This window comes from Emys orbicularis, chromosome 18, assembly GCF_028017835.1.
Source record: "Emys orbicularis isolate rEmyOrb1 chromosome 18, rEmyOrb1.hap1, whole genome shotgun sequence".
Taxonomy (NCBI): Eukaryota; Metazoa; Chordata; order Testudines; family Emydidae; genus Emys; species Emys orbicularis.
Window position 1 is genome coordinate 15,544,947 of NC_088700.1, and position 144,179 is coordinate 15,689,125.

Here is a 144,179-nt window from a genome sequence, read left to right on the forward strand (position 1 = left end):
TATAATACTTTCAATCCCAGGGTCTCAAAGTGCTTTGAAAACTTAAATCAAGGCTCCCAGCACCCTTGAAAGGTAGATAAGTATTATCACCTCCATTTTTATAGAGGGGCAAACTGAGGCATTGGATCACCTTCTTCAGCATTCCATCCCTATTGAGCAAAGAACTTAAACTTGGGAGAGGCAGCATGACCAGTGGCTGGTACAATGGCTAGGGACTCAGAGGTCCTGTGTACTTCCCAATTCTGCCACTGACTTTGGGAAAGTCATTTGACCTTCCCGTGCCTCTGTTTCCCCTCCTACCCTTTACACTGTAAGATCTTTGCGACATATACTGTCTACATAGCTGTACAGCACCTAGCACAATGGGACCAGGGTCTCTAGAAACTACTGAAATGGAAATAATAATACCGTGCTTAAGTCCTACTGACTTCAAGCGCTTTGCAGAATAGGGGCCAGGGAGACTAAGTGAATGGTCCAAGGTCACATAGTGAATCAGTGGCAGAACCAGAACACAGGAATTCTGATTCATCCTCTCCTGCTTTAGCCACTACTATCTAACACGATATGTTTGTATACAGCTATTTGTAAATCTCTAGGCAAAGACCTTTCAACACAGTTCCTAAAAATTGATCGCGTTGGTTTATTTTTTTTTTTTTAATATGAGATGAAAATCACCATCGTACGAGTGGAGTCGAGCAGCCCAGGGCATGTGGCTACTGTTCACGAACAATAATCTGACTTCTCAGGGTGCTGGAATACATTAGCTATCGACCTGGTGACTCATGAGATACCTGAGGCAAAGTGAGGCTATCTCAGAGGAACAGGAAGCTCTGAAATGTGTCATTCCTTAGTTGTATTCATTTCTCCCCAGATAAATAGGGAAAGTGTTTTTTTTCCCCATCTCTTTCTCTTTTCGACCCTTCCCCAGTGTATTGGTTTGTGGGAGGGTAACGGTGTTGGTTGGTTCTTGCCTGAGCTGTTGTCATTCAAAAATTGCACAGACCACAGCTCTGGTTTTGTAAAATCTTCAGAGTTAATTGAGTCCCGGACACTGACTGCCCTGGAGACTTGGATCTTCTATCCCCATGAGATGAAATTCACCCCTGTGAAGTGGACCAGCAGAAGATCTAAGGACCACTTCATTGCTTGTGCTGCCCCTATGCACAGAGGTGAATTGCACCATTGAGTACAGCGCAGGCAGCAGCACCTCCCCAACACACACACACACACACACACACACACACACACACACACACACACACACACACACACACACACACCAATCCACCAATGTATCTTGACCTTGAGCTGGCTGTGGTTCCATCTTACTGGGACTGGGAACGAAAAAGACAGCAAGGATGTTTGGTTTTGGGACTTTGACACCCATCCACTAGAATTCCACCAACTGACTGACATAGATCAAAAAGACAGCCACAAAAGGCCCACTGCCGACCACAAGTCACCTGTGACCTGGCTCAGAATTAACCTAGAAATGAGACACCATGGGTCAATGATAATCCACTCTTCCTGCAAATGACGTAAGGACAGATCTAACTCCCATTGACTTCAGTGAGATATGGATCAAGCTCTTAATTTCTCTGTACCTCAGTTTCCTTTGTGTAATGGTGGGGAAATAATACTTCCTTTCTTCCATTCTTTGTCTGTCTTGTCTATCTAACCTGAAAGCTCTTCGGGTTAGGCACTGTCTCTTACTCTTTGTATGTACAGTGCCTTGCACAATGGGGGCCCAGTCATGGTTATATTCTCTAGGTGCAACTGTAATAATGAATAATAAGATTAATCACAATTTAAAGGGGCTTTTTAACATCTCCTCAGCTCAGAAAACAAAGAACACACTCTGGGCCAGATCCTGAACTGGTGTAAACCAATGTAACTCCTGTGAAGTCAATTCAGCCACACCAATTTACACCCGTTGAGGATCCAGCCCAGCATAATTAGATTAGATGGCTCCTACTTTAAATTGTGTGAAGCTGAACTGTAAGTGGAATGAAAGTTCACTGAAATGCATCAAAACAACCAGGGCTTTCACTCCACTTTATTGTAGCTATGGTTTCACTACAACTGAGTTCATAACTGGGTTTCCCAATATACATACATGGTACAAGATGCACCAGTAACCAGCAAAGCCTTTCTGAGGGCCATCAGATCAGTTTAAGTTTGAGACAGAAAAAGCAGTTCAGAAAAAAAGTGATGATCCTTCCTTCTATCCACCACCCAAACTCCACCCTTTCCTAGAACTGAACTGGCACCAATCCCCCTTTTTTTAAGGCTCTGTGATTTTCAGATGTCTTTATTTCTTTTTCACACACCTTTGAACTTCTGGTTCCCAGCCAGGATCAGCAGTAGAAATGCCAGAAATCTGATAAGAAAGCCTTTTCTCAAAAGATTTATATCCCAGTTCTGCAAATCCAAGAGGTTCAAGTACAGTAGCTCAGCTGTAGCAGATAAAATGTGAGCGCTTGCTCAAACTGAAGTTGAGTTTTGAATCTCTGGAGCTTCACCCATCACTAGTGTGACTATCTAGAAAGGGATCCATTCCAAATATCAGATGGAGATTAAATGTAGGAATAGTGCAAGGCTAAAGCCCAGTGCAAGAGTTCAGCACCACCCATCTGGATTTGCAAATGGCAATGAACCCAAATGCATTCTTAAGCAATGGTTTATGATCAACAAATAAATACGGCTAGTCCTAAAGAGACAGATATCCCTGCAATGAACACATCATGCCATCTAAATAAGATCAACACTTAGTGCAGTATTGTTTGCAGAGGAGAAACAGGAAAAAAATATTTTACAAGAGACCGAGAGAGCACCAGAATATCAACACAGCACTCACAAAGCACATTTAATCCATTTTTAGCCTGTAATAAACAATGAGAGCTGCAAAACTTTGACAATAATACATTCTGCATCCTCAAGGAGGGAGACACAAGAGGATATATAGAAAAAAAAAAGATTTCATGATAGCAATGAGTAGAACTCAGGGATAGGTCTGATTTTATTCAATAACCCATGGGACTCTGAAGTGAGCTTTTGCTGTAGAATCTCAAATACAAATAAAGTATCTATAGTTTATTGTGGGCATATGTGGCTCCTTTCAAGTTTTAAAAGGGAACTTATAGTACACAATGGAATCCCATCTGCCAATCTTCCTTCGTCAGCTGTTTTGTGAACAATCTGGAGGCTTTTTCTGCTGCATGGATCATCTCTGTTTCATACTGTGTTCTTATAAACTTCTAATGCAAAGAACATGGTATATTTTGTTCCATTATTTTTCTTTTGCTCGCTGCCTGTGAACAAAAAACTGTTACATTGTGTGCATTGTGCATTCATATCCCCATTGTGCTCCTGTTGATTGACTGGTTTCCATTTTCTCCATCGGGAGAGAGAGATGTGCCTTCAATAGGTTTTCTCCACCACAGAAGCAATAGATCTATGAACTATTCACTTGCCCTCTGCTATGCCCTGTTGTGCATATTTTAATATTATTCCTAAAAGCAGGCTAGGCGCTCATCCAAATACAACTCTTCAGACACTGACACCAAAAGGGAAGACTGGACAGACCAAAAATTTTGGGACCTCAGAAATAAGGTCTGAGGTGGAAATTTCAGGGCCTAATGGAGCTAGGCTGCTTTATATTGGCTGGGAATCTGGCCCTCATTCATTGCACAGAGAAGGCAAGAAGCGGAAATATCCAAGACTAAAGAGAAGAGACCATTGAAAAGAAGAAGTTACTGGAGTGAAATAATTTTGCTTTTAAAAACCACATTCAGAAACCTTATCTTTGACACATAAGAACAGGCACATAGCTAAATATGCTGTAACCTGCTTAGGTTTCCAAAGCAGCAGATTAAAGCAGTAGACTATGCACGGAGTGTCCATTCAGATGGGCAAAGCTCACTGCTCACAACACAGCTGCAAGAGAACATGTTGAATACCCAATGCACCAAGTAATCCTCTTGTGATACAGACACAGTGGAGGCTTTTTTGCGGGGATGGGGTGGGGTTTGGTCAACATTTTGGTGAAGGCTATTTGTGGCAGGGAATGGCTGGGCAAATCCTACTGCTTCTCTGTATTTGCCTGTGTGTGGCTCTTACATTACCCTTAGAGTATCAATGGTAACTAGCATTTCATGCAGCATTGTCATTCTGAGTGTATTTATTCTACCCCCTTTGGAAGAGGGATGGTAATGCTGGTGTGATGGGTGGAGGTGTAGACTGATCTGGGTCCTGTGAGACCTTTGGATGTTTGGGATTCAGATTCTGGTAGGCCATTCCAGCTCACTTCACTATTTTCCATCGGCTTTTTCACCCTCCTAGGCCAACAGGGTCAGAGAATACTGAGTAGGCGTTTCCCAGCAGGTGCCTCTAGGCCAAAGGCCATTACAGTCTACACTTGAGTAATACAACCTATCATACTTGCATTGTCTGAAACAGCAACTCCTAAATGATTATTGGTGGTGGGGAGATGCGCTTGGGGCCCCTCTCTCTTAATTTCATAGAATCATAGATTATTAGGGTTGGAAGGGACCTCAGGAGATCATCTAGTACAACCCCCTGCTCAAAGCAGGATCAATCCCCAACTAAATCCCCAAATGGCCCCCTCAAGGATTGAACTCACAACCCTGGATTTAGCAGGCCAACGCTCAAAGCACTGAGATATCCCTCCCCACCAACCAAGTATAAAACAGAAGGAGCCACCTTAGATTGCAAGTAGATGACAACAGGAACAATCAAAGAACATAGTAATAATGTCATCAGGCGCTTTCGTTTATTTTTGAAACAATTGCTTTGTAGACATGCAGCTTGTTTAGGATCCTGGCCCTGCGGCTCTTAGTCCCTGTGAGTAGTCACTCACCTCTGCCAGTTGTCCCATTGAAACCAGTGGGACTCATTTCGTGAGTGGTGCCAATCCCTGTGGCAGAAGCAGGGGATGTTTAGAGAACATTTGGCTTGCAGTGAAACAATCATCGGGAAAAGTAAAACTCTGGCGCATGGGCACAGTGTGATAAGCTAAGCCTCGAACCTATCAGGCCAGCCTGGAGTTGAACCAAAAAGCTTTTAATTCTGCTGAGGGAAGATTCGCAGAAGATTTAGCTTAAGACAATGCTTTGTAGCCTTGGGAGGTAGAGGGTGGGGGAGTGAAGGCTAGGACAGTCTGTCCTTGCAGGCTGGGGGAGGGCGTGGGGTGGATAACAGCACCACTGCTTTTCTTCCCCGTGTCTCTAGCAGAGGCATCTGATTGTTGCTCCCTCTGCGACGGCAAGATGAGCTGGTGGCTGGAGGGAGAATTCACTGGGTCTGAACCTCCACAGGGACAGGGATTATTAATGGCTATTTACAGCTTGGGCAGCCTTCGCTGCTCAGTCTATGTGCATGCGGTGCCCTCCCTTGGAACCAGAGCGCCCTGACCTCACGGCTGACCCCCGTTTGCCTGTCTTTTTTTTTTTTTTTTTTGCGGGGTGGGGTGGGGAAGAGGGGGATAAATTGCACAACTGCAGTTGCCTTTTGCTGTCCAGAGACCCAGGAAGGGAGAGGGAGGAAGGGAGCGAGATTTCCCCCTCCCCAGCTCCAGCCTTTGGACCTTAGCCCATCTTGGGAGATTGGCCATGAAAGCAGACGAGCCTGAAAAGGCATCAGGGTTGCAGCTCGGGCTGTCTCCTCCCTGCTGCTGGGTGCTTCAGACCTATTCCTAGCACTGCAAAGCTCCATCCCCTGCAGGCTGCTAGTGCCTCCCGCTGCCCAGGGAGGCAGGGCAGAGCTGGAGAAGCATCCGCCGCCGAGGCTGGGGCACCGAAAGCAAGCCGGATTCAGACGGATGCTGGAGGAGGAGGACGGGCTGCGGAACGGACCACGCTCTCCAGCCGGGCTCTGCACGCCGGAGGGCTGAGCCAGCGGGACGTGCCCTCTGCGGAGCTCTCCTGGGTGCTGAACGGTGTCCCGGGGTCTCCGCAGCGATGCAAAGCGCCCCGATGAGCCGGCCGGGGGGCTCCTCGCCTCCAGCGGGGGATATGGGGAGTGCCGGCCACCCGGCCAGCCCTGCCGATCCGGGATCCAGCCCTGCCGCCCACCCCGGCCCTCTGCTGCCTTCCCGTCACCGAAAGGAGGAGAACGCAGCGAGCATCAAGCTGCCTGCAATCGCTGCAGGGACACACACACCCACACACACCACACACCACGCAGTGCTCTGGGGGCATTGACCTGCAATGAACCCCCCCCCTTCAGGCTGTGCCCAGGACCAGGCTGCCCTCTCCCTGCCCCAAAGGAGTTTGCAAGAAGGACTTTACATGTGAATCCAATCAAATCACCAGTGCAGTGAGCGCCCGCAATCCCCAGCTCCTCTGCTCTGCGCTTCAGCCCCTTCCCGAAGCATAAGCTCGCAATAAAATCAAATACAATACAATACAATGACCAGGGAAGGGAACTTTCATTAGAAATCCAGCCCCCGCCCCCGCTCCCTTCTCTCCCCCGTGTCCCCCACCCCCCACCCCAAATTCAACGCAAGCGAACTCTACAGACCCACCCAAGGCTGGCCCTGGCCCGCATAGCGACCCCCTGCGCTTCTCGATGGGCCCACCCCACAACCGCTGCCCCAGCTCCAGTCTGATCCGCCTTTTACACGTCCCGGGCTCTGTCTGCCCAGCTCCTCCGAGCCAGTCCCTCCTCTCGTGTCCCCTTCTCAGCCCCCCTCCCCCAGGATGTACAAAACACTTTTTAGAATAAAATCTCCGGGTTTAGGCTCCTCCCCGTTTCTCCCCCATTCATTGTATCCAGGCTGCTCTAAGTCCCGCCCCTCCGGGAAAGCCCCGCCTCTCGCTTCTCTCCTGAAGCCCTTTTCATTTTCATTTCCAGCCCCCTCTCCATTCTCCCCGCTGCCTCGGCTGCTCCTTCCCCGATGGCTACAGACTGATCGGCAGAGGAGAGGGTAGGGGAGAAAAAAGGAGGAAGGAACAGAAAAAAGAAAAAGAAAGAGAGAAGGAGGGAGAGAAAAAAGGATTTGCCTCTGCCCTTAATGCCTGCGATCTGGATCAAGGGAAGGGATTTTCTGTCTGAGCATGAAAAGTACTGCTAGATCCCCAGTATTCCCACGCCTGCATCATCAGCACAGCACCCAGTATGCCAGCTGGACACAGAAGCGATCCCACCAGTTCCCGTCGAGCCCAATAAAACCCACCGGCGATCAGCTCTCGGCCAAAGAGGAACAGTAACCTCAGGTAAGGGGAGGGTTTCATTTCATCTGCATCGAATCCCCCCAGGTCCTTGTCCTGGTGCCCCGCTTTTGAACTGCGTTTCATGCCTTCGTCCTGATTCCTTCTTACTGTAGGGTGTCCTATTGAATCCCATCCCCCCCTGGAGTCAGTGCCGTTGAAAACACACACACACACACACACACACACACACACACACACACACACACACACACACACACACACACACACACACACACTTTGCCTGGCAGTCTCTTTCCCCTTCTCCCTCCCCCTTGGGTTTGCACGAAGTTAATGTGCTGTTTCAATGCAGAAGTCCTGTAACCTAATTAGCTTTGTGTGTGTGTGTAACACGCCTGTGGCTGTCAGGACATTTGCACGCATAGGGGGTGGGAGTTGCTTCATGCAATGGGATCACGTAGCTAGGGCAAGGTACATTTCTAAAATGTACAGGAGGAAGGGTGCAGCCTTCGGTTAGGGCAGGAGGTGGGGGGTGAAAATCTACAGCTCTATCTGGATTGCAGAACATTGATACATCCCGGGAAAACGTCCCCAAAGAGATGGTGTCATCTCCACTTAATCCACTGCTCCATTTGTGCAAGTGACAAGCAAATCCCGTAGAAGGGAGAAGTCTGTCGCTTTAAATCCCACACTGGGTTGATTGCCTCTACCCCGAATGGGAATGGGAAGAAACTGAAATACAGCAAGTAATGAAGGGGAGTTGGGTGGGGTGGGACGTCTGTATGTGCAGGGAGAGAGGACCATAGATCTGGGCTGGGGATTTTTTATGTATTGATGAGCTGCTCCATTATGAAGGCTGCTTGCAGTGCTGCCTGGTAAAGGAGCATAAGTTTCTTTTCCCAGTCCATAGGGGATTTGGGGAGGTCAAGTGAGAAAGCACTTCCACACCATTACATCATGATCGCCGACAGGTCCAGCACAGATTCCATTTTTTGGAGGAGCCAGGAGGAGTCTGGGGGCGTGGGAGGTGTCCCTCGATACAATACTGGGGGGAAAGGGGTGCAGGAGCCCTGGAGAGGGGAAAACAAACCGCAGACAAAATGCTGACGAGCTTCATGGATGAATGTAGCCTTGTGATTGGCATCTGGAGTCGATGCTCTGGATACGACAGTAAGATTGCTTGTGTTAGCCTGGCTTTCCATCTGGGTTTATAATAATAATTCGTTAATGGGAGTTAAGCTGCTTTCGGGAGAGTTGCAGAGAAGTGTGTGTGTTGTGTGTGTGTGGGGGGGGGGGGGGGCTGGCAAGTGGAGAGACGATAATCAAGATGTTGGCGCAAGAAAGGTGCAGGGTTTTTTAAAAATATGTATCCTAGTCTCTAGTGATTCTCTCTCTCTCACCCCCACCACACCTCACAAAACTTGGTCTCTTTCCCTCCCTCTTACTTGTACACAAGCCACACACCATCTTGGATGCACACAACTCCCCACCCCATGCACACACACACAATCTTGGTCTCTCTCTCTCTCTCTCTCTCTCTCTCTCTCTCTCTCACACACACACACACACAATCTTGAACTAACACAATCTCCCACCCCCATTCTTGGTCTCCCGCACCTATCTACACACACACCACTGTCACTGTATTGCCATTCTCACTGTTAGCGCAAATCAAATCTCCAGGCAGGTTTGGTGTGTGTCCCCCCCAACACACACTACTCTTTGCACATCTCTAGGTAAGCAACTCACTTCAAAAGCACAGTGTTCTGCTTTGGATTATCTTCCAGGCATTGATTTGGGGGTTGTCTGCTTCCACAGCCCATTGTCACTCAGCAGAAAATGCTTTGCATGATTTGTTGTGTTTTCCTGCTCTTTGCATGGCCCCGGGACTCGGTGATTACTTCACCCCAGTGAAGGCAGGCAGGCTTCCCAGGAGAGGGAACCATCCTGCACCCTACAGACTTCGGGCTAGAGACTGGCAGGATGGCTTGCAGAAATCACACCTGCCCTGTTATAGTTGTGTATATCGCTCTGCGTGTGTGTGTGTGAGAGAGTGAGAGAGAATATCTCTGTGTATGTCCACAAGACACACATAGTTTTCCAAGATCCCACTTTACTCTAGTTCTACCTATTGGGGTCAGAGCAAAACACTCCCGTCCTTGCAGCACAATCCCTCACCAAGAGTCCTTTGCTTTGCTGCCCCCCTGGTTCAGGGATGAACACACTGGTATGGTGCTTGAGGGGAAGATGATGTCACTAGTTTAAGATGCACCACCACCCCTCCTCCCTCCTCTCTCTTTCAAGGGCCTAGTTAGGAGATTGTGTAATCTCCCTAAGGGCAGGAATCTAATGAGGCCAGCTGACTGTCCTGGTAAAACTTCTGATTTCAGGGACACATTGAGAGGGTACTGCTACTTCTAAAAGCTGGTTCCAAGAGGGATTGTGAAAGGTTTATCCGTGGTCTCCCCTCCTGCCTGCCTCCCCCACCAAGTTTAATACCTTGGAAGTATGTGTAGGGCCAAATAGAACAGAGATGGCATTCTGCTTCTGGTGAGTGTTAGGTGGAATTGAACATGACCGTTGAGGGTTATTACTGAGATGGTCTTTATAACACAAATCTTGTTGTCCTCACTCAGTCAAAACTCCCATTGCCTTCCCCGAGAACATGGCTTGAGGAAGCTCTGAAGAATTTGGCTCAGAGAAAAACTGTGTGTGTGGTTGTCTCTCTCTGCCGTACTGAGACATCAGTTTGGATTTCCAGATGTGACCCAGACATGTACACTCGTATAGTCACATATGATGCAAAGGCATGAAAAATCAGATTTGGGGTTGAGAAAATCAAAACTCCTAGGTTTATGTCAAATATCAGCAAATAAATTTAAAAAGAAACCCTGAAGGAACGGGGGGGAGTAAATAAATAAATAACCCAACAAGTAAACAAATGCAAGTCCCTAGATGAGAAATTAGAGCAGCTGAACAATTTTCAGGGGGGAAAAAGCATACAGCAACATATGTGTGTGATATCTAATGTCCTTTGAGTGTGTTTGTGTGTATGTGAGAAATAAATGCATATACAATTTAAAACCTTTCTGGTAACACTGATATTTGCTAGCTCAGAGTCCCTGCACTAGTATCTTCATTTACACAGGGAATCAGTGTCACAGGATGGAATTGTGACTCCCAGAAGGGGGCGCTCTGACTCCATTTCAGTTGTGGCCGGAACGCTTTGCAAGGCAGGAGTTCAGCTGGCTCCACAGCAGCTAGGTTCCCAGTCAGGTTAGACGTACTGTGTTTGCCTAGAATAGGTTTGGTGGGATGCACGCAAAAGACCTGCGTGAACTGCCCTTCTCGGTGGCGTTTTCACTCCTCACACAATTGCAGCCAGTACATAATAATAAGAGCAGGTAATAATAATAAATAATGACATATACACTGTCTTTAGTCTGAAAGGATCCCAGGTGCACTAACAGGCTCTGGGCCAAACCCTCTGTTGGTGTAAATCAGCAGCCCTCAGCTGAAATCAATGGGGTTATGATGAGGATCCGGCCCTGTGCATAAAGGAATCCCTTACCCAGTGCTGAAATGCAGCCACTTCTGGGATGGAGGCCAACAGCCAATCTGGGCCAGAAACACTACAGCTTTTAAGAGGGGGGGTGAAAAAAAATAGCTTCTCACATTGAAAGGGATGAATTTAGGGATATGGAATATAATCACCCATAGTTGGGAATGGCCAGGACACTGGGGCTTGCTTAACAGCTCTACTCTTGCAAAATAGGGGTGGGATCTTAATTAGATTAAGCAGTAAGGACCTTGTGTCAGATCATCCCAGACCATGCAGAGGCTCCTGGGCATTCAGAAGTTGAGCTGGCTTTCTCTTTGGAGGGGGGAAGATCATGGTATGGAAGGTCCTGTCCAGGAGTGGTTCATGGGGCACAATCTGGTCCACTGTTTTTTTTTAATCATCTGTAGATGGCTTCTCCCGTGAGCACCATATCAATGCTCTGATTGGTTCAGAGTTGACTCAGAGAAAAGGGCACGTCCTACTGAGTCACACTTGCCACTTCCTGCAGTGTCCTGAGTTTTCTGTGGAGGTCTCCAATGTGGCTATTTATGGGCCCAGCATTGCTTTGTTTATGAGATCTGAGAAGAACGCAGCTCCGTCTGGCATGGCTGCAGGTTGTAACTTTGGTGGTGGGGACCCTTGGGTTCCCCTGCTGAGATTGAATCTAGTTTATGTTTTGCCCTTGTGTGCAGGGTTAGAGTGAGTTAAACTGACGACTTCAGTTTGGTATATGAGAGAGAGAAATAGTCGGTGACATCATCTTTAGACATGACAATCTGGGCTCTTCCCTTTTAATCAGGGAAGAGAGTCAATATAATTAGAAAAAAGAAAGAAAGAAGGGCCTGATTCACTGCCCACTGAAGTCAGGGGAAGGACTCCCATTGACTTCAGTGGGCACTGGATCAGAGCCTAAGCAAGGACGGAATCATCTGTGACATGTTTCTGTGAACAGTGGCTGGGGCTACAGACTGGGGTCTCCTTGCTACTTGCGTGGAGGGTAGATACAACATATCTACCCCTTTGCACCTTCCCTTTGCAACAAACAGCTTTTCGTGCGCTGATGAAGCAAGCGATGGAGCAGAAATCTCCTGAATCAGAACCAAAGGAGGGAGGGGTCCTTTTTAATTTGTTCAAATGGAGCATGTGCCGTAGGCAGAACTTAGTGTTGTGTATCAGGTGTAGTGGGCAGGCGATGGGGCTTAGATGTGGAACAGTGTTATTGAGGGGTCTGGACCTCTGACCCTTCTGAGAAAAATGTTGAGTGATGATGCCAGGTCAGTGTCTACAGCACAACTATGTTGATTGGGGGATGTTGACAAGAGCACTGTTCCAGTCTGATAGCACGCAAAATGGAGCCCTGGCAGGTGTTGATTCTAAGGCCCCGGTACTTCAACTCTTATTCCCAGGGTTGGTTCCATTGACTTCAAAGAAACAACTAATTTAAGAGCTGCTGGATGTGACCCTATGACAGTAATGGGAGCAGCAGTGGGTGCTGGCTTCAGGGCACTGTTCAGAACAGCTCTGACTGCTGGTCTCCAGACAGTGACTGGTTAGATGGGGTTCATGCTGTGTGCTCTTGTTCAGACGTGTAATTATACTGGTGAGATAAATACTTGACAGAGTACGGAAGCCCAGACATTAAGAGGACTATTACTGCTTCCTACTGCTAGGCAAACGCTGGGTGCTGTTGTCTGGACAGGCTCTAGTGCTGGGCACTGGTTACTGAGGCACTAACGCTAATAGTGACCCTCGTGTATTGATGCAGTACCTTTCATCTCAAAGGGTCGCTCTACAAATCACGTCACCCATCCCTGGATTATTGTGAAGCCAACCTGGGGTGAAATGTAGCAGCTGTTTAGCAGCTACCCAACAGCCCGAGAGCAGAAGTAAAAGAAGGTTTGGTGCATAAACAAAACTCTAGAAATACAAGAGAGCAATTTCATCTGGCTCTTTTTGTTTAAAAGTGAAACATAATATCTGAACGGAGAAAGACTTCATGACATTGTTCATACTCGCATGCTGACCTGCACTCTCCAGCTGGGATGCTTAGTCTCTAGCAATCATGCTTTGCAGAGAGCCTGGCATGTCATGCAGCTCGCATAAAACCAGCAGATCTTATCAGCACTCTGCCAACTCCACTTTGAAATCAGGCCGAGTAAGAGCAGCACTGGCCATCAGGTAACAACATTGGATGCTGTCCCTTGGAGCTTGTGACGTGTTTGGTGTGGTTCGGAGGACAGAGTGTCCCCTTTTGCATGCTGTTTCATCTGAACTAGTACAAGCGGAAGCCTTGTAGGTCTGAAAAGTATTAGTATTGGTTGCACTTTTAGTACTAGGCCCAGTACAGCCAATAGGTGTAGCATAGAGAATATTCAGTAAGGGGCTAGAATCTCAGGCCAGCCTTAGGAGCAGGCCGTTAGGACAGCCACTCAGGAAATCCCTTTTTTTGGCTGGAGTGAGGGTTATGCCTGACAGGTCAGTTCTATTTATTTATTGCATCTTTTGGTTGGGTGGGGGTGGGGTGCTGAAAACTCTTTTTGCTCCCTGGATGACAAAACCTCTAGTGCTGGCCCAGCCAGGGGAGCGTTGCCAACTTACACCAGCTGATGATCTGTCCCTTAGGGTTTGACTTGGACTGAGTATCACTCTGACCCCTCCCCCCTTCTGGAGTTTGCAATTCTGTAGGACCTTAATGATTCTGGGTGCAGTTATGTGTGAGCCCAAGTGATGTCATTGAGATGTCTACGGACCCCCACTGGGACCACATGTGAGGTTGATAGACATACCACTGACAGCAGGTACTGACATCTGCAGCCGTTTGTCCCTGCACACGGGGGGGGGGGGGGGGAGGGGGGGGCTAACCATGGTGGGGAGGCTGGGTTTTAAAAACCTTGCCCTAAATGTGCTGTCATTACAAGTGCAGCCTGTGCGCTTCAATCACGCTTGCGGAGGGACAGAAGAACAAACCAAGGCAGCTCGTAGAGAAGTTCAGAGTCAGGGGTAAGGAATGGAAACTAGTCAAAGAAGTAGGCAAAGAGATGAATTGCGATGCAGGTTGAGTCTTGAGACTGCAGGGCAGGTATGGACACTGGAAGAAGCAGGTGTGAATGATGCCACCATTAGACAGTTGCGATTAGTGGAAACGGCAGTGGGAAGGCTGTGAGTGCCGGAATTGCAACATCATTATCAACACATTACTTCTCTTTAGAGCATGTAAACATGGTGAGAAAATAAGTGAAACATCAGAAGCAAGTGAGATCCTTATGTGGAATGTAGAAAGAGGTGCTGACGTTGTGTAGAAATTCCATTGATTCTTTGCATCAGTCTGTACTGTGAGAGACTTGTAAATATCGAGGGGGGGCACTTTTTTGCTGGCAATTGTGGGGTAACACTAGCAGAGGCTGAAGTTTACATGAAGCACCCTGAGGCAATGAAGGGCAGTAGCTTGCAACAATTGGATAGTGGTCATGGTAAAATTGTAAAAAGAAATAAAATATGAAATCATGGCAATGCTGCCGAGTGTGTATAATGTATCCTTCAGAGCACAGCTGTTCCTGGAGCTGCTGGCATGGAGTCATATCCTGCCTCTGATTTGCTTAAACAAATATATATATATATCCCGTTGGCTTCACGGTTTCTATGCACAGAAACCGCGATAACATGTGGCCCTGGGTGTGCATCTTCCTAAAGACAGTCTAGGAAATTATAGAGTGATGAGTTACACCCAAGTTCCAGGCAAACCAACTGAGGATATTTTTTAAGGAGAAAATAACCCAACACTTGGATAAGTCATAAGGGTTTGGGTCTAACTAGCACCTCTTGTTAAAGGGTAAATGGTGCCTTTCAACCCTTTTAGAAAATTTTGACAATGTTCATAAAATAGAGGATAAAAAGGGACCTGGTGATTATAATTTATCTGATTTCCTCTCAGTCTCACATGTCTTTTGAAAAAGGTCCCTCTTTAGAGAAGTTAATCCCTCCTGTGAATTAAAAGGTAGCCAAGTACTATGAATTAAGGAATCATCATGAATAGTTGCTGCTCAGAGGGATGGAAGTTAATAATGGGGAAACCCATTGGTCGATATTGGATCAGCATTGCTCAATACTTTTGTTTGTGATTTGGAGGAGGACGTGAGTAGCAAGTGGTTGACGATGGAAAAGGCTAGTTAAAAGCAAGGAGGTTGCAGGGCAATTTAAGAAGAATCTGATCAAACCAAAGGCTTAATATGACATTTTACTTGGAGGAATATAAAGTTAATGGATTTTGGAGAAAATAACCTTAACTTGCAGGATCCTCTGAGGAAAAAAGATTTATGTCCTAGCTTAAAGGGAGCCCCTTAAATTAAGGCACTGAAACTGCATAGTAGTGTACATAATGATAAGTATTGCTCACTGCACGGGTATTCAGATTGACCCTGATTTGGCAAAGTACTTATGCAGCTGCTTGAATCTGTCCCCATGCATCAAAGCTCACCTTTAGTGATGTACTTAAGTCCCACTGACTTGAATAGGTGCTTCAGAGCTTTCCTGAACTGGGACCCCAGGGCTCACTCAAGGTGCAGTCCTGCAGACAGATCCATGCAGGCAGACCCCTCACACCTATGCAGAGCCCAATAGACTTCACGAGGATCTGACTGCAGGGTCAAGGCCCAAAGAAAGTCCCCATGCCCTAGCATGTACTAGGTTCCATGTGAACCCTGTGTAAGATCCACTGGAGTTGAGTTCAGTTTCTTTGGTTGTTCCAAAATCCCGGTCAGGAAGGGGGAAAGGAAATTCCCCATGGCATTATAAAGACCTACACATCCTCACTGATAGAATCAATGGAGATGGATGGCAGCTTATAGGAGGATACTTGAGGCATTAAAAGGAAGGGTAGAAAATAACAGAAAATACATTATAACCGAATGATACTAATGCATTTTCAAACTGCTTTACAAATATTAACCAATTAAAAAGGAAAGAGACTGAAAAGAATGGGTTATTTAGTCTGGAAAAAGAATGGCATTGAGGTACATGATATACAGTTATTTGAAGGATACAGTAGAAAGCAATCGGAAATATTTGTACTCTGTGATGCGACAAGAATTAGGGGACATATATCAAAGAGCACAACATTTAAAACAAATGAAAAGGGAATATATTTTTTTCGGTGAATAGTCAAGCTAAATAATGCTCTGCTGCAGGGGGTCATTGTGCGTGGCTGGATTTGAAATGTAAAGGTTGGGTTGTGGCAATGAATAGCATTTGCAACTCCGCTATTGAAGAGAATGAGAATCAAATCTCATGTTTCAGAGCATGAACTGATCATCTTCTGGGGTTAGGAAGGAATTTCTCTCCCTGCACAGAGCATTCCACAGCTGGTAAGGGACTTGAGACTGCTCCCACTGAAGTCAAAGGGAGATTAGGAATTGACATCTCTGAGTAAAGGGTCATGCTCTGGGCATTATAGGAAGGTTTCAGCCACTGAAACAGGCAGGATACCAGGCCACATGGACCAGCAGTCTGATCTGATGTGACTGCTCCCATGTTACTATGTGAGACACGCTCATTGACTTCAATAGGGATTGGAGCAGGTCCTAAAATGGGAGCTCCTAAGTAGTTGTAATGAGCCTGAGCTGCAAATCTCAAATCCACGGTATCATTATTATTATTTTTATCATGGTAAGGGCCTCAAGTGCGGGCACGGTACATGCACATGCTGCTGGACATGGTACATACACATAGAAACATACAGCCCCTGCCAGGAAGAGGTTACAACTTAAACAGACAAGACAGGCAAAGAATGGGGGAAAGGGTCTGCCACCACCCTTCTTTTACAAACAAGGGACGGACGTGAGAGAGAGCTCAAGGGCTCGATCAAACTCCCTTTAAAGTTCACTAAAAGTCTTTCCACTGACTTGAATGGGCATTGGATCTGGCTGCATGGGACAGGTTTTCTAAAGAGTGTTCAGCGCATTGGGGTGTCAATGTGGGAATGACACGGTTCTTGAAAGTCTGTCCCTGAGATCTCTAAAAGAGTGAGCTCTATGTGACTTGCCCAAGGTCACAGAGGGAGTCAGTGGCAGAGCCAGATCTCCAGACTCTCAGTGTAGAGTCTCCTTCCTCTCCTCAGAGCTGAAATGCAGGGGATCCTTTGGATCTGGGATTTCGGATTGGGCCCACCACTACTTACAGATGCCTCTATATATAGCGATTCTGCCTTTGTCATTGCAACTCTTTTAAAGCAAGTGCGGATGATTACACTGCAAAGGTGGCACCACGCATCAGGTGTATAAAAAAGATACATAGACATGCAATCAGCTGTAGAGACAGCGACAGCAGTGAGGGAGCCAGGGAAGAAGGCAGGGTAACTTTTCAGAGCAGGTGGAAAGGATGAAAGGGAAGCAGCTGCAAAGAACGCGTGAGCTCTAGATGGAATAATCAGCCGACAGGAGACGTGCGATCTGGGGGATCTGACAGGTAGAACATGGAGTTCATTGGCAAGGCGGGTGTAAACTCTGAGATAAGCTGCCGTTTAGGGGTGAATGACTACTCAGCTTATAGGATAGGAAATAAGGGGGAGATGCGATGGGCAGGTGCAAAACCAACGATAAGGTATTATGTAGGTTTGAATGATTACTGTGTTTATAGAGGCTTGCATGGAAAGGGGAGGGTGGAGGGGAGGTGTGAACGGGGAAAGCTTTCCTCATGTAAAATTAATAGGAGAGATTCAGGCAAGAAAGTAATCATTGGGTAGATTGGCCTCTACCTGCATTCCAGGAAGCTTGTTTGCAGATGATGGAGGCTAGGGGTGGAAGGGAGTGAGGATTTACAGGCAGGGATGGCAAGAATGGGAATCTGTGCAATTCTGCGTTGTTGTTTTTCTTGAAGGACTGGTACAAATGTAGTAACTGCAGACTGGGGGGGGGGGCAGATTCAGATTTCAATCACATGGATGGTAAAGTGGGAGTAACTCCATAGGCTTCAGTGACATTATTGGGGACTCACCCCCATACAAATGAAATCAGAAATTTGCCCCTTGTCTCGGGGACTGGGATGTTTAAAGACTGACGGCGCCTTAGAGGAAAGCATAACTTCTTGGTCGTATACCACTCTATTGAGCCGAACTGAAATATACGAAAGGGGCAAGGGAGGGATTCATTCCTCACCCTGGCTGCTGATCAACTAATGCCCTGAAGCATGAGGCTTGATGGCCCTTAAACAATTAGGCGAGGGATTGTTACTGTGAAATGACTCTCATCTTGGTCCCCACTGGAGACCAAACCCTGGCACTCCAGAGCTATGAGCTTGTGCTGTTGCTAAAGGATTAAGGCCCAGGTCCTTAAATATATTTAGATGCCTAACTCTCCTCGCTGGGAACCATAGCTAGGGTGACCAAACAGCAAGTGTGAAAAATCGGGACGGGGGTAGGGGATAATAGGAGTCTATATAAGAAAAAGACCCCAAAATTGGGACTGTCCCTATAAAATTGGGACATCTGGTCACCCTAACCATAGCAGGCTCATGCGCTGTGTGGATCAGGCACAGCGAGGGAGGCTTAGCCCACTGAAGGGTGGGTACCGCCTGTAAATGCTATTCTTACCCCTATGCTAGTCTTATCCATAGGTGTCCAGCCCTTCATTTGGAATATTCTTTAACTCAGCGATGTCTGATTGCTGAAAGCAGGGAGGCACTGACCCTCTTTGCTTCACATCAAACCCACTCAGCCATCACAGGTTCCGATTTTTTACTTGAATCCCAATATTCTTGGCCTCGTTTGCCATTGAGGGGAGGGCCCGACAAACGAGATAGAGGAAGAAAGAGACAGACTCCAGTGGAAACATCGGGTGGAAAAGGAAGCAGAGACTGGAGCAGAACAGGAAAGGAATTCGGAGGGAAAAGGAAAGAGCAGAGATGGGAAGCGGGGCAAATTCTAATGAAAAGCTCCTTCGAATTTGAATTCCAGCTCACTTTTATTGTGGTTTTCCTATCCCTCAGAGAAGGCACTGGCCTGGGTAGATTTTTTTTTTTAAATTGACTCACCCTTGGATAATAAACATAGGTTCAGGAACTCAACAGCTCAACAGATTCACAGAACTTCAGTCTCCCTGCGATTCCCTTTGCCTGGCAATGAATTTTTACAGGGCTGTTATTATTATTATTATTTATTATCTGTTTTATCATAGTGCCTAGCAACCCCACCTAAAATGGGGGCACCAGAATGCTATGCCCTGTACAAACACACAGTGAGAGACAGTCCCTGCCCAGAATTGCTTACACTCTATAGACAAGACAGACAACAGGTGGGAGAGGGAACAAAAACACGGCAGAGAGGAAGTGATTTGACCAAGGTCACACATCAGGTCAGTGGCAGAGTCAGGTAAAGCATACTTGTTTTTTCTGACTCCCAGGCTAGTGCCCTCTCCACTGAACCACAGGCTAATTATATGCACTTTCTATCATCCTTCACTCCTCCCTTTCCTGCACTTTCTCTCCATTCATCCTTATCACTGTCTGTCCCCCTCTTCTCTCCTTTTCATCCTATTTTCCACTCCTGCTTTTCTCTCTTCACTCTCTCCTCCTCTTCTCTTCCTTCAGATGCTCATTAATGCTCTAGCATGTGTTAATAATGAGCCTTAGCCAGCACCATCTAAGATGCGTCGAGGAACGGGCCGTGGTGGATAGAGTGGGAGAGAGGGAGGGGATGGAGGAGGAGAAGGAAACTGATTTGTGGGTGGCTCTGAACTTATTTCAGGGTCTGGCCCTGGATTCCAGCTGAGGCTCTGCGGTAAGATACGGGCCCAGTCCTATACTTGGAAGCTGCTACAGCGCAGCATCCTGCATCACAGTGGAAGCAGCTGAATCCAAATGGAATAAGAAAGGAGCAGATTTATGGACTTTGGCTGTGGCTGGAAAGCTGGGGGGATTTATCTCCTGGGGGCAGACAGCCGACAAAGGGGAAGCAAAGGTTCAAACGAAGCACGAGGGAATGCAAGACATTTTTTTTATGAGGTGGGAGAGGGGAAAGCAGAGCATATATTATCTATGCAGGGAAAAGATCTAGAACTTGGCTACAATGTGTGTCCGGGATTTTAGTCATCCGTGTGGGTTTCTGCATGGGGACTTCTTCCAATCCTAGAATAAAATCAGACGTGAGTGTGAATATTCAATCAGACACAGGGGTTACGGTGCTCTCTGCTCACTGGGTTTTGCATGCTGGCGGGGATTAGACTACCATCTGGTTTGCACAATGTACATCAAAGGATTAGTACCTGAATCCAAGACACTGCTCTAATTCCTGCTGACTTTCTGAAGTTCTGCAAAATTACTTTTTTGTTATTATTTGGCTAATAGATTGATATGGACAAAAGGATGTGAATGTTGGGATGAGGCACATCTATGGGACAGACAGGCAAAAGGGCTGGCGGATTAAGATATTTTCGCTGCTGTTAGCGATCTGTAGAACTGAGCTGTAAAAATATCCGATGTGATGTAGGAGGGCTGGAGGCAAGCACCTGCTTTAGTGCTTAGAGTGCTGGAAAGAAGGTGTTGCCTAGACTGGAATTTCAGTTGCCCAAACAAGGAAGGATGAAGCTGGTAGGTGAATGTCAGGAGGAGGCTACATACCTACATGATGAGCTGCCTGTGACAGAGCGTACTCCATTACCTTTGGAATACTCTGTACATGGCCTTGTAATGTGAGAGACAACTTTTGTCCTTGTCTATGGATATAAATGCTCCAAAGCACCCCTCTTTTCTTGGGATAGCCTCACAAGACACCTTTATGTACACATGAGAGAAGGCTGATGGCAGAATATGGGTTCTGAATTTGATTCACTTTGGGGGGAGACATAGCTCAGTGGTTTGAGCATTGGCCTGCTAAACCCAGGATTGTGAGTTCAATCCTTAAGGGGGCCATCTAGGGCAAAAATCTGTCTGGGGATTGGTCCTGCTTTGAGCAGGAGATTGGACTAGATGACCTCCTGAGATCCCTTCCAACCCTGACATTCTATCTCTTTAATGTTATGCCAGGGCTGTGATTGGAGAGGAAGAACGTTTTCTCCTTCTCTGCTGCAGTCCCCATCATGTCTCCACCAGCAGGGCTGTCCTGGCTGGTAGATGGTCTAGCCAATGTGGAAAGCTCTCCCTCTGTGGAGGAATTTTCTAGCTACTTTGACCACACTTGGACTTTGCCCACTGACTTCAGAGGAGCAGATTTTGGCTAGGGTCAGGCAGTTGAAGGAGGAAATGTGATGTCTTCTCTGGGTCGGTTTCAAGCTGACTCACTCAGTGAGACACCAGAAGTCTCAGGGACACGCCAAGCTGTGATTTCCACCTCCACCCAGTGGTGCTGGTAACGTCTAGCAGAGGTCTATTGGGTGCATTATTGGTGGAGGATGCCAGCAGGACAAGGTGCCCATTTAACCCACTCCTCAGTGCATTATGTGTTCTCTTTGGTGCCCAATCCACAGAGGATACGAGTCTGTTAGAACCCCCACTACAGCCCCTTGTTAGTTGTAGGGCTTATATGATATTGAGATCCCTGGTTCAGTGCCTGGTGTGTCAACCAAAAGGTTGTCCCTCACGCCAGCATTTCGCAAGCCAATGACTGCCAGGCTCCTGCTCCAGGACCCATTTTTAGATTCTGATGGTCTAGCAAATTACTCTCTAATGTTCTGCTGAGGCAGTAGCCTTTGCATTATCAAGAGTCCTCAGCCTTCCCTGACCTCCTTTTCAATCGGGGCATGGTACAGAGAATCCACCAGCCTACTTGGTCAATGATAAAAGAATCAGCATGGATACTTGACCTTTCCCCGTCGCCAGGAGGAAATCATTGGTAGTCCCTTCATATTCTCTGGGGATCGGGCACAGAGGAGAATACATAAAACACTGGCCCGGAAGGCAGCTTTTCATTCCTCTTGCAATGCATGAGATCAGCACCTCGGTAAATAATAAATGTTATCATTGGAGGTCTATTTTCCCCAACAACTTGTTTTCATTCTTGAACAACAACAACAAAAATATATATATATATAGTTCCATGGATTTTAGGGGGGGGAGGGATAGCTCAGTGGTTTGAGCATTGGCCTACTAACCCCACTTGTGAGTTCAATCCTTGAGGGGGCCACTTAGGGATCTGGGACAAAATCAGTACTTGGTCCTGCTAGTGAAGGCAGGGGGCTGGACTCAATGACCTTTCAGGGTCCCTTCCAGTTCTATGAGGTAGGTATATCTCCATATATATATATATTACTCTAACTTGCCAGAATTATCCCCCCCTTAGGCCTGAGACTAAGCATGCAAAACTCCAGCCGAAAAGGAGAATCTTTCAGAAAGTTACAAACATGGGGAAACGTTGGCCTACAATGGAAGTCTCGATGTAACCTTAACAATGGTAGTGTTCATTATCAGCAAAAAAGCTATAATCCATAGTGTCAGGCCATCTGGAGCAGCGGTAGACCAAATTGGGAGGGAGGGGGGAGAGAATCTGTATGCCAAGGTGGAGTTTAAGCATATGTGTGGGGTGATTTATTTTGGAAATGGACATGATTGGCCAGAAGGCCCTGCCTCTCTAAGAGCCAACCATAGACAGAGGCTGCAATCCAAAAGTAACCAAAATATTAAAGGGTGTATGTCATCCACTGTAAAGGGTAAGCAAGTGCCTTGGGTTTTCACTGGTTTGTAGAGAGCAGCAGCCAATCCATCCTTCCTGGTTAGCAAAGCAGAGGTGCAGATGTCTGTTCTGGGTGCCATGTAACCCTAGGGTTGCCAGGTGTCCGAGTGAGTGAGGGTGGGGAGAGCGAGCGACGGGGGGGGGGGAGTGAGCAGGGGTGGGGCCTCGGAGGAGGGGCAGGGCAAGGTTTTGAGTGAGTAGAAAGTTGGTAACCCTATGTAAACACCTCCTTGCCAAAGACTAGGCTGGTAGGAGCCTCAAGGTAAGAGGCAGCCCTTACAACCTCTTTGGCCCTCCTGGTACTGTATGATGTGCCGTGGGGAGGAGTGTGGCCATGACAACCTCCTTTGCTCTGCATAGCCAAGCCCCTCCATGTCTCAATACCAATGCCTCGCTTGCCTTTCCCACCCCAGAGATCTCTGTGCCTGATCACGGCTGTCTCCTGTGTGCTGTGGGAAGAAGGGATGCTCTGTGTCCTCTCTCCCCTCTAGTGCATCCACTCAGTGCCATGCACAATTTAGCCCTTCATGTTGCATTAGTGCCCTTTCTTTGTATACATTGTGCTATACACTTTCATATAAAATGGAGTCCCTGTTCACACACAATTCAAGCCCTGAACACAGATGCTGGCAGCCCGATAGCGCATAGATCTCAGTCCCGAGACCCCGGTGCCCTCAATCTCTTATCGAATCATAGTGAACACACAGAAACTGTTGGAGATATTTTCCTCCATGAAGACAAAGAATCAATACAGTTTCCTTGTTACCACCTCTGCTCTGAGCTGTTGCTCTCTTTCACCTATGCCTCTCTGCTGTACTTGTTTTCAGCCCCATACTCCCCTCCACCCAACACAGACAGGGTGGTCTAAATTCACATGTATCTGCACTGCAGGCAAACAATCATGACACAGAGATTAAACAAAGACATCATTTGTGATGAAGACACTGGGTGAAATTTTTAAAAGAAACTAAATCCTATTGAAAGTCAATGGGATTTAGGATCCTAAATCACGTAGGCTTCTGACAATGTTACCCACACATTTTCAATACGGCATGTGAAAATGAATATGAATACTGAGTGGTCAAGCATACTTCACCCTAGACAAAGGATACTGAGGATATGGTACATGCCCAAGGAGCTTACAATTAGGGTGGATTAGAAAATGGAATTTCCTTTCTGCAGGAAATTCTGCCATTTAACCAAAAATTCATTCCAAGTTAGGACAATATTTCTACATTTCTCACAGAACAAAAATTCTGAAAATGAAAATTTTTGATTCGGGACTACAGAAATGTTTCATTTAGATAATGTCAAAACACTAAAATAGTATAAAATCATGTATAAATATAATGGAATATTAATATTTTAATATGACATGAAAGTCCAAATGAAATGTTTTGACATTATCAAAACAAAAAGACTAAATATTTTGTTTTGATATTTTTTCCTCAGAGAAAATTTCACTGAAATTGACACGTTTCAATTTTGAGGAAAATGTATTTTCGAACAGGAAAACTCTCACTAATTTTTTTTTTTACCAGCTTTACTTACAATCTATCTAAACAGACAAGCAACACAGCACAGACAATAAAACGCTCCAGGTGGCCTGATGATGGATTTATCCCAGAGCAGAGCAGGTTCAAGGAAGGGAATAAATAAAAGCCATAGCAAGTGATGAGCCTAGACTGTATCAATCAGTCTAAAGGTTAGGGGTGTTCAGATCTGGTTGTTTTGGGTCCTGATCCTGGAAAAATTACCCTAATCTCCCACTGGATCTATACTGCAGGATCAGTCCTGTGGTTAGGGCTATTAGAAATTCGGATCCTGATCTGGGGTACAGATTTTGAACATCCACTGGGTTTTTCAGATCTTGGCTGTGTTTGGGACCCATCTCTAGGAACAACTTTCCTAAGTTAGATTCATGATGATAGGAAAAAGGCAGTATTATTTTCCATCTTTTGGGGTCCATATCACATACTTGGGAGACAGTGCCAAAAATTGTACTCCAGGAGGATTTGCTACAGGTTTCTGGGGATGGAGAAGGTACCCTCAAACTTGGCCAGAAATTCTCCCACCTCCCTCCTTTTTTCAACCTGATCCTCCTTTCTGTCTCCCAGGAAATGATTTACTCTTGGGGGAATTTTGAGTCACTGCACATATGCAGAATTTATGTCCCCACAGATTTCTTTGCTTCCCGGCAGAAAACCGACTTTCTGACGGGGAAGCAAAGGGAAGCCACAAGAGCGGTCATGTGACTCTCCCCAGCAGTATGTTTCGGGTACCCAGGGCAGCCATCAGAGAGGTAAATAACTGTGAGTCAGGGGGCGGGACTGGGGAAGACACGGCTGGTGGCTCCTACCCTGCGCCAGTCTCAGCTGCTAGTCCCGGCTGGGCTGGGGAGGATGGGACTTCCTCTTCCCCTACATGGCATCTGGAGCCGGGTCAGACCCACCCCCAGATTTCTCCCCCATCTGCAGGAAGCTCTGCAAACTCCCCCCCCACCACGCACCCCGCCTGCTTCCTGCACCCATTGCTCCGTAGCTGCAGGGAGATGGATCCCTCTACAGGGAGCTGCTCTCCCATCCATCCAACCCCCATGCATCCAGACCCCTTCATACCCAGACCCTCCTGCCAAGCCTCACCTTCCCAGCACCTAGAAACCCCCAATGAGCCCCACTCCCCCTGCACCTGGACCACCCCGATGAGCCCCACTCCCCCAGAGTCTGGACCCACCCACTGAGTCCCCCACACTCAGAACCCCCTGCCAAGCTCTATCCCCCCCACACCCAGACTCCCCCCTGCGGAGTCCCAACCACCTTCATTTGGACCCCCAGCAGAGTCCCATTACTGTTGCATCCAGAATTCCCCAGCAAGCCCCTGTGCATCCAGATCCCCCCACACACACCCGGATCCCCCCACTGAGCCACCTGCACCCAGATTGCCCCACACAGAACCCTCTCAACCCACACCTGCATCCCTCCACACTAAGCCCCTCCACACTTGGATCCTGCCTTACTGAGCCTGCCTGCCCACACCTGGTGCACCTGGCACAGAGGGGAAGGGCCCTGGTGTGTTTCTGGGGCAGGCCCGGTCCTTGTGCTGTGTCAGGGTTGGGTGCAGCCTCAGCGCTGAGTCCGTATCCCAGGGGTCAGCTGCACAGTGATCTCCCACCGCTGGGCAGGCAGTGGCCGGTGCTCCTTACTGCCATGCTGGAGCCTCCAGATTTATTTGACAAATACAGTTTGCAGAATTTTAAACTATTGTGCACAGATTTTTTTTTTTTGGTGCAGAATTTTTACCTTTTTTGGTGCAGAATGCCCTCAGGAGTAGAAAAGTAACAGATACATATTTTGCTAGTAATTAAATAATCCTCTGCTGGTCCTGGGTTAATTCAAACTTTTGATTTAATTTAGGATGATGTTTAATACAATATTCCACTGTATTCTTGCAGTTAGATCTAAACCAAGACCCACTGACTTTAATAACCTTTATGCCAGACTCTACAATACTAGAAGCAGTAATTTAGCCAGTGCAGACTTGTGGCTAGAGCAGGGATCCGGCAATCAAGATTCCTGGGCTTCTATTCCATAATCTGCCACTGGACTTGTGTTACTTTGGGCAAGTGGCTAAGGCCAATTTTTTCAAACCTGGGTGCCTAAGGCAAGGCCCCTCTGTCAGTATGTAGGCACCTAAATAAGTGGCCTGAATTTCAGAGGTTCTGAGAATTTGGAGCTCCCGGGGAAGCCAATGTTGTGGACCCTGACTCACCCTCATCAGCCTTTACTCCCTCCAGTGGGATTATTCCCATGAGTAAGCATTCACCAATGAAAAAGGGTTCCACATTGCATCCCACTGTGTTTCTGTTTCTTCATCTGTAAAATGGGTATAACTGATATACACACACACATTATAACTGATATACACACACACATTATACTTGTTTGGCTTCTATCTCTGTGCTATCTAGCACCTCACAATCTTTAATGCATTTATCCTCCCTGCACCCTGGGAAGTAGAGCAGGCTATTATCCCCATTTGACACAAAGGGAACTGGGGCACAGAGAGGCTCAGGGCACGTCTTCACTACCCGCCGGATCGGCGGGTAGCAATCGATCTATTGGGGATCGACTTATCGCGTCTAGTGAAGACGCGATAAAATCGATCCCCGATGGCTCTTCCGTTGACTCCGGAAATCCACCGCGGCAAGAGGCGGAAGCGGAGTTGACGGCGGCGCGGCAGCGGTCGACTCACCGCCGTCCTCACAGCCAGGTAAGTCGACCTAAAATACGCAACTTCCGCTACGCTATTCACGTAGCTGAAGTTGCATATCTTAGGTCGACCCCCCCCGTAATGTAGACCTAGCCTTAGTGACTTAGGCAAGGCCACACTGGAAATCTGTGGCAGAGCATGGAACTGAATCCAAATCTCCTGAGGCCTAGTCTGGTTGCCTATTTACTAGATCACCCATCCTACACGCCTACTTACCCACCTTACAGGAGTGTTGTGATGCTTGATGTACCAGACATCACGACTCTTGCAAGCATCGTATTCAACACTGATCAGTTACCAAGGGGAACATTAAACACATGCCAATGACCCTCACTAGCCTGGTCTCCATGATCTGAAATATTTCTGTGTTCTTTCTGCAAGGGGCTCAATTGAAGACCGGCTTAAGCTTCCTCAAGGGTACTTGTTTCCAGTACCCTGACAGGAATGTTGCACGCAGGGAAAAGGCAGCAGCTGGCAGAGCCCATGAGTCTAAATTCATATGAAGACTTTATAGCCAGTGCAAATTATTCAGTCATTCCATGTAATAGCACAGGCGGTTCAGCCCTGGGCCAGAATTCACATCAGCCAACAGTCCAGACTCCTTTTCCCTACCCCTCCCCATCTATCTCTGGGTTCATTTGCATTTTCCAGTGTGTATAGTGACAGAACCTGATGTCCTTAGGAAGTGCTGAGTTAAACGGGGCTTTTCATCCCAGCAGCCCGGCCTGTCATTATCCAAGCAGCAGGAGCTCTACCTGGAGAAGTGATGGGCTGTGGATTTTAACCCTTTGTGCTCCTTGACCCACAGCTGAGAAGAGAGGAAAGATCCTGGTGATTGCTTAGCTAGGTAGCCCACCTGGAAGGTGGAGTTGAGTGCTGGGAGATCAGGAAGCTCTTGTATTTAAAGGGATCATCGATTTATTCCAAACCCTTGGGACGCCAATATTAGTGGTGTCATGGTACAGTCCCCAACCGCTCTGGAGCAGGGACTGTGTCTGTGCAGTAATGAAAACCAGGACAATAGAAATGTCACTATGAATATCAGGCTCAAAACCATGTTTGCAGTTTTCATATTGTTCATTTTGGAGCAGAGAGTCAATTCTCACTACTGGGTGCAACGCCAGGTCTGTTTTCCCTCTTCCCACACCCACTCCCCATCGTCCCAAGTGGTTGCAATGGAATGGTGTGCAAAAGGACAGAGTATTTTTCTTTTGAGAATATCTGGATCAAGCACAATAGTGGGAGCCAAAACCTCTTGAGCTCTAATCTGGGCTGTAACACAGTTTCTGTGTGACCTTGGGTAAATTACTTAAACACACTCTGTGCCTCAGTTTCCCCAGCTGAATAATGTGAAATAGTGATATAGTTTTACCTAGCTCATGGTATATGGTGAATAGAGTTGGGCAGGAACCAGATTTTCCATTTGGTGGGAAATTCCACAATTTTATTTTATTTTTTTCCATTTGAAAATGGAACAAAAGCAAAAAAAAAACCAACCAACCAACCAAACAAAAAAACGCTGAAATTTCCAGCTAAAGAAAATTCTGAAAAAAACCCCACATTTTGTATTGATCATAACATTTTGTTTCAGTAAAATTGAAATGTTTCATTCTGATTTTGACTTTTTAAGATGTTTATATTACATAATATAAAATTTAAAACATTGAAACCAAAAGTCATTTTGAAACAGCAAATTTGAAACTGTTGGGTCTGGAATACTATACACTAGGAGCGGAGATACTTGGGTTTATTAATGCAAACCTTGATTTGAACCAAAAGCATGGCCTTGCATTCACAATTGCTATAAAAGCAATGAATGCCAGATGTACAGAAAAAGATACTGGCCAATTACCTTCTCTTGGGGCGTAGGCCCGTCACAATGGATTTCTCCTACAAGGCTCCAACTATGCTTTACACTCTAGCATATTTATACCTTTTTCACATTAGAGCAACCATCCAATCAATTATTAAGCATTGTGTCTTGCATAACTTCCGTTTACATAACTTTTGCTGTCCAAGCTATTTCCATGTTACCTCACTCCACGCAGGGACCTTCCTTGCTTTCAACATGGTGACTTTTTGTCAGCACCTTTGTCAGCACTGATTAACTTCCTCTTATCTATGCCATTTAACACAGTACAAAACATCACCTTCATCCCACATAGCAGATTAATTTAGCAAGCAACGCTCATGCTAAGCAAAGAATAGGCTGAACGCAGGTAGGTTAGCATAAATATTACCCTGGTCTGTCCAGACTCATTCACTATACATGACCCACACTTGTGATATTTCCAATAAAAAGTTCCATTCCATTCTCATCAGAATCTTTCTTTCTTTCTTTCTTTCTTTCTTTCTACTGGAATTTTGTCAAAATTCACACGTTTCTGTGAAACATTTTTGCTTTTGACAAATTGGCATTTTGTCATGAAAAAAAAAAGTTTCGTCAAATTGTCCAATCAGCTGCAGTAATGAGGCTAAGTTAATTTTGGAACAGCAGCATGAAGGAAAGATAATCTAATGGACAGAGCACTGGACTGGGACTCAGGTGACCTAGTTCAATTCCTGGCTCAGTCACTGGATCCCTGTGTGACCTTGGACAAGTCACTATGGGTATGTCTACACTAGCAATGCTGCTGCAGCTGCGCCACTGTAGAGTTGTAGTGTAGAAACTACAGTGATGGAAGGGGTTCTTCTGTCACTGCAGTAAACTCATTCCCTTGAGAGGCAGCAGCTAAATTGACTGAAAAAATCTTCCATCAACCTAGTGGGTGTCTATACCGGGGCTTAGATGGCTTAACTGTGTCTCTTCGGGGTGTGAATTTGTCACACCCCTGAGTGACATAGGTTGATCTAAGGGTATGTCTACACTACCCGCCGGATCGGTGGGCAGCGATCGATCCAGCGGGGATCGATTTATCGCGTCTAATCTAGATGCGATAAATCGACCCCCGAGCGCTCTCCCGTCGACTCCTGTACTCCAGCTTGGCGAGAGGCACAGGCAGAGTTGACGGGGGAGCGTCAGCAGTCGACTCACCGTGGTGAAGACACCGTGGTAAGTCGATCTAAGTATGTCGACTTCAGCTACGTTATTCACGTAGTTGAAGTTGCGTAACTTAGATCGACCCCCCCCCAGTGTAGACCAGGGCTAAGTTTTATGTATAGACCAGGCCTTACTCTCTCTGTGTCTCAGTTCCCTATCTATAAAATGGGTAGAGAAATACTTCTCTACCTCATAGGGATGTTGTGAGTATAAAATCCATTAATGTTTGTGAGACAGATACTCTGGTGATGTGCGGGCACATAAGTGCCTAGATGGATGCTGAAAAATCCTATGTAAATACTAGCTCTTATTATTTTGGTGTAACTTAACTTATCATGAAACTATGGAGGAGAGGACTAGATAATATTTTAGATAATAATTTCACATTATTAATAATAATTTCAGGTTCAGGACAATGTTTGATTGAAAACCATACTTTTGTGAGGCTCAGAAAAGTTTGGTTAACTTAGTGTTATTATTATCTATTTTTATTTTATCGCTGCCACTTCACTCCCTGGCTCTCTCTGGCACCAGAAACAGAAGAGCCAAAATACTGGATGCAAGGTTGTTGTCAGAGTGTTTCCAACCCAGATGGAAGCAGGAAGTACTGCCATTCTTGCAAGAAAGGCTATTCCCATGTGGTTGCCAGCATTGCTAAGCAGTGGAACTGTTGGGACTTATCTGAATGGAACTTATGAGACCTTTGAGTTCACCTATCGCTACATGGAACAGATGAGTGAGCCTGGTGTCAATCCTCATTTCCAGAATATAAGTAATTGGTGTCTCCTGGGATTTCACATTTGTAACTATGGTGCACACCACAGCCACTCAGAAATTCATAGCAACAGCTGGGCTGCACCTTCCATCCTTTTATAGTAGAACCTCAGAGTTACAAACACCTGGGCAATGGAGGGTGTTCGTAACTTGGAACAAAACGCTATGGTTGTTCTTTCAAAAGTTTACAACTGAACATTGACTTCATACAGCTTCGAAACTTTACTATGGAGAAGAAAAATGCTGCTTTCCTGGTTTTTACTAGTTTACGCTTAACACAGTACTGTACTGCATTTGCTTTTTTTTGTGGTCTCTGTTGCTGCCTGTTGTGTACTTCTGGTTCCAAATGAGGTGTGTCGTTAACTCGTCAGTTCATAACTCTGGAGTTCGTAACTCGGAGGTTCTACTGTACTCCAAATGCACTGCTCCCCTATCATTTGAAATATAGGGACATCTGATACTTACCTAGGGTGTAGGACAAAGAGTTGAGCAACTCCAGTTGCATCCAGTTGAGGGCAGTGGCATGCATATACAGCAGCCATTATACTGAGGGTGTGATCCTGCAGGGTGTGATCCTGAAAGGTGTGGCCCCTATCTAGCAAAGCACTTAAGCACATGCTGAAATTTAAACACAGGGGTAGTTCAATAGGACTTAATGGGGTGAGCGCCATGCTTAAAGTTAAGCATGGGCTTAACCTGTTTGCTGAATTGGGGCCAGAATGTTTAGCCCCTTTCAGGATCTAGCCCTAATGTCTCCCGTGACTGTCTCCTTTGCTAATTTATCAGCATCCTATGGCAAGCTGTGAAGTTGCTGCAGCACAGATGTATTTCAGATACAAATAGCATTTGTTATTCCCTTCCCTCTGGTAAAGTGCAGCAGGCAAAACACCTCACTCAACCTGCCAAGAACCAAATGTGGGACACAAGGAAAAATTATATTGGTGCATGAAGCTAAAAGAGATACGGGACTCATTTCTTTACTGCAAACAATGTGTTCTGTAATTTCTCTTTCTTGAGGCTGCATTTCTGATGGCAATAGTTTACAACAAGGAGCATGAGGGAACACTGGGTATGTGTGAAGGATCTCTCTAATTTATCAAATATAAGGGATAAATTGGAGGTGAAGAGGTTAGAACAAAGGCCTTGTTGGTATTCCAAAGAAGGTGTTTAGAGCTGGTAATTGGGAGTCAGAATCTCTGGATTCTTGTTTCCCCTCTGCAACTATCATCTTTGGCAAGTCAATGTCCCTCTGCAAAATAGGGATAATAACAATTTTGTTCTCTGTAAAATCTATCACCCATATCTGAATACCTTACAACCGTTATCTTCGGAGCGGTCAAGTACACACCTGATTTTTCGCTATCTTTATTTCAGAAACAAACGGGGATAGTGGTGCTTAGCTACCTCACCGAGGCATTGAGAGCTTCCATTTATGTTTGCAATGCAATTCCAACGCCTTGGATCAAAGCTGCTGTCTTATGGCAGCAGAAGTATAGAATATAATTAGCAAACGTGCAGCTATCAGTCACGATGAAATTAAATGTAAATTCAAACATAGGTAACTTCCATTTAACACAATGAATCGGCCTCTTTTTGCTACAAAATCTCAGCATTCTAAAAGAAAGAGAATTACAAGGCAGGGGACGAATTTTAAACATCCAGGCCTGAATTCTCATGTACACGAAGGCTGCTTTACCCCACTCTGGCAGTGCAAAGGGACTGTAATTTGGGTGTAAATTTACACTAACTTAAAGGCAAGTTTACATGAGCAAAATGGTGTGATGGAACTTTACTGTCACTGAGAAGTGGGCCCTCAACATGCTGTTCATATTGTGTTGACCGTTCATCTTAACTCTGATCAGTATCCCACTCACCTTCCACTCAGATTCTTTAAGGAACATTATTCTGGCAAACTGTACATGTTCACATTGGATTTATGAATTTATAAGGGCCTGGTATCAGACCTCTGTGCCAGGATGTTCTCTACTGAATACGTCTGCTATATTATAAACAGGGATCACCGGTTCTTTGTGTTAAGTATTATGTGCCAGTTATTATTAAGTATTTATATTACAGCAGTGCCTAGAGATCCCAAGTGACTGCAGGGCTGTATTTTCCTAAGTGAGGTACAAACATACAGCAAGAGACAGTCCCTGCCCCCAAAGAGATTACTGTCTCAACAGGCCAGGCAGGCAAACCACAAAGCCATCCTTCAGTCTAAGGCATTATTATTGTGCCAGGTGTTATTTTGGGTTAGATTTGGGATTCGGGCCCAAGGGCTATAAATCTGGGGATGTCCCTCCCCTCTTCTGACCCCCACCCAATCTCTGCAAAGTCTCTGGGATGGTTCCAGGATAGGGGCAGATCCAGAACGCCATATTACACATTAATTTGAGACTTGAGGTTGTTAGCAGTTAGATTTAATAGACCTCGCAATATTGCCTTAAACACAAAATAATCCCACTTAGTAGGTTTTTATGGCTTCCGCGGGGACCAGCCCTGTAGTGCGTATTAATGTTTAATGCCAAGCAACATCTTTTCAACAGCTATGGGGAGAAAAGACACTAATAAAAAATTTAACTTGATTGTGATATAATTGTCTAGACTGGTGGTGAAAGTCATGTTATTTCTTCTTCCTTTGCCCTGACTTCTGCTCCTTGCTCTGAACGCTTTTTCTTCCAGCCTACATCCAGAACCCAGGTTTGCCCACTTCTTCCTACTGTCTGGGGGGGATCTGGTCCACATGTTGATTAAGGTCTGGCAACTGATGACTGTTTGGATGAAGATCTGTATGCAGGGTTAGGAATCACCCAAGCTCTTTTCATCATTACCCCAAGCCTGACCTTAACAAACATGGTGGAGGGCAGATAATCATTCTCTGTGTGTTCCTGTCTTTGGTCTGGGGTGAACAGAGACAACCAAAATACCGTGAAACTCCACATCGGAGAGAGTAGATGGGTGATGTGACTGAGAACTATTACAGTCATTCCACCTAGCATTCCACAATGGACATGAACTGGACAGGGGATTGGAAGTCAAGTATCACTCCACTTTAATACAAAAAGCCCATTCTCCCAGCACAGTAGAAATTCAGTAGAAAGAAGAGGGCTTAAAGAACTGATCCAGGGAGGCTGACAAATGAGGTAGTTACTGGGGGATTCAATAACCAAACAACAGGCATAGTTAGGTCTATGCTTACAGTACACCTTATCATTAGTGGAGACCGATACTTATGCTTATCTAATGGAGAAGGAGGGTGAACTTATAACTTTTCATTGTGTGATCGAAGCATATCATTTGTGCTCATAATCTGAGAAACAGAGGTGTGGCCTGAACAGATGACAAGAAGCTAGGCACTTCGTCCTGAGTTCTAATCCTTACTCTGAAGCCAGGATCAGAAGATACCTAAGAACATATGAGCTAACAGAGACTGTTCTAGGGTGACGTTCATTGCCTCTCTTATATTTAATGCCTTCATTTTTCATGTGGTGTAACTTTAGCTGGTGGGGAATTGTTCAACAGAACATTTTAAACAGGCTACATGGAGTGTTTAGCTTTCTACGGTGCCGCGGATCTCGCTTGCAGCAGCACAAACATATGCTGTGCACACGTGCAGACTCCCACATACTCCCGTCACACACTCACCGCCACCAACGCCCAGTCACACGCTGGATTTTGCTGCACCCGCGCAAACACATACACACTCACAATCACATGCTGTAGCCTCATGCTACTCTCACACATGCCTTCCCGATGACATAAATCCATATTCACACAAACACCAGCACTTTGGATCTTTCTCTCTCTCTCTCTCTCACACACACACTTTGGATCTCTCTCTCCCTCTCTCACATACACACACACGCACTTTGTATCTCTTTCTCACACACACACACAAACACCAGCACTTTGTCTCTCTCTCTCTCTCTCTCTCACACACACACACACACACACACATACACACACTTTGGATCTCTCTCTCCCTCTTCTCACATACATACACACACACGCACTTTGTATCTCTCTCTCTCTCTCTCTCTCACACACACACAAACACCAGCACTTTGGATCTCTCTCTCTCTCTCTCTCTCTCTCTCTCTCTCTCTCTCTCTCTCTCACACACAGGCACTTTGTATCTCTCTCACACACACACACACACACAAACACAGGCACTTTCTCTCTCTCTCTCTGTCTCTCTCTCACACACACACACACACTCTGGGAGTTGTACCTGTGCACGGCACACATGTCACACTCATATACAGCCCCGCTCATACATATCCCTCTTCCAACAAAACCTTATACAGCTGGAATTTAGAAAAGAAGACTTTGACAGTGATGAATAGATAATTGATACAATCTGGGACCCTGTTGTGCCCTCCTCCCTTGTATCTTTGTCACAAAACAGAAGGGTAAGGACCATTCCTGCTGTGTTCCTAATAACCCCATTCACTCTCCACTAACGTAAAGCCAAGCATCAGCCAGTAGGGGGCATAGTGCCAACGGTGTGAGTGGGGAGGCAGCAAGATCTAATGGTGAGAGCACTAGGATGGGAGTTGCAAGTTCCGCCACTGACCTGCTGTGTCTTGCCTAGACTTCAAGCTCCTCAGGGCAGAGCTGTCCCTTACTACATGCATGTGCAGTGCCTAGCACAATGGGGCCTTCACCTTAGTTGAAGCCTCTATGCGCTACTTTAATAGAAATAACCAAATAATGGTTCATTTGCCCCCGCTCCTCAAAGACCTAGTCTGTCAAGCCAGCTGCCTGGTGTGATCTTTATCCTTCAAAGTTCTGCAGGATTGTTTTTTGTTGTTGTCTCTGAAAACAGGATAATTATTTTATTTTATTTCTCTTTTTTTGGCATGACTTTAAAGTAAGAGCTCAGGTTGCATGGAGTATGGATTACAGATCATCGGAGATAGATGAAAGCAGAAGACACATTTATCTGGCACCGCATTAAAGGGATGATAAACATGTAATTGAAGCCCGGGGTGCAGCCACCTTGTGCATCCGGCCTCCTCTCCCCACTGCAGCATTGCAGAGAACTTCCCCGAGAGAAGTAACTGGGGGAACAGGTTGAGGTGCATTTGGGTCCTGACCTAGCTGTTTCACAGGGCAATGCGTGCTCTGAGAGAAGGGATAAAAGCCCCACCAAAGTATATATCAAACAGTGAAATACAATCAGATACCCAGAACCACAATACAAGTAGACTGAGGGCATTTAAAATCTGGTTTAAAGTTTGTTTTCATGTTGTGCCACATATTTGAAATAATTAACAGCAACAAAAAACATTTCTATGATTACACGTGTAACCATTTTTCTTTCTTCTCTCTTTTTTTTCTTCTATTTCTTTCCTCTGTTCTTGCTCTCCTCTCTCTCTTTCTTTCCTCTTCCCCTCCCTTCCTCTCTTCCTCCACAGGACTCCATAGAATGGAGCAAGAATGAGAGGAAAAAGGCAGACAGAAAAGCATGAACTGGAGGCTTGTTGAGTTCCTCTACTTCCTGTTTATATGGGACCATATAATAGTACAGCCCTCCCACCAGGAACCAGCTGTTACCAACCAACATGTCTCCAAGGAATTTGATTGGCTTATTTCAGACAGGGGGCCTTTCCACCACTCGCGGAGCTACTTATCCTTTGTGGAAAGACATCGTCAAGGATTTACAACCAGATATAAAATATACAGGTATGTTGGTTTCTTACAGAGCTCATCGCTTTGCAGCCAGTGAGAACTCTGAGGGGTCACTCTTTCAGTCACAGTAGATGCTGGTCATTGGTTGAGACCCGCCAATGCCCTCATTCAGTCTGGGAGTGCTTCTTGACTATCTGCTGCCTTTCGTTAACAATGACATCTGCTTCAAAGACTCAGATACAGTAGACGTAAAGCTCTGACGTAAGCAATGAAGGTGTGTGGGTACCCAGGTGATTACCACAACATAAAACCAATGTAGAGAGACAGACAGGAGCTCAGGGGAGAACCTGTCCGATATGCATGTGAATGTGTCATATATGGGCAAAGATGAAATACATGGACACACAAACGAGCACATCAAAACGCATCTAGCACTGTGCACACGAACTTGAATGCAACTCTATATGCAAACCCAGCCATCTGCCTATTGTACATGCATTCACAAGCTGACATATCAATCTATACAATCACAGAAATGTCGGGGCAGGAGGGACCACGCAAGGTCATCTAGTCCACCTCCCCACGTTATGTTTAAGTATACCTCGTACAGACACATACCAACATTCCAGTTTTCACACAACTAATATTTACCTCTAGAAGTACTACCCACCCCAAGAACTCCAGAAACAAGTGACCCCCCCCAATCATGAGATTGGCTTCAAAATCAGGAGACTTCTTTTTTAACAGAAATAATAAGTGTTGGGTTCTTTGTATTTGCCTTCTGCTTTCTAAGCCTTTAGGCTTCATTCACTTTGTGTTTTCAACCTTGTCTCTGCAAAAAACTTATTTGTATTAATGGAAGCTGAGATTCTTATGCAATCTCTTGTTTACAGAAGCCGAGGAAACAACCCCACCAAATATTATGATAAATGCGTGAGAGGTGGTAGGGCTCCTATACACACGTGCATATCTACACATGTGGATAGGCCCTGGTATACAATTGCATAAGGCACCAATAAACACGCCAATATGAACAAATAGGTAGGAATGTAACACAGACGTAAAGGTAGCTCATTGCACTCACACACAGTAAAAACAAAAAAGATGGAGTGCACACACACACAATGTTTCCTAGGAGGCATTATTCCAGAAGCATCTGCAGATGTAGAATAACCCCACAATATACTGGCTGAGACGCAGCACTGCGCCTCCAGCAGGTATGGCCCAGAAAAGCATAGCCCACAGACTCTGTTCTACCTTCCCCATTCAGAACTTCTCTGGGGGAAGAAGCAGCCTCCTGCTGCTCTAGTTTTTGCTGCCCCATTTCCCCCACGGACTCCACATCTCCTTGCAGCAGAGAACACATGTATGCTGCAGGGATTCCATTTCTGCTCTTGGGACACCTTCAGCACCCCCAAGTATATCAGGGGCTTCAAGGAGAATGGTGCAGGGCTGCTTATGACTCTTCTTTGCAGTGTCTGCTCCAGGAGAACTCTCCCTGGCCAGCTAAGGGGCTTTTATGGCCCTGTAGGCCACCCCACTGGTATAGAGGGTCCATGGTGGGAAGGAGAATGCCTCCCACTTTATGCCTGATACGTGCTCAAACACCCCCAAGTATGTCTATACATATGCACGAGCATAAATCAGTGAACACCCACAATAAAATACACATAGACAAGTACAGGTGAAATGTGCCATGCATTCCGACATTATTTTATATACTGACTTTGTGGAGTTAAATAACGGCGTTAAATGGGGGCGTGGGGTTAACAGCGGAATGGGGGAGGTATTAAGAGGCACCTAAGGAAGGGATACAAGTTATGTTTTCAAATTAGATAGGAAATTAGATGGAAATTCATTGAGGGATCACGAGAGACAAGAAAGCCCTTTGCAGATGGCAGAGATTGCAGAGGAGAAGGCTCTCATACCTAGAGCAGTGAGATAGTGTGACTGAGTTGATGAGAAGTGGCAGGGTGGAGAGTAGCCAGAGAATCTCTGCGATAGACCCCAACAAATCCATAAAGGATTAAGGAAGCTGAGAGCAGTTTCAAACCAGACCCTCAAATGCATTGGGGAAACAGTAATGGATCTGTTTGTCTGTGATGTTTCTAAGGCATCTGCCACCATAGTATCCCAAAGGATAGGGATGCTTCTTTGTACATGTGAGGATGTGGGCAGTACATTCTGCAGCTGCTGGAATCTAGAGAGCTGGGATGATGTCATGATTCACAAGACAGAGAAAACGTGAGGTGGGTCAGAGAGTTCAGAGCTAGGGGATAATGACACGGTTATGGGCAATGGAGGTAGTTGGACGGTGTGAGTCAAGAAAGGACATGAAAGAGTTGGAGTTGTGGCTAAGTCTTCTCCCCTTGCCCAAATATCAGACACAAATCACCCCAAGGACAAGTTCTTCCGAATGAGCAATAATAGTAAATCACTATATTGCATGCAGGACACTGATCTCTGGAATTCTACCCTCTGGTTTAGGTTAGGAGCCTATGAAGAAGCTGAGCTCTTTTGAAAATCCAGGCATCTGTGTCAATACTGTAGTTGCTGGGAGCGGCTCCCTTTTGAAAATCTGCTCCCCTTGGCCTTGATTCTGCTCCCGCTCAAGTCACTGGGAAAAAAACCAAAAACCAAAAACAATCTGCCATTGATTTGAATGGAGCAGAATCAAGCCTTTATTTAGCTGTTCAACTGGGTACTGAGGACTTTTTAAAAATCTGGTTCCAATTGTGGGTGCCGAGCACTAGAAAATCGGGCCCATATTTCCAAATCCTCAGCAGGTATAAATCAGTGCGGCCCTTTAAAATTCAATGGAGCTATGCCAGTTTATAGCAGCTGAAGATCTGGCTCATAGCCCTCAAACCATCCAGAACATAGTGTGTTGTTAGCATTAGGGGTGGGCAAATCTCATTTTGCGGGCTCCACAATCTACTGCACAGGTCTGCAAAGCAAGCTGGAGTTCACAAAGTATCAAATTCTGGTTTAAAGACAAGTTTCCTCCTCAAGGGTGATTTTCCCACTGCATCTCCAAAGCCCGGTGTCGCTAGAATTCGAATCAGCCATCCCGACCCGTGAATTTCAAGTGGGTTCGAAATTAGGCAAAAAAGAGCTCACCCGTCCCTAATTGGAACACTGTAACTTGTTTAGTGGTGATTTCCCCAGAGTGTCTTGCTGTGAGGAAACATGGACACAGCACATTAGAACCGTGTCATTTACATTGAAAACCCTCAGAGATAAAGCCACTGCCAATGTTACGCAGCGACGTCAAGCAAAACACAGGATTTTCTAGCGTCTGCAGCCAGCCTCACAAAAACCAGCCCCTCGTTCGCCCCTTTCCTGCCACAGCTGAAGCTCAGACATTTACTAGTAGGCCAAGCGCCTTACTCCAGTTGGCAAAGGCATCCAATGCAAAAGGACTCTTTCCCTTCTGCAGAGTTCCTATGGAACTGAACAGCCACTGATATTCTTTCCATAGAATGTTTAGCCACTGATATTCTTTCCATAGAATTTTTAAACCAGCCTCTAGAATTCTACCTTGGCGACATAATTCTCTGTTACATTCTGTAGGTGGATAGAACGGATCTCTCTCTTTATTCTGTTCTACAGGATTTTAGGGTAATTTCCTTAGAACCCTGAAACGATTATTTTGCTTGTACCCCTTAGTTTAGGTCTGTATCTCACATTTGGTCTTGAGAGGTAGAGCGAAGATATGGAGAGCTGTTTTGTACTGAGTGTTGGGTCATGGACAGTATAGATAGAGCCAAGAGATGAAGAATGAGCATTATTCAGAATCAACTCCATGATAATGAGGCGGGTTTATGGTGCGGTTGAGGATGGAAAATGTTGCACTGATGACTGTCCTATGAGCTGTGATAATGTGGATGGGATGGCAGTGCTGGTTTGTGGGCTGTCTGCATAGTCATCTAGGTGGAAGGGCACACAGTACTGGAAGCACAGTTTAATGTTTAAAGCTCAGGAGTAAGAAAAATCTGAGTTCTGTTTGTGGTTCTGCCACAGATTCCCCATGTGGCCTTGGGCAAGTCACTTCACCGCTCTATCTATGCCTCAATTTCCACACCTGTAGAATGGAAATAACAATACTTGCCTACTTCCCAGAGCCATTCCAAGGCTTAATTTATTAATGTCTGTAAAATGTTCTGAGATCTTTGGATGTCCAGTGCTATAGAAAAACAAAGAATAATTCTTTTACTGAGTGGCTAATAAAGGACTGGCTTGATGGGGAAGCGGGGGGCATAATTGGGAGAGGAAAAGTGGAATTTCCAAATGCATTTATTTATTTCAGTTCCTAAGGAAAAAAGAAAAACAAAAAGTGTCCATTCCAACCTCTAGACACTTTATCATCTCTTAAAATCACGTACCTCACCATACAATAAACACTGGCAAATTAAATGGGTGACAATACAAAGCTATTTTGTTACATAAGCTAGTTACAAAGAGGGCACCAAGTATATAGAAGAAGAAATGCAGGATTAGTTGTGGGTTACAGTGAACAGATTAATTAGAGCTGGTCAGGAAGAGGAAAGCCAAAAAAACCCAAAATCAAAAATAAATTTGAAAAAAAGAATTCCTAATTTTTGTTGAAATTTCAAAATTCATTTTAAAAAAATGTAAATATTTCAGCCACCCTTTATATTCAAGATGTGATTCGGAAATAGTTTATAAAGAGTTGAGAAATGATTCATAGATGCCACATGCACGTTGCAGACACTAATGTGTGTGATAGCGATGGTTAGAAGCACATCAACAGATGGTGTTATATATGGCTGTAAAGCAGGGTTATAAGCAAGTCTCTAGACTCTATAATAATCAACTAACCATTCAAATATCTATGAATAATGCATTAACCCTTTATAGACTATTTATAAATGCCCTCAGTATGAAATACGATCAACATTTCAACCAGCTCTATATTATAATATTAATAAGTCATATCAATGATATGTAGACAGTCAACTTATCCGAGATCTTCCATAGCTCATCAAATAGTTTCGTTGTTAACCTGAGATGGGCCAGGAAATCATTCCAGTTCTGGCCCCTTTGCTCTGGGTAAAAGCCCGGAGTGGCATAAATGTGTCCTAAAAATCCCTGGGAGCATTGTGGGTGCTCAACAACTCTGAAATCCGATAGGAATTGATATATCTAATGTTAGGCCCTCAACATGGTTCCATTTTGGCCAATGCATGCCCGTGGCTAGAGGAAAAGGAATCAGCAAACCAGAGTTCTGTTCAATTTTGCTATTGTCATCTTCCTGGCCCATTCATTTGTTCATGTCACTCCTCTTTTTGAATCCCTTCACTGTCTATTGCATCACATTTAAACTATCGGTCACCTCCTTCAAGACTCTCTATAAATTTTATCCTCCTTTGGGTTGAGTTACACGTTGATCTCCCTGCCACCTGCCTTGCTCATATTCCTATTCTTCTGAGCCTGTCTGCCACTCTCCCCATCAGTCCCCTCCCTTCTTTCATCCACACAGCCCTGTGTGCATCATCTGACATCCCTGGAGTCATCCCCAAAGCCCTATCCCCTTTACTCTATGTCCTTCTTAAAACCCACTTCTGCTGTGCTGTCTATAGAGCATCTCGTGAATTTGTATAGAAAATCCCCTGTATTGCTCCACATCCCTGACCTCTGTAAACTTGTCTGTGCAGCCATCTTCAGACAGTCAATTCCTTGGGACAGGGGCTGTCTGACTCTTCCTATATGTCAGAAAAGTCTCTAGCTCATGATGAGTGCTGCCACAAACAAACAGAACAATCATCAACGCCCTGGGTCTCTTTGGGTGAGTCACCTCACCTCCCTCTGACTCAGTTTCCCCATCCGTATGTAACCCCAATGTAACTCTGGCCCTCTCTAGTTGTGGCTGTCCACAGAGAGAGAGAGCTTGATGAGCCTGCTATAGCCTTGCCTAACAGAACAGGGTCTTTTAAAATGAGAGGTCCCACATTCAGTCCCCACAGCTGTTGACCCTCTACATGGTAAAGGGTTAACAAAACCCAACTCTGTAATGCAATGTGAGCTCCGTGGGTGACAGAGGAGTGAGGTAGCATTAATTCTATCCTTCATTTTCAGCCTGGAGTGCGGGTTTATGTGCCTGGACAGCAGTGTGATGTCTGCTCTATGTCCGTTCATAGGGATAAGGACCATTTTCTAGCCAAACAGTGAGAACTTGATTCACATTTACACTGAAGCCCCTTTATGCCACTCCTGATGTGTAAAGGGACTTTAAAGTGAGCATAAATGTAACATAGTCCCACTTTTAGTCCCTTTATGATGCCAGAGAGGTATAAAGAGGCCAGAGTGTAAATGAGAATCAAGTGCTAATTCTTGAAATGGTGTGTGTGTGTGTGAGAGAGAGAGAGAGAGAGAGAGAGAGTGTGTGTGTGTGTGTGTGTGTGTGTGTGTGAGAGAGAGAGAGAGAGAGAGAGAGAGAGAGTGTGTGTGTGTGTGTGTGTGTGTGTGTGAGAGAGAGAGAGAGAGAGAGAGAGAGAGGACGAAAGCCAAAGCTAAAATCTTCTCCATTCAGAGTGTGCCCCTTCCCAGTGCCACTTCACCAGGCTATTGTTAGGTTTCATTTTCACTCTCATTCACAACCCATCTGGATTTGCAGAAATCATTAAATAAAGACTGCAGAACAGAGCGTCTGCATGCCAGGGAGGAGAGTCACACCCCAGGTCAGTCTGCAAAATAACACTTGTCAAGTCAGACACCTTCCCCTCCTACCCCCCAGCTTTTTTTTCCAGCAAGTTCCCTATCATGTGAGCAACGGTGACATTTCTTCCCACTAAGAAAGCTGCAGAGAAGATAAAGCTGTCGTTCTACATTGGGAGCATTTATCAACATTAGCAGAGAGGTGCCTGCAATGGGCTACTCACCCCAGCCCAGCCCAGGTCTAATTATCCACTTCACACTGTAGGCTGTGTCCTGTATCACTTACCCAACCTCATAGACTCCTTGCCCAGTACAGTACCGCACAACATGCAAGACTCTGGTGGGAATTCTCAGAAGTTGAAAGGAAATTGACTTTACACTGACTTTTTAGACCCCAGAACAAAATATGGACACTCCCCAAATGGATAGTTTAGAAAATAACCCACCACCTACCTACCAATTAGCTGCCTTCTCAAATTACAGGTTAGGAGTTTGGTGTAGTCTCTTCATTGCCTCTGTATGCAATCTGGAACTCCTATTCCTAACTATGCCTTATCTTAAAGTCTCTCTGTCTCTCACTTATACCCCATGGCAAGCTTTCTGTCCAACTATAAAAGGGGTAGCCGTGTTAGTCTGGATCTGTAAAAGCAGCAAAGAGTCCTGTGGCACCTATAGACTAACAGACGTATAGGGGCATGAGCTTTCGTGGGTGAACACCCACTTCTGCATCCGAAGAAGTGGGTATTCACCCACGAAAGCTCATGCTCCTGTACGTCTGTTAGTCTATAGGTGCCACTGGACTCTTTGCTGCTGTCCAACTATAATAGCTTGGATGCCAATAACATCTGAAGGAATATTACCAAGAATATTACCAAGACTCCTCTCCACTGCATTCAGGAAACTCTTTCCTCTTGTATAAATGGACAGGCTCCTTTATATTTCTTATTCTCTGCTTTGGTTTGGTTTTTTTAGTCACACTGCAATTCTGGCGACAGCAAGTACGTTTTCATACGAGGGTTTTACTCTCTCAGTGTAAAGGAGACATCCTCTTTTATGTTTCTAAGCTGGAGGTGAGATTATTTTCAGCAGTAATGTAGCAGTTGAAGGACTGAAGGAGAAGAGATGAAAGGAAGTTCTTGTTGACTGTGTGGAATAAGCAATGGGATGCTACAGATCACTGCATGTAAAAAAAATGAAATTTACATAGTTTACATTATGCATGTAAACTAGTGATGTACATTGGTTTGTAATCAGTAAACACCTTGTAAATAAATGTGTGTAAACCAGGAATTTAAATCAATTTACATAATGTGTGTAAACAATGAAACCTTCCAGTGTGCTCCTCAATGTAAATGTTCATCTGAAAATGACACTAACACAAGTTTACGCAACTTTATGAGAGAGATGCAAAATTTACATTCCCATCTCACTGCTCTCACACTGCAGCTTGGCAAAGATGACACATTCAGGAGACTGGCGTAAACCAGCCAATTACATCACGTAGTTACTCGTTTACCCACAACCTTCATTTTTCATGCAGTTCAGGGACCAGTGTTGTTACATTCCCTGCATAATGAATCTCCATGCATATGGATAACCGTTCATATATTTGCATAAAGGAGAACAAAGGCAGGGATGGAGGATGATGGGGCTTGCTGGGGCATGTTTACTACTCTGCAAAATCCTGGTGGTTGCTAGGTCATACAGCCAAGGAGTTTGGCCTTCATCTGGGTTTGATGAACAGTTGTTCTGGCTGCATTTGGATTCAGATGGTCAGGGTTTCAGCATATCAGTGGCAGCTGTGATATCAGACATCCCTCCTCATCTTTAATAATCTTGAGGGGCGCTGACCGATGAAAGCATAAATTGCGCCGAAAATTAATAAGCTTCGAAATCATTCCAGGCTAACATCTTAGAGCCAACCATCTCTCCAAACTTTGGGAAAGGTCAGGTCCTCCTTTGAATTTAGCAGCTCAAACCCATGTCTTCAGGAGGGTGGCACAAGGAGCATCGGACAGGAGACACCACATGCTCTTGGGCCTCGAAGGGAATTCTGTCCCCTCTCATTTCTCACCTGCATGAGTCCCTTTCTTATGGAGTGATGAGGGATCCACTTTCCTCTACGTACATCAAGTTTTGGGATTATTCACAGTGCTCCACCCACCGGTCTCCTCCGCACTGCTCCGTAGTGGATCTCTCTAGCACTTAGCTGGGCTTTCCATGTTCATTGCAGATGTCTGAAGGCAGGCAGACTGAGGCCTTGTGGCTTAAGAGCCGTTTAAAGGTTAACAAGCCAAGGAGAAGCCGTCACTCAACCTTGTGGGTAGGCTTTTAATTCCACTTGTAAAACAGGCAGATGCTTATTTCTGCAGAAGCAGTTATGTAAAAAAGGAGTCATCAGATGTTTGATGCAAGGAATAATTTTGTTCTGGCACCAGTAGCGCATAGGGAGATGCCATGACTCTACCTTTTATAGCTTTTTCTATTTCTGGATCCCCCTATAATTTTTTCCCCTGTGTTCCAAGTCTTACTTCTTCTTCCTTTATTCTGTCTGACTCTCGCCCACTGACCTCTGTAAGTGCAGCAAGATAAGCCCCATTTGCAACAGCAATTGGAGACATCCACGCTGATTTCCCATGCTCATCTTACAGACCCACTGTTGGACAATGCAAGTTCAGTCAGAAACCAAGGGCCGGTCTCCTGAAAAAGCACGATTGCAAGCAGGTATAAGGGAATCGGCAGACCCTGGAGATAGAGTAGGAGGGAGTGGGATTTTGGCAAGCCTCGGGTGACAGGGATTCTTCTGCAGGCAATGAGAGATCCATTACATACTCCTTCAGGGCAGGTCATGCAATGTGCAGTGGCTTATGTGAGCACACAGGAGATGCACCTCTCTTAAAGAGCTGATTATACAGGTATATCAGGGCTTCTGCAGCCGACAGTAGCAGAGGTGTCATCTCTGGATGGTGGCGCAGGTGATGCCAAGTATCTGATGCCAGGATCACGCTTCAGGGCCATTGTTAGTTGGTGACCGTGCTCTGTAACTGATCGCGCGCGGGCATCTCTCTCCTCCTCCAGCCCTTGGAGACGATTTCCCATACACCTCGCTTCACAGAGCTCCACCCGGACACAAGTCATTTACAATAAAATATTTACAGGAAGCTGCAATGAGGCTGACTTCACAGGGGAGTCATTTGTCCTGGTTAAATAACTTCTCCCATCAGGTGAGGCCTGTGGATGGGGGAGGAAAAGCCAGAGCTGACAGATCTCAGCGCATTTGCATTCCATGAGCCTGCCTGGTGTGGAATCAGACTGTAGTGCAGACTGCAGGGGGGATGCTAGGTCCTTGCAGCTGAGGCTTCACCCACACTGTTAAATGGAGAAGGGATGAGCCCATCTTCATCCGGCCTGGGAAATCCTCCTCTTCCTTGACCTGCTCCTGCTTACTCTTGGTAGGCATTCCTCGTGGTCTGGGATAAATGAAGGCAGCTGTGAATAGGGCCAGATTAAGGGGATGGGATTGTCAAAAGTGCCTGATGGATTTAGAAGCCCACGTCCCACTGAAAATCTGCCACAGTGCGTGCAGGCCGATGGTCCCTGCTCCTGGAGTTCTAGGATGACAGCAGAATCTGAGCTTCCATTAAACGAACAAACCCAAGCCCTAGTGCTCGTAGTAGCAAGGGAAAACTTGAAAACATGACCCAGGCAGTGAAGTCTGCCTGAATCTGCAGACAGGCCCCAGCAGAGGGAGGAGCAGCAACCTCTGGAACCAACAGGGAAGCTATCTGGCCCCAAACCTGCCACCAGACCAGACCAAGCCCCCAACTGTCCTGGATGCTCCCCCTTATGCTGCTTGTGGGGGGAAATGAGCCCTGTGACCACTCCTGCTGCTGCTGGAGTGGGCAGAGCCCCTGCCACTGGTCCACATTCTGCTGGACCTCCCATGCCTGACTGTGACTCCTCCAACAGGTGTGTAAGAAAAAAAAAACCCCAGCCTCCCTTTCTAATAGAGCCATAGGGTTAGACGGGACGTCTAGTCTACCCCCCTGCCAAGATGCAGGATTTGTTGTGCCTAAACCATCCAAGATAAGTGGCTATCCAGCCTCTTTTTGAAACCGTTGCCTCTTGTCTTGCCCTCTGTGGCAAGAGAAAACAATTTTCTCCATCTTTTTTATGGCAGCCTTTCAGGTATTTGAAGACCGCTATCATGTCCCCCCTTCATCTCCTCTTTTCCAAACTAAACACACCTGTAATCGAGAGCCTCTTGGGTCCCTCTCCTAAGGGAAGTCATTTAAAAGCAGTCTGGACAAAGCACTAGAGAATATACTTTACAGAACAATCCTGCCTTGGCCAGGAGTCGGGAGGGGAATGTACTCCATGTCCAATAGGCCTTTTCCATCTTTCAAGTGGATTCACTCACACACCTGATTCCTTATCTTCAAACTGATCAGCTCTGTGTGTAGGAGTGTGGTGTGACAGCTGCCAATCAGCTCTCCTTGAGCAACTCACCCAGTGAGGGCACAGTCAGCTCCCCACACTTTGCCATAGCATTCAGTCTCGAAGCACAACCCTACCCCACCTGTCACTGGTTCTCAGCCTGCTGTGCTGGGCCAAAGGGCCTTTGCTAATACAGCTTCTGCTAATGTTTTGCCCTTCTTTAGAGATTCCAGTCTCTGCCTGGACCCTAATCAATTCTTAAGGGCTAAACAGTGCCTGTTAGGCACAGCCCATTGTAAGGGACAAAGTGGAGGTCCACAGCTCTATTCTGTCTCCTGGAACTCCCTAGCTGCATTGCAAGGGGACTGACTGTTATGCCCCTGAGCATACTCTCCTCACTGCCTGCTGATCGGGAGTCAGAGAAGTGATGGCGAGGTGGCTCCCCCAACTCCCAGCCATCCCGTTCAGGAAGGGTCAGGGAGGATCCTAGCTATTCTTCCCAAGGCAGAGCATCTAGGAACCAGCCCCTGGATTCTCTCAAACTCAAGGGATGCTATTCTGGGCAGGACTTCTGGGGAAGGGAAAACGTTCCTGTATGTCACGGTCACCATCTTGGCCATCAAAGCGGGGATCTTCTTAGCTGAAAGCAGGAGCTGCTACAGCTTGAGCTAAAGAGCCAGACTCTGTAGCTGGCAGCTGTGATTGACTCGCAGAGGAAGACACACAACACACATGGACCAATAGGTTACACTTACTCCTCCCCTGTCCCCCACCACTGCATGGAGGTGTAAGTAAAGACCAACCACAATTCAACCCTACGTGGGGGCGAGAAGGTAAATTTGGACAGTTGTTTTTCAGTCATGCATCCAGCACAGCCTGTTCCCATTTTTTTTCTATCTTACTGTTTCCTTCCCGCTCAGCAAATGAGAGCCCCTCTGCTGAGTATTCAGCATTAAATATTTCAGTATTGGCTTCCAGCTCTTGAGCAATACCAAAAAGAACATTACTTTTTACTTCCCTCCAAATGTCTGGGTTCTCCTTGGGGAGTCCGCACTCCTAGTCTGATCAGCACTAATAAGAGAGCTGTGGGGGGAGAGGGAAATATAAGTTGCAGGGTTGATGGGGAGAGGAAGGGAAAGAGAAGGAGGTTTGTTCCGTTCATCCCTCGTTCAAGCTGAAAGAATAATCCCTAAACAAACATAATGTACTCCTTCATTTTGCATCTTGTTTTTCATTAGCAGAATGTGAAATTCTGAGGTGTATTCACGAGGCAAAATGACACGCCAGTTTCTTTGCAGTTATGTTTCCCTCTCAATGAAAGGCAAGCATTTGAGATTTGGTATAATGAACCAACACAGCACAGATTTCAGTGTTGCCAATTCTGGAAATTTTAATGAGAATCTCATTGTGCCTGGTGTTTTTTCTGGAAGCCCCAGCACCTGGAGTCCTGTGATTATGTGAGAATCTCAGATAATTTATTTTTGAAGTAGGTTTCTAGCCCTCATGGTTGCAGAGAAAAACTTGAAAATGTGGCTCCAAAATATTCAGAAAGCAGGAGGCAAGTAAAACCCCCAATTATATTATCTTTTACAAATGTCATGCATTTTAAGTGAATCCCATGATTTTTTAACTCTTGATGCTGGTGATAGTGCTATAACGCTTATGATGCCATTTTTGTTATCTAATTGGATGTCTTCCATAAATTAACAAAGCCAGCAAAGATTCCAAATTTTGAATATCGCACGCGGACATACAATTCAATCACAAGTGTAAACGCCTCAGCACTGTCTCGCTTTGTGTTTGCACAGCACCTCACCCAGTTGGGCCTTCATCTTTATCAAGGATGCTACTGCAACATAAATATTACATATAATTATATTCCTACAAATAATATAAGTAACAACATCAATAATATCGATCATAATAATATTGGTAATAGTTTGAGTTTAAAAGTAGCCTCTGTAGCCTTAAAAGCATTTGTACTAGTAAAGCTCAGTTGCTTGAATGTGCATGAAAAAGCAAACCGTAGAACATCCACATACAATTAAACATTCATTTATTCTAGCAACTTCCAACCTACCATCATATTTTGCACCAAACAGTCACATTATCATGGAAACACATAAAAATACTCTAGCGCCATCTAGCTAACTCCCAGAGCAAGTCACATCAACCATTCAATTTCAGATGAACCTGAGGCTGGTACATGATCTTGGGTGAACACCAGATTAGGCTAAGCTTTGTAAAGAGATGATGTAAACAGCTGCACAAAGGAAGCATTTGCATTCACAACTAGTTTTACGGGTCCTGCAAAACTCAGGAACTATGCTACATGTTTCTGAGTGCCATCTACTGGCACCTTATCTATTGTCTAATTATTTACATGTATACAGACACAAGAGCACTCCTGTAACAAGCTTCATTTTGAGTTTTGGGATTTGTTCTTATGCCAAACTCAAAGCGACCATTAGAGTTACGAATACAAGGGAAGGAAGGCTGTGTCATCACTGTGAAGTTCTAGTTGGACCTGGTGAGGGAACATGACGTTCTAGGTGGCTGCAGAGTTCTTGCACTATTGTCACAATTGCAGCTGGATGGAACATTTTCAGCTCAATCACATTTTGTCAAACCATGCTGTTTCGTGAGAACCAAAATGTTTTGCAGAGATGTACTGGTTCCAATGAAGTTGTCATTGGAAATGGTTTTGAAGACTTTCTGGTCACTTCTGACCAGAGGCAGAGAGGGAGTGAGTGCTGAAAACAGCTGTTTCAACATTTCCAAAAATGTTTTTGTTCCAGTGCAGAAGGAAAACAAATGACAAAACCTTGAAAGTTGCTGCGAACCAAAATTCTTATCCTTTGGACAGCACCAGTCACAATCAATATTTGAACTTTTCTGCTTGCCAGACTCTCGAGCTTTGTCTAGCTATGGTAATAGGCAATGAACCATCCAGTGTGCATGTGTATGCTGCCCTCTACTGGGTGGAATTGGGACTGCTTAGCCCCATTAGGCCCTAAGCTGTTAACAGTATAAACTCCAGGGCTAGAAGACCTGAACAGATGGTGCTCTCTGCTCCCTCTGTTGGGGAGAAGGGGAAAAAGCCAGCTCTGGCCAGCTTCATTCACCTGAATTATACTATTGTTTACCCATAATTCCACCTTTTGTTGCTTTGATTGCAATGTGTTTGTGTTTCGATGTGTTGACGTGATAATAGATTATTATCATTACTATACTTGGGAAATGGAACTCAAGTAGTAGGGGCCCATGCTTTGGCCACCAGAGGATCTGCCTCTGTCCTTGATGTCACCCTGAACTACAGCACTGCCAACACATCCCTCCTCTGACACAGGTGCTAGCACATGGACAAGGAGGAATAGTCTACGCAGGGACCACTAGGGCGTGTTCAGCACCCGTATAGGCTAGGGCTACCCTAATTTGCACCTAGTTGCAATGGCCCCCACAGGCCATTAGGGGGATGTAGAATCGTACAACCCCCTAGTGGCCTCAAGCCACCTCACTTGGCCCATCTCTCTGCATCCAGAACTGTTCTGGAGATAGCACTCTGCTGTGGTATTCTCCAGGATGGGATTCACACCTGCACCATGGTCCACTTCCGACAGCCAGCCTAGCTGGTGCAAAGAGGCCATGGTGCAGTGGGGGAGATGCTCCGTGGTATGCAGCGTCGGTATGAAGTCATAGGTAAGCCACAGATTTGTTATCCTAAAGTGTAGCAGGGTATGTGTGCGAGGGGGCAGGAGTGTAAAGGATCAGCCAGCATGTGTCGAAATTTTTAATGGCTCTATGCTGCCTCTTCTTCTGTCTGTGCTAGTGGAAATCCTTCTCTTAGCATGATAGATTTTATTCAATTTTTAAGAGCTCTTCATTTTTCATTTGGGAAGGAAAGTTGGAGCTGCTTCCAATCTGCAATCAATCAGCCACCATAGCGGAAGAGATACAAGGAAGCTCTCTTGCTTTGTGGGAACCTTTATCTTCCTTGTGAGCTCACAGAAGTTAATATATTTCTGAATGGAGGAGAGAGACAGAATATGCAGCCAGCACACCGCCTGCCTAAACCCTGCAAACTGCCTTGTTGTTAGCGCTAACCCTACAAAAAGTCTTCAGAACAACACAACACAATATGGGCTTATAGAGAAAGGAAGCAAATCACATGTAAATGTACATACGGCCAGATTTTTAACGGTATTTAAGAGCCTAAAGACACAGAGGGATTTTTTTTTCATTGTCTCATTGTTTCCATGTATTCCTCCGTCTGTTTGAATCCATCTGTTGTCTCTTGTTTTCTATTTAGTTTGTCAGCTCTTTGGGGTAGGGACTATGTGTGTGTTCCATGCTTGGTCAGGACCAAGCACATCAGGGTCCTGGTCCGGGATTAGGACGCCTAGATGCTATGGTAATACAAATAATTAATAATAATAGTAATTTTCAGAAGTGCCCATGTGCCTACATCGTATATCTTTCAGTGGGAGTTAGGTGCTTAGCAGCACTTGAAAATCTCACTAGGCACCTATCTGCATCTTTAGGTGCCTAAATATCTTTCAAATCTGGTCTTTAGGACACTGATCGTCCACTTTTGTTTTCAAAAATGCCAGCCATCACTTCATTAACATATGCACGATGTGTTGCTGTCCTAGAAAAACACCCAAATAAGAGAAATATTAAGGGTCTGGACTCCACTTCTGGAGAACCTCTGGAGAACTTCAGGCCATGAAGATGTCTCCTTTCTGTGTTTGTACAGCACTCATCACAATGAGACTCCACTACTAAATAAAACCTTTGGGCACCACCATAATATAAATATTTACTCCTAAAAATATCAATAAATCACCAGGGACATACTCATCCAGAAAGGAATAACAACAAGCACTTCTATAACTAGGCTTGGAAGGATTCGATTTTTGTCGGCAAATGTCGGTAACTGTCAATTTCACCGTGCAGACAGGAACTGACAAAATAGCTATATTTCCATCGATAATAATCAAAATGTACAGAGAGAGCCCAAGTAAGAAAACACGCTCCTTGAGAATTTATTGCATTCTGATTTAAGGATCTTTACTTTGTATATTTTGACATGTGATGTTGACAATTGGCATTTTAACCGTTATAACGCTGTAACTTTTTGAATCTCAATGTCTATTGACATTTGATAATTACTGCCTGACCCCCTTCTCCCACATTAATGCCGACAACTGTGAAAATGTAAATAAATACAAATTGGAAAAAAAAATGCTTAAAATCCACAACTGTGAAAACTTAAATAAAAAAAACAAAGCTTTAAAATAAACATTGATATTATCCACTGAAATTATTAAAAAAAAAAAAATAGAATTCAGACAAGCCTATCTATAGGATCTTTCATCTGAGGATCTCAAAGCACTTAACAAGTGTTAATTAAGCCTCCTAATGATAGCTGAGGGAAGGATTTTTTAAATGAATAATTTACTAGTAAAATATAATGAAATTCATCATATTTATTATTCATGGATATATTCGTCAAAACATAGCAGCTTGGTTGTATTGCTAGGTAAATCATTTATAATGTGCATATATTCCTCAAACAATTTATACAAAACTACTTTGAAATGTGTAGAATAAGCTATTCACTGATGATTATTAACCAGCTTAACTCACAATCCCCCTGTGAAGCAGGGAAGTATTAGGTTATAAACTCTTTGAGGCTGGCACTGTCTTTTTATTCTGTGTTTGAATAGTGCCTGGCACAATGGGGTTCTGTTCCATGAGTGGGTCCCCCTTTAGGTACTACAACAATACAAATTAACAACAATAATAATAAATAATAATTATTATTATTATTATCCTTATTTTACACAAGGTTTAACTTAGGTGGAGAGGGGTCAGACGACTTGCCCATAGTCACAGAGAAATTAAGTGGCAGAGCCAAAAGAGGACACAGGAATTGTTATTTCCATTTTCCTGCTCTAACTACTACACCACACTCTCCTTGCAGAGCCAAGAAGAGAACCCAGGTGTCCTGGCTCCTCATCACCTATTCAATCACACTCATCTCCCAGGGCCAGAGAGAGAACCTGGGAATCCTGACTCCCAGTCCCTTGGTCTAATTGCTAGATTACACTCTCTTCTCAGCGTTTGGAAGAGAACCCAGGAGTCCTGAAACCCAGTCCCTTTCTAGATCCCTTTCTTTCTGTCTCCTGTGACAGCAAACTCCTGTAAGCTGGTGTCATTTGAAAGGTACATCAGCAGAGAGAAAGCACAAGGCTCACACTCCTTCTGACTTCCACTGACATTTGTGTCCAGCAATCCCAGAAGGCCTTTCATGCCTTTACTGGTGTCAAATATCACAACCTCTCCCTCGGGTTTTATTAGGAAAGCTGATGCCGAATTACCCAGCCTCCTCCCACACAATAAAAAGTGTTTATAACCCTGTAAATTCCAACATATCAGCAGCTTGTTACGAAGAGAAAAGGTCATTTGGAGAGAAAAAATGTGTCATTCCCTCGGAAATTCTGGCTTAATATATACGAGCGAGTCAGCACTGGAAAAATATTGCTTGATATGATAAAGTCTCATAATAGAAAATGTTGCTGCAATACAGGGCTCGTTTCTTCAGATAAATATTTAATATAGATCACTAAAGATTCATCGAGTACAGAAAAGAGTCTGTCCTATGGTTGGTGTAAAGAAAACATCTTCTCGTTAATTTATTATGGAGCCTGAAATGAGAAAAAACTCATGGAGAGAAACGCAGGGTGCAGTTTCCATAGAGAAACAGAGCATCACATTAGAATGTATTTAGTGTGTAGGCAGAAGCCTTCCCATGACCAGCTGCACCATGGAGTTTGCCTCATGGAAAATCCCAGTAGGAAGAAGTATGCATGTAGAAAAACGAGTCCACGGACTCAGAGAGTCTTACTGGGAATAGTTTGACTGTTTCCTGATAATTCCTGGTTTTCCAGAACTGGGAAAGGGCCAGGTGGAAATCTCTTCAACATGGCCCAGATAAGTTCTCATTTAATGGACTTTCTAGTACATCTAAGTCCTCACAGAACTTTATACTCCAAGGATGACTCTTAGCCCAGGTCCAGAAGGTCGGTGTATGGGAGATATCATCAGCATGTCTCTCTATTGGTACTTTCACATTAATAAAAGCAATAGCTTCTAGGCTAGGAATGGCCAAAGCGGTGGACCATAGACAAAAGGCATCCATGGAACTCTACAATATGGCTTGCCCCCTCTATCAAACACTGCTGGGTCCCAGCATTCATGCTCCATTTTGATCCAAGTGGCTCCACCACACTACATGCTGAGATATGTAGTTTATATGGGCCATGGCTCTGTATTAAAGATGAGAATATCTCCAGTGTCTTCCATTTGATGGAAATTAGGGGCCACCGTTGGTTTCCTGGCAAGCTGCTAGCAAAACTCCCACTTGGGCACAGTTTGAGCACCTTGGTCTGTCCCCAAGGAAGGGGGGTTCATTCATGTTAGAGTTACGTAGCCGCAAAAGCCAGGTGCCAGGAAAGGGGGTCTTGGCTGGATCTTCAAGGCTTGTTCTGCTTTTCGACTGAAGTGTATAAAGGCTTTTCACTGGCCGTTTCCTCAGGGAGTTGCATACAATGTGTGGGGATCATTTCATTGGTGGCTGCACTCTCTGGAATTCTCTTGGACTCCCTAGGCAGTGAAGGAAGAATCTAGTGGCCTAGGAGTGAGGGACAAGCCTTCTATGTAACACAGAGTGCGGCTGAGTTTGGTTGGATTGACAGATACCATGCAATACTACTTTATTTCCTACGCATTGTTCATACAAACCGCATCCCTGACCACTCTGCAGTACTAACTAGGACACTTGCAGAGATAAATCATAAATAATAGCAGAGGGAACACCAGGAAGGGGGAAAAAAAGATATGATTTCAGCTGAGATTGAAATGAGATGGGGGATCAATGAGACGGAGAGACATGTGAAGGGTGATTCCAAATGGCCAGGTCTGCTGAGGTGAAGCATCTCGCTCTAACAACGTGTGAAGCGGGAGGAAGGTGGTACTTAGATGAGGAGCAGGCATGGGGGAAAGGAGCAGAGATCTGAGCATGATTAGTGAGAGAGAAAGAAGAGGGGCATGACATTGGAGAACCCTTTTGGAATGCACATGGCCTGGACATGTGAAGTAGCTTTGCTGTGGAGAGACTTTGACCTAATGCCATCAAGCCTGTTCGTCTGTCCGTGTCTGGTAGCTTACTAGGGGTTGCTTTCTCTGCTCTCTTGATTTGGCTTTTTCCACTAGACAGAATGTTCTGGAAATGTGTGTGTCAAACATTCCACAGAAAACTAGGCTGCACACACAGTTCTCCTCCAGGAGGGAGGAGGAGGAGAGATCGAACCAGACGGGAAGGATGTTAGTCATGTTGCACAACGCGCTGCTGGAAGGGGATCAGATCCTAGGGTGATGAGGGTGGCATGAAAAGAGAAGAGAAGAGAATAGCTTGTGTTGACATACACAATGTAACCAACACAAGAGGATCCCCCCACCCCAAGATCCCTACTATTCCTAGCTGTTCTCACAAGGCAACTGAAGCCTTGCCTGTACTCTGTAGTTCCCCTCCCGTCCGGTTTCAGAAGGACCAAACTATACACGGTATTAGCTGACTCCACCTCTCACAGCTCATCATGGGAGCCTTAACTACCCACATCGGCTTTTCCTATAATCACCTCAGTGCCTTTTACCCCACTGTCCATAATGAATGGCACACTCTCCCTTTTCAGCCTCGCCAGGTCACTGCCAGGGCTGGTTGGAATCTTTTCACATTTTGGGGAAAAAAAGGAATGAAAAAGAAATCTGTGAATTCTCTCCCAGCTTCCCCCCCCCTTTTAAAAGACCAACTCTAATCACTACCCTTTCCTCCAAATCTCTCCTCAGGACCTAGTTCTGCCATGATGCCCAGAAGAAACGGGGCAGGGTGGGGTGAAGGGATGGCAGGCACATGGAGGTGTATTGATTGTAATATATACGGCACATTTGGGCTATATCCCTCTCCTCTCCCATGTGGGTTGTTAGGCTGCTTGTGTTCTTAGGCCCCTATACTGCAGATGACAACAATTCAGGGGGACTGTATGGAGGCCCGTTGGCTTCAGCATGGCCCTGTGTGAGAGTTGCAGTCCACCCATGTGACATCACTTGCCAGATCGGGGACTTAGATCATAAGCCCTTGGAGGCAGAGAACGTGTCTTTCTCTGTGCAGACAGCACCTAGCACATGATGGCTGCTACCAGAATACAAATAATAAACAAACAGATGATAACGATACACTTTAGCTCAACCCCAAGGAGTTATGCTCAATGCGGGCATCACTGGGTGAATTCTGTGGCTGAGGTTATGCAGAAGATCAGAGTAGTTCATCACAATGGTCCCTTCTGTCATTAAAATCTGTTAATCTAATAGTAAGAGGGGCAAGGAGGAGAAATGGATTACTCACATGAGGAAAGCCACCCCTGGGATGATATGGAGCTGATAACTGGTACCTGTCCACCACACACAATATCTGCTCAGCTAGTCCCTGTTACAAGCTAGCCCCTGTTAGAGATAGTATCATACCACCTCTAAAAGTCCCTTAGCACCTTGCATGCCCTATGCTGTGTTCTTGCCCTCCCTTTAGCGCTCCCACTGGAGCGAGTCACAGCTATAATCCATGGACAGGAAAATGATTTTATAATAAGATTTAAATGCAGCCCAAATACAATGCCAAACAAAATCGGAAAACAATCAGTCAGAGAAACTCAGCTCCAGCGATGAGTGTGCGACTCAGAATGGTTCAGTGCTCAGGAAGATTGAGGCTCTAAATACAGCCGCCACCTGCCCTTTAAAGTACTGGCATCCACGGGAAAGCAGACAGACAGACAGATGGAAAGATGAGAAAGACAGAGCACCTGATACTGCTCCTCTTGAAAGTCAACAGGCGTTTTGGCATCAACTACAATTGGAGCAGGATCGGAGCCAGAAACACACTTTCAATACTGGATTCTGGGGTAGGGTGATCAGACAGCAAGTGTGAAAAATCAGGATGGGGGTGGGGGGTAATAGGAGTCTATAGAAGAAAGACCCAAAAATCGGGACTGTCCCTATAAAATCGGGACATCTGGTCACCCTATTCTGGGGTGATTGCATTACAGAAGGAACTAAAGATGGGTAAATACCCCAGCAGCTGGATTTGGTAGGGATTTGGTTATGAGGATGGAGGCAGTGAGGTCTATTTATTATTGTGAATCCTGTGAGAGTTGGTGTTGGTTTGTTTTTGACTTTAAGCCCCAGCTCCTGGAGTCACATGCTTGTTTCTCAGCTTTCATTATAATAATAAATAATAATAATAATCTGTCTCTCATAGCTGCAGAGAAAAGCCTTAAAGAGGATCCCTAAAAAGGCTCAAAACCCAGAATAAAAAGAACCCAAAATGTGTTATATTTTTTGTAAGATCTCGTGATTTTTTGGGCCTGACTCATGGTTTTTGAGCACATGGGGTTGGGAATACAGCTGTGTATACAGACAGCTCAGCAGCATACTTCTCTCTGGGTAGCCTGCCCAGCTATGTGGGTGGGCATATGGGTAGGGGGAGGCAGAACCATAACTGTCTCTGTTCTGCCCTCTTTGGGTCACCAGTCACCCCTTGTGAGTAGTTAGTTATCAGTGGCTGTACTCTCCTTAGCACTGCTTTGGCCTTAGCCCTTATGCAGTGTCTAGGCCAAAGCCCCATGCAAGCAAGGAAGGATCCTGTACAAGCATAGGGGGGAAAACAGTATCCTGCCTCTTTCAACCCCAAACCAAGCACAGCAGGGCTTTCTTCAGCTAAGCAACAACATGAGATGGCTCACCCCAGCCCAACCCAAACCAAAGGTCTGAAATATGGGTCATTTAACAGAGGAAAAGGTGCCCCACGCCCACCCTTTCTCAAGACCATTTCCCACTAACAAACACAACCCCCAGCAATAGCTTACTGCACATCCCTTTTATAGTGTGTTGGGCAAGGCTGGGTGTATAATTGATTAATTAATTGCTCCCAACTGCTCCAACCCTGCTCACACATGCAAAGGCCAGCAATCAGGGTAGGTAATTGCTCATTCCTCTAGCAGAAGCAGATAGTTCACTCTGCCCTCTGCACAGGCCTGTACTTCCTATCATAGAATATCAGGGTTGGAAGGGACCTCAGGAGGTCATCTAGTCCAACCCCCCACTCAAAGCAGGACCAGTCCCCAACTAAATCATCCCAGCCAGGGCTTTGTCAAGCCTCTAAGGAAGGAGATTCCACCTCTAAGGAAGGAGATTCCACCACCTCCCTAGGTGACCCATTCCAGTGCTTCACCACCCTCCTAGTGAAAAAGTTTTTCCTAATATCCAACCTAGACCTCCCCCACTGCAACTTGAGACCATTGCCATTATCACTATGGGATAGCTTTCCGTACTGCCTGTGATCCTGCTGCCCTTTTCAGGTTCTCTGCATTTGCACACCTGTAGTGAAATCCTGGCTCCACTGAGGCCGATGGGAATTTTGCCATTGAGTTCAGTGGGGGACTGGATTTCACTCCTGGATGTCAGTGCGGGTGTGACTTTTTTTTCTTTACAGCTGAAATGACCAAAGTGATTCATGTAAAGAGGTGCTTGTGGGGCTTTGTGTGCACAGTCTGTTAGCTTGCATTTTGCATGCACTGCAATCCCAGTGCAAGGAGCATTGAAAACCTTGCCTTTAACCTCCTCGAGCCTCAGTTTTTCCACCTGCAAAATGGGTATTATAATATCTCTCTGCCATCACAAGGATACCATAAGACTCAGCTGGTTAATAAAGTTATTTGTGATCCTCAGATGAAGGGCACTTGTGATGGCTAAAATATCATGACGATAATAATCTATTCATAAAAATACACATATAAAGATTAAGAGAAACAAATGCAGGGGACTATACATTCATATAGATTCAGCTGTAAGCAACTCTGTCCCACACCCTAACCTCACAAAATCCCCCCTCCACTTCCTGAACACAAGAACAGGATGGGGTCAATATAGCTTTCCCAAAGGAAGTGGTTTGAGTTTCATTAGACTGATTTCTCAACTTCTGGGGTGTTTTTGTTGTTGTTTGTTTGTTTTGGGATTTTTTTCTGGTAACTAAATGCTGGTGTGCATTTGCATCACCTCTTCCTCGCGTGGATAGAAAAACAAATCCAGCACCTTTCCATTAGCAGAACTCCACCAGATTCTGCTTCAGGCTCTTCTGGAGCTTGAGCACTGCTGCCTAATCATCCCATGAGAACTGGGATTCTTGAGTTACAGCTGAATGCTGGTCTTAAAGGGACCTCATTACAGCTGTCATCTGCCTCTGTCCACTCTTAACTGCACTGGGCTGTATCATCATTTCACATCATTTGAGTCAGTAGGAAAAACATAGGAAGCGGTGTGGCCTGATGAATAGTGCAATGAGCTGGCTATGAAGAGATGTATGTAGGTTCTATTCCTGTCTCCACCATGTCTGTGTTACGTAGAGCAAATGGTTTCATCTCTCTGTGCCTCAGTTTCCCCCATCAAATAGACTTCATGAGCCTTTTTCCATTGATTTGAAGTGGCTTGATTTTTCAGAAAGTTCTGAGCACCTATGCTTGGAAATCAAGCTCCTTTCAGGTGTGTCATGCTACTAACCCAAAAATGGAGACAGCCACAAACATGCAACCTTTTGAAATATCAGGGCTCTGAAAGAAAAACTGATTTTTGCTGAGGTGTAGTTTTGGACTGATAAATTGGGGGATTGTCAAGTTTTCTTTGCTAAAGAGAGGTCTGTGTTGGGAGTGAAATTGGGCCAGCGCCCAATGGAGGAGGAGAATTCCATTTTGTGGTAACTTTTTTGCAAGGTTTCAAAATTTGGGTTTTGTTTCATATTGGAACAATCCCGGAAACCTTTCAAACATTTCCCCCCAAATGGAATTGTATCAAAACACCCATTTTGGGATCAAAATCTGAGCTTTTCGATTCCCATAGGTGTGTGGCGCCTGGTGCCTAGGGGCTGGCCTGGCATGTGGGAACCTCTGACTCAAGTCAAACTTTTTTCATTCCAGATCACTCCAGAATGATGCTGCAAACAGCTGAATGGCTGTTAGCAGTAATTGGAACTATTTGCAAAAATTACCCAGTATGGACAAGGATACGGTGAAGGTTGGAGTTAGAAAGGGTAAATCCAGTGCTGCTGGGGGTGAAAGGTGCAGAAAGAATATCACATAAAAACATGAGGGGATGAGTTGACAAGTTTAAATAGCCCAGAAGGCGATCTCACTATGACCAGATCCCTGTGGTCAGAGAGAATGGATTCCAGCAAAATTTGCCAGATCCGGGTGCTGTAATTCAGTGTACCTTTGCTGACGTCAGAGGAGCTTTGACAGGTTTGCACCACCTGAGGATCTGGCATCCCCAAGAGCTAAATGAAATGTGTTCCAGCAGATTGATCCATTTTCTGCCATGCGACCTAGCACCTTCTGCTCTTCCTGTTTTCTTTCTCAAACAAAAAAGAGGATGCAGCCAAGTGACAACACATTTTAACTCACTTTTAAAGCTATGCAGCCGAATTTCCAAAAGCAGCTTCTGATTCTCACTGTCTCACAATGTTTGGGTGCCCAGTTTAGGACACTGCATGGCCCCTGGTTTTCAGGGGGGCTGAGCACCCCCCCCCCCCATTGACATCAGATGGACTATGGTACTCAGCACTTTTTCTGGTCAGGCCTATTGAATGTGTCTCAAATTGGGAACCCCCCAAAAATGGAGACACACAAAATCAGTGGCTGCTTTGAAAACATGTGGCCCTCTGTCCTGAGAGTTTTGCCATTGTCTTCAGTTGGAGGAAGATTCAGCATCCTTGAAGAAGACTTGAGCATCTGGAACCCACAGTCTATCTTATTACTTATACAGCCCTCATTTTTGAGATCTTCGCAGTCATCAGTGGACTTTACCCCTGTGAAGTAGGGGGAAATGATCCCCATTTTACTGATAAGAAACTGAACCACAGAGTAGATTACATGACTTAGTCAAGGTCACACTAGAAATCTGAGCTGGGAACCAAACCCTTGTCTTCTGCCGCTCATCCTAATGCCCTATCCACTAAATCATCTTTCCTACCCTCCCTAGGCTTTGGCTCAATAAAAATTTATTCCACTTTCTTCTCTTTTTTTTTTTAAATTGATCTTTCCAGCACCCAATAATTAGGTCTTACTCATAAACAGAGGGAGGCTCACTCGCTGTCCAAACAGACAGCACTAGACTCGGAGTCATGCTTGTTTGATTGTGTTTTAATTTAGTGCTGGAACAATCCACTTACCGAGGTACTCTCAAGGTCACACAAAATCCACCCAACTTTGAAGTCATTTATTTCTCAGCGCTGTTTGCAAAATCCATGTTGTTCTTGGTATCCCCCCCCCCATCAAAACAAATGCTGTTTTCCCACAAAATATCAGTGAGAGAAAAACAAAACAACAACAAAAATGCTTCCTAACAGTGACATCCAAGAGACGGTGGAAGAATTGCCCAGGGAAATAGGAGGACTTGCTGCTTGAAACACTTAAGACTAGACTAGACACAGGGCTAGAGAACACACCACTGGCGGGGGGCAATCCTCTCTTGGCCAGGGTTAATGGGGGATAGACTAGATAATTTAGTGGGGGGGGGGGAGGAAAGTAGGGGGGTACTTCAAAGGCTTATAATTCTGTGGCAGCAGCCAGCCCTCACGTGCAGCCTTGCCCTGCAGAACACCCCAAGGGTAACGGACTGCTGTTTACTGCCCTGATCAGTAGCTCTAACATCCGTCTAGCCAGTTAGCTGTCATGTATCTGTCTGTCTCTCTCACTGGCAAGTGAACTCCAGCTATCATGTCTGATCACTTTTGGCTTGCACTGTTTTTCTTTTTAAATGTTGCTCTGGAATTAGATTTTTTTCTTGGTGTGCTAACCTGAGCTGTATTGTGTATCTCATACAGAGGCTATGGGCTGAACGGTCAAAGAAGACAAGGGGTATGTCTGCACTGCAGTTATAAACCCATGGCTGGCCCGTGCCAGCTGCCTCGGGATCGCAGCACTTGGGCTGCGGGGCTGTTTCACAGCTGTGTAGATGTCTGGGCTCGGGCTGGAGGCTGGGCTGTAGGACCCGGCGAGGTTCTAGATCTCCTCTGGGAACTTAATTCCCTCATGCCCCTTTGAAAAACTCAGCCTTTAATGGCCTAATGCTGTCATGGACGGAGGAGAGGCCGTGCTGCAGAGGAAATCCCTAGACAAACTGCTCAGCCTGGATTTGTCCTGGGCATTTCAGGGAGGGGCAGCTGGAAAAGCACCTCTACCACCCTTTGAAAGGGGGCAGGGAGACCTCTCCCTCTGTCAGGCCAGCTCAGTGCCATGGTCCTGCTGTGATCCTGCCCCTCACCAGAGCCTTTGGGGGTATCTAGTGCCTGCAGCAATCTCAAGGAGTCTTGCAGTCAGGAGCCAGGAGGACTATGCGTGTATCCAGCCCCGGATCAGGGGTGGGAGGCCGAGGAGGGAAAGCGTGGTCTTGTGTAAAGACACTGGACTAGGACACAGGAGACCTCGGGATGTATTCCTGGCTGTGCCACAGACTCTGTGAGTGACCTCGGGCAACTCAATGAGACTCTCTGTGCCTCAGTTCCCCATCTGTCCTATGGGGTGGATAATACTTCCTATACCTCAGGGCTGCCATGAGGATGCAGGCAGGAATGCTTGTGAGGTGTTTGGACACTGTGGAGACGGGGGGCAGATAAGCACCTCCATAGCGGTCTCTTGCCTACGCACGCAGAACTATACAATCCGGCTCTTAGAAAGTCAGACCTTTGGAGCAGGGTATTTGGCTCATTCCCTTGATCACACTAATGTCACCCAGTAAATAAGAACAGCAACACTGAGGTGTTGGGGGGCACAGGAGGCTGGCTGGTAATTGCAAGTCCTGGGGCTTGGGGTTGTGTGGGAGGGGCACGGGCTGACAGCTCATCGGCTGTGGGCAGCATGCAGCAGCTGGTGGCTTTTAAGCCGTGCTTTACAAGGAGAGGGGGAGTGAGCAAGCTGGAAGGGAGGCGGGGAAGTTCAACCTGGCTATGGTGACAGCTCCAAAAGGAGTGACTCTGCCCTTAGCCCACAAGGCTGGGCCTCGTTGCTGGAGCGTATGTTGTGCATGGCATCCCCTGGCTGTCCTGCAAGGCCCATAGGCAGCAATACCCCTTGGGAGGAGGAGAGTGAGGTGGGGAAGCGGCCTCGTTAGCGAGGTACTTCTGGGCTTCATTCGGAACCTTTCTGCTCTGTTTCTTTAACATATTCAGTCCTGCTCCTTGGTTGCTGCATTTCATTCTGGTTTGAAACCACAGCCCCCAAGGTCTGCGCTGAACTTGTTTCTCCACTTATGTCCTTTGGTCGCCTGGGCTGTTTGAAGATGGAGAATTTAATTTGCTCCGACGGCCTCTCCTTTTCAGATGCCTCTCCCCAGATAGAGATGTACGTGCCCTTGGATTCTCCTATCTGTAGAGACTCAGTGGGAGCTCTGGGTGATGTCCCCGGTCTGTGCTTTCAACTCTGCCTCCCTCCTCAGCATTTTTCCCTTTTGTTTTTCCCCTGGAGGGAATGTACCACTAACGAGTGTCGAGACTGTCCCCAGTGACTCCCTCCATCTCTCTGACACATAATGTGGACTGCTCACTCATTAGTGCTAGCTCAGAAGGGGTGAATCTATCTATCTATCTATCTATCTATCTATCTATCTATCTATCCCCATACACCCCCTCTATCTATCTATCTATCTATCTATCTATCTATCTATCTATCTATCTATCTATCTATCTATCCCCATACACCCCCTCTATCTATCTATCTATCTATCTATCTATCTATCTATCTATCTATCTATCTATCTATCTATCTATCTATCTATCTATCTATCGTTACTGGGACAGGGATGAATAGAGTGAGAGTCCTTTCACTGAAAATATTCTGCCACCAGTCTTGGTCCCTCCTTACTGGCTCTCCACTCCCTTTCCCCCATAAGGCATTAGCGTCTCTTTAACATGGACTCACAACACTGTTCCATGGCCTTGCTAGTTCTGTCTGCCCCACTGAGTTATACTTAGGCTACCCTTGAAAAGAACCCAGTTGCATCAACTAGTGCAGTCTCATGTCGTGAGTGGCATTAGCTGCACGAGACATCTTGCATTTCCATCGCAGGCTCCAGGGGCCTGCCTCAAAGCTCACTGATGTCAGTGGGGTCAGATCAGGCACCACATTCACAGCACATCACACCAATATGGTACTGTGAGCGCCATGAACACCTGAGGCTTGTATTCTATGCAGTATGAGCATGTGACAGCCATACTTTGTGCTCCATGCAATGAACACCTGTGCATTTCTGGGGGCTATTCAAGGTACTCGTTATTTGGAAATCGTTTTGGAACCAAGAATCTGACTCCCGATGTGTCCCATCATAGGCATAACTGATCCATTGGGTTGTTCTTGTTACTGGTTGCTGGGAGGAAACACTCCAAGACTGGTGGCAGAATATTTTCAGTGAAAGGACCGTGTTTCTGGGATCTGCTCTTTCCATAGCCTGAGTGTAGTGAGTTTTAGGGCACACTGTCAATGGAATTTTTGGTTAGGTTTTTGAAAGTCTGAGGATTAACAAGTGGGAATTAGCTCTGGAGTTTGCATTTGAAGTTAAAAGGCTGGTATGTTGCTGATATTATTGCTGTAAGTCACCCTGGTGAGTGATGATGGGACCCAGTCAAAATAAACACATGCGTAATTACATTCATTAAAATAATCTAAAAGGCAGCAAGGCCCTGTGGCTAGAGAACCAGACTGGAAGCCAAGAGCCCCAGGGTCTGATCATGGCTTTGCCGCTGAGTGCACTAAATCATCTCCCGGCTCGTCAGTTTCTCCACCTGTACAGGGGGATGCCGATACTTATTGAGATAGAAAATGCCACGTATTGTTATTCCTGTTATTTAAACGAATGTTTGATCTGATTTACTGGAATAAATGAACGAAAAGGAACAGCAGCCTGGGACTCAATTGGACATGGCAACATATTGCTTAAGATAGTGCTGTGCGTATTGCAGGAGCATTGTAAATACTGGTTTTCTTCTTAGGCCTTCTCCAAGATTTTGCAAAAGAGGCTAGTAATGTCAGGTGCCTCGGTTTTTGGCTGCCCAACCTGACATAACTTAAAGGGGCCTGATTTTCAGAGGGCAGGTGCTGAGCAGGTTCTGTCCATGTTGTTGGTCAAGGATCACATTCCCCTGCACTCCAGGGGCTGGAAAATCAGGACATCATGAGCAAGCTTGTGCTGTCCAACTTTTTAGCTGGGTTTTGCGCAGTCAGAGAGTTTAGACAGGATGGAAACACATGGACAAGGGAATTGCCAGACTGGAGCAGAACCAAGAGCTGTCTGCTCCAGTATCCTGTCTCTAAGAATGGCCCAAGCCAGCTGCTTTAGAGGAAGGTGTAGGAGCCCTGCGGTAGGCAGATGTGGGATACTCTGCCCTCTACATAGGGGCAGCCATACTTCTGGAAGCTCATCTGAAATGTACCTCTGAACTTGTTGAGGTTCCCCCAGCACCAGCTCAGACCCTGCTCCTGCATTGTGCAGTAACTTCTTGCTTCTCCTCTTCTTCCTCCCCCTCCTCAGAGCCTCACCTGTGTATCTATGTGGGGATGTCCTCCAGTATTTTCCCCTTTGCCTTCATCTTTCCCCTTCCTTGGTGGTTCTCCCTGTCTGTCCAGACTTAGAGCCTCACCTGTGTTGTGTTCCTGTGTTGTTGCATAGGGAGTTTGCCCGTTGGAAGGTGAGGAACACAGCCATCGAACGGAGGGACCTGGTCCGCAATCCAGTGCCCCTGATGCCTGAATTCCAGAGGAGCATCCGCTTGCTGGGCAGGAGACCCACCACGCAACAGTTCATTGATACCATCATCAAAAAGTACGGCACCCACATCCTCATCTCTGCCACCCTAGGAGGTAGGTGGCAACCAGGGTATTTTCTTACACAGTCACTGGGACGGTGGGGAGAGGGGATGAAGCATGCTCTTCCAGCTCTGTGTCACTTTGAATGTAAGAGAGACAAGGTGGGCGAGGTAAATATCTTTTATTGGACCAACTTCTGTTGGTGGAAGGTGCAAGTGTTTGAGCTACACAGAGCCCTTCTTCAGGCCTGAGGAAGGATGTAGGTCGGTTGGTGTGGTGATGAGTCAGGGTCGTCACATTTCCCACCCTGAAGCCCCATACTCTCCTCCAGATCTGCTCAAATGCCCAGGCTAACTCTGAATGGCCTCCTTGGCTTATGAAGCAGAGTGTGCGGGGTGAAATTTTGGAACAGCCTCCCGAGGGAAACGGTGGGGGCGAAAGACCTCTCTGGCTTCAAGATTAGGCTTGATAAGTTTATGGAGGGAATGGTTTGATGGGATAACATGATTTTAGTCAATTAGGCATTAACGTGCCATCGCTGCTAAAATGAGGGTCCGGCTGTAGAATCTTGCCTGTATGCTCGGGGTTCTACTGATCGCCATATTTGGGGTCGGGAAGGAATTTTCCTCCAGGGTAGATTGGCAGAGGCCCTGCAGGTTTTTCGCCTTCCTCCGCAGCATAGGGCAGGGGTCGCAGGCTGGAAGATTCTGTGTGGGTGGGTCAGCTTTTGTGGCCTGCATCATGCGGGAGGTCAGACTAGATGACCATATTGGTCCCTTCTGACCTTAAAGTCTATGAGTCTATGAGTATCGGTAGATGTGACATGTGCGCCTGGTGTGACCATGGAATGTGTATTGGTGTGTGTGACATGAGCGCAGGTGTGCTTTGTTTGACAATAGCATGCGTGGAGTGTTTCTGTGATCTGCGTTTACACACACTTGATATGAGAACGGTGTGTGTTTATATGATGTGTGCGCACATGTCTGTGTCAGGTTTTGAGTGCATACAGTATGTGTGTAGGGTGGGCAGTCATGCCTGGTGGTCAGAGCAGAGGTGGTCAGGCCAGGAACAGCGCCCAAGCTCAGAGCTGGAGTCAGGGACCGAGAGTCAGAGCCCAGGGTCAGGAACCAAGCAGGGCTGCAGTGGACTGGGCAGGATAGGAACAAGGCTGGGAACAAGTAGGATCAGGGCTGGAGCAGAGCGAGGAGCAGGGCAGGCACAGTAGAGATTACATTAGCGGGTGTGTGAGTTGAGCAGCCAGAGATCAGTTGTGGCTGTTGGACCTAGGTGCTTGTTGACTTCCTCGGCCAGTAGGTGGGGTGTCAATCATGCAGCTCTGTTGTGCTCATAGGCTGCCCAGAGACTGGGCAGGCATGACGGCAAGTCCTCATCCCTGACAATATACATGTGTCCACACACCTGCTGAGGGCTCAGGTGGAAGGCCTTGGAAATATTTTGCAGCCCTAGTGATGCCCGAAGTTAAACTGAGTAGCGCAAGTGCTCTCGGCTGAGGCAAACCCACTGTCATTGCTCCCCCTGGTGCTAGGACAAGGCATTGCAAGGGGTTCTTCCACTGCAGCATCCCCTTATCCATCATTCTGGTTCTGCAACCGTCTGCAGCTTCTGTGGCCCGGCCCTCCAGCCAGGTCACCTTTCAGCTCAGCCCCCTTCCGGGGGTAACAGAAAAGTCCAAACAGAAAACTCAGAGTCTAATGGCCTTTATGCCAGGCCTTTGGCCCCCATCTGGATGAATGGACTATAAGGTGGATAGAAAGCTGGCTAGATTATCGGGCTGAACAGATAGTGATCAACGGCTCCATGTCTAGCTGGCAGCCGGTATCAAGTGGAGTGCCCCAAGGGTCGGTCCTGGGGCCGGTTTTGTTAAACATCTTCATTAATGATCTGGATGATGGGATGGATTGCACCCTCAGCAAGTTTGCGGATGACACTAAGCTGGGGGGGGAGAGATAGATACACTGGAGGGTAGGGAGAGGGTCCAGAGTGACCTAGACAAATTGGAGGATTGGGCCAAAAGAAATCTGATGAGGTTCAACAAGGACAAGTGCAGAGTCCTGCACTTAGGAAGGAAGAATCCCATGCACCGCTACAGGCTGGGGACCAACTGGCTAAGCAGCAGTTCTGCAGAAAAGGACCTGGGGATTACAGTGGACAAGAAGCTGGATATGAGTCAGCAGTGTGCCCTTGTTGCCAAGAAGGCTAACGGCATATTGGGCTGCATTAGTAGGAGCATTGGTAGCAGATCAAGGGAAGTGATTATTCCCCTCTATTCGGCACTGGTGAAGCCACATCTGGAGTATTATGTCCAGTTTCTCCCCCCACTTCCCGCCCCCCACTACAGAAAGGATATGGACAAATTGGAGAGAGTCCAGCGGAGGGCAATGAAAATGATTAGGAGGCTGGGGCACATGACTTACGAGGAGAGGCTGAGGGAACTGAGGTTATTTAGTCTGCAGAAGAGAAGAGTGAGGGGGGATTTGATAGCAGCCTTCAATTACCTGAAGGGGGGTTCCAAAGAGGATGGAGCTCCGCTGTTCTCAGTGGTGGCAGATGACAGAACAAAGAGCAATGGGGGAGGTCTAGGTTGGATATTAGGAAAAACTATTTCACTAGGAGGGTGGTGAAGCACTGGAATGGGTTACCTAGGGAGGTGGTGGAATCTCCTTCCTTAGAGGTTTTTAAGGCCTGACTTGACAAAGCCCTGGCTGGGATGATTTAGTTGGTGTTGGTCCTGCTTTGAGCAGGGTGTTGGACTAGATGACCTCCTGAGGTCTCTTCCAACCCTAATCTTCTATGATTTTATGATCTGGGCATACCTATCTTTGTTCTTTCAGTCCTGAAGCCTGTAGGAGGACTGACCTCTCCTCTTGGTTTTCCAGCCCAGGGACACCATGTTAGGCAGCTAAGGATTGAGCCTTCTAATCCCTCACTGCTTCCTTGGGATGCTCCTATTTTGTCCTTAGCTCTTTCAGGGCTAAGGTCTCCACTACTCTCACTCCATCTCCTCCTGCAGCTTCCTCCCTGCCCGCCGCTGAGGCGTGACTTCCAGGCCACTGCCAGTCTCTCTGGCAGCAGATGGATTGTAATTCAGAACGTCCCCCCTCTCTCTCTTTGAGGCCCGACTCCCCCAGCTCTCCTCCCTGGAGCTAGGGTGGTAACTTAGGCGGGTTGTGGAGCTTTAGCTTCTCCTTCACCTGGCCCCTTCCTCCAATTAGTCCTCAGGCTCAGCAGCCCAGCCATCTCCTGCTGCTGTCTGCCATGCTATGAAGGAGAAGGCAGCATATATGCTGATCCCCTTCCTAAAGCTCATCCCAATTGGCTGGGAGCAAGGGGAGCCCTGGCTCCACCCACCCTGCAAAGCTCCTGATCACAAGCCCTTAAAGAAACAATAACTGGATTTCCTCCCAAAATACTACTTACTTCTAGGACCACTTCCTTTCCACCAGTATCTCCTATTTCCTAGGCCCTTATAGATATCAGACCTCCCAAGATCTTAAAAGGCAATGCCACATGATGGGGGTGAACTGAGCCCTATGTCTTACTACTTTTAACAGGACAGAGTACTCCGTGTGGCCTTAGGTACTGCTATGTGTGAGAGACTCACAGTATGGCCCTGAGTATGCAAATACCAATATCTGAGTATGTGAGTTTTAAGATAGGGTGACCAGATGTCCCGATTTTATAGGGACAGTCCTGATTTTGGGGTCTTTTTCTTATATAAGCTCCTATTACCCCAACTCCTGTCCCGATTTTTCACATTTGCTCTCTGGTCACCCTAGTTTTAAGACGATGTGGATATGCTGCAGTTTTGAGAGGGTGCATATGGGCATGTGTGTGTGATGCCTGTGTGATGATAATCATTCCAGATTAAATATGTTAAGGCCAAACTCCAAATAAGTGCACAGGCAGCATTTGAAAGAACCATGTGAATTGGATATTCTGCCTGGGTGATTTTCTCTCTTGGAATAGACAGAATAGCAGCGTGGCTGGTCTAGTGCCTATAATACCAGTCCCCCCTAACCTTCACACCCTGCCTTGCTTCTTGAAACCAGATGCTCTCTCTGTCTCTGAAACAAACTCAATACAGAAGGAAAACAATCTTCTCCCACAGGGGAAACTCACTGGACTTGGAAAAATCTTGGAGTGCTCTATGAAGTAGCATACCAAGGCATTAGGCAGGGATGGAGACACTGATGGGGGACAGAGAGAGGCCTGAACTGGATACAACAGTTAAAGGAAAAAATATGGGCCATATTTAAAAAAAAAAGAATAATAATTAAATTCAATGCAAAATATATACCCAGGGACTGCAGACAGGTCCCGGTATGGGCAGCATACGCCAGTAGATCAATACTGCAGGTGCAGTCACCAATTTGCATGCCTGGTTACTGGAGCTGGGTAGAAAATTTCAAATATTTTGAAAATTAAAAAGTGGAAGTACAGTTCTCATGGACATTTTTTGCTTCTGTTTGTCTTTTTACCGCTTGTAGCTATTATCCGTTTTGTACATAGAGTTAAATAGCATGTATGGCATGTATCAGTAGTTGCACTGAGAATACTGCAGCGACAAAGAAGGCATCTTATCTTAAAGTTTTGTGCTGCTGCTCATCATATTATCTGAGCACCGTCCACATAAAATAGATTGGCAATAGCAAAATCCTTAGTGAAATTCCTAGGATTTCTGGCTCTTGTTCCTCTGGGGGCTATGGAAAGCTCTTTAAACATACTGTAAATGATCAGCTATGTAGACAAGATTAGATTGATTTGCATCCCTGCCTGCATATATTTCATGCACAACATAGGTGCCAGATCCTCAGATGGGCTAAACTGGTGTAGGTCCATTGAAATGTTCCAATACAGCAAAGCATGTGCTTAAGTGATTTGCTGGATAGAGATGATGTGTTGAACTCTGTACAGAGAGAACTCATTTCTGTGGAGGAAATGTCTCCTTGGAATCATATTTTCATAGAATATCAGGGTTGGAAGGGACCTCAGGAGGTCATCTAGTCCAACCCCCTGCTCAAAGCAGGACCAATCCCCAGCACAGATTTTTTGCCCCAGATCCCTAAATGGCCCCCTTAAGGATTGAACTCACAACCCTAGGGTTAGTAGGCCAATGCTCAAACCACTGAGCTATCCTGGAGGGAGGGATAGCTCAGTGGTACACAGGGCAAGGCAGTGAAGGAAGAAACCATGGAGGTGAGTGGAGTTTTATTTGTGGTTTTATTTTTCTTTCCATTGGCAGCCTTTTTCTCTTCCACGTCCCTGGAAATTCCAAATAACAAAGACCTTCAACGGTGAAATATATTTTTAATTTCACCCGGGCGAGGTTGTGAATTATTCACAGTGGCTTGTTCCATCTCCTGTTTTTACAACACAACATTTTTAAATATGCAGAGGCTTGTAACGAGAGCTGGTGTTGGACAGAAGTGCGAAGTGTTCAATCAGCCCAGAGCAGCGGGGTTGGGGCAGGCAGGGCAAGAGGAATGAAGGATTCATCTTGCCAATGACCATGATGAAGATGAAGCAGCTTTAGACCTGCCACACAGTGTGCATTGTGCACGGAGGGGGACATGTTCCGCTCAGAGTTTGCAGGCTAATCCAGATCCCAGTGACATCAAGTCGATCGTCGCTTAGGAGTCGCTTTAAGACCTTGGACCACATAAAAAAGCAGCTACCCAGAGAATTGTGCTTTTTATTAATTCAAATCTCAGCCTGACATTTAACAGCTACAGAACGAGAGACAAATGTGCAAGACTCCCTGTTTGTGTAGCAGCTGTTGGGAGGGGCTCAAGGAGGTCTGAGAGATGGAGCAGACCATCCTGCATCCAGCACTGTTGCTGCCTAGACACCTTCCACAAGAGGAGGATTTCTAATGCCTTTCTGTTGCCGAGCAGCTTGTTTCCCCCCAAAGCCCGATAGAGAGCCAGCCCTGCTCCAGTTTAGTTCTGACAAAGGGATTGGTGCAGGGTCATTTCTAGGGCATCCACGCTCAGGGATGGAGTACACAGAGCCGAGAGCTAATTTGCAGGGAAAGCCCTGAAGGGAAGACAACTTTGAACGTAGCATCCGCTTAATAAACGAGAAATTAAGACTTAATAATGCAGCAAAAGTCTATTAACCCCTCTTGATCTATGGGCTGCTTTCGCTGGCTCTCTTTCCATGGGGATGTTGGGCTTTTCCCAGTCTTAGGCACATATACACAGCGTGGGTTTCAAGCAGCGGTCTCTTCCTGCCCTCTCCTGCCATTGTATCTCACGTCTCAGGAACGGGGCTTGTCTCCCAGGATGTGCATTGAATGAAGCACAGAGAGGTTTCTCTTTTTTTCCCCCTCATCCTCCCTGTGGTGAGACTGAAACACTTTGGAGGGGCAAACGACGGCTTCTTTGGGAATAGAACACAGATCTCCAGGTGCCATAAAAGCTTTGGGTTCTCCAACTACTGTCTAGGTGCTAGCTTCAAATACCCTACTTACATGCCAGCCTGGGATCCTTGTTCCTACCCCTCAGCTCTGTCAATGTAGATTCCATTTTTGGATCAGTATTTAACATCCTAGCACCTTCGGTTACTGCCCAGTAGCTTTACCAGGTGGGGATTAAACCAGGACATTTTGCTTTCTGCCCAGGTCTCCACGGCTGTGTCTACACAACGAGCTAGGGGTGTGAGTCCCCAACTCGTGTACACATATTTGTGCTATCTCCTGAGAGTTAGCATGAATACAAGTAGCAGGGTAACCGTGGTAGTATGGGGAGCGGCAGCAGAGGCATGGCTGAGCCGTGTCAAGTACAAAAGTGCCTGAAATCAGTGGATATATACTCAGCATGGCTTGGTCGTTACTCCACTGCCGCTCCCCACACTTCTGGAGCTACACTGGATGTCTGTATTCACACTACCTTGATGACAGCAGTGCCAGGGCTGCGCCACTGTAGCCCTTCAGTGAAGACGCTATTACGGGAGAGCTTCTCCCGGCCGCGTAGTTAATCCACCTCCATGAGAGGCGGTAACTCTGTTCTAGGGAGAAGCCCTCCCATCAACATAGCCCTGTCTACACCGGGGTTAGGCCGATAGAACTACATCGCTCGGGGGGGGGGGGGATTTTTCACACTCCTGATCATTATATTTATACCAGTGCAAGTTCACAGTGTATAAGAGCATCCCCAGTTCAAAGCGTTGTCCCAGCTCAGCATTCCACCAGTGATTGTTGAGCCAGGGACTGACAACGGCCTTGATCTTTCTGCATGGGAAGCAAAAACAAGGTGTGGGCTTTGCTCAAGAACACAAGGGAGTTTCCAAATCCCACTAGAACTCAACAGGAGCTGGGTGTCTAACTGCCATCCGGGAGATACCCGTCCAGGGCCCCCAGGTGCCACATTCTGCTAGGTACGGTAGTCTAGTCTGAAATGGACACAGAAGACCACATTGATCTCTGGTGCAACTCCACTGAGTTCAGTACAGTTACATCAAGGATACATTTGGCCCAAGCTACAGCCTTTATTGCCTATTAATCACATTTCCCCACAAGCACCTTTGCATTTTCTCCCAAGCTTTCCCCCTCATACAGAGGAACTCCCTGTAAACATCCACAAAGTCACTACTTTATCTTCCTTCAAAGCTCTCCTGAAAACTCACCTGCGTTGTGACGCCGGCAAAACACTTGACAGCAGCTAAGCAGCTGGTGTGCTGTGACCGCTGCTTATCATGTTAATCACATTCGTCTCATTACCTTGTGCTTCCCCCGTCTGTTTGTTGTATCCACCTGTTGTCTCCCATCATATGCTTAGATTGTAAACCCTTTGGGGCAGGAAACATCTTCTCTGTTATGTGTGTGTACAAGGCCTAACATGGTGAAGGCTTGATCCCCAGCTTGGGCCTCTAGGCATCACTGTCAACAGATTAATTGTTGATTTTTATTAATTATTATTGTTGTTCTTATTTAGAGCTGGTCAGAATCTGGGTTGTTTTTTTTTCCCATGGAAAATTTTGAGGAAAACGATGTTTTTAGTCAGAATTTTCCGTAGAAAATTTTGAAATCCTGGCAAAAAATCAAAATATTTTGATTTGAAAATGCCACAGCTTGCCTCAGGGGAGTTGTAGTTGGGTGCTGGAAGCTCCCATTCTCTGTGGCTTAGATTGGGTTCCCTGGTCAGACTGTTTGCCATGATGCACCACAGTCTTCCCTCTTGGTGTGTCGTGGGAGACCCTGGCCATGGTGCATCATGGGATATGTGGGTCAGCTAGGGAGTCTGGCCCATCAAGGAGAATAAGGCCGTGGGGAAACTGAACTACAATTCCCATTAGGCACCACAGTAGTATAGCCAAATCAAAATATTCTGGGGTTTGGCTTTTAAATAAAAAATGTGGAGACACATTTCATATAATTTTTTTAATTTTTCAAATCAAAGTTTGTCACAGAAAGTGTCTGCTTTCCACACAAAAAAAACAGTTTTTCCTTAAAATAATCAAATGTCCCTATAGTAAAATATTTATCCATCAAAACAGTAGTGATGCAATTTTTTTCATACAACCCTAGTATTATAATGATCAGCAGCAGCATAAATATCAGTTCATCTGTTGGATACACAGGTTGGATTACAGCAGGTGCTACTTACTTCCACCCTAATTAAACTTTGATTCTTCTCTTAAAGCTAACTACATAAAAATGGCACCTTCTGCTCCGTGTGTACATTCAAAATCAGATTTCCTGACCTTAGTGAGGAAAATGTGTTGGTTTTGCCTGTCACTCCTTTGAGTCTTGCAATGCTAGCAGAGCTCAGAGAAAGTCAGCTGGATTGTATTCTGGCTCAGACATCATGAATAGATGTTTTTAACAATAAACTGTGGTTATAAACTTTGTTCTGTCTTCTTTTCATCTTTCTTTTCTTTTCATTCAGAATGTTGCTATTGTTCATTAACGTTTGTTGCCTCTTGGGACTCGAACGTCTGTACTTCCTGATTCTCTGTCATTTCCAGGGCAGCAGTGCTCTTGTTAATACCGGGCCTGATTTCCCCGCACTCCTTTGTCCTGTTCAACACCTTATCCCTTGCTCTTGTACCCACACAACACGCATCACCTGTGCTCTCCAGGACTGTAGGAAGAGCAAGTGGTTGTTTATGCTACTTCTCTTTGCTTTTTTTCTGCTTGTCATCTCATCCCTCCTACTCCCCATTCTTCTCAACCACTCATCTTGCATAGCCACTGGATGCCAGATGACACTCGTTTACCCTTTAAACACAGATCCATTCACTCATGAGCTAAATGTAACTTAAGCCATCATTTATGCCATTGAATTAAGAAAAGAGACTTCCATGAGAGTTGCATCTTCTTCCACCAAGTCTAAATATTGGCCCCATCACTCCAAATGTACCCCCAAAATAACAGGCCTTGTTGTTATTGTTCTATATAATGGGCTAGTTTCTCAGTTGGTTTAAATCAGCATTGTCTTTAGTGAAGTTATTCCAATTTACAGCAGCTGCTGCACCATTGGCCTCAATGGAACTATACTCAGATTTTGAATCTGGCCCATTGTACAGAAGAATGGGACTGGATTTGTTGCACAAGGCATCTCCAGGGGTGCAGAGTTTGGACTGCACAGGTTCAGCGTGTGATACCATCAGTACCTGTGTGGTAGCAGCAAACCTTCCAATGTAGCAATCTGTTTCCTTTCACTGCAGGGGAGGAGGCCTTGACCATGTACATGGACAAAAGCCGGCTTGACAGGAAGTCAGGAAACGCCACCCAAAGCGTTGAGGCGCTGCACCAGCTTGCTTCCTCCTACTTTGTAGACCGCGATGGCACCATGAGGAGACTCCATGAGATCCAGATCTCTACCGGAGCAATCAAGGTATTGCCTCTGCTGCTATGGAGATTCCAGGGAGAGACATGGCCTGGGGAATGACAGCCATTCCAATGCAATAGTGATGCCAGTCAGGGCTTGGCCTTTAATATGGTATTGCCGCTGGGTAGGCACCAGCCATTCCAACGTGGCATTCTTCCCAGGAAAAGGCAAGTTCTTGCCCTGTGGTACAGATGTTAGATGGGAAAAGTCATTCTTTTGTGTCCCTCATTTTGGGTAGGCACAGATCATTCCGGCGTGCAAGTGATTTTTGGGAAGGGGACACCCAGTGTGGCATTGATGTTAAAGAGAACGTGGTCCTTGCCGTGTAGCAGTGGTATTGGGGAGGGCCTGGCCACGGCAGGTCAGCAGCGACAATGGAAATGGGCAAGCAGTTCTGCAGTGGCAGCCTCACGCCACCCTTGTATGTCTTCCTGCAGCAGGTATTAGTACAGTTTCTACTGAACAGCTCTCAGGTGAATTGATTACAAGGGAATGAGAAAAGCCCACAATGAGGCTTTAAAAAGGCTTCCGGATAGAGATAGAGCTGGAGGGGGAGCGGGGGAAGCTACTGGGAGGAGGATACAAAGGAAAGGAAAATGGATCCACAAACAACAGCCTCCTCCTTTGAAAGCACTCAGTCTCCATTGGGGAAGGATTCCATTGTCAGGGAACGTGCTGCAGGGAAGGCAGTCGGGATGGAGACATCACTCTTAGCCATCACACTGAAAGGCTCCAGCTTGTGTTATTGTTCTGTGGTGTCTCCTGGCCCAGCCTATTCCCTCAAGGATGAGAAACTGGATTGAGATATTGAAGCCCTGACAGCACATAACCACTCTTTGTGAACTCAGAAAGGGCAGGTCTCCTCGGCAGCTAGATACCAACAATAACAACAGCTACGCTACACGCAGCGGGAGGATTTTCTGTGTCTCCATCTATCCGTAGTATGTGCTTGTGTGGTGGGGGGCAGGACGTCGTTCACCATATCTGTTTCTCAATCCATGTGCTCCAGATTGCCATGGAGAGAAAACGGGATAATTCCTCTCCTGGCTTCTGGTCTAAGCCAGCAGAGATCCCCCATGGATCAGCCTGCAGGCCTCCCCTCACCAGGCCCAGATTCAGATGCAATAACATAAAACAAGGGACAGTTTGCAGCTGGACAGAGTCTGGGAGGTGGATCTTCTTTCAAGTTTGCATTTCTAACCTAGCCATGGGGGATATTTGGCTCTTACCCACGTCATGGAGGTTGTATTTTCGTGAGGGTGGGATGGATGTGGGTGTCTGTCAGCCAGTGGAGATGTCAGGGACTGGACCGTCCTGGAAATGCCGCAAACAAATGGCATGTTTCCTTTTTTTTGCACCCTGCTCTAGGTAACAGAAACTCGGACTGGCCCCCTGGGCTGTAACAGCTACGACAATCTGGACTCTGTGAGTTCTGTCCTTCTGCAAAGCACTGAGAGCAAACTCCACCTGCAAGGTAGGAAACAGAAGAAAGGAATGAGTGAATGTCGGGGGGGGGTGGGGGGAAGGAATGACAAGAGGAAATTAAAGCTCATACCCTCCTCCTCCTCCTTCTTCTTCCTCTTCTAGTGTTTGTTACACTCACTTGCCTTGTCTTCAGTTACATTGTAAGTTCCTTCGAGCAGGGACAATGTCTTCTTATTTATATGTACAGCGCCTAGCACAATGGGACCAGAACTGCAAAGGCATTCAGGTGCCTAAAGATGTAATTAGGAACAGAGTGGAATTTCCAAAAGTGCCTACATAATGTAGGTGCCTGAATCCCATTGGCTTTCAATGGAAGTTAGGCACCTAACCTGCTCAGGTGTTTCGGTAAATCCTACATGGGTGCCTAGATGCAGCTTTACGGGCCTAGAGGCCTTTGCCATTTTGGCCCTGAGTCCTCTGCATGCTACTGCAGTTCAAATAGTAGTAAACAGTAACAATGGTTGAAACAGGGAGAAGGAGAAACAGAGAAGGACTAAGAGGGAGGGGGAGAGAGAGAGAGAGAGAGATTTATGGCAGGGCTATGGACCTGACCCAAAGCCCACTGAGGTCAATGGGAGTTTTTCCGCTGATTTCACTGGCCTTTGGATTGGTCCCTATATCATTACACCAGTGCTCTATGATTTGTATTGGCTGCCTATTGGTTTTCAGGCAGAGTTTAAGGTTTTAACCTATATAAACTTGACCTTGCCACGCTCTCTGCTTGTCTGAAGTAGTCTGAGTCTGTTGGCATCCAGGACAAGCTGTGAGATGCAACTACTCTTTTTTGACGGGGGGGAAGAGGGGCTTGGGAAATGAGAGAGAACTGAATGAGGGTGGAATATTATGCCTTTTGAGATTCATTTTTTGGTTAGTATCTTGACTACAAGGGTGAATCTATGCTGCTGGGTTTGTTATTCATATTGACTGTGTTCTAAAACAAACCCAAAGGCACCAGAGAATAAATGGGCATGATGCTTTTTTATTGTTGTATCTACATCAACGTAAAGAAATACCAACATATTCAATGATATTTAAGTAACATACTGGCCAAATGTCCCTTTGTCCCTCTCTGGTGGCTGATCAGAGGTGTGTCAGTCAGCTACAGCTACTACCTAGTATACCTAATCCTTTAGTTCAAGTCATAGACACCTGTATTTTGGAACTGGAGGTCATGGGCCAAGTACATTAATTAACGTAATGACCAGTCCTGGTTCCACTGAAGTCAACAGGAGTCTTTCCATTGACTTCAATGGAACAGGAAATTTATTGTGCATGAACTTTGTTGTGATTATACTCAATGTTTAACAAAATAGGAAATATGAATTTTAACAGTTCACTTTGTTCAGTTTTTATATAGATTATAAATATATATATATTAGTAATATATAATGTAGGGCTTCTTATATATACTATAAGGATGATCACTAATCAAAACTCTTTAGATAGATAGATAGATAGATAGATAGATAGATAGATAGATAGATAGATAGATAGATAGATAGATAGATAGATCTAAGGACCTGATCCAAAGACTGGATGAATGGAAAGGCTCCCATTGACTTCAAAGGACTTGGGATCAGGCGCCAATGAACAATAATGCTTAAAGTCATCCAAGGTTATTAATAATTAAGAATGGGATTTTCAAAGACATTGGCTGAAAACCAATGGGTGCATATTGTCCTCTGGCCCTTTTGAAAATACCAGGGAAGGGGTTATCCTAGATTTTTGTAAGTAATTTCCTCTAGATTTACAGTAAGGTCTTAGGTTTGACCTATTACTCTGATTTCATGATAATGTGGCCAATCTTCAGATATGTATACTTGCAGCAGATACCTCTGTTGTATAATAAATTATGGTTGATTAGGATATGTATGACCAACCAAGGGAAGGGAAAGAGGGAAGCCTTGCATTGCTATTAGAGCTGGCCAAGAATTTATCATCAAAGTGTTCTGTTGTTGTTGTTGTTTTATGGAAACACAATCTTGTTGTTGACATTTTTTGATTTTCCCAAAGGAAAATAGAAAGGAAATATCTCATTTTGACATTTCCAATTCATAGTTATTGGGAACTTTATATTCGATTAAAAAAATATTTCAAATGTTAGTTCTTATGTGGGCCAAAAGAAAAGGAATATCATAATTTCCAGTATGGCAGAAATTCCGATTTTTGCCTTTCACTTGTTCAGAGTTAGGGTTAGCTATGATGGGAGGAGAGCTTCCAAGTGGGGTTTGAAGGGACAATGCAATCAGGGGAAATAAAGGCAGAAACAGAATGTCAGTGAAAGAGCATTTGGAAATGGGAACTTCATCATGGCTTTCATGGAGCTGACTCAATGGAAGGGGGGAGAGAGTGAACGAAGAAAGAGTAAGAGAGAGAGAAAATAAAGAGCAAAGGGAAAGAGAGAAGGAGGACACAGTGTGTGAGAGGGAAGGGGGAAGGAATAGAAAGAAAGTTTCCCCTTGCCACTCCTTCAGCCAGTCCCCATGATTATCAGGATCTGAATCAGTCTCTGGCAGAAAAGAATGGGGATGGTGGGAGTTTGTCCGGCTGAGAAATTCAGAAAACTGCACCCTTCCTGACCATCCCGGTAGTCACTGCTATTCAGAAAGCCAAGGTTGAACAGCACCATGGAGCTAAAAAGAGAAAGCCAAAGAGCAAGAGAAACAGTCGAAGTGGGGGGCACCTGGAAAGATGCAAGCTATGTAGCGTCTTGTCGTCCTGAACAGTCTCTGCGCAATTTCAGTAAAAAGGCATTTAAAAAAATATATATTAGGAACAAAATGAATCCTAACAATGCTGATGTTCCATTACTAGATGTAGATGGTAGAATTATCAGTAATAATGCAGAAAAATCAGAAGTGTTCAATAAATATTTCTATTCTGTATTTGGGGAAAACAGCTGATGTAGTCTCATTATATGGTGATGACAACATGCTTTCCGTTCCATTAGTAGCTCTGGAGGATGTTAAGCAGAAGCTACTAAAGTTAGACATTTTTAAATCAGCAGGTCCAGAGAACTTGGATCCAAGAGTTTTAAAAGAGCTGGCTGAGGAACTCCTGGACTGATAATGTTGATTTTTAATACATCTTGGAGCACTGGGGAAGTTCCAGAAGACTGGAAGAAAGCTATGTTGTGCCAATTTTTAAAAAGGGTAAACAGGATGACCCAGGTAATTATAGGCCTGTCAGCCTGACATTGATCTCTGGCAAGATAATGGAGTGGCTGATATGGGACTCAATTAGTAAAGAACTAAAAGGAGGGCAATGTAATTAATGCAAATCAACGTGGGCTAATGGAAAATAGAACCTGTCAAATTAACTTGATATATTTGTTTGATGAGTTTACATGTTTGGTTGATAAAGGTAATAGTGTTGATGTAATATACTTAGGCTTTTGTAAGGCGTTTGACTTGGTACTGCATGACATTTTGGTTAAAGAATAAGATAAATATAAAATTAACATGGCACACATTAAATGGATCAAAAACTGGCTAACTGATAGGTCTCAAAATGTAACTGTAAACAGGCAATCATAATTGAGTGGGTCTGTTTCCAGTGAGATCCCACAGGGATTGGTTCTTGGCCCTACGCTATTTAACATGTTTTACCAATGACCTGGAAGAGAACATAAAATTATCACTCATAAAGCTTTCAGATGACACAAAAATTGGGGGAATGATAAATAATGACAAGGACAAGTCACTGACACAGAGAGATCTGGATCACTTGGTAAACTGGATGCAAGCAATGTGCATTTTTATATGGCTAAATGTAAATGTATACATCTAGGAACGAAGAATACAGGCCATGCTTACAGAATGGGGGACTCTATCTTGGGAAGCAGTGACTCTGAAAAAAAGATCTGGGGGTCGAGGTGGATAATCAGCTGAACATGAACTCTCAATGTGATGCTGTGGCCAACAGAGCTAATGCAATCCTGGGATGCATAAACAGGGGAATCTTGCATAGGAGTAGAGAAGTTATTTTACCTCTGCATTCGGCATTCGTGTGACCACTGCTGGAATACTGTGTCCAGATCTGGTGCCACAATTCAAGAAGGGTGTTGATAAATTGGAGAGGATTGAAAAGCCACAAGAATTATTAAAGGATTAGAAAATGGGCCTTATAATGATAGACTCAAGGAGCTCAACCTATTTAGCTTAACAAAGAGAATGTTAAGGCATGACTTGATTACAATCTATAACTACTTACATGGGAAAAATATTTAGTAATGGGCTCTTCAATCTAGCAGAGAAAGGTACAGCGTGATCCAATGGCTGGAAGTGGAAGCTAGACAAATTCAGACTGGGAATAAAACGTACATTTTTAATGGTGAAAGTAATTAACCATTGAAACAATTTACCAAGGGCCATGGTGGATTCTCCATCACGTAGAATTTTTAAATCCAGATTGGATGTTTTTTCTAACAGATCTGCCCTAGGACTTATTGGGGGGAAGTTCTCTGGTCTGTGTTATGCAGGAAGTCACACTAGGGTCTCCGCTTGTTCAGGGAAAGCCCGTGGCGGGCCGGGCCGGTTTGTTTACCTGCAGCGTCCACAGGTCCGGCCGATCGCGGCTCCCAGTGGCCGCGGTTCACCGCTCCAGGCCAATGGGAGCTGCGGGAAGTGGTGCGGGCCGAGGGATGTGCTGGCTGCCGCTTCCTGCAGCCCCCATTGGCCTGGAGCAGCGAACTGCGGCCAGTGGGAGCCGCGGTCAGCTGAACTTGCAGACGCGGCAAGTAAACAAACTGGCCCGGCCCATCAGGGGCTTTCCCTGAACAAGCGGCGGCCCTAGTTTGAGAACCACTGCACTAGACGATCATGGTGATGCCTTCTGGCCTTAGAATCTATGAATACTGAACACAGTCTCACTCAGAAACTCCCGTAATCCCTAGAGAGAGAGAGATGGGGGAGGGGAGGAAAAGGGGGAGATGGTTGGGGGAGATTGTGATGGTCTGAATGGAAAAGGAGGAACAGAGGGAGGGGGAACGAAAAGGGTAGTGGTTGGGATGGAGAGGACAGGAGAAGGCTGACAGAAAGAGAAGAGGAAAGGTTGAGAGTCCAGACAGGGAAGGAGGAAGGTACTGGTTGCGATGGGACTTCAGACAAGTGCTCGCTGCTGGGCTGCATCTCAGCTGTGTGAACTGGTTCAGTGAATACTCATGGTGAGAGCCTGTGGAATAACAAGATAATCAGCACACACGGTTTACCTGCTACAACACAGGGCAGACCCAACACTTGCCAACCCAGAGCTAAGGGAAAGACAAAGGGGCAGGGAGAAATGGTCTCCTTTTAATAAAGCAAAGTGACCTTTAAAGCTACACCTTAATGTTATCCATCCAATCTGGAGGGTGGTTCACTGAATAATTATTTAGGCTCTTTTCTCTCCTCTCCAGCTGCTTTGTGAGAGCTCATTAAGAATTAGTCACAGGGCTGCAGGTAATGAATCGTGACTTAGTCTACTTTGATCTGATTAGCAGCCAAGCATGAGCTGCTGACAGAAATCCGTGTTCCTGCCTTCATGTCGCTCTGCTCGGAGGCCAGTTCAATAAAAGAACAGTGTCTTCATGACAGGGAAGATTTCTGATTCCCAAACAGCCGGCCGCAGCCAGACCTTGACTGAAGCCTACACGTGAGAGCATCTCATTCTCAAGGAAGTGCCCAAGCCCCTGGCAGTCATAGGCCCAAGATGTAATGTTCAGATCCAGAGCCAAAATACCTCAAAGGTCATATGAAGGCTTTGGTTAGGCCCTTTACAAGATATAAGGATCTGCTGCAAGATTTAGAACTGGGTCTAAATGTCCTCAAACATCAGAGTACGTGAACTGAGTAGAAACATTCACTGATGAAAGAGCATGTGTGTTTGCGTGGCTGGGTGTCAGCACGTATGCATTCATGTGTGTCCGCGTTCTTCTTATCTCTTTGGCCTGCCCTAGGCATTCTTGCCCACCTTCATTGCAGGCTGTACGGAGTTGAGCACTGGCTGATTCTGTTGCTGATTGGAAAGGAATTGGCTGTTAGAGGTGTTTGGCTCTGTGTAGCAATGCTGGAGATTGGGAGGGATAGCTCAGTGGTTTGAGCATTAGCCTGCTAAACCTAGGGTTGTGAGTTCAATCCTTAAAGGGGCCATTTAGGGAACTGGGGTAAAAATCTGTCTGGGAATTGGTCCTGCTTTGAGCAGAGGGTTGGACTTAGATGACCTCCTGAGGTCCCTTCCAACCTTGGTATTCTATGATTGCAAGCAGAGCTGGCTAGAAAATGGGATTTCCATTCCGTGGAAAATTCTGACATTTCAAAATTGATTTCCATTCCAAAATGGAACCAGAATTTCTAAATCTCCAGCAAAACAAAAAGTTCCCCAAACCGTTCCATTCGGAAATATCAAAATGCTTTTCTTTGACAGCATCAAATCTTTTTGCTTCAATATGGGAACCATGTTTCCTTTTGATAACGTCAGCACAGTAACCCGAAACACTATTATATTGTATTTGTATATTATATCTATGCAAATAGTTAATATAAGGGAAAAAGTCAAAACGAAAGGAATTGAAATGAGAAAGTTGAAATGAAACATTTCAGCATCACCTTAATGAAATGAGAAAGTCAAAACAATTCATTTACATTTTCTCCCCATCCAGACATTTCCCACGACACATTTGGATCGCAACAAAACTGCATTTTTCAAGGGGAAACTGTTCCGTCAACATTTTTGTCACTCGGCTCTAATTGTGGGGCTGTGGGAAGGTGTGCAATCTGCTTTTTAGATATCTCCAGGCCAAGGCCAAAACATCTCTCCAGGAACCCTTCCTAAGTGAATTCACGTCCCTTCCCACACCAGCTCCTATATCCTCTCTCTGCTCCTACCTCAGTTTGACCAAACCTCTGCTCCCTCCAGACTTTAAAGAGGGCCTTTGCACTTCCTTGTGTCAGACATTCATCCTATGATTGATCCTGACCAATGGGTTACCATTTAAGGTGTGCAGTCTTCCAGAAGCATGGTGGGTGAGAAAGCACAGGTGTGCATGCCTGTCTCTGGTCTGAGTGTGTATGTGTACCTCTGTGTGTTTACATGTGAATGGGAATAGGAGTGTAGGGGTGTGTGATTATATTCCTACAACCTTAACATTCAACCCCCCCCCATCGGGGATTTCCTAGCCTGGACGGTAAGCTTTGTGCATAGCAGGGAGTCCCTGTAGAAAGGCATACATCTTCTGCAGGATGGGTGGCATTTTTAAGCTGCAGAGCTGTATTTCTTGCATCCAAGTCCGTGTTTTGGAAGTATGAGTGCATGAGTCCCTGAGCCAGCCAAGCATTTAAACATGTGCTCATCTTTAAGCCCCATTAGTAGCTGCATTGAAATCAATAGGACTGCTCATGTGTTTAAACGCACATACATACTTAAGTGCCTTGATAGATTGAGTCTTAGTCTAACTGATAATCAGGCCCGTACTTACTCACTAAGCTCCCTTTACACCACACTGACATTGTGAAGGGACCTGTAGAAGGGTGAATTGACTGCTGGTGAACCCCTCATGGCTGGGTGTGCGTCTTTTCCTCATCCAGCACACACTCACGGCTGGGTGTGGGGCCCCCTTCATCTAGAACCCCCGCCGATGGTTGCTCTGGCCCTGCAGTGGTTTCTCTTCTTTGTCACTCAGCCCTCTAGCCAGGGTCTGCCACAGGAGCTTGCTTCGTTCCTGTGTCCTCCAGAGACCTTTCCTCCCCCACTCAGATTTCCTTCTCACCATGCATGGCCTCCCTGCTTCCTCAGGTCTCTCTACTACCACACAAGTGACTGCAGAGTTCTTCACACTCTGCCTTCTGCACCACACTGCTTCTCCACACTGTACCGCTACCCAGCTCCTCTCCAGCTAGGCTTCATCTTTAATTAAATCTGGCCTACCCTCTAGGAGCAACCGGGTGGGTTAATTGGGCTCTCAGGCCCACATGAACCCTTTCACCAGCTGTGTGGGGTAGGCACCCCAGCACCTGGCCTTAAACTGAGTATAAATGAGTGTTAGGACCTGCTAGTGCACATCTGTGAGGATGCACATATTTCTATGGGTGTGTGTGACTATAGGAGTGTGCATGTATTATATGAGGGGGTGTTTGTTTGAAAAGGGTTTCTGCATCTTTGGCCATGCATTATACATGCAGTATACGTTGTGTACATGCATGGGAGTGTGTAGGAGTGGGCATTTGTGGTCTGTATGTGAGGGGAAATGAGTGCCAATCAGAAGTGCGCACCATGTGTCTAGCTATGTATGCAAATGTACAGGGTGGTTCCCCACAGGTTAGCTGGGATGTTATGCATCAGAAAGCAATCCCCATTAGCTGGGACGGGGAAGCATGTTGGTGCTGCTGTCCAACTAAGGTTAAAAAAGAAAGTTTGGTGAACTGAAAAGCATAACAATATTTTAGGCTTTGCATGCCATCTCAGAGGCCAGGATAGGCCATTCCTGTAGAGTGTAGACAAAGGACTGAGTCAAGTCCATGGAACCTAGACCATTCCTTTAGGGTCCATGGAAGCTGATGAGTCCAGCTCATCGCTAGCTATTGCCCCAGACCCTCTGAATCTAGGAGCCCTCAGGGTCTCAAAGATCTTTCTCCAGGTGCTTTGAAAGTCTCAAAATCCTTAGCCACTCCATACTCACTTTCCATTGCCAAGGCAAGTGGAGTAAAGTCTTGAAGCCTGGCAACTGGAGATCTTCACCTACCTCGAGTATTGAGGTTTGAAAAGGAAACTCCCTTCTATAGATGGATAAGATGATAGTGCATGGCAAAATCCAGCAAGGTGCTGAGCCCCTGCAATCCCTTTTGGAGTCAAAAGGAGGAGTCCTGAGGTTCTTCTTGAGACCCATCCCAGGAGAGATCAGTAGGACATGCAGGGGCTCACCCTCTTTTTGTATTTGCCCCATTGTTTGATGGAGCTCCCCCTGCCACCACACCCCACCACACCCCACCCCACCCCTGATTCTCACAGAGTATGCATGACGGACATGGTTTTCATAAGTGTGGAGAACCCATAACTTCCAGGGTAGTCGGTAGTGGCTACAAATGCTCAGTGCCTCTGAAAACCAGGCCCCAAACCTTTTCCTCATGCATGTGTCCCAAATATTACCTCTGGCTGAAGACAGCACTATATTTATTCTGACTGGCAGCTGCCACTGCTCTGCGCTTGATTGAGAATTAGGTCAGACAATTGGACAGCTCACTGCCAGTGGACATGGCGTTCTGCATAAACTATGTCTTGTGCACAAGGGGGTAAGAAAAGGAGGTCTGGGATGTCCCCTTTGCCTTGGTTATTCTCCAGTACCTGAGCTACTCCATCCTGCACCAGAGAAGGGAAGGGTGTCCATTAAAACGAGCACTGAGGTGGGTTCTCAGGAGCTCCCAACCACCTTTCTATTGCCGAGAGTGCAAATGACTCATCACGAAGATGGGGGCTCAACTCCTGAATGAGATCACAGCCCTCCTGCCCTTTCTCCACAGTTTCACCCTGTGAATTATTGTCTTATTTTCATTCCACTCCAATGAGCTGTCAGCGATGGATACTGTAATTCAGAGCAATAGAAACACAAACAGATGGGTAATTGACCCGCGTGCCTCCATTACACTGCAGTTCAGCACTGCTGTTCAAGCCATAAACTCCTTTATCTGCCAGTCTGAAATCCCTGGGCCTTTTATGAGGAAAGGCGATCAGGCCAGGCTTCTTCACTCAGTTATTGTTCTCCCCTGCCTCATGCACTTCAGAAACTGACAGAGTCTGACAAGCAGAACTTATCAGGTACAAGGAAACAGCTGTGAGTCCTATAGGGCCCCAGGCCGTCTGTAGGGACCCCACAGACTTGGGCTTTAACAGGAGAGCACAGAAAAATATCTATAGTGTGTGTGTGTGTGTGTGTGTGTGTGTGCATGTGCGTGTGTGTGTGTGTGTGTAAGGGGGCCTGTATGTAGGGCTAGATTCTCAGCATGTGTAAAGTATCAAAGCTACATTGAGGTCAGTGGAACCATGCCAGTCTCCATTAGTAAGAATGTGGCACGTACTCTTTTTGTTGGGATTTTCAAATGAGATGAAGGGAGTTAGACACCCAGCTCTCACTGAAATCCTGTGGGACATGGGCTCCAAAATCCCTAATTACCAGTAGAAATGTCCCCCTATATTCTTTTTCTTTCTTGTCTATGGTAATTCTTTCTGTCTACCACTCTCTAGCCTTTCCTTCTTTCTGTCTTCCTTTCCGTCTTTCTTGCGTAGGTCCGACGTTTCCACACCATGAGAGATATTTAGTCTCCAACAAAATAGGTCAGAATGGCATAATGCTCATTATGTCTGAACTAGCGCTTGGTGGATGAGGCTGAAAATGTCCATCCGAGGAAAAGGTATAAAGGCCAGCACTGTGTACCAGAGTGGAACATACTGTAGTGGAGTCTGGGGCTGAGTTGAATGGAGACAATCTCCTCCCAGTGTGGGATAGAGGGGACTCTGGGGTTGGGGTAAAGAGGCAGCCCCTCCCAGGCAGCTCTGTGGGGCTACAGGTTTTTAGCAGGCTTTTTCTAGCACCTAATAGTATAACAATGTCAATTTCACCTAAAGGACTCCCTCCTTATGTCTCTTCTTGCAGAACATACTGTGGTGTATTTTCCAAGGCTAGTGAGCTGATACCCCACACCATGACCTCCTTAAGGCCAGCAGATGCAATCTGATCTCAGCTGAGCAGTTGCAATGCGCTTGAGGCATACATCTTGTACCCCAAATTCCTTGCTCATGACAACTAGGGAAGAAATCTTATAGCAACTTTTAATTCCTCTGTGTCACCTTCCCAAGCTGTTAATGAAACAAGTTTAAAAAAAGGAACAGCAACCCGCAACATTTATTTTCACATTCCCTGCTCTTGTCTCCACGCCAGGTCTCCAGATCATCTTCCCTCAGTATTTACAAGAGAAATTTGTCCAGTCTGCGTTGAGTTACATCATGTGCAATGGAGAGGGGGAGTATGTGTGTCGGAACAGCCAGTGCGGCTGCCGGTGTGCTGAAGAATTCCCACAATGCAACTGTCCCATCACCGACATTCAGATCATGGAGTACACGCTGGCAAACATGGGCAAGTCCTGGACGGAAGCGTATAAAGATCTGGAGAATTCAGGTAACCAGGCAAAAGGGTTGTTGTCCAGCTTCTGTGGTTTTGATGTTGTTTTAATAATGACCAGAGCAAGCATTGTTAGGAAAATGGGTTTCTCTTCCAGAAAACATTTTGACTTTTCATTAAACACCCCCTTCCCACACTGAAAAAAAACCCTAAATATTTTTGGTCTAATATCTAGGAGCTTTTGTTTTTCAGATGTTCTTTTTTTTGGACAAAAATTTGAAAATTTTTATGTGAAGCAGACACTTTTCATGATGAATGTTGTTTCGTAGAAAACCCAATGTTATATCCAAAACCAGTTTTGATGGAAAATTCTCTACCGGCCCTGCTAGCATTCCAAACAATCTATTTCGTCATGAAACAGGAGCGATATTTAGCTTCGTTATAGATTAGCCACAATGTAAATGGTGCAGAACGTACCTTTAGCTCTCCCAGAATTACACACTCCTTATCGGAGTGTGTACTGGCAGCTCATGTGCAAATATCACAGGGCAGATTAAGCCCCTTTGTGACAGAGATGTGCTGTGGGGAGATGGGGGGGGGGGGGAAGCTCTGAGTGCTGGTGTCTGGTGGCCTGAAGTTCCTGATTTTCGTGTGGTTTAGTCTGCTGGCTTTATTGGTGTTTTGTCTGCATGATGTTGGCGTAACATAGATCTGAATCGGACCCATTATTAAGCTTTCATAAAGCATAATGCTTTCAGGGGCTCTAGGTGGGATGCAGGAGCATTGGCCCTTGTTACGCCTGTGGGGAAGGTACAATAAATGCCCAGCAGTCCCCTGAGCCCTAGAGGGGTGGAGTTACTGCTCCTGCCTGGACACACCCCTTTTGAAGTGGGAATTAATCCATGAAGCACTAGCTAGTCCCCTCCTCCCCGCACTACATGCACTTGTTAGTGCTTGCAGCCAAATTATACCTGCTCCAGCATGGGAATGCAAGTTGTCAGGAAGGGGCTGCCCTCCTAGGGGGCTTTCCTTCTGGAGTTGTGTGACACAACATGCACCCGAAGCAAATTCAGAGCACATTTGGCTTTTGGCCAGCTCTGCTGTGGGTTTGAAATTAATGATGTTTCGTGCAATTTGGTGCTTAAGTCGTAACTGCTCTATTCAGGCTCTGAATTGACAAATGTTCCTTTGTCCCATGAGGAAATGGTGCGAGGCCTTGGATAAAATGCTTTTAATGAAAACCTCCCTGGGGGAGCCTTCACAGCATCACAGCCACGCTTCTCAGCCGGTCCTTTGTTACTCATTGTTTTGTAGGCTCCTGACCCCTTGATGGTCTAACTTAGGTGCCCTACAGTGGACCTCAAATGATCTGCCATCTATATTTCAGTGCCTGGAAACTGCATTCACTGTTGCTCCAAGTGGTTCTGCTCCCACACTGATTTTACACCCGAGGAACCATTGAGCCAGATCCTCAGCTGGTGCAAATCAGCATGGTCAATGGAGCTATGCCAATTTACGTTTCCTGGGGAGCTGACCCAGTGACTTAAATGGAGCTGCTCCTGATTTAAATTGGGATAAGAGGAGAATCAGAATCTCACATCCTAACCATTGTTGCCATTAAAGACCCCAGGCATATTTTGCAAGTGTAGAGGTGTTAAAACTGACCAGAGTCATCAGAGTTCACTATATTCTGCCTCCCTAAATTCCTCTTGCAGTCTCATTTGAATAGGGAGTTTCTCACTTCATGTTGTGTTGCAGTGCACACTTAAACTGCTGCCATGTTCCTTCCCAGAGGTGGATGCCTTTCAATGATGGCTGAAGTGACACCTATTTGTACTTTGTATATCAAATTGGTACATTTCAGTCATCAATTTGTTACATTCCATATAAAGTATTCCTTGGAGTGAAAAGTGCCATTAAATCTAAGGTTTAATTAGCATTTTGCTTCACTGTGCTAATAAAACTTCCTTATTTAGTTAGTCTTCATCCATGGAAAAACATTTTGATGAAAATTTCCAATATTATCCCTTAGGCCTTAACCAAAATGGGAACAGGGATGTAACTGTGAATTTAAGATGCACATCAGCTAATGGCAGTGGAGTGCAACTCAAAAAATCTAACATCAGTTCCTGCTTCTGCCACAGTCTCTGTGTGATCTCACAAAGTCATATGAGGGCAGATCCTCCGCTGGTGAAAACTGGTGTGGTTTCTTTAAAGCCAATGAAACCATACTGATTTACATCAGCTGAGAGTATGCCCTATAATTGCTGTGTGCCTTAGTTTCCCATCTGAAAAATGGGCATAATAACACAGCCTATTTCTGACTTGTCTAATTAGTAGAGCTGGACAATTTTCCTTCAAATCTATTTTGGAAGAAAAATTGGGTTTTGAGTAAATGTGGGGTGGGAGCCGGAGGGGGTGGGGGTGTAACAGTGTCTACTTTCCTGGGAAAATTCCAACTTTTCATTGAAAGACTGAACACCTGAAAACCGCAAACATTTTGGCTGAAATCTAAAAAAAAAAGTATTTGGAAATGTTACCATGGTGCCTCATGGGAGTTGTAGTTCAGGTACCTTATGCCTCCATTCTCCTCTGTAGGCTGGGCTCCCCAGCCAGACAACATCTCCCAAGATGAACCAGAGCTGCAGAACTCCCATGATACACTGGGTGACTCAAAAGAGAAGACTGTGGTACATTGTGGAAAAATTTCTGTGGCGGGAGGGAGGAATAAAATTCCAGCCAGTTCTACTACTTAGAATCCAAACTGTTTGGAGCAGGGTCTTTCTATTATATGTGTTCAGTGCCTGGCACAATGGGGTACCGACCCCAGCTGGAGTTTCTAGGTGCCATTTTAATATATATAAATATTAACTAAGAAACTGGTTTTCTTAAAGTCAACCTTAGTTTTTGGAACCAACACCCTGCAGCTTTTAGTTTGCTGGCTTTGTTTTGTGCTGCTGGTATCAAAATACACACAATGAACTCAAATTTCAACCCCTAGTCTCTACAAAATCACGGCACGTCCATCATCAGAGAGAAAAGAGCTCGGCCTTTCACACAAACAGGCTTTGGAGGAAATTGATTTGTAAGGGGCGGGAAGCAAATGCAGAGCTTTTATTGCTAAAAGGTACTAGGTGTAATCAGTGTGGTCCACAGGAGCAATTATACATGATGATAGTTTCAGAGGACAGGGGAATGGGAGGGAGTCATTTTGGGGGGAGGAGGAGAAAGGGACTGAATGCCACATTATAAATTGAGTGGATTGCAGATGACTAAAAAAAGAAAATCTCCCAGCTGCCTTTGGGGAAGGAATGTAGGAAACCAGATGTCCTGTGGTCTTTATAGTGTGATGGTAGTGATTATTTTTTTATTAGGTGCTCAGATTGTATGGTGATGAATATCTGTCTACCTCCCTAACTACCTACTTGGCTAATACATAGACTTTCTCTATTAGGCTGCTAGTTTTGAGTTAGAGGTTGAACAATAGGAAATGTGTAGTAAAAAAAAAATATTGATCATTTATAAGGAATTTTCATACCACCGGTCCAAAAGGGAACAATTTTTCAGTTATTTGAAAAATTTCAGGAAAATCTCTCTAGAAAAATTTTGCTTCTCGGATTTTTCGCTTTTTGCTTTTTTTCTCCCTCTCCCCCCGCCCTTTTTTTTTTTTTTTTTTTTTGATTTTGCCACCAAAAGAGAGAAAGGGAAGGGGGAGGACATGAAAACAATAAACTGAAAGCCAGAAAAAAGTGACAATGTTTTTAATTTTCTGGTGTGGTGGGGCAAAAAATGGAAAATTTCAAACAAACCAAATTTGTTCATGGAAATTTCTGAATTTGAAAGAAAGGCCATTTTTAAATGGAAACATTTTTCACTTGAATACATTTTTAAACAGCTCTAATCTCTACATTTTCCCTAGTGGAATCCCCGATCCCATATAACTAGGGCCTTGCTGGGACACCCTTCCCATTTAGCAATAGCAGGGTGGGTACAACCCCACGATGCCTTTGGTGACCCGCCCAGGTTAAGATCCCATGCCCTGGAGTATTAATTCTCCATCTATGTCCTGCTGCTGCAAGTATAAATGGAAAATATCTCACCCATAACATGCGTTGGCTATAAATCCCCCCTTATAACAGCAATGACAACCACAGAATTAGGGTGTTTCCTGGGGAATGACGACAAACCTGGGGATTAATGCTCATCAGCTTCTTTCAGCTGGTCATTAAGACCCTACTGCACCTTGACTGTTATTGCTTCAATAGCTAGTATTAGGTCTTGTGTCCGCAGTAATGCACGAGTCACTCAAAGCCTGCCACTTTGGTTGTGTGTTCCTAGATGAGTTTAAATCCTTCATGAAAAGGCTACCTAACAACCACTTCCTGACCATCGGGAGCATCCACCAGCACTGGGGCAATGACTGGGATCTTCAGAACCGATACAAACTCCTGCAGAGCTCCATGGAAGCCCAACGGCAGAAGATCCAACGTACTGCCCGCAAACTCTTTGGCCTCAGTGTCCGGTGCCGGCACAACCCTAACCACCAGCTACCTAGAGAAAGGTACTTATACCCCCACCTTCTGCATCCTTGGCAGGACCGTGCCGATGGCCTCAGTGAGAAGCACTATGCAGGGGGGTTGTTTTATTTTATTTTTTGAATACTTGGTGCCTCTTTCTTATTTTACAAAGCTCAGAGCAATGCAGAGAAAACTGTGGACCTGGAGTGATTCAGGCCCCGGTGACATAGCTACCAATGAGAGCGTGAAAGAAGGAAAGAGGCATGCTCAGAGTTATTGAAGAAATGGGTGTCCTGTCACAGCTATAGCAGCTGTAGATATTATATAGTAATCGCTGACTCCTCACAGCCTTTCCGGGTGGCAGGATTCAGAGCTGTCTCCCACCATTTTTGGAGTTCTGTCTCCATGGTTTTAATGAACATTTCTCACCCTATCGTAGCTCTTGTCTGGAACTGAGGAGTGTCGCTTGAAACCCTGGAAATAATGAGCGGCTGGTATCTCCTCTTCCAAGCCGCTCTGGGAGCGGATGGGCCAAGTTAGCATTTGTAGATGAACTGCTTTTTTTCACCAGCTTGATCAGCTGTCTGTTCTATTTCGAGAGATAATTAATTGGCTAACTAGAGGCTCTTGTAACCATTTTATCCATAGGGCAATGAGCATTCTGAGCTTTCACGTAGCCATATACAGTCAATGTCATGCTTCCAGGTCCTTAAGGCCTCTTTAATCACAGAGGATTGTTGTGCAGGTGGACAATATCCCATTGAGGAGACCAGGGATAGTTCAAGGTTAAAGGATTTTTATTTTCTTCTGGAGAACATTTTCAAACTGACCCCTCTAGACGGTTGGCTACGTCGTTACAAACGAACCTGGCTTATGCAGAAGTAACATAGACATTCATATATTATCTTTGAATCGTGCATCATCACCACCACCAAAAGCAGAAAACAGCACCTAGCAAATATGCAGCCAACCGCGCTGATACAAAGCTTTATATAAATATGTCGTTAGCATTTCGCTTCTATTTTAAAAAGCCAGCCAGGCAGAAAGGGAGCCTCCAACAAGCACTATAAAAGCTGGGTGAGGGAGGATGAAATGGATGCTGGCAGCTGAGTTTTTAACTGACTGATGTGTTTGATTTGTTTAAGTCAACACCACCAGGCATATTATCATTTCCACTCTTATGTGTCATTCCGCATTTGTAGTAAGTTGGGGGACTGGCTCGGTAGACAGATATGGAGAGAGAGGTATGTATTTCAGTGTTCTTTTTATTGGGGCTAGGAAACATTCTAATTTTCTAATTGTATATATTACATAGAGACAGATGCTTATCATTCATGCCACTGGCTTTGAAAGGATGGAGGGGTTATATTAACAGCACGTCTCTCTCTCTTTCTCTCTCTTGTGCACAAAAGCATAATAGAAAAGTACATTATATATTCAATAGCAACCTAAAGGAGAGAGAAATAGAATTGCCATTCACTGCCCTCCAGGAAAAGAAGAGGAAGTGTTTCCATGAAAAAGAGAGGGTAGAGATTTTTGTAATTGGAATGATACTGCTATGACCTTTGTCAGTAGTGGAGAAAGAAAGAAAGAAAGAAACTGTAAAGATTTGCATTGATTTTCTTTTTCTTAAAAGTACATTGTCCATATCAAGTTCATAGGTTTTAAAAAAGAAATGACTCCTTAATTCTTGTAGCCTATATTAAAGCATGTAGTAATTTATTTAAATTTGAAAACTGAATGGGCACACGTAAGTTCATTTTAAAACTTTAGAGTTAATAAATAATACGCACAGAGGACCATCTCTCCCGGCCTCTAGCCTTATTGACATTAGCTAAGAATACATTTCACAGTCTTTAAGAATGAAAATAGTAGCACTTTCACTTCACTACGGCATCAAGCCATCATGGCAACTATCGCTTGATGAGAAATAGGGGGCTGATTCACAAAAATATTAAAATCCCCCATCCCCTTTATTTTTCAATGAGCTGTTGACACAAATGTGAAATTAAATGTTTAATTTCACATTTTATCTAGCGTACATAGCTACCATCCAGATGAAAATCTCATTTCCCTTCACATTTCCCCCAAACCTGCCCTTCAGCCTTGCCCAAAGAAATGAACTTTGGAGTGACTCCAGAAGATCAACAAATCTGAACTCTTTTAAACCAGAGGGAGGGGAGCGAATCATTCCAAAGTCAAAGGTCCCTCAAAGAGACCACTCTGCCTGCAGCTCCCTTTATCTCTGGTGATGGGTCATCCACTGGTTTCAACTGCAGCCTGGTGACACAAATAGACAGAACTGACAGAAATGTAAAGAGCTAATGGACTCTTCACCATGCATGTTGTTTGTGGTTTGCATTTTGCATTTCACAGGGCTTGAAGAGCAAATACTAGATTGGTCAGTTTATCGTCCATCTCATTTTCTGGTTCTAATGTGCTAGTGTTCACAGCATTACAGAGGGATTGTTTGAATCTGACAACAAAAAAACATGGAAATTTAACCCCCACTTATAACCTTTTTTTGGGTGGGGGAGCAAGAGACACCCATCCAAAACATACCGGTTTACTCTGACATTTGCTTTCAGATGGTGTCTGTCTTTCATTGCACCTCTTTCTTTCATGCCTATAGCTTGTCCCTAGGCATGCTCTGGGTTTTGCTTCTTATTTTATTTATTTATCTATTTAGTGCAGCCATCAGCAGATGGTATTTTTTCCCCTGTCCTGCTTGCATCTCCATAGCGCTGAGACACAGAAAACACGGTACCATCCTCTGCTCCCTTCCCATCACCACTTCACAATGCTGATTTGGGGAAGAGGAAAATTGCTAGTTTCCAGATCTTGGCTGAGCCACCTTTCCTGTTCTTCACGGCCTCCTCTTGGACGGGATGCTCAGCGAACGAGTGGGTGGGAAGAAGGGCAGTCGGCATTTGTACAATCCAACCAGCATCGAGGCTGGACTAGGACATAATGATCTGATTCTGTAATTGCCATTGTGTGGGGAACAGGCCTGTCATGTTTCTTTAATTCCTATCAGGTCAACTCTTACTATTCTGGCTTATTTCTGTTTATCTGGCGTGTGTGGCAGCTGTAAATTCGTCTTTTCATTGCACTGAGCCATTTGTAGCCCAGACGGATATCTGTGTAGATCATCTTCTGAAATGTGCCTGGTCACACACAACCAACCTCCTTCCCCTCTTAGTCTCTTGCACTCACTAAAGTGGTTGGACAGTAATCTAATTCCACTGACTTCAGTGAAGTTACTGCTGATTTACACCAGTGTAAGTGAGCTCAGACACAAAGGGCCTGATCCCACACTCTGCTCCACCAGCTTTACATCACTGTAACGCTCAATACGTCAGTGGAGTTACCTCCATGTATACCCAGTGTAAAGGAGCGGAGAATCAGGCCACAGGAAATCTTTGAGTGCATGATGCACATGGAAGGCCAAATTCAGCCCTGGCATAAGGAAATCAATAGAGTTGTGCTTACACCAGAGCTAAAACTGGCCCCTGATGTTAAGGTATAGGCATATGTAGCTGTTAAATCATGTGTAGTGTATTTCTCTCTATTATTTGTATATGAGAGTGTGCATGGTGGTTATTTAAGTTTATGTGCAGTGTGTGTGTTTATGTATATAGAAAACCCAGAGATATAGTATGAAATGTATGTTGGCACATACACATGTGCGCACACACTCACTCTACAAACACCCATAACTACCCAATGAACTTGCAATGACCCCCACCTATACACATCCACCCACTACATAAACGATATTCTCGCCCGTCGCCCTGGCCTTGTTCCTATGTCAATGCAGCCCTTTGGCCTCTCAATTCCTCTTTCTTGCTCATGGGTTCGTAGCTCGTGCTGCATGGTGGCTATGACTGGAGCTGGGGAGTCATCGATACTTAGCTTCAGCAGAAGCCCTTGCCTCTCTCTCCATGTTAATGCTCTTCTCTTCATTGCCAGATCAAATTCACTCAGCCAGTTACTCTTTACCAACCTGGTTTCAGCTTCTTCTCCAGTGGGCAAATTTCGTCCTGCTCTGGGGAGCTGAGCGACCGGCACTGGCAGTGCCGTTTCATTGCAGGATGTGTCCCCAGCTCCTACCACACCAATGAGTCTCCATAGCAAGATATATGCCTATGAGCGTTACTCGTGACAGGTCAGCTTTATCCCGCTTCTGGCGCTGAGGCCAGTGCAAGGTGGCTTACAGAATCGCTGGGCAGAGGAACACTCTAGCCATACCCCTATCCTGGAATGCTCCCTGCACCAGGCAGCTGTGCCCTGGGGTCAGTGTAAAACCTGGGTAGGATTTGCTTTCCTTTGCCTGTTCCCAAAGGGGTCACTCCCTGGGGCCTTGCCCCAGCTCTAGCACAGAGCAGGGACACAATTCAGCGCCAGGACCAAACCACATCCGCTTTCCATCTATATGGCCCCGGTCCCTTGCGAAGAGTAATAAATGTGTTCTCCCAGCAAGCCTAAGGAAGGAATATCCCCATTGTACAGACAGGGAACTGAGATGCAAAGAGATGATATGACAGAGCCAAGACTTGAACCCCCGTCTTTCAAGCCCCAGCCCTGTGCCTCGTCCCTGAGTTCATCTTGCTGCCAGGGGGCTCCTCTGTTGTAACTGTCGTGGTGGAAATTGCAGTGTAGGTGGGAGCTTGGAATGTATCTTTAAGACACAATAGCTGCTGTGAGCCTGGCAACCTGTGATTTCCCATTGTTGCCATTGAGCAGGGAGCTCCATCACAGGAGCCTCATGCTTCATCAATGAGCCTTTCACCCATGCAGACAAAAAAACAATTTGGCAGATGGGCGGGTTGTTTTATTTCCCATGCACCTGCTCTAATGCTGCAGTTTTATATTTAGATCGCCATGTACAGCAGAAGCAAGGAATTGTGCGTCCCTCGAGGGGAAGGTGATCCGTCCATATTGTAGTCAGGGGGCCTAGTGGTTAGAGCACTTCAGGACAAGGGGGACATGGATGCTGACTCCTTCCCTTAGTGTCTTACTTTCCAGTCCGGACAAGAAAGTGACATTTATAGATATCAGTGTCTTGTTTCCAAGTTCCCTAGCCTCTCTCTGCCTTTTCCCACTCGCAGGACAGATCTGATGAGCTGTTATGGGGGAGAAAGACCCTGGCAGCTTCATGCCAAATGAGGGATGTGCTAATGGTCCCTTCACACTTCTCAGCCTTCAGCATTTTCCTGTTAATTCATTTCGCTCTCCTGTCCCTCTCAGTTTGAGCCTTTCACTCCCTTTCTTTCTGCTTTCTATTTTCCCTCCCTTTGCACAATTCTCCTTTCTTACCACCCTCCCCCCGCTTCTTTTTCTCCTTTTGTCAGTTTCTCTCTTTCCATTTGCTTTTTTCTCTCCTCTGTTTTATTTCACACTCCCCCTTAACCTCTCCCTCCTTCCATCTCTGCTTCCAATTCTTTTCCACATCTCTTCCCTCTTCCTTATTTATTTCTTCCCTTCCATGTCTCTGTCTCCTCCACCCCTCTCTCACCCCTCCCTTCTCTTCTCTTCCTTGAGTCCTCCTGCTGTTCTTTGCGGCTGTATCCTTTAATGCCTTCTTTGATACAGCTCACAGCTTAATGGTTCTTCGGCGGTCAGGATATGCAGGTGCCATGAATTTCACTAATCCAGCTCTGAGAGCCTCTGTCCATAATCACTCCTCCTGTTCTGCAGGGACTGAATCCTAATTTGTCATTAGCCAGTCCTCTCATTACAGCGCTACCAAGAACTTTTTTGCCCAGAGGAGACAATGAAGTATTCATTAGTGAGGGGGGAGGGGCAGCTGTGCAAGGAGTTCAGGGGGGCGGGGGAGGGGCTGGTTAGAAATGAAATACTGCATGGAGGTACTAAGTGGTGGCCAGTCAGAAAGGCAACATTACAGGGGAGTTGGAGAAGCCATATATGGGGTTACTACAATATAGAGTAATAGGGGCAGGCACTGAGATAGTGGGGTGCTTTAAGAATGAGGGTATTACAACAGAACTATCACCACACACCCAAGCCTCTGGCTTCTTTTCTGTCGTCACTGACCTGTGCACCATCAGCTGATCAAGGTTCCGGAGGGGTTTGGCTCATTACATCATGAGCTCTTTTTTTTTTTTAAAGAAGAGAGGGCTGGCTAGGAGGACGCCCTGAGTCACTGCCCAGTCTCAGCCTAGAGAAGCTCTTATAACCTGCAGCAGTTGGTAATGCTCCCCAAGGAACCAGCTGCCAGCTGGGGATAGTCAAAGGGGCCTTTCCCTGCAACCCCTTGCTGGGTTTGTCAGTTCCACTCCCACTAGTGACTCATCAGCACTGATGAAGCCCCAGCAAGAAATTGAGGCCAGCTGGTCTTTCTTTTGCATAGTCCATGCAGCGCAAAGGGAGTGATGCAGGATAGGGAAAGATTGGACCAGGATGTATCAAATGCCAGACACCAGAACATGCAGCTTCTGAAACCCTGCCTCACATACCCACCCTACCCTTAATAGGGGCCCAGTTTCAATTGTAAGAGCCCATCTGTATACTTGAGGCTAAAGTTCTTGTTTTCCTGTTTGCAGGACAATACAGCAGTGGCTTACCCGGGTTCAGTCCCTGCTTTACTGCAATGAGAATGGGTTCTGGGGGACCTTTCTGGAGAGCCAACGGAGCTGCGTGTGCCACAGCAGCACCAGCCTGTGCCAGCGCCCCATCCCGTGCATCATCGGGGGCAACAACAGCTGCGCCATGTGTAGTCTGGCCAACATCTCCCTCTGCGGCTCGTGCAACAAGGGCTACAAGCTGTACCGGGGCCGCTGCGAGCCGCAGAACGTGGACTCGGAGCGCAGCGAGCAGTTCATCAGCTTTGAGACAGACTTGGATTTCCAGGATCTGGAGCTGAAGTATCTGCTGCAGAAAATGGACTCGCGCCTCTACGTGCACACCACCTTCATCAGCAACGAGATCCGCCTGGACACCTTCTTCGACCCCAGGTGGCGCAAGCGCATGTCCCTCACCCTGAAGAGCAACAAGAATCGGATGGACTTTATCCACATGGTGATCGGCATCTCCATGCGCATATGCCAGATGCGCAACAGCAGCCTGGACCCTATGTTCTTTGTCTACGTCAACCCCTTCAGCGGAAGCCACTCCGAGGGCTGGAACATGCCCTTTGGGGAGTTCGGCTACCCGCGCTGGGAGAAAATCCGCCTCCAGAACAGCCAGTGCTACAACTGGACCTTGCTGCTGGGCAACAGATGGAAAACCTTTTTTGAGACTGTCCACATCTACCTACGCAGCCGGACTCGGCTGCCCTCCCTGCTGCGCAATGAGACTGGCCAAGGGCCCGTGGACCTTTCTGACCCCAGCAAGCGTCAGTTCTACATCAAGATCTCTGATGTGCAGGTGTACGGCTACAGCCTGCGTTTTAATGCCGACCTGCTGCGCAGTGCTGTGCAGCAGGTCAACCAGTCATACACCCAAGGTGGGCAGTTCTATTCCTCGTCCTCCGTCATGCTCTTGCTGCTGGACATTCGGGACCGAATCAACAGACTGGCCCCCCCTGTGGCACCGGGTAAGCCTCAGCTGGATCTGTTCTCCTGTATGCTCAAGCACCGTCTGAAATTGACCAACAGCGAGATCATCCGCGTGAACCATGCACTAGACCTGTACAACACCGAGATCCTCAAACAGTCGGACCAGATGACAGCCAAACTCTGCTAACCCAGACTCTTCTGTGGACACATCAGTAACTGATCCTTTCGCTGTATAAAAAAAAATGAAAAGAAAAAGGAAACAAGGAAAGGGGAAAGAAAAGAAAAGAAAATTTGTAAAATGTAATTAATATACAAAAAAAAAAAAGGGAAAAAAAGAGGAAATTCTTCATTTGTTGGAAACTAAACCCGTTCTAGCAGCTGTATAAAACTGTCAGGCATGTTTGTTATTTCTATAATCCATCATAAATGGGTCACATCTTACTCTCTCTCGACCTTGAGGGTGTTGCTTGTTAGGACTCAGGTGCTGCAAAAATAAATCAGAGGGAGGATCAGAGCTGGGGGGAGGGACGTTTCGGTAATGAATTGTAAAGATTTCTGCTATGCAGGTGCCAAGACAAACAAACCAACAAACAAACCAACAAAGAATTATATATCAATGTAAAAGAACTGCCATTATTCCTAGTGGGAATAAATGGTCAAAAGATAAAAGATATTTCTTCTGTTGAGATTTATATCAGCCTGATGTTTAATTATTCACCCCTCCTGTGATGAACTTTGTCTCTGGAAGGGAGGTGATGGCAGTCCTTTGAGAGTAATATCTATGGCTTGCACACACAAGGAGGAGTGAAGGACTACATTTTCCAAAGAGACTAGGAACTTGGGGTATCTCCATCTTTCGGCGCCCAACTGGAAACCTCTTACCAGTGGGCCGATGCGCAGCACTTTCTGAAAATCAGCCCCTTTGAAGGACCAGGACCTCTACTGGGGCAGATCCCCAGCTGCTCCAAATGGTCAGCGCTCCATTGACACCATTGGTCATAACTCCATTGGAGTCAATGGATCTATGACAATTTACCCCAGCTTCACAACTGCAGCTACACAAATGTAAGGTGTCTCAAGTCAAGCACCAAAGAACAGAGGCACTCCAAATCCTGTCACTTTGGAAAATATACAAGTTGAGTTTTTTTCACATATACTATACACACACACGTACACACACACACACACACACAAACATACACAAACAATCCCGTTTTTGTTCCCCCTTCTCTCTACAAACAAAATCCAGGCTTCATCTGCAGACGCTAAACTCTTTGCCCCATAAGAAAGAAACAGATGGTTGCAAAAGTTCATCAAAATGACCACAACATTTGCACACAGACACACACAAAAAGAACAGAACTCCCAATCTGCCAAAATCACTACAGCAAAATAGAAGTAAAATAGGTTGAATTATCAAAATATAACCTGAGTAAAGTTGTGCACTTGGAATATATATTTCTATTATTTTTCAAAATCCCCATAGAGCATATAATTGAAGATTTAGGGCGCAATCCACAACCTACTGAAGACAGGGGGAGGGGGACTCTTGATTGATTTCAACAGGTTTTGGTGAGGAATCACTAACAAATAGGGAGGTGTAGTGTAGTACCTAACAGGAGAAATACAGCTACTTGACCTGGTCAATGTAGGCAATAAAGCAGTACCTTCAAGCTGGAACGGAGACCTTGAGCCAGACCTGAACCTAAGCCATGGGTCCTGATCTGGTTTGTGGTTTAATATTTCAGCTCAAAAAAGTTCAGATTTGAACCCGAACCCTGATATTCAGATGTGTTTGGATCTATGGTTTTGGATAGGCCCACGGCAAAGATATGGGGTTAAATTTTGTAACGTAGGTGTTTTTGAAAATTTTGTCCATGGAGTGCATTGACACCAGGCATCAAGTTAGACAATTAAATCTGGATTCAGACTCAGAGTTCAGTTTGCAAGGTTTTGGTTCAGGCTCATCTCTACTGTGCACCAAAGTGGAGGGAAGAGGATTAGCTAACCTTGAAAGAAACATACACTCATTTAGAGAAACCCACAAGCAAACTAGCTAGTGGGAGGCTATACCCAAACTACTCTGAGCTGCTACCAAGAGAAGAAAGAGTAAAATCCGGCAGTCAGCCCATGCTATGGGTATGATGGGGAGTCAGTTACATTTGTGACACCTCTTGTGTTTGCTTTCTAATGTGAGCATGTTCCCTGGCAGGAATATGCATGGAAACAGTCACTTTTAAGCAAATACTGGAGAGTATTCATGAGAAGCCAATTTCACATTTGTAATTATGAGTATTTGCAGTGGAAACTGTGTTTCTAAGAATTACATCCATCCAGTCAAGGACCAGGGACATACCATGTAATCTACTCGACCAATCAAAAGAGCTGAAAGTTAAGGAATAATAGTAATACATTTAAAGTACCAAATATTGTTCTTGAACAACCTACAGACCAAGAAGGATTCACTGATATGATTTGGTGAATAATCTGGAAGAGTGAAATTTGCTAGCAGAAAAAGAAATGAAATTCATCAGATAATTATTCCTTGCGAATTATTCACCCAGGTCTAGTCACCAATAGCAAGAGGAGTTGCCACTCAACCAGAAATCCATAGGGTCATCAGCAGACTCATTTTCCAAAGCCTGTCCTCTGTTTGCAGAATAGTTAGGGCATGCATACATCTCCTGTTGACTTCATGGGGTGCTCAATCCCTATAGTTTTATTTACATTAGGCTGAAACTGGTGGTACCAAAGTGGGAACTTTAGCTTAGACATGGCACTGGCAGCCACCAGTGTTTTCAATCACTGTTGTCTAGACCTGCTCTAGCACATTTAGAGAACACGGATTAAAATGTCAGTCACTGATGATGACCACTAGCACGTCAGGAATTGCTACCACTGTTGAAGCTGGACCCTGGGTAGAAAAAGAGGGAAGTTTATTTGGAAAAAGTCTAATATAGACACCCCCTTAGTGTCCAAAACTTTTTTAATGAGTCATGATGTTATTACATGGCATCATTATGCAATGCCACATCAATACCGTGTAGAATCTTTGTCTGGCATCAACACGGAATGATGTCACAACATGGCAGGGTGTCAGTGCATTGTGAAATGAAGACAAAATGTTGTGGATCAATTATTTTGTCCTTCAGGATAAAAAAAATTACAACTCTCTGGCAGCTCAGCCAGCATATTGGGCTTAAACCGAGTCTCAGACTCACAAGAAAAAGAAATAAACACAGCTTGGGTTCATTAGAGGAGACTTGATAGAGGTGGCACTTGCACCACGTTTTGCTCCCCTAGGGCAGCTGGGAAAGAAACAACCAGGTCCAGTTTATGGAGCGAGGAAGATTTCAGGGTCTGGTTTACTAATGGGAAATGTGCCTGGTTTTGTACAGTGTTTTGTGCTCTCCGTTTCCTCTACTCAGCTCCATATGCTCCGTAAAGAAGCACATATGACAATCTCATCCAACATACAGGGAAAGCCGGTTGTACTGGCTCATGTTTAGGTCCTTTGCTCTGCAAGCTGTGACAGGTATAGAGGCATGTCACATCTTCTCGGTGGTGGCAAAGGGAGGAAGTGCCCTGTATCACTCTAGAGGGGCCCACATCAGTACTCAAAGCAGCTTTGATTGGCTTTGGAGAGAACCATGTCCAACCACCAGTCCTTGGCCAGAAGTAGGCTCACCATGACACAAGGTCTAGGAGGGAAGGGTCACTAATGGGGAAGAAATAGGGGTACTCCAGAAGGTCCCTCCACCCAGAAAACTAGACGCACCCAACGTGTCTGACCGCACAAGTGTAACATTGTTATAGCCATATCCTCAGCTACCTCTCCCTTCACTGTAGGGAATTAGGGGACAAGCTTTAAGGCTACATCTAGTCTAACCTCTCCATTGAATGCAGTGCAGGATTGCCCCTTACAATATAGTCCCTAGTGCTTGATTTTCCCTTGTATTTACATTAGGGATCCAAAGTAAAAACAAAAGCAAAACCTCCTCTTCTCAGAGGCAAAGCACGGAAGGGACCAAGCTCGATGGGTCTTCGTTACACTCCTTCCAGCAAGGGGCGGGGGTGGGGGGTGGGGAGAGCACTGCTGAGACCCATTGCTCATGGACAGAGGAGAGAAGCAGCCACGAGCTTGCTGGGAAACTTTGTAAATTCAATTTCAGCCTTGCCAGCCTGATGTGGCAGCAAGCGGATAACGTCAGCATGTCTTATTAATATGCTGATGCTAAGGCACTGGGAGCGTACAGAGTGCCCGTTTGGATCAGGGCTCGGAGCAAAGCATGGGGTTGCCATGGAAACGAGGGGAGGCCATTAATTAGCTATCAAATGAAATCACTGGGAAGAGTCTGGACCTTCACATCTCTGCCCTCATGAGCGGCAAAGGACATGACCCTAGTCACCCCGCCAGCCCGTCTCCCTTCAGCAAGTTCAATGGCAACCGGAGCAAGGCATAAGACCTGGAGCAAAACAGCTTTTTGCAGAGGTGGGGTAAGAATGGATGGATGAGGGAGAATGAGAGCAGGGAACACAAGGTGGAAACCTTCCATGCCAGGGTCCGATTTTATTCCTGTAAAATATGTGCAAGGGGCCTGCTGCTGTTTAAGTCAACAGGCGTTTTGCCATTGACTTCAGTGGGGTCAGGATCAGGCACAAAGCATGAGAGTGGGGCTCTTAGTAGCTGGGTGCATAATGCTGGTTCTCGTGCGGCTGAGCTGATACCAGAGCTCTGATGCCAATGTCCCTTGGTGCTCTCGCTCCCAGGCCCAGTGGCCGGTTGTCCCCCTGGAAGCCAATGATGGAACCTTCTCTCCCTCAAAGGATCCAGGAAATATGAGAGAGGAATAAGAGTTTATTGTTCAATTACCACACTTCATTCCTACCTACTGAGCCATCATCCACCTTCAGGCCAATTTGTGTGTGCATGTCTTTGTGACAGCTGCACTGGTCTTAAGTGCTGTGTTTCACTGCCATCACAAACAAGCCATTCCTTTCACCCACTTGCCGAAAAGCACTTATGAGAGCATTCTGCAGATGGTGTCTGGTGCACAGGGGACCATCAGCTCCGACTCTCCGCTCCCGCTACTAGGAAAGAGACGCGGCAGCGGTGACGCGAGTTGTTTACTCCTGTCTCACACTAATGCATTTTTCTTGATGAATCCACCCCTTGGTGGTTGGTGAAAAGGAAAAATGGCACAGGCATTAGACACTGCTGCCTGGTGCCTGAAAGCTGAGAAGCACAAGGGTTGATCTGGAATGTGTCCAGCTGGAGGGTGGAGGATTAGGAATTAAACTGGAAAATAATTTCATTAAATTTCAGAGTTGTTTCCATTGTGCAAGGCTCAAAATGGATCCATTTATTGTTTTTCCTAACATTTTCTGCCATAATTTTTGCCAATAATCTTTTTCATTTCTTTTTCTTTATCAAAAACTGCCTTTTTGTACCAAAAACCAGATTTAAAAAAAGGGGGAAATGATTTAAATGGAAAAATGAGTGAAAAAAAATATAATGGGAAATTTCACAACCCCCATCCCAGAGCGTTTTGATAATGCTGAGACGTTTTCATGAAAAGGTTTGTGTTTCAGAAAGGGCCATTTTTTTTAAATGTAAGCACCGTTCCCCTCCCGTTTCTATGTGAAAACCATCAACCAGCTCTCTTAGGAAACCAAACCAGCATGTGCCCCTTGAATATCTGGGGCAGCATTCAGAAAGAGAGGAGCTAGGTCAGGAACAGAAAATGTAATCAGCAGGGCCACTTTCTCCTGATTTATTTTCTGAGTGAGCTTTGTGCTAGTATAGTGTTATATTGAATGCCCAAGACCTCTTGTTTATGCACAGAAGATAAGGTTCTGTCTGGGCAGCAACAATACAAACTTCCCCACACTCCAGCCTGCCTGAATCCTGACCTGTCAGGGTGAGACGGATGGTCAGTCTTCATGCTCAATTCCATCGTTGGCCTCTCAGCTGAGTGTCAACAAGGTTAACGCCCAGTGGGTTTTATGATGTGGACTCCTGTCTCCTATGGGATGGATTTAGACCACCAGTGGATTACAGCAGGGTGCTGAACCCTCAGTCTTTTTCAGCCTGGGCTGGACTGGTACTTGGGAAGAAATGGAGATGCATGGGGATACACACACAACCAGAGACACTCATGAACACTCTAGGAGTAGTGACTTCCTCAAAACCTTCCAGCCAATAGTCCCCCATGGACAGAGGAGCCATGCAATAACTGGGGTCCAGATCCTACTCCCTTTGACTTCAACCAGACTGGGATTTGACCCAGGCCATTTGATGTCAGGGACCAAAACCCCAGCACCTTCCATTGATAAATAAGTCATGGAAACACTGGGTGTTTGAGGCATGGTATCTAATTCCACCCATCCAAGGAGTTGTTCAGGGACCAGGAGTTTCTTCTCATCACCTGCCCATCTGGGAATTCACCCGTTGTTCTGGGTTATAAAGTTCTTGCCATGTTAAATTGTCTCAGTGCATAGGTCAGAGGTCAGTCCACATGGTCCCTTGGCACTAGGCTCATCCCATTTCCTCCTTTTCTCCCTGTAGTCTTCCTCTTTACCCATCTCTCCCTCTCTTCCTGTCTGTCTTACTTCTTTCATCCCTGTCTCACTCCCTCCTCCCTTTCTCATTCATAAACACAAGCAGCAGTTTGAGAGATGGGGAATTCAAGGTGAAGGTGGCTCAAAGAGTGAGAACACCACAGATGAGGGAGGTCTGGCCACTTGTGTATAATCATCAGGGATGGACTGGTCAGAAGCGGAACCTCTTGCTGCAAGAGGCTTTCATATGTAGGGGACTGGAACCATGCTTGCCCAGGGCAATGGAAGGAGTGGGAAGAAAGAGAAAAAGTAACAGTGAAATTGTTAATTCAGGTCAGGGATGAGTCTACCCATCTCTCATATGCCAAGGGTCAGGTTCTCAGTTACACTAAGGAAAAACAGGAGGTATTTTTCAATCATATTATCTCAGTTGAGTTAGCTTAATGCAACTGAGAAACCTTGACAAGACGCAAGCCAACTCATCTGAAGACATCATAGCTGGATGGGCTTTAGACTGGGGGGAAATACAATCTTTGTGCCCAGTGTAAAGGAGGGGGCTTAAAGTCAGTGTAAATATAATTTAACCAGATCTGGTCAAAAATGAGATAGGGATTTCACAGAAATCTTTGAAATTTCAAAATTGTTTCCACTTTGCAGTGTCCAAATTGCCCCCTTTTCTCCTTTTTTGTGAAATGTTCTAAGGGTCCGTCTTCACTACCCGCCGGATAGTGATCGATCTATTGGGGATCGATTTATCGCGTCTAGTGTAGACATGATAAATCGATCCCCGATCGCTCTGCTGTCAACTCCAGAACTCCACCGTGGTGAGAGGCGGAAGCGGAGTCGACGGGGGAGCGGCGGCCGTCAATCCCGCGCCTTGAGGATGGGAGGTAAGTCGAACTAAGATACGTCGACTTCAGCTACGCTATTCTCGTAGCTGAAGTTGCGTATCTTAGGTCAATCTCCCCGCCCCCAGTGTAGACCAGGCCTAAGATTTTTTTTTACTGAAATTTTTATTGTAGTCCTGTTCAAAAATTTTCATTTGCCAGAATGATGGTTTTCAGCAAGAAAATGGAGTTTCCAGTAACAATAAATAAATAAAATGGAAACCTATTATAATAAAAATCTCGGTTAAAAAGAAACACAGAAAAATTCACAAGAGATAGGAAAATTTCAACATCAACAATTTTTTGGGCAAAAAATGTTATGTTTTTATTAAAAGACCATTTTTTGGCAGAAAATCTTTTCATGCAAATATTTTGGCCAGCCTACAATTTACACTAGAGCATAAAAGGGTCTTAGTGCAAATGAGACTCAGGGCCAGAAACGTAACCGAGAGTAGAAATCTGTCTGGTCCCACCTGGTACCTGAATGTTCCATATGGGAAAGATGTGCTGGGTGTGTTATGGAATAACAAAAATAAAATAATTATTCATTAATAATTGGTCATTCACTGTAACATTCACTAAGTAGAGAAAAGAAGCTGTGGGGTCTGTTAACAGCATGTGAGAACAAATCAGAGGTACAGTTGGTTGGAAAATAGAATTTCTGTTCCATGGGAAATTCTGACATTTCAAAGTTTCTTTTAGTTTCATCCAAAGATTTTCAACCAGCTCTAATGAAGTGGTTTCATGATCAGAGTTTCCAAGCAAACGTGTGATATGCACACTCCTCTTTGGTACCTCCACTACCTGTGTTCTGAACACGCTCCGCCAACACCGTTTACAGGGTTGGTTTTTGGAAGTGGAAAAAAAGCCCAGTCAGGGCTCAAGAGCACAAACATGTCTCAGTGGCTAAGTTCTGCTAATGGAAGAGCAGTTTGTACTGAGTGGAACTGAAGGTCAACAAACTGAGGGGCACTGGCGTGAGAGGAAGTGCTGCCAAAGGACCCTGGGGCTGGCAAATTCAAGAGGCAGAGATGCAGTGTGGCCAGAGAGACAGAAATGATTCTTACTATTATTATATTACAGTAGCACCTAGAGGCCACAATGGAGTTCAGGGCTATACAGTCGCATAATTAATAAGAGCTTACAGTCTAGATAGACATGACCAACAAAGGATTATTATCACCCCCATTTTGCAGGTGGGGAATACAGACACAAGGCCAATGAAGTGACTTGCCCATCATATACAGGGAGTTTACATAAAGCCAGGAATGGAACCTTCATGTCTTCAGACCCCATCCAGTGCTTCAGTCCTCAAGACCAAACTCTGAAAGGACAGCAAGAAAAAGGACAAGCTTTCGTCCACCTTCTCTGACAAACCCGGGTGTCAGGATCGGTCCCATTTCCCTGCAAGTTGCTTAGCAACATATGGACAGCAGTAAAGAGCTTTGCCATGACATTAATTGCTGCTGTTGCAGTCCTGTGAAAACCAAACTTTCATTTACAATCCTGACTCCCTCCCAAGGGACCAAAGAGCTAGGGATGGTGGGGGAAGTCTTTGCTGGTTCTGGTGGAGGGAGAAAACACAACAGAAATTTGCAACAAATAAAGACAGACTTATTCCAGTTTTGTTTTTGGAAACAGGGGATCAAACCTTGATCTCCGTTACCACCTGGTTACTGGAGCACAACTCCAGTTACTGTAGTGCATGGAGGTGTAATGAAAGCTGGGACTTGGCTCTATGTTTTTAGTAATGACATGGCACAATTACATATTATTTTGTCATTCACAGAGGGTTATGATATGCCCTGAACCGCGAAATTCAGACCTGGATTTGAAACCTTTCCTTTGAGGCATTAGGCTCCAGGGTTTTGTTTTGATTCATTAACCAAGCAGGGGCCAAAGACCTGAATCTGGGTTTCGATTTAGATTCTGACCCTCCCACAAAAGCTAAGATGGAGTTTGAACCCAGGATTTTGATCCAGGTCTAATTTCTGTTCATTATGGCTCTAATTTGGATCTTGCACTAGTGAAAAGTCTACTAATTTCAACTGAGTTAAATCCTAATTTACTCTAGTGCATTTGAGAACTGGATCAAGCCTTTTGTCTGAGAAAGAACTGTTCCATACTATTGACCTAATTAATTAGTTAATTTGTTCATCAGGCATATTTACAAACACATGTAAAGCCATTGCAAACGGAGAGTAACTACACTAGTAGTAAAAAAAAAGAAAAAAAAAAAGGACTCTATACAAATAGGAATTGCCATGCCAGATCAAACCAGAGGTCTTCTAGTATCATGTTTCTGACAGTCTACCGTGATAGATGCCTCAGAGGAAGGTACAGGAAACTCGGTACAGGACAATTTTGGAATTACTTGCCCGTAGTGTATTTCTTCCTAATCCCTGTCATTTAGTGGCTGGCTTATCCCCTGAAGCATAAGGGTTTTAGATCTCTTCTTAAATATAATGTCCCGTCTAATGTAGCTGGGAATACTCTTACTGTCCATAGACATGCCTAGGTCAGATACTGAAGTCCAAAACATAAAAAAATAACCTTTCATAGAGACCCAAGGCCAATGTTGTCAAGGTTGGGCCCTGACCAGGCCAAGTTAGGACTGAAAGGGACACACTTTCCTGTCCTTGCTTCAGGCAGAACTGGCCTCTAATAGAAGCAGCCAACCATTTTTTATCTAGCCTACTGGGCCCGGATTGGCTTCTACCTGAACACAGCCCTTCTAGGCACTGGAGGACCAATTCTCTTTGGTTGTGCCAGCATCTGATCGTGGGAAGCCTCTTGTGGAAGTAGAGAAAGAACTGATAGGGATTTGAAGGGGATTTCAGATCCAAACAGTCCCCTTATGTGAGCAAGAGTCAGGCTAGCTGTAACCCTAATAACGCGAGATTTGCAGAAGCTGCACCCAACCTGAGAGTGAGAACTCTGTTTTTCTCCGACACTCTCAAGGCAAACCCTGGAGGTCCAAACTTGCTGCTCTTCCCTTACAGCAAGTCACCTTCTGAGAGTGGGGTGTGCCAGGGCATCTGGGCCACAGGAAAGGGACAACAAACACCTGGCACACCTCATCAAAGCCTATTTTGAATCTTGCTAACTTCTTATCCCCAATGCTGGCTTGTGGCAGTGAGTTCTACAGTTTAATTATGTACTGTTTAAAAAAGAAATTTCCCTTCAATCAATATTACATGTGTTGTCTTTCATTTTAACGGACTATTCCCTTTTTCCTGTAATAACAAGAAAGAGTAGATAGGGGCACCCGATTTGCCTTCTCTATGCCATTCTTTGATTTGTATACCTGTTTCGTATACCCTTCTTCACTTCTTCTCTATATGCTAACCAGTCCCAGTGTTTTTCATCTCTCTTCATGTGGAAACCTAATCATTTTCATTGTCCACTCTGCGGTGGTTTCACATTCACCTTCACTGCTGAGGTGAAGACTGATGCAAAAAGCTCAGAGTAAGCTGGTAGCTCACTCAGGAAATTGCCTATGTAGATAAGAAAGCCCTGCAGTTTGCTCTGAAAGTCAAGATAATTGGGCTTAGGTGGATCAGTTCAGGGCTCAGGCCTGTAAGATGCTGAACTCTCTGGCCCCAATCCAGCAAAGCATTAAGCACATGCTTAACTTTAAGCACAGGGAAAGCAGTAAGTTCTGCCTATGCTTAAGTGCTTTTCCAGATCAGGGCCAGAGTGCTCGCCTCTGGTAGGTCTGAGCCCTATATGAATTCCTGCGCTTAGGAGCCTATGCCTCGAGAGCCCAGAGTTTAAAATTAGGCCCATTAGCATGAATTTCCCTGCTAATCTCAACTGCTGGGACGGTGCATAATGAGATGAGACTCCAAGGCAGTGAGGACCCAAAGCATATAGGGCTTTACAGATCAAGACAGACACTGTGCATCGCACCCAGAAACAAACTGGTAGCCAGTGAAGTTTACAGAGCATGTGCACGGTATTAATAATCATTTCATTATGGTTATTTGTATTGCAGTAGTACCAAGGGAGCTCAGTCATAGGCCAGGAACCCATTGTGGTAGGTCAGGGGTTCTCAGACTTTTGTACTGGTGACCCCTTTCACATAGCAAGCCTCTGAGTGTGACCCCCCCTTATACATTAAAAACACTTTTTGATATATTTAACACCATTATAAATGCTGGAGGCAAAGCGGGGTTTGGGGTGGAGGCTGACAGCTCGCGACCCCCCATGTAATAACCTCGCGGCCCCCTGAGGGGTCCCAACCCCCAGTTTGAGAAGCCCTGTGCTAGGTGCTGTATGGACACATAAGAAAACAAAGTCTCTGCCTCGCGTTGCTGCTTAGAACAGCATTAATAAAGGGGCAGCTGCCTTCTGCACTATCTGAGTGGTTTTCCAGGGCAGTGTCATATCAATACCTTGCAGCAGCCCCAGTAAAATGGGAAAAATAAGGGGGTCAGTCAATGACATTAAAGGTCACTGAGTTTGGGGGGAGCCACCTTTGGGACTCATTGTGATAGACACTCAACATACACATAGTGAGAGACAATCCCTGCTCCAAGGAATATACGATCTAGACATGTAATGTTATGGGAAACTTGCTTAACGTCACCTAGGAGATCAGTGGTAGAGCTGTGGGTGGGGGGAAAAAAAGAGGTCTCCTTTTTTAAGTCCCCTATCCAATGGACCACCCTGCCTTTCTGCATTTACAGCGACAGGAGCTAAGGTCATAGGGTGAAATCAGGTCTCATGCCTCAAGCTGATCGTGTGGAGGAGGGGGGCTAAGGAAGGCATTTCTCTACACAGTGCACTGTTGGCTCAATGGACTACCTTGATTATAGAATTTCTTTCCTATTTCTCTGAAACATCAGGTGTTGGCCACTGCCAGTGGCAGGATATCGGGCCTGGCAACTCCTATGTTCCGGTGTTCTTCTGTAAAACAGAAACGCCATCTTCCCCAATCATTATGCGTCACACATCAATCGGTTGTTCATTAATGTCCCTGACCTGAATCTGTCACTTTACAATGAACTCCTTTAGGATTCAGGGTTTACTGCCAGATAAATGCTTTATTATACATGGAAGCCTATAATAAGCTGATTAAAAAATCCCCCCCTTTTTGTGAAGACTTAATATGTACTTTTCTGACATCAGATAAGTACAGAATAAAATTGAAACATCATCCAAAATACTGTATGCCGAGAATCCTGTCACTATAAAAAGCACCTAACACACTATCCACTCTTGTGCACTGACTTGGCTGCCTATGAGGGAATCCATCCTGGCTTTTTTTGATGCTTTAAAAGCATTGGGCCGTATTCTGACCTGCTTTGCATTGTTGGTGCAATGGGCACCCAACATCCACAAATAGAGCTGGTAGGAAAACAAAATTTCTGTTCGACAGGAAATTCCAACGTTTTGATATTGCCTTTTGACTGAAAGAGGAATGCAAAGTTAAAATTTCAAAATATACCACAAAACAAAAATTCCAAAATATTTTGTTTCAGAACCATCGAAACCGTCTTATCAAGATGTTATATGTTGATAAGGTCAAAACATTTAGATGTTTATGTTTATTAGGTTATATACTATTATATTAAAGTGCAAATGATAAAACGTTTCAATCATTTCCCATTGCAAATTTCAACAAAATTGCTAAGTTCCCAGGAAATGTTTAATCAAATCAGCGTTTTCCAATGGAAAAATGTTCCATCCGAAAAATTGTTGACCAGCTCTACTCATAAAGCTGGCCGTGGGTGGGACTTATCCCAACGTACAGTGATCCTCCAGTAACGTACAGTTCATTGAGCAGCACCTACCTACTTCCCAATGGCTTGAATAGTGCATGGGGCTGGGGAGGAAGAAATTATGATTGGGGCTTCCTTGCACTGCACTGACCCTCAATTGATACACTGATCCTTAGGAGTTACTGGCAAGCTAGATACTCCCAATTACTCCGGGGGCCAGCCCAGTGCACACACTCCTTTGCACTCCCACTCTGTTCAATCTTTGGCTGGGAACTTGCCCTTGGTTTCCATTGTAAAATAGCGAATGCTGCCCAGTGGCTTGAGGTAAACACTGTGGGTGAAATCCTGACCCCATTGACTTCAGAGGGGCCAGGACTTCACCTTATGTGTATCCTGCCTATGGAATAAGACCTAGGTAGTGCTCAATGGTGTAAGTTTCATGTGGTTTAGGGTGGACTGTGTACTGGTGTGTATGATCAGTGCCCAGCACAATAGGGCCCTGTCATAAACATACAGCTAAGGGTAGCATAAAATCCCTCTTTACCCTGTAAAGGGTTAATTCCTCTTTTACCTGTAAAGGGTTAAGAAGCTCAGAAAACCTGGTTGGCACCTGACCAAAAGGACCAATAAGGGGAGAAGATACTTTCAAATCTGTGGGGGAAGTTTTTTGTTTATGTCTTTGTTTTGTTCTCTTTGAGTCAGCAAGGAACCAGGGCAGGAAAAATACATCTCCTTAAGCATATCTGGACTAAGCATCTAGTATTGCAGAAATAGTAAGTAATAGCAAAGAAATGAGTTAGATTATCTTTTGTTTTAGCTTGTGAATTTTCCCTGTGCTAAGAGGGAGGTTTATCCCTGCTTTTGTAACTTTAAAGTTTTGCCTAGAGGGGAAATCCTCTGTGCTTTTGAATCTTTTGTTATTCTGTAAAGTACCTACCATCCTGATTTTACAGAGGTGATTCTTTTACTTTTTCTTTCTTTATAATAAAGTCTGGGTTTTTTTAGAATCTGATTGGGTTTTAGTGTCCCAAGGGTCTGGTCTGTGCTCACCTTGTTACATATCTGGTTGGTAGAGTATTCTCAAGCCTCCCCAGGAAAGGGGTGAAGGGCTTGGAGGGGATATTTTGGGGAAACAGGAACTCCAAGTGGTCCTTTTCCTGAATCTTTGTCTAACTCACTTGGTGATGGCAGAATACTGTTCAAGGACAAGGTGGAATTTGTGCCTTGGGAAAGTTTTTAACCTAAGCTGGTAAAAATAAGCTTAGGGGGTCTTTCATGCGGGTCCCCACATGTGTACCCTAGAGTTTAGAGGGGGGCTGTGTACTGGAGTATATGATCAGTGCCCAGCACAATAGGGCCCCAATCTCGGTTGGGACCAAAGCACACTTAATTAATGAATTAAGGAGACGGACTCAGATAGCCAAGAGTAAGCTCTCTAGGACCAGAAAAATGATGATGATCCCATGGACTATTTTAAAGTAGGGCTTTAGAAACTATAAGTCAACTTTAAAAGGGCAGCTATTTTTAAAGGCCCGTGCCTGATTTGTTGACTATAACAGAGCTTTATAAGGTATCTGGTGCAATCAGCAAACAAAAGGATCAGGTTGTTCCTCTTAATCAAAGCTCACTCTATAAATCAGCTATTGGATCTTTCCCTTGTTCCAGTCTCTGCCCAGCACAGGTGGAATTACGAGCCATGTTTCTCTCTCCAGTGGTACAGTTTGCTCCATCCTAATTAGTGCAGACCAGCGGAGTTAAGGCGATCAAGGGACACTTTAGATGCAATTTTATCATCAAAGTTTAAAAGGCAATGAAGCCTTAACATTTTTTTCTCTGTGTGCGTACGTCTTCCTTTTGTACAATGATCAATAGCACTTTCCCTAGAGGAGGTGGGCAAAGCACCTTTTACAGTCGATAATTGTGCAGGAGCCAAATCCTTTCTAATAAAATCTTTTAAAATCTTTATCAAATTTCCACGATAAAACCAACTTTCCTGGGAGGCCTATAATTATTGAGAGACAGAGACGAGATGAGTGTTATCAGCCTCTTTCACATAAACAGGAATAATTCAAACCAGGGACCTGAAGGACGGGAATATGGAAAATGAAACCAGAGCTAAAAAAATGAAGAAGGATCAATTTCTTTAAGGAAAAAAAAATTACATTTTATATTATCCAAACCGTAAAGCAAACACACATTCTGTGATTTCCCAGAGGTCTTCATGTTGATTCTGTTTGTAAAACCCACATCTCTATACACTGTATCCCCAACCCCTGTCTTTGCAATAGACATTGTATATTCAGACGGCAGGATATCCCAAGAGATTTGTTCCCCCTGCTGCTGCTCCTCCTTCTCTTTCTCATGTTTGAAAGTCCAATATTTATCATTTGGCATCTTCTTTATTTCTCTTTGATCCTCCGAAGAAAGAAAAATCAATTCCCACCTCCCCCACCTATGCATGCTTCCAAGAGCAAAGGCTCCTTGGTCCTGAAACAAGCACCAAAGGAAGTGGAAGGCAACACACGGAACTGGCAGCATGACGAGGATAGGGCACTAGAGGCAGCAGACTGTAGCAGGAACATGAATGAGACATGAAAGGGTTAACTGCTTTCCGAAGCTGCTAGATAACATAGCACTGACTTTTAGATGCTTTCAGCCAAGGAGCTGTTGCTCTGTGGGTGTTATAATGCTCTTTCATATTTCACTGATTGAGTGTCTTGTCACTTGACATCCTCTGGGGGAGCTCAGTGAGTGGAATCTCATCTTGAAGTAGAATTAGTTCCAGCCTGCTCATGTAGTTGAATTTAGCCCTTTAAAAATTGCTTTTAAAGTATGTGTGTCAGATCCTCAGCTGGTATAATTTGGCAGAGGTTGGCAGAGTTATGCCAAATGACACCAGCTGAGGATGTGGCCCATTATAGATATACTAAGACTAGAAAAAGCATACTATACATTGTGCCATCTATGAGACATACTGTCATGTTGTTGGCATTTTTGTTATGCTAATTGCCACCAGGTGGCCAGTGTGAGAATAGCTATGTACCGTTGGAAGCCACAAGGCTCTGGGAGGGTTGGCAGTGCAACGAAGTTTTCCCAAGACGGAGGCTGATTAGTTTTTTATGTGAACTGGTACTGGAATAAAATCTCTCTCTTTTTTTTTTCCAGTTCTAATCTGTTTTGTGTCTCCATATACTACAAGTACATATGGAGATTTCATCTGTGAAGTTGGTATTGAGATACAGTATTTTCTCATGAATGGAATGGCGCATAGTTATGCGGAGGTGGTAAATCTGTGTAAGCCATCTTTTAGATTCATCACCAGCTGAGGGAGTTCTGCTTTAGCTCCTGTCTCAGGGCTAGTATTTTGGGAGCTGAAAGATGAAGGTTCTAGTTCTGGCCCCTCATTAAGGTGGGCTTGAAGTAGTGGCCCAGTGGTCAGGGCCTTGAGCTTGGGAGACTCAGGTTCAATTCTCTCCTCTGTTGCAGCCTTCTTGGGTGACCTTGGGCAAGTCACTTAACCTCTACCTGCCTCTGTTTCCCCATCTGTAAAAAACAATAATACTAGGGATAATACTTCCCTACCTCACAGGGATGTTGTGAGGATAAATACATTAGAAAGATAGTGACGAGCTTAGAAGTCTACTGATAAAAGTGCCCTATTAGAAATAGGGAGCATAATAATCAGAGCAGCTTGGTATATTGGGGGGTGGGAAATGCTACTATTTCCCCCCACATTTGAGCTCTAATAATAACTGTCCTCTGCCTCCAGCATGGGGATTTGTTACACATGACTGTGACAGAGGTAAACCAGGGATGAATTAGGTTTAGTTTTAAAATCTCCAGGTCTCCTAGAAGCCCAAGATCACTCATGTTCTACACCTGTGACCATGCAGCCCCGCCCCATCTGCAGGCCCCACCTATAGCAGGCACTTGACCTAGAGGAGGTTAGAGGTTGATTTCATTTTTTGCTATTAAAATTATGAATTACTGTTCTAATTGTGTTAATTATTGTTTTCTACTGTAGTTGGGGAGAGGGAATGAGCCATAGGAGCTGGTGGTGGCTGCTTCCCCAGTGTCTGATCCAGATGGGATGGGCAGGGGGGGAGGGCACGCAGGGTCATCTGCCCCCCCCCCCCGAGCTTGTACTGAGCATGCTCACATGGACTGAGAGTGCTCAGTAACATCTGCTGAAGCCGCTACCCTCAATCTGCCCCCCCCCCCCACTATCGGCAGTTACGGGTCATCTCTGGTCTGATCCTAAAAAGTGCTGAGTACCTCCTGAAAGGTGCAGAGCTTCAATTCCTATTGACTTTGGCGTCTTTCAGGAAGGTGCGAGACCCCCTCCCAGAATTGGTTCTGCACTGTGCGAAGCCCTTGAGAATCGACTGGCTTGTATTAACAGGGAGGCAGTGAAAGCAACTACGCCCTGTATGAACACACAGACTCAGCCACAACCTGAGGTGCTTCAGCGACAGTCGCTTCCCTCCTGCAGTATTCCTGTCACCCGCTCAGAGCGCCCCTTCCCTCCCCACCTCAGAAATACTTCAGATGGCCAGGAAATCCCCTCAGCAGGAGAAGCAGCCATTAGCCTGCAGGTTTGCCAGCCCCTTGGAACTTAACCTCTGGCCTCTTTTCACACATGCCTGCCCATGGAGACTCAGCACTGAGAGAAGGAGAGAGAGTTGAGGTGAGAGGAGAGAAGCCAAATGTGAAATCTCTTTCACAGCTCCATGCTAGAGCTTAGCCAGTTGAAGTCCCCTCAGTGAAAGAGGTACGGATGGAAGTTGGGGAGCGGGAGGAATCACTCCAGTGAGAGCTGACTTGAAAGCAGCAAGGGGACACAGGCCTGGAACTGCTCACAACTCCTGTTACAGCTGCTGCAGTCTGTACTCAGAGCAGTGCTTATCACCCCCCAGAGTGCAAGGAGGTTTCAGAAAAGTGCTCCAAGAATACCTCAATAGCAAAAGTAAAAAATAAGTAATATCCATCTATTTGTCCATCCCATATCTGATCTATGTCTCCTTTCCCGCTCCTGGGCACCTCCTAAGGACTTAAAAACAGACACTCTCTTTCTCATTCTTCCTTGCCAGCCGCTTGGAGAAATAGCTTGGTCAGTTTACAGGGCTTTTTAGTTTTTTGTGTGTGGAGAACTATGACAAAGCATTGAGCTTTTCATGTAGTTCTGAGAGCAGGTAGATGGTCCCACGTAGATCATTCTTATTTCTTGCTGGAGGGAGTTACATAGTTGATGTATAGCTATTGAGTACGTTCTGGCTAATGCAGAACCATTCCCTCTTGGTCAATAGTTTCATTGGTTTTGTGGAATGTGATTGTCATGAGACGCTGTGGTCGTAGAGAGAGAGACACTCACTCATGCAGCCTGGGCTTTGACTACAGGAAATTAGCCTTGAACTGGACTTTGGGGAACCAGTGTGCAGAGTGGAGCATTGGGGTGATGTGTCTGCTGCTACCTGTGTTGCTGAGCTGACTGATAAATTTTACACTGATTAGAGATTTTTCATGGTGTAGCTTCTTTCCTAAATTTTATACAACATCCAAGCCTAGAGGTCACTAGTGCATGGGTCACCACGGCTAGGTCAGTGACTGAAAAGAAGGGTTCAGCCTTCTGGCCTGTCACAGATGGAAGAGGGATTATTTTTTTAACATCCAGTCACCCTGAGGAGTCCAAAGGGACCCCCAAAGTTGTGGACCAATTAAACGATGTGAGGACATATTCCCTTGGTAGTGGGGGATTTTGTCTAGGAGGTGACTTCTCTGAAGCAGTTCCCTCTTCTTAACAGTATCACCTGCATCTTACCTGGCTTCAGCTGCTCTTCATCCAGGTGTTGATTTCAACTGCGCATTGTGAAAGCTGGAAAATGACATGGCTCCCATGCGATGATGAGGGGGAGGTGCCACCTGCATAACGCTGGTACTTGGGTTCCTGCCATCTCATCAGTTCTCTCAATGGCTTCCACTAGGTGTCAATAACGTTAGGGAGAGGAAGGAATCTTGTGGGACTCCACACATGAGGACTTTGGAGGAGCAACTACCCATGCAGACCCCCTGGGTCTGGTTTGAAAGGAAGGACCTGAGCTGCTTTAATGGGGTGCTGTTCATCCTCTATTGGAGGTAGGCCAGTACGTGGCAAGCAACAGTATAAAATGCTGCAGTAAGGTCCAGCCGGATGAGCACAGATACAGGTCATTTCGTGTAATAATTTTGCTCTCCCCGCTTTCGCAGTCAGGGACACAGACACAGCAGCAGCTCCGAGCTGCAAGCGCTGCTTTCTGAAAGGACTTATCAGTGCATTCTGCCCTACTAACAGTTTTCTGTATTCTATTCCCAAGCTTAATTATTAATCTTATCCCCAAAAGTGCAGCCATGATGAAGTTGAAGCGTGCGTAGGCATTTTTAAATGTAAGTGATGTTGCAACATTTAAGGGATGTTTATTGCTTCTGTTTCTTCTGACTAGATCTCTCCACTGGGCACCCTGTCTGAGCCTCTTCATTGTACACTCTCTAATGCATCCATCTCTTTCCCACTTTTCCTGCACTCTTTCTGCCTCAGTTACTTCTGCACTGTTCACTCTCTGTTACTACCTTTCACCTGTCGATTTCTCTCTGCATCTCAGTTTCCTCTTTGTTGCTCTCTTTGGGCCTTATCCAAAACCCATTGAAAACAACAAGAGCCTTCCTGTTGACTTGAATGGGATCAGTCCCCTGACCTATGACATGCCCCTTCCCAGTGCAAAAAAATCATCAAAACCATGGCTTCGAAACCTTGAAAATCCCACCTCACCATCCCTTCTCGGGACAAGGGTGTGCAGGTCTCTGTAGGAGGCAGGAGGTGGCCATGTAACCACATGGATAGCCTGAAATGTGCATGGAAATCCCATGAATCTTGGGGCATCTATACAGCGATTAACCCTTCCACACTATTCCCTGGGCCCCTGGTGTGTTAAGATCAATGCGTATCATTCTGACCAATACCCTCTCATGGTTTCCTTGTACTCTCCTGCCAGTCTGTCTCCATCCATTCTTTTGGCACAGTGGCTCACTCAGGAGTAGAGCTGATCCAACTGCTTGTAGCAAGTACCTTACAGCATGTGACAAATGTAGCCTTGCACACATTGTCCATACTGCTTCCCCAGAACCATGGCCAGCAACCTTTGTGCAGATGCTGCAGAATGGCTGTTCAGCACCTGAACCCCATAAGTCAATAGGGAGTGAAGGTGGCATTCAAACTGCTGCACGGTCAGCTTTTGGACCATGAACCAATTCCCTTGTGCACTGAGGAACACTACGATGGGCCTTGCGCTGGAAAAGAAGGCCACCTACTGGAAACCAAGGAGCTAACTGGCTGAAATAGAAGGGACCAGTCCAGGCTTAGCTTTGAGCCTTGTACAAGATAGTGAGAGATAGGATTGTTGTTATGGTCAAGTTACAATAGGACCTAGTGACACTGGCAGTAAAGTGCATTGGGCGAATAACACCCCTTGAAGATGGCACTAGTGTTACCAATGGGCTGCTGCATTGTGGGACATCAATGCATCACTGCCAAGCTTCCTCCCTCCCCCCAACACTGCTAGACGCTGTGCCAGAGGGATCCCACCTTGTTCTAACCACAGACATACAAATAAATGCCCCAAACCAACTGGCAACCCTAGGCTCAGAGTGGCCTGCTGGGCGGCAGGGAATTTCTTGAGAGACACCAGGACTCTTCCGAGTAGGGTCCTATTAAGCACAGGTCCCATTGAACTTCAGATCTGAGTCCTGGACGACCGTGGTTTCAGGGTCAAAGGGGATTTAGTTCCATTAGGTTGGGAGGCACCACTGGAGATAATGGGATCCAGGTGGTGGCAATTTTGGTGGGGGCCCCAGCAGCCCTCTGTTGCCTCTTATGAGTTGAGCACACTACCCTGATATACACAATGGGGCATGATCCGAGACACTCGACCTCCCCCAGGAGGAGGGCAGGCCAAGCACCGAGGCAGGTAGGCCCAACAGTGCCATAGCAGGGTGTGGCAGCAGTGGTTCTTGCAGCCCCTTATAGGAAGGGAGAAAAGACAATCCCCATACCCCCTCCACACCTGAATGGTGGTGGGCAGACACAGCATGAGCTACCTCTGACCAGACCCTCCTCCAAGTCCTCTCTTCTTTCTCTTCTGGAGACCCTTTGTCTCCCCCATCTGATTCTGGGTAACCACATGCCCTACAATGCTTCCTTCCCACTGAGCAGCAATCGCCTATCCCCATCACCCAGGGGCAGTGTTTCCTAAAGCCTTGCCATGTCATTGCCGCTGTCAATGTCAGTCCCCTCACACCCACAGGAAGTAAGCGTGGGCCACAATCCTTTGGGCTTTCTCCCATCCTGCCACTTGTGCCTGGGAGAAGCCTCCCAGAAACACCTGCAAAACTAACCTACTATCCTCTTTCAAAATCTTCCTTTGCCGAGAGGCCTATAAAAAAAAATCTTGATGAGGCTAGGCTGCTGGTGTGCTAAGATCAATGCCTATCATACTGACCACTATCCTCTCATTGTTTCCTCATGACAATCACATTCCACAAAACCAATGAAACTATTGACCAAGAGGGAATGGTTCTACCAGTCTGTCTGTATCCATCCGTTGGCCTTAGATTATAAGTTCTTTGGGGTAAGGACTGTCTTTTTGTTCTGTGTCCATACAGAGCCCAGTGTAATGGGGTCCTGGACCATGACTGGGCCTCCTAGGTGCTACCAGATTGAGTCACCTGCCCATACCTGACGCATCAGGGTCTGCATGTGAGAGCACCCATCCCAGTGCTTAGCAAGAACATGGGGGCCAAATCAGCACTCTGGTGACTGAAGTCTAGGGCTGCTTGCAGGCTTTTCATTTCTAGAATGCCACACAGCAGGGAGGAGGATGGACCTCTCTCTGTACTGCACCAGCACATTCATTTACAAAACTGACCTGAAGACAAATGCACACAAGCTTTTCTTGACTCCCCCCTGGTATCTTGGAGGCAGGACTCCAGATTTTAACCGTATAACATGGCATGATAAGCCTTACAATAAAAGCCAAACAATGCAATTGCATCCCAGGGGCTTAAAGCCTTGATCTTTGTTCAGGGTTTTCCCAGGTGGTTGTCAGATGGACCTGTAAGCAAGACTGAATGAGGAATTTCAACTTCCCTGGAGCAAAGTCAATGGCACAATGGGCTTTTAAACCATTTGTCTTCTGCGCCTGGGTTAAAGGAGTTATAACCTGGATGTAATCACGAGTGAACTGAGTTTGGTGGTCTCAACTGGACATCTGTCCACATCGCCAAATCACCAGTTTGGCATGATGCAGCATGATCAGAGGTGGGCAGAGATTCAGAGATGCAAGAAGGAAAGACTGGGGTATATCAAGGGGGTTGTGTGTGGAAATTTACACGTCTCCTGTCTGTACTTTCTCTGAGTCCCACATCAACACTATCGACTTTTCACTTACCGGTACATGAGCATTGCAAATTCATCAGCTATCCCCTAAAATTAATAAAACAAATACAAAGATATAGTTGAAGCTGTCAGAAAATTCACTCAGGATAAACTAGATTCTCCCTGCTAAGGTAACACAATATGCTGCTAAATTCTTTCGCTCAGGAGGGAATAAGGGATATTTGAGCATAAATGTATTATCCACAATAGCACAGCCTATTCCCCTGTGGATAATACTATTAGTCATACATTTCAAATTAAAAAGTATATGCTTTTTGTCTTTCAAATAAAAGGGAGGGCTGCCCACTTCCTTCACTTGACTAAAAACAAAAGCTTTTAAAATGATAAAACAGCATCCGTTTGATAAAAACAGCCATCTGCACCTGATTTAGTTAAGTGTTAGGACTTCAAAACAAATCACTGGTTTGGGGAAAAAACTAAATACAAGCAGAGAGGTTTGTTAAATAGGACCACAAATGGTTTTGCATCACCATTCATACTACTCCTAATCCTGACCCTTAATTCCAGCTCTGAATGAGGAGGATTCATTTAAACAACATCAGATTTTATGAGATAATAAGGCAGGGATTTGGGGGGGGGGGGGAGAAGGGAGGAAGTACTTTCGTTTTTTAAAAAGTGAGTAGCTATCAGTTATTTGTACACTTTCAAAATGTTATGAAAATACACCCAGGTCTTCAAGTACCAGATTTCCATAACTCAGCGTGATATTAACAAACATCAGACTCCATCAGTGATTTGTTCAGCATGCATCCTTAAAGCATGTAATTAAGATAACACGAGATAACATCGGCCACAAAAAAAGAAAGAAAAAATGCCACTGTAGTTTTCTGAGTAAGCTGCATTGAGATCGACCCTTTGAGGTCAGGACATGGCAGCGTCGTGGGAACAGTGAAAATGCTATGCTGATAATGCTATAAAATGAGATGAACAATGTGCTGCATAATCATGCTCAGAACAATCACAACTAGTACAGCCAGAACAGAAGAAAGATAGGGCAGGTAGGAAAATACTCCTATAGAAATAACTAAGCAGACCCTTCTGGGAAAGTCCTCGAGAATTATAACCTTTCCTTCAAAGAGTCCTGTGGCACCTTATAGATTAACAGACGTATTGGAGCATGAGCTTTCGTGGGTGAATACCCACTTCGTCAGATGCATCGAAGTGGGTATTCACCCACGAAAGCTCATGCTCCAATATGTCTGTTAGTCTATAAGGTGCCACAGGACTCTTTGCTGCTTTTACAGATCCAGACTAACACGGCTACCCCTTTGATACTTGCAACCTTTCCTTCGAATTTTTAAATCAATCAGGGATATGATTCTCAATTAAATTCCACAGGATATTAACCTTATTGGTTTAATTCCTGTTCAATTCCATAAGACTCTTCCATAAAGAATGTATGTGTATAAAGTCCTGGTAGGGGTAGGATGGCATGTAAGACTCAAACAGCAATCACTATTTTAGTATGCACTTTTAAATATCAATCTTTTAAGTCTATAGGACTCTTTCCATTTACTTTAATGGGAGCAAGTTTGGGCCTATATATGGCACTTTATAGCCAAAGATCTCAAAGTACTTTTAGTAAACATTTATGGCTGTGCATGCCTCTTTCTTTGGCAATCTCTTTTCATCTGTTCCTGGCGATATGTTTTTGTACTTGTGAGAGCATGGTTGTGAATGTGTTTGCTCTACATGTTACTGCAGCTGTTTTTTTTTTCATGTTGGATAAGCGTGTTTGCAATATTAGATATGCTGCTGTACATGGATGGGGTTAGTTGTGTCTGTAGAAGAGAATTTTCAGCACTGCCGGATGAAGAGAATTTCTTTTCCACTGGAATTGGCTATCCCTTTGGGGAAACTTGCCACCCTCCCTCTCTGTTCTAGAGAGACAGAAATAATATTTTCAAATAGCATTAGAGAAGAGAGCTTAAAAAAGAACCCCAAATCCTAGACTACAGGATGCAATGGCAGGAGGTTCTCTGAGCTAATAATCCCCCTTCCCCAACCCCATCCCCATCCCCACTGTCTGGCATAAAAAGTAAACCAATTTGTCACTGCCTCTGCATAATGCCAGGAAAAAAGTGTGTGCTGTTCCCATTTCTTTGCCAGAGGTCACTGGATACAGTGTCTCAAAGATTGTCTGGAGGAAAACAAATGAGTGCTAACATAATAAATGGCAAGGGAGATGCTCTGCCGTGACTCTTTAAGGACAGGGGCGGGGGGATGATGGCTTTCGGAAAAAGGCTGTGTACAGTTCATCCAGCACGAGACTGCTTTAATCAGTTTGCAGGGAGCTCACTGGCTTCAAGGACAGATGGATAATACATTGTTTCGCTAGGGCTGATAGTGAGATAGAGAGTATGTTTGAATGTACTGAAACGGCAATTAAGCAAACTAGTGTCCTTGGGCAGCTGCTGAGGGTTAGGCAACTCAGAGTTTGACGGCACTTCAGTCTTTCCCACCTGGCTTTCAGGATACACAGAAAACGTCCCATTGTAGGAGCTGATAAGACCTGGGCACATGTCTGGGGACATTGTTCTTCCCACAGACTCAGTAGGTCTCAGCTTCAAAACCCAGGTGCTGACCTTGACATGTTCTATTTGCTAACCCCTCATCACAGCAGCAGATGGAACTGTGCTACTGCAAGTTCTGCCTTTGGGAACCTTGGCTTGCTCCATGTATCAATGCCCCAGCCTGTTTTTGCAGGATTGCTGTGCTGCTAAAAGGACAAGTTTAGCTTTATGGGATGCAAAAGTGGGGTCCTGCTTTTGATACTGTAAGCAGCACGGGGGGATGTTTTCTTTGAGCACAGTGCTACCTCTGCTTGCATGCGGTCTGTTCCATGACATTACCATGTACCCAAGCTGTTGGGTGACTGGAGGTCTCCGAAGAGCACTAGAGAAATGATAGTGTGATGTCTGCCATCACCACAGATTGAACCAGGGACCTCCAGTGCTATGAGCATGAGAATCTCAACATCTTGACCTAAAGCGCCAGGCTCTATATCTGCATAACAGATGCGTAACAGACGCGTAACCTTAATGGATCAGACACAGACGGGATCTGTAACACAGGCAGACCAGACCAGACGGTTACAATAGTTTCCTTTATGAATGAAAAACCTGTCTAGTAAGTCCAAAATTTCCACATGGAACCAATATTCATAGAATCATAGAAGAGTAGGGTTGGAAGAGACCTCAGGAGGTCATCTAGTCCAACCCCCTGCTCAAAGCAGGACCAATCCACAACTAAATCATCCCAGCCAGGGCTTTGTCAAGCCGGGCCTTAAAAACCAATAAGGATGGAGATTCCACCACCTCCCTAGGTAACCCATTCCAGTGCTTCACCACTCTCCTAGTGAAATAGTGTTTCCTAATATCTGACCTAGACCTCCCCCACTGCAACTTGAGACCATTGCTTCTTGTTCTGTCATCTGCCACCACTGAGAACAGCCGAGCTCCGTCCTCTTTGGAACCCCCCTTCAGGTAGTTGAAGGCTACTATCAAATCCCCCCTCACTCTTCTCTTCTGCAGACTAAATAACCCCAGTTCCCTCAGCCTCTCATCGTAAATCATGTGCCCCAATTCCCTAATCATTTTCGTTGCCCTCCGCTGGACTCTCTCCAATTTGTCCACATCCCTTCTGTAGTGGGGGGCCCAAAACTGGACACAGTACTCCAGATGTGGCCTCACCAGTGCCGAATAGAGGGGAATAATCACTTCCCTCAATCTGTTGGCAATGCTCCTACTAATACAGCCCAATATGCTTGAACTCATCCACTGGACAGCAGAGTGGTACCTATGTGCTGAAACTGAATTGCTATTTCAGAGCAAATGGTTCCTTGGACTAATTCTGCCTCTTTCTCTTTGCAAATTGTCCATCAATAACTGAAAGTATTTGTTATTTGAAATTGTTTGTCAGCTATTTTCCAGGAATGATATTTGGTCCATAGCTTATTTGGATTGTATGCTCTTTGGGGCAGGAACTACTTCTTTTTCTGTGTTGGGACAGCACCTAGCAACACTGTCCTGGGCTATAACTGGGACTCCTAGTTTCTACTGCAAGGCAAGTAATAAAGAAGCAGCCCCCCTGTGGGCAGCTTGTGAATATTCAGTATCCTACATTCAAGTTGTGTTCGTTAGTAGCAATATAACATGTAGATCATGTCGTATGTGTCTTTTCCCCCTGATTGGATGAGCATTACTCTTCTGAAGCAGGTTTTCAGTGCAAATATCCCTGTTTACAAACAAAACTCATTTCCTGCCAATATTTTCTAGTAGTCACTTAAAAATTGCTGTTTCAGTCATCGTTACTGCCAGCAAACTCACTCGTAGAAATATGGGTAGAAAGAGGACACAAAAGGAGGGCGGACAGATTCAATGTGAATTGTGCCAGTATTTCTTGAAGATGTTTTGAAGTATTCTCTCATCTTTCCTTTGTTCCTTCTGCTGAACGCTGTGGCCCGTTGACCCGGCCTAACAATCTCACAGCCATCCCTGACTTTTTAGCAGACCTCCAAACTGACACTTGCAGAGTCAAGATGACATTTTATCACTCAGACAAAAAAGACCTTTACCTTTCGGGGAAGAAATAAATATTTGAACACCATTATTCTATAGGCCATTGTTAACACTGCTGCACTAGGAGAAGCCATTGTAGAGCATAGAGGTCATTTGTGCAAAAATGTTATTGTACAGTATAAGGAGCAAAGGCTACCGGGTTTTATTTTGGCCACACTGGGTTAAATGGAATCCATTCTGATTTAAAGTAGTGAGAACAAAATTTCACCCAAAGATGGGTCTTCTTTTATATCTCCTTGTGCCAAGTTGGTGAGATCCTAGGAAACCAGATCCAAGAGGGAAAGGGAGGAGTCCTCCCATTCCACACACATCCTCCGTTATGTCCACAAAGACAATGAATAGGATTTGCACTGATGTCACTACAACCACTCAGGTATCTACCCGTTCACACCAGTCACCTCTTTAAGGCTCATCCAGTCTCATGGCGGGGAAAGATCTCATCAGAGTGAAATTCACCTCCGGACAGTTAATGGAAACAAGAAAACATCTTATATGCAGAGCAGTGTGTCTAACAGCTCAGATGAACCAAATGTGACTCAGAGCGAAATTCACTCAAAAAGAGTAAGTTTCATCTTCATGAAACCATCAGCCCAGGTTTAGTTTACCACAACTACACTCCTGTGACTGCACAATGAACTGAGTTATGGGTTATTCAGGGATTATGGACCCTTTAGATCCAGGGCCAATTCCTCAGAGGCTATAAATCAGTGAATCTCTATTAAAGTCAATGGAACACTGGGTGAGAGTCTGGCACCTAAACTCAATTGTCCCTAGGCCATAAGCATGTTTCAGATCAGTTGGTTCCAGTATCCATTGTAGGCTCCCCGTTCTTACGGAAAGGACGTCCTTCAGGGATGGTCTAGGTAATACTCAGTCCTACTTCAGTGCAGAGGATTGGACTAGATGACCTCTTGGGGTCCCTTCCAGTCCTGCATTTCAATGATTCTATGATCCCCTCTCCCATTGATTTAGTTACTATGCCTGCAGCATTTTTGCTCTTACCTCTCTCTCTCTCCTTTGTTTTCCTATTGATATTTGTAAGTGAGAAAGGGAATAAAAAAGAATGAGCGGGGGAGGGAAAATCCCATTACTTTATTTTTTTTTTTCCAAATTAAATCAGGGGCATCAGTTCTGTAGGAAGCACGGCCTAGTTGGCATGGCATTTTACTTTCAAGTTTAAAATAATAATGGGCAAGAGGGGGAAAACCATAGGAAATTAAACCTTTGCATTCAAAAATGAAAGTAAGTGATAACTATGCCAAATACCATTACATCAAATGCAACAGTCAAGCTCTGCTACATCCAAGCGATGCTCTGGGCGGGTTAAATCCAGTATTTAGTGGGTTTCATTCTGCACCTTATTAGTCCAGGCAGCTTGTTCCAGTGAATCAGGAGCCTATCAGGGTTGGATCTCTGGCTCTGCCACTGATCTGCTGGTTGACTTTTGACATATCACTTGCTTTCTTGGGCCTCCATTTCTTCATCTGTAAAATGGGATAATTCTATTCACCCTCCTTTGTAAAGTGCTTTGAGAGCCATAGATGAATAGTGCAACATAAGCATTAAGTGTGACTTGGAAGCCATTGTGAAGTTCCACTGGTGAAAGATTTTGACTCCCTCAGGGAACTGATGGGCAGGATCCCCTGGGAGAATAACATGAGGGGGAAAGGCATCCAGGAGAGCTGGCTGTATTTTAAAGAATCCTTATTGAGGTTGCAGGAACAAACCATCCCGATGTGTAGAAAGAATAGTAAATATGGCAGGCGACCAGCTTTGCTTAACAGTGAAATCCTTGCTGATCTTAAAGACAAAAAAGAAGCTTACAAGAAGTGGATGATGGGACAAATGACCAGGGAGGAGTATAAAAATATTGCTCAGGCATGCAGGAGTGAAATCAGGAAGGCCGAATCACACTTGGAGTTGCAGCTAGCAAGGGATGTTAAGAGTAACAAGGAGGGTTTCTACAAGTATGTTAGCAACAAGAAGAAGGTCAGGGAAAGTGTGGGCCCCTTACTGAATGGGGGAGGCAACCTAGTGACAGAGGATGTGGAAAAAGCTAATGTACTCAATGCTTTTTTTGCCTCTGTCTTCACGAACAAGGTCAGATCCCAGGCTACTGCACTGGGCAGCACAGTATGGGGAGGAGGTAACCAGCCCTCTGTGGAGAAAGAAGTGGTTCAGGACTATTTAGGAAAGCTGGACGAACACAAGTCCATGGGGCCGGATGCGCTGCATCCGAGGGTGCTAAAGGAGTTGGTGGATGTGATTCAGAGCCATTGGGCATTATCTTTGAAAACTCATAGCGATTGGGGGAGGTCCCGGATGACTGGAAAAAGGCGAATGTAGTGCCCATCTTTAAAAAAGGGAAGAAGGAGGATCCGGGAAACTACAGGCCAGTCAGCCTCACCTCAGTCCCTGGAAAAATCATGGAACAGGTCCTCAAGGAATCAATTTTGAAGCACTTAGAGGAGAGGAAAGTGATCAGGAATAGTCAGCATGGATTCACCAAGGGGAAGTCATGCCTGATTAACCTAATTGCCTTCTATGATGAGATAACTGGCTTTGTGGTTGAGGGGAAAGCAGTGGACGTGTTATTCCTTGACTTTAGCAAAGCTTTTGATACAGTCTCCCACAGTATTCTTCCCAGCAAGTTAAAAAAGTATGGGCTGGAAGAATGGACTATAAGGTGGATAGAAAGCTGGTTAGATCATCAGCTCAACGGATAGTGATCAATGGCTCCATGTCTAGTTGGCAGCCGGTATCAAGCGGATTCCCCCAAGGGTCGGTCCGTGGGCCGGTTTTGTTCAATATCTTCATTAATGATCTGAAGGATGGTGTGGATTGCACCCTCAGCAAGTTTGTAGATGACACTAAACTGGGAGGAGTGGTAGATACACTGGAGGGTAGGGATAGGATACAGAGAGACCTAGACAAATTAGAAGATTGGGCCAAAAGAAATCTGATGAGGTTCAACAAGGACAAGTGCAGAGTCCTGCACTTAGGAAGGAAGAATCCCATGCACTGTTACAGACTAGGGACCGAGTGGCTAGGCAGCAGTTCTGCAGAAAAGGACCTAGGGGATACAGTGGACGAGAAGCTGGATATGAGTCAGCAGTGTGCCCTTGTTACTAAGAAGGCTAATGGCATTTTGGGCTGTATAAGTAGGAGCATTGCCAGCAGATCGAGGGACGTGATCATTCCCCTCTATTCGACATTGGTGAGGCCTCATCTGGAGTACTGTGTCCAGTTTTGGGCCCCCCACTACAAGAAGGATGTGGAAAAATTGGGAAGAGTCCAGCGGAGGGCAACAAAAATGATTAGGGGGCTGGAGCACGTGACTTATGAGGAGAGGCTGAGGGAACTGGGATTATTTACTCTGCAGAAGAGAAGAATGAGGGGGGATTTGATAACTGCTTTCAACTACCTGAGGGGGGGTTCCAAAGAAGATGGATCTAGACTGTTCTCAGTGGTGGCAGATGACAGAACAAGGAGTAATAGTCTCAAGTTGCAGTGGGGGAGGTTTAGGTTGGATATTAGGAAAAACTTTTTCACTAGGAGGGTGTTGAAGCACCCGAATGAGTTACCTAGGGAGGTGGTGGAATCTCCTTCTTTAGATGTTTTTAAGGTCAGGCTTGACAAAGCCCTGACTGGGATGTTTTAGTTGGGGATTGGTCCTGCTTTGAGCAGGGGGTTGGACTAGATGACCTCCTGAGGTCCCTTCCAACCCTGATATTCTATGATTCTATAAAAGGGAGTAGAGAACGACCCCCAAAGTTTGGCAGAATCTGATAGGTCAAACACAGAAGTCCTTCCTGAGACAAAATCGCCATTGACTCAAAGACAGCTTTGCCTAAATGAGGGCTGAGTAATGACTCAGTAAGAACTGCAGGATTTGACCTAATATTAACAATTTTAAAAATAATTTTTACTCCTTCCCCCTGCCCCCAGAAGTGAGTTTGTTTGTTTTCCATCTACATTCCTCGTCAGTGTCTGTAACACAAACACCTTTGCTCTGGGTAAATACATGAAACTCCCCCCCCCCACACTGCTACTTTAGGAGTTGATCCTGTAAGGTTCTGAACACTCTGGCCCCAATTCGGCAATACACTTAAGCATGTGTTTAAAGCTATGCGGGAGTGGGGTCAGGTTGCTTGGCAATTTGCAGGACCGAGCCCTTAATGAGATAAGCCAGATGCCTGTTGCTGGTGGGAGTCAGAGTTGGAAGTGGACCAACTGCGCCAGAGGAAGGAGGTCTAGCATTAAGAGACAGAGCCTCCCACTCCTGCTTAAAGCAGTTTCTCAGTCTGCTCATGAGGAAGTGCTCACCCCCGTGAGGAGGACATCTTGCCACTGGAGGACAAGGCAGGAGAGGCCATTCTGATAATTGGTGTCATCATTCAGGCCACCATCAAAACTCAGAGCTCAGAAGGCTGTTGCTGGTGAATAGATAATGCTCAGATTCCAGGGAAGATGGTCCCAACCTGAAGGCATGGCCAGGCTGCCGGAGGTATATCCGGATTGGACACATGAGCTCCTGGAGGCATAAACTCCAGCTCTTTGCCATGTTTCCAGCCTTTGCTCTCTCTTTGTTATTCATGGATTCATTTTTCATTGTGGTTTTCTTCCCACGTCTTTCCTCTTGATATTTCCTTTCCCTCTGTCCCTCTTTCATTCCCCCCCTCCCCGACCTCGCTGGCTTTGTCTCTCTTCTTCCCGATTTGTACCCTACTCCCTCTTTTCTCCTCCTCCTCTCTTTTCTCTCCTATTCTGCCTTTGGGCCAAACCATGTTGCTCTGCCATACTTAATCATTCTCTCACCTTCTTTTGGTCTCATTCTCCTCTCCCTTTTCTCCCCTGTCTCAGTCTCTGTCCCTCCTCCACCCTCCAACACACCATTGGGTACATGGCACCCCTCAGATTCATTCTTTGTTCAAGTCAGACCGGTTCTCTTAGTGTCCGCTTGGGGAACCCACAGTTTGGATTCTGAGTAGCAGGAGAGCAGCAGTTTAAGAGTGTGAAGGCTGCAGCATGACAGATGCACCTGCCTCAGTTTCCCATCTGTCCAGCCATAAAAAGAACACGGTGCCCACTCAAAACCCCACCTTTGGGCATAAATTATTCAGATACACCTACAATAATCCATAGAGCCAGCACAGTACAAACGATTCCCACAGTAAGACTTCGAAATGCACACCGATTTTCCATGCCCCTCACCCATGAGTCCACCAGCACTCCGTTCCCAGTTCCTTTCTGCCCTTGTTCCAGGGCTCCATCCTCCAGGCCAGCCCCCTGAGAGAGACCAGTCCCACAGCTCTTCTACCTAAAACACAGTCCATCAAATCAGTCCTTTTCCGCCTCTTGGCACGGACGCATCAGATCAGGAAGGTCTGCAGGTGGGCCCCTTCTGCTGGCTTCCAGCTCCAGCTTTCAGCCTCCCCGCACTGCTTAGCACTAACTCAGGACAGACAGCTAGCCCCTCAGTGGGCCTCCAAACCAATATCCTTCTTCTTCCAAGGCAGGGCCTGCAGAGCTTTCCACTCTGCAGAATATGCCTTTTCCAGGCAGCTCTCATCTGCCTCTGTCCTTGCTACTTCACTCCTTGCTCCCAGGCAGCCCTGGCTCACTAGGTCTCTCTTTCACAGGCTCTCTCCCTGTAGGGCCCAGGAACCCCTTTTTGAAGCCGAATTGGAACTGCTCCCTCTTAAAGGGACCCTGTGACAAGCAGCCCGGCTGATGAGAGTGAATATTGAACATTAGGTGCTGAAGTACAATTGTGCTCTTCAGAGGCTTCCTGAGTGTGGCTATTTCACAAGGACCAGGGACTGCCCTTGCCCCTAACGGGCCTTGAAAACTGACTTCAGTGGCATGAAATAGGTCAATAAAAACAAGGAATGAAATTGAGGTCAGAGAGACGCTCCCTCTCTATAGATGGCAATAAATAACGTCATGGGCCCAGACGCCATCCTCTAGCCTGCACCTGCTGTCCTAGGGCCTTCATGCTCCCAGGCACTTTACAGTGAATACATGCTGCAGCATATGGAAATAATGGCCCAATGTCAGAGCTGGGGTAAGCGAGTGCAGCTCCACTGAAGACAAGTACCAGCTGCTTACACCAGGTTTAAATCTTGCCCAATATGTTCATCATTAAAATAGGAAAAGGTGCCATGATACAGCTATATTTAATATACCTAATATTAAGGGAAAAAAGCCCAAACTGGAATTTTCCCTTCCACCCCAGGCTTATTTTGTCAAACATTTCTCCACATTTTACAATTTTTTAGCTCAAAATTAGGCTCCTTTTCCAGTGGTAAGAAGTGCATTTTGGAGGAGGGAGGGGTGGCAACCCATAGTCTTATTCCCAAGGAAAGGAGGTTTCAAAACACAAGAGCTTGAGAATCAGAATAAAGAATAAAACAGATCCCTTTACAGGCTGTTTGTTCTTCACCATGTGGGAATCTGGGGCAGGACAATTGGCTATGGGAGACCTGGGTCCTAGCTCTAAGTCTGCCACCGGTTCTCTGGGTGACCTTGGTCAAGTCATGCAATTTCTCTGCACCTCCCTTCTGCGTCACATGGGGGAGGCGGAATTCATTAACCTGGATGAAGCCCTTCAGGATCCTCAGCAGGAATGTGTTGAAGAAGTGCAAAGCGTTGTTTTTAAGTTAATTAAAAAAAATAAAAAAAACCCCTCCAAGAACAGCTCATTTAAATGGCTCACAAAAAGGGGTGTTAGTTGCTTTGAGTTACAAAGAGCAGCTGGGGGGAAACACAAACCTGTAGCTATTTCGGATCTGATCCAAAGTCCATTGGAGTCGATGGGCGTCCCTCAGTTGACTTTTATGGGGCTTGGATCAGGTCCTTCTTATCCCAAATTCCTCCTACGTTGTCCCAGTGCTGCTTGTTGGGGAAGGAAGCCTGTTTAAGTATAGAAACTGTCTCTAGCTGCTTTCATCTCTGGGCAAAGAGGCCTGAGTGCACTGAAAAATGCCTGAGGCTCTGAGACAGTCTGCTGTTGCTCTGCATGTAACTGTTGGAAATAAGCCAGCGCAGGCCTGCTCCTGTTCCACTGAATCAGTGGGAGTTTTGCCATTGACTTCAGCAGCTGCAGCAGAATCCAATCCCATGCTATATAGGTTTTTATACAATACTCATCCCCATTGTAACTAAGCGCCTTCCAGTAGTGAATTAAGCAATGTGACTACACAGCGGTCCTGTGTTGTTTGTCCGTCCATCCTCTCCCCAGTAGGAGAAGTGTATGCAATGGAGTGTCTGGTTTTGGTAGGGTTGTGGTTTGTTTTTTGTTTGCTTGTGTGGGTTGCTGACTGCTGTTGTTTCTTGGAGGGTATTTTAAACATATCTGTTGCTCTTGTGTTTATATGAGAGAAGGACAGGTCAAGCAAATGCGCCTTGCACTTGGAAGGGAAAGTGGTGAGGTTTGTGATGGTCCTTTGTTCCTGGGGGAGTTCATTCCACAGTCTGGGACCACCCCCTGTCTGCCCCACAGGCGATCTTTACCCTTATTGTTGAGCGTTCCACTGGGCCCAGAGGATCCAAGCTGCCAACCACAGTCCTACCCCAAAGCAGCAGACAGTCTTTTAGGTATCCTGGGCCCAGGCCAGGAAGTGCTTTGCAGGTAAGGACCAAAACCTTGAACTTGATTCGATATTCTATGGGAAGCCAGTGTAGGGAGGGGAGGACAGGTGTGATGTGCTCGTGGTAGTCTGTGATGCCAAGGAGATGGACTGCAGCGTTCTCTACTAGTTGAAATCTTCTGAACGCTCCAGGTGTCATGCCCAGGTGGGTCACATTGCTGTAGTCCAGCCAAGAGGTGACAAAGGCATGTATAACTGAGGCCAGGTCTTCGTCAAACAGGATGGGATGAAGCCAAGCAGAAGTGATGGAAAGCATTACTCCTGGCCAAGGTGAGTGTGGATGTGAAGGGGGAACTGTGATAATCAGCATCTCAAAAGGACAATTGGCACTTCCCTGTGGGGCTCAGGTGACCCCTCATGTTGCCTGCTGACCCATGATAGATGTGGAACACAGCCTTTGATTGGCACACTGCCCTGTCCAATACCATCCCTTCTCTGGACAGCAGCAACCAATAGCATTTGCTGACATTGCTACAGTGGGCCATCCCTTGCCACTAGACCACAGTATTTGACTTGGCTTCCAGTGGCTGACCAATCACAAGAAGGCTTGTTTTTTTCCTCCGGACTAGGCTCTTGTTATTTGTGCATCAGCAGTGAAGGAGTACAACAGATCAGTGCCAGGGGCATAGGGTGACCAGATGTCCCCATTTTATAGGGACAGTCCTGATTTTTGGATCTTTTTCTTATATAGGCTCCTATTACCCCCTACCCCCTGTCCCGATTTTTCACATTTGCTGTCTGGTCACCCTAAGTGGGTAGCAGTACTAACCATGCTGCAGAGATGCAGGATGCTGTACCCCCAAATTAGGAACTTCCTCTGGAACGTTGAGATGGTGGCACATTTTCTGTCTGAAAGCCTGTTCTGCTCCCATCAAAGTCAACGAGAGCTTGGCTAGTGACCTCAGAGGGAATAGGATCTCACTCTGTTTATCTCACCTTTGATCAGTGGGCCCAGATTAATGAACCTACATGGTTCATCTCCCCATCTTTGTCACTGATAAAGATTACCTGCCTTGTCTGGTTCCAGCTAGAAAAACGCAGTGGGCACAGCAAGGTGATCCTAAACAAAAATGATTTAGGGGTATGGAACGGCTTCCATATGAGGAGAGATTAATAAGACTGGTACTTTTCAGCTTGGAAAAGAGACGACTGAGGGGGGATATGATAGAGGTCTATAAAATCATGACTGGTGTGGAGAAAGTAAATAAGGATGTTCCTAGACAAATTAGAGGATTGGGCCAAAAGAAACCTGATGAGGTTCAACAAGGACAAGTGCAGAGTCCTGCACTTAGGACGGAAGAATCCCATGCACTGTTACAGACTAGGGACCGAATGGCTAGGAAGCAGTTCTGCAGAAAAGGACCTAGGGGTTACAGTGGATGAGAAGCTGGATATGAGTCAACAGTGTGCCCTTGTTGCCAAGAAGGCTAACGGCATTTAGGGCTGTATAAGTAGGAGCATTGCCAGCAGATCGAGGGACGTGATCGTTCCCCTCTATTCGACATTGGTGAGGCCTCATCTGGAGTACTGTGTCCAGTTTTGGGCCCTACCCTACAAGAAGAATGTGGAAAAATTGGAAAGAGTCCAGCGGAGGGCAACAAAAATGATTAGGGGGCTGGAGCACATGACTTATGAGGAGAGGCTGAGGGAACTGGGATTGTTTAGTCTGCAGAAGAGAAGAATGAGGGGGGATTTGATAGCTGCTTTCAACTACCTGAAAGGGGGTTCCAAAGAGGATGGATCTAGACTGTTCTCAGTGGTACCTGATGACAGAACAAGGAGTAATGGTCTCAAGTTGCAGTTGGGGAGGTTTAGGTTGGATATTAGGAAAAACTTTTTCACTAGGAGGGTGGTGAAGCACTGGAATGGGTTACCTAGGGAGGTGGTGGAATCTCCTTCCTTAGAGGTTTTTAAGGTCAGGCTTGACAAAGCCCTGGCTGGGATGATTTAGTTGGGAATTGGTCCTGCTTTGAGCAGGGGGTTGGACTAGATGACCTCCTGAGGTCCCTTCCAACCCTGATATTCTATGATTCTCAGTGTTATTTACTCCTTCTCATAACACAAGAACTAGGGGGCACCAAATGAAATTAATCGGCAGCAGGTTTAAAACAAACAAAAGGAAGTATTTCTTCACACAATGCACAGTCAACCTGTGGAACTCCTTGCCAGAGGATGTTGTGAAGGCCAAGACTATAACAGGGTTCAAAAAAGAACTAGATAAATTCATGGAGGATAGGTCCATCAATGGCTATTAGCCAGGATGGGCAGGGATGGTGTCCCTAGCCTCTGTTTGCCAGAAGCTGGGAATGAGCGACAGGGAATGGATCACTTGATGATTACCTGTTCTGTTCATTCCCCCTGGGGCACCTGGAACTGGCCACTGTTGGAAGACAGGATACTGGGCTAGATGGACCTTTGGTCTGACCCAGTATGGCTGTTCTTATGTTCTAACCCATTAATTTTAATTTGGATGGGGAGTGAAAGAGTTGGCAAAAGGATCCCCAAAGGCATAGGGACAGATGTTTGAGTGAGCGCAGCATTGAGGAAGGGGAAAGTAGAGTAACATAGGTCTAGCTGTGTCTTTTCCTGCCACTTCCATCATCCATCCTGAGCAGCTTTGGCATCTACCCCAAGCATGGAGGGTACGTCTACACTGCAAAGAAAAACCTGCAGCACCAAGTCTGGGAGCCTGAATCAATTGACTCAGGGCTTGGTCTGCAGAGCTAAAAATACCAGTGTAGATGTTCAGTCTCAGGATGGAGCTTGGCATCTGAGAACCTCTCCCCTCGCTGGGTTTCAGAGCCTGGGCTCCAGCCCGAGCCCGAATACCCACACTGCTATTTTTATCCCCACTGCCCCAGCCCTGCAAGCCTGAATCAGTTGACAGGGCTCTGAGAGTCAGTGCTGTGGTTTGTCTTTGCAGTGTAGACACACCTGCTGGGTTGAAAACTCATAATGATTGAGAAATGAGGAAGCTCAATACTAGTCTAAACCATCTGCAGCTGGGAACAGCTGGATCTAAAACCATCTGGATCTAGAAAACTCCTGCTCTTCAAGACTCCTGGACTTGCAAAATGTCTTGGCTCAGGAAATGATCTCTGAACATTCCTGGGGGCGGTGTGCCTTCCTGGTGGCAAATGGGATGAAATCGTTTCATTAGCTAAACCTAAAATTGATAGATCACACCGTCAGAATCAGAACTGGTGCCAGCACACTCAAAAACACTCCGTTAGGAAAAGGCCAGATGGCACGCATTTCATCTAGCCTCTCTTGGACCTCATGACCCTGTGCTGGTTCATACTTGCATATCAGAACCAGTTCCAGCACATACTCACGTGCGCGCACGCACACACACACACACACACACACACACACACCCATGAGAAGTTGCAAGGAAAGAATCAGTAAATAAGTGTCTATGCTGCCCTTCTAGCTCAATGGGAGGAACTTAATACCGGGAAGACGCGATATTCAGTCACACACCAGAACCAACATATGCAGACAAAGGACAGAGGGGGGAGGGAGGGACTCAGCCAGCTGGAGTCTAGTCCAATTCACAACATCAATGGGAAGGAACTGACGGGAGCCGTAAATGACACAAACCCAACATGACAGTCACAGCTGGATTGTCTTCCTCGCTGAGCCTCCTTTCCTCCTTGCGGAGTGCTGACATAAGCGTCTCCTGACTCTCTGGATGCCAGACTCCTCCCTGATGTACCCCTCCCCCAATGCAATAATCCAGCTCCAAACGAGGCAGGTTTTTTATGCTAACTGGCCCTTGTCAGAGCAAACGTCTGTGCCCACTTGACAGTGACTTTTGCCAAACCACCCTGGCACTAGCAACCGAAGGCCTCTGCTGACCTTGGGCGACTCCTTCTCCTTTCCAATCCCGTTATCGCACTCTGCTGGATTGCCTGCTGCAGCAAAACTCCCTTAATGTCAAGCAGAAAAAATGGATAGCACTGAAATGCAGGGAAATGAATTCCAAAGCTATTATAATGGAAATAGTTTAACTTCAGTCAACTTTAGCATTAAATCCTTAATAGGCGGCTGTGGTATATATGGGATGCCTCCTCGCCATTTCTCCTTCTGGAGCACGGCATGCTATTAACTCTTCACCCTCCGAGACACGGTCAATCTCCCATTTCACTCTGCGTGTTTGCGTGTTGGAGGCAGTGCCGCTCCGCATGGCTCTGCTGGATCCCTGCAGAATATTATTAACGCTCTTTGGTGTGAGCCATATTCCCCTCCCCTTCTCATTTTACCCTGGGTGGAGAAAGAAAATATCCTAATAGCTTATGCTGTATATGATGCCACATCCCAGCTGTCTTCTCCTGCAGCTGTGCATGGCATTAACTCTTCATGCTCTGTGACTCATTTTCATTCCCTTCTTTGGACGTGTGCTGCTCTACACAACCAACATGTGTTTAGAGTGCGTTACTTCATGTAATGAATGGAGATTAGTGAATCCAAGCAAATAGTTAATAACGTGTGTGTGTGTGTGTAGTTTCATTTATTCTTCAAGACTTTGATTCTCGCAAAGGCATAGGGCATATTTCTGTGTAGCCCTGACCCCTGTGCGGTTGTTTACACCAGCGCAAGCTGATTGCAAAGGTTGCCAAATCTGGGTTGTAGCAGTGTCACTCCCCCTTTCCATCGGTGTTCACAACTATACAAGGTGCAGGGCAGTGGAGATTTGGGCCTGTGGTGTCCAAAGGATTCATAAACCAGACGAGCCGCTTTTCCAGCTGTGTCCCCTGTCGCCTGCACCTAAATGCGCTAGCTACATTTGTAAGCACCTCTCGTTGAAAGTGCACGTGCTCTTATTTGCATGCGCAGCTGGCCATTTTACCCATGCCAACAGATGCTGGGTGCACATATACAGCCTGACCCAAAGCCCACTGAAATAAAGGAAAAGACTCCCATTGACATCAATGGACGAGGAAAGGACCGATGCAAATTTGGCCCTCTGTTTTTATTTAAATTGTTGGGAGGGGAGGAGGCTGAATCCCAGTATTTTGCATTCACTTGAAATTAGCCTTTACATAGCATGACGTTCCCCCAGTGTTGAGGAGCTGGAGATAGTGATGGAGAGAAGATTGAAACACAGAGAGACAGCGTGCCCAGTGAGACAAGACAGAAGCATAATGTCCTGGACAGATCCCGGTGGGGCTTTGGGACAACCAAAGGAAACACAGTCCCTGAAAATTCCATGTCAGGTTTCACCCCAAACCTAGCCCACTACGGAGCAGGACACTTGAGACACATCAGCCTTTACCCATGCCAGGCCCCTCTTCACTCTCTCATTGCCAAAGCCCTTCTGCACATCCCTGTATGACAAGCCCCTTTTGCCTCATCTCCTGGCTTTCAGCTCCTACAGCCTCCCTTCCTCAGACCCACGTCCCCTTGGACATGAGCAAACCCTCCTGCATAGAACGCCCCATGCTAGCCTCTTCCCCTGACAATAGTTACTCTAGCCCTGTTTTCAGTGGGGACAATCTCTTCCCCTAGCTAGATGGTGTAACAGGGCTCAGACAGAGTATCAGGCAAACATTGATCTTAGCTTGGCCCCAGAATACACAATGGGTTGTGTTTCAAGGACTGCCCGAACACCACAAAACCCAGACTGTATCCAAAGTAAGGGTGAAACAGAGATGAGTCTTTACCCTTGTGTTTGCTACAGACCAGCAAAAACTGTTAGCTCGAAACAGGGAGAGGTCTCCAGACTCCCACAGTCCCCTGGGATAACTCACGATCTCACCTCCCACTGCCCATCTGGGAAAGTCAGATGGAGTTAGATGACTCTCCTCCCCCTCTGTGGAAGCTGGCACTCTCTGACATGGTCCCCAGGCAGCTGAGGGAGGCTATGTCTGACCCTATGTGTGAGTGTGAGTCTTAGTGATACACAGGATGCCTGGGTCCCAGACAGACAGGATTAAGCTGCAGCGAGATACAGCTTTTGGGCTAACTCCCGGGATTTCTCAGAGGTATCAAGGGATAGTAATAATTAAAGCTTAGGCCCCTTGCTACAGCTCCCATCTGTGCTGATTGCTCCTTCATTTCCATACCTTCCCACCTGGCCCCCCCGATCTATCCTCTAACGGCCGTCTCTCTCTGGAGACATGAGCCTGACAGCGCCCAATGACGAACGGCTGATCCCATAAATCACAGAGCTCTTAAACCCGTCCTCATCCCCTCCGAACACATCCCTTCACTCTGGATGATGCTGTGAGCTCTTTACAAATCTTTCAGTTGCCTGGTTACCAGGTTCATATTGATGACAAATGCTGGATGACAGTGGGTTGAAAACTGCTGTGTCCAACATCCAGTCTCTAGCTTTCCTCATGGCCAGCCTGTTGCCTTTCGTCTCCCCAGCATTGTCTTCAGACTCTTCTGTTCCCAGTACGTTCCCTGTTCCCTGCAACTGGCCTCTTGCTTCATGTGTTGAGTCAAGTAGTTTCTGTGGTCTCCACCTTCCTCTGCTTGAATGGCTGGTCACAGTATCACGGACTAGATCACTCCCAAACACTGCAGGTCCCAGTTGTCTCATGGCAGGAGGGTTCTCCTGGAGCACCTGATTTCTTTTTCTCCCCTGCTGCTGTCTCGTGGTACCTCTGAGGCCCAACACAATGGGCTCCTACTCCTGAGCAAGGCCTGTCTTTTATCTGTGTTCGTACAGCACCCATAACAGGCGGGCTCCAGTCCTCATTGGGTCCCTCGTCACTACTGTAATATAAATGAATAATAATAATAATAATAATAGGAAGGCTTAGATTTTTATCAGTGAATGTCAGTAAACACTGATTTCGCTGTACACACCCAAACTGATGAAAAAATGTCTCCAGTAACGATAATCAACACGTATAGATAGGCGAAATAAGGAGAATGCTGCTTGAGAACTTACTGGGGTTTGATTTAAGGATCTGTACCTTTTATATTGTGACATGCCATGTTGACAGTTTGTGTTTTAATGGTTATCAAGCTTCCACTGTTTGATCTCAACATCGGTGGTCATTAAATAATTATTGTCTGACTTCTTTTTAGTGTCTCGCCCCTCCCCATAATTTCTTGCAACTGCGAAAATTGAAATCAGTAAAACGTGAAGAAAATGCTTAAAAATAAACGTCCATATAATTCATAAAATGAAAAGAAAAGAAAATGGAATTTTGACAAGCCCGATAGTAATATACATGTCTCACAGCTTCTGTCAGGGAGTTATCAGCTCCAAGGCTTCATTCCCATATAACTCATACTTAGGCTGTAAGCTTTTGGGGGCAAGGTCATCTTTTTGTTCTGTGTTTGTACAGCACCTAGCACAATGGGGCCCTGGTCCATGATGGAGGCTCCTAGGTGTTACTACATTACAAAGACTAAAATAAAACTCTAACATCCAAAGTCCTTTCTGTCCTGCACTGGAAGAGGATTCTCTGTTCCACTGATCTTCAGTGCCCTTCTGCCGTTTGTCTCTTGATGGGTAGGGGGTCAGTGGTATATGTGTCTCTGTTTCTCTAACTGCAGCCCTCCTGCCGACACAGCATGGCCAATCCCTCTATTTCTCATCTTTAAAGACTTATCTGCCCTATCCTGCTCCCTGCACAATGATACGATGAAGCCTCCGCTGCCCTCAACTGTCTCATGTTCAGACTTGCTCTGCAGCCCATAGTGGTTGGGTGGAGAGGGTTGTCTTCTTGAGAGCTATGAAATAAGAGGCTGTCCAGCTAGAGTGTAAATTGACCAGAATATATTTCATTCACCCAGTGTCAGATCCCCAAGCTTTTGGATGAATATGTGCTTAACTATTTATAATTGACCTTTGCGCAAAAGAACATGAAATTTTTATAGCCCAAAGCTTCATTTATTAACTTTACTGGAGTGTAAAATATTGCTGTTTGCTATAAATTTATACCAGGACAAACAATATATGCTAATTAGTGGCTGTGCAGCCATTCGGGTGAATATCTGCTCGCTGGTCATTTTCAACAGGCAGAAGAGAAGATGGAATAGACAAATGACAATTGAGTCGTTTGATACTCAATTCAAACAGTGAAGTCTGAAGTGGTGAATTAATGGCGTTCATTATAACTAGTCCATTTCCTTTTCATTTCCTTTACAAATTAGTCCAGGTAACATACTGCGTCCCTGAGAGAGCCGCTCGTAGGCGACCTGCTGAGATGCACCTGCAAAACCTGCCACTCAGGAGATCTCTGTATTACGCCTTTACGCTGTTTTTCACCTTCCTTGTCTCCAGCCATCCCTCTTTTCTTTCATCCCTTCCCCCTTTGTCTACATCCATCCCATTTTTGTTTACTTTTACCCATTTCTTCCCATATCTGCTTCCATCCCTCTTTTTTCTTTCCTTTTCTTCTTTCTTCCTTCATCTCTTTCCATCCTTCTTTCCTTTCCTTATCTTGTCATCTACTGGCTTCCCCTCTTTATACCATATATGGACCAAACCAATCTTTTTATACCTTGGTCTAAACCTATGGGTCATACTCCTAAAGCACTTCAAAAACCCATACCAGTATAGAAAACAGTGCAGAGAAATACAAGCGCAATGTGCACAATATCATGCTGATAAATTGGCCATTTCAGTTTTGACAGGCAGCCAGCGAACATAGGGAGATAGGACTG

The 144,179-nt window shown here is 45.6% G+C and overlaps 1 protein-coding gene across 1 annotated transcript; it reads left to right on the plus strand.

The window, feature by feature from the left end:
• The first annotated feature begins 35,958 nt into the window (after nt 1-35,958).
• Nucleotides 35,959-100,845, plus strand: BRINP1 (BMP/retinoic acid inducible neural specific 1). Its single transcript, XM_065418888.1, has 7 exons — nt 35,959-36,176; nt 66,060-66,250; nt 75,887-76,056; nt 77,419-77,524; nt 88,442-88,678; nt 92,960-93,182; nt 99,705-100,845. Exons 1-7 carry the CDS (start codon nt 35,959-35,961, stop codon nt 100,843-100,845), a joined length of 2,286 nt encoding a protein of 761 aa, XP_065274960.1.
• The last annotated feature ends 43,334 nt before the right edge of the window (nt 100,846-144,179 follow it).

Bases quoted from the DNA above. Each gene is read 5' to 3' on its own strand.
- BRINP1 (XM_065418888.1), top strand. From the start codon at position 35,959: ATGAACTGGAGGCTTGTTGAGTTCCTCTACTTCCTGTTTATATGGGAC. The intron at 66,251-75,886 runs GTAGGTGGCAAC...CTTTCACTGCAG, and splicing joins CATCTCTGCCACCCTAGGAG to GGGAGGAGGCCTTGACCATG. The intron at 88,679-92,959 runs GTAACCAGGCAA...GTGTGTTCCTAG, and splicing joins TAAAGATCTGGAGAATTCAG to ATGAGTTTAAATCCTTCATG.